Raw genomic sequence first — 143,530 nt, 5'->3', positions numbered from 1 at the left:
GAGTAAAGAGAGAGAGAGAATGAGGGTAAGAGTAAGAGAGAGAGAGAGAATGAGGGTAAGAGTAAAGAGAGCGAGAGAGAATGAGGGTAAGAGGAGAGAGAGAATGAGGGTAAGAGGAGAGAGAGAATGAGGGTAAGAGGAGAGAGAGAATGAGGGTAAGAGGAGAGAGAGAGAATGTGGGTAAGAGTAGAGAGAGAGATTGAATGAAAGTAAGAGTAGAGAGAGAGTGAGAGAAAGATGAGGGTAACAGTAAAGAGAGAGAGAGAGAATAAGGGTAAGAGTAAAGAGAGAGAGAGAGAGAATGAGGGTAAGAGTAAAGAGAGAGAGAGAGAGAGAATGAGGGCAAGAGTAGAGAGAGAGAGAATGAGGGTAAGAGTAGAGAGAGAGAGAGAATGAGGGTAAGAGTAAAGAGAGAGAGAGAGAATGAGGGTAAGAGTAAAGAGAGAGAGAGAGAATGAGGGTAAGAGTAGAGAGAGAGAGAGATGAGGGTAAGAGTAAAGAGGGAGAGAGAGATGAGGGTAAGAGTAAAGAGAGAGAGAGAGAATGAGGGTAAGAGTAAGAGATGAGGGTAAGAGAAGAGGGAGAGAGAGAGAAAATAATACTGAATTATAGAAGAGAACTGGGATCTCTTAACACACACACAGAGACCTTGAGACTTACTCACGTGACATGAGTTATGTGTGCTCTCCGCCCACTGCCATGTGTGCTGTCTATTAGAGCTGTCTGGTGTGGGCCAGCCTGTTTAATATATCTCCTCAAAGACCTTTACACACATCACACATAATGCATGCCCACATTGACATTTACATGAATCACATTCATCACACTCAAACATTCCACATTTACGCGGTGAAAACCAACCCCAAATATTACACATACCAGTACGTGATATAAATTCTAGAAACATTACATAGATTACATTGCACCCAGACTCATACGATCATATTTCCATTAGCATGGCCAGGCAAAACAGACAGCTTATCAGACATAAACAGCCTCTTTCCCCAATAACACAACAACTTCCCCTCTTTCTCTCGCTGTCCTCCTTCCTCTCTCTCTCTCTCTCTCACCTTCCCCTCTGACCCTACTGCAAGTTCTCCTTCCCCTCCCATCTTCCTCTCTCCCTCCCAAGGGCTGTTTTCGTCCAAATGGTGATGTGAGGTTAAATCCAGAGGAGGCTGGTGGGAGGAGCTTTGGTGTGACGGGCTCATTGTAATGGCTGTAATGGAATCGATGGAACGGTATCAAACACATCAAACATATGGACTCGGTTCCACTTATTCCTTTCCAGCCATTACAACGAGCCCGTCCTCCTATAGCTCCCCCACCAGCCTCCTCTGGATACATAAGAGCCTAACGACAAACCTCCCTCCTCCCACCACCAGCACCACATGTGACACACACTCACTCACTGTGTCCTCAGGACACATACAGTAAGCGAGAACAGGGAGATAAGATGGAGAGAGAGACTAAAGGATGGTGATAGAGAGAAGGAGAGAGAGTAAGGGATAGTGATAGAGAGAAGGAGAGAGAGTAAGTGATAGTGATAGAGAGAAGAAGAGAGAGTAAGGGATAGTGATAGAGAGGAGAGAGAGTAAGGGATAGTGATAGAGAGAAGGAGAGAGAGTAAGGGATAGTGATAGAGAGAAGGAGAGAGAGTAAGGAATAGTGATAGAGAGAAGGAGAGAGAGTAAGGGATAGTGATAGAGAGAAGGAGAGAGAGTAAGGAATAGTGATGGAGAGAAAGAGAGAGAGTAAGGGATAGTGATGGAGAGAAAGAGAGAGAGTAAGGGATAGTGATGGAGAGAAAGAGAGAGAGTAAGGGATAGTGATAGAGAGAAGGAGAGAGAGTAAGGAATAGTGATGGAGAGAAAGAGAGAGAGTAAGGGATAGTGATGGAGAGAAGGAGAGAGAGTAAGGAATAGTGATGGAGAGAAAGAGAGAGTAAGGAATAGTGATAGAGAGAGGAGAGAGAGTAAGGGATAGTGATAGAGAGAAGGAGAGAGAGTAAGGGATAGTGATGGAGAGAAAGTGAAGTTAGAAAGAGTGAAACAGAGAGGGAGATAATTTACTATGCAGTCAGAAGATGATGGAGAGAAAGTGAAGTTAGAAAGAGTGAAACAGAGAGGGAGATAATTTACTATGCAGTCAGAAGATGATGGAGAGAAAGTGAAGTTAGAAAGAGTGAAACAGAGAGGGAGATAATTTACTATGCAGTCAGAAGATGATGGAGAGAAAGTGAAGTTAGAAAGAGTGAAACAGAGAGGGAGATAATTTACTATGCAGTCAGAAGATGATGGAGAGAAAGTGAAGTTAGAAAGAGTGAAACAGAGAGGGAGATAATTTACTATGCAGTCAGAAGATGATGGAGAGAAAGTGAAGTTAGAAAGAGTGAAACAGAGAGGGAGATAATTTACTATGCAGTCAGAAGATGATGGAGAGAAAGTGAAGTTAGAAAGAGTGAAACAGAGAGGGAGATAATTTACTATGCAGTCAGAAGATGATGGAGAGAAAGTGAAGTTAGAAAGAGTGAAACAGAGAGGGAGATAATTTACTATGCAGTCAGAAGATGATGGAGAGAAAGTGAAGTTAGAAAGAGTGAAACAGAGAGGGAGATAATTTACTATGCAGTCAGAAGATGATGGAGAGAAAGTGAAGTTAGAAAGAGTGAAACAGAGAGGGAGATAATTTACTATGCAGTCAGAAGATGATGGAGAGAAAGTGAAGTTAGAAAGAGTGAAACAGAGAGGGAGATAATTTACTATGCAGTCAGAAGATGATGGAGAGAAAGTGAAGTTAGAAAGAGTGAAACAGAGAGGGAGATAATTTACTATGCAGTCAGAAGATGATGGAGAGAAAATGAAGTTAGAAAGAGTGAAACAGAGAGGGAGATAATTTACTATGCAGTCAGAAGATGATGGAGAGAAAGTGAAGTTAGAAAGAGTGAAACAGAGAGGGAGATAATTTACTATGCAGTCAGAAGATGATGGAGAGAAAGTGAAGTTAGAAAGAGTGAAACAGAGAGGGAGATAATTTACTATGCAGTCAGAAGATGATGGAGAGAAAGTGAAGTAAGAAAGAGTGAAACAGAGAGGGAGATAATTTACTATGCAGTCAGAAGATGATGGAGAGAAAGTGAAGTTAGAAAGAGTGAAACAGAGAGGGAGATAATTTACTATGCAGTCAGAAGACAAGTCATTTTGAAGCCTTGTGTTCCCATTGTACTGTTAATCTTTGATTTCAACAAGTCATATCTAAAATGAATGAACACATTGTCTTAAAACATGAAAGCAGTCAAGAACATCCCCTTCCATCAGTTGATGGAGAGAGACAGCGAGATACGTGAGTGGTTTGGATGAAAGAAATATGCAGCACTCAAATGCAATCCATTATCATTCAACATCAGCAACATCACAAACAGCACATATAACAGTCAGATTGACAGGAACATGACAGTCAGATTAACAGGAACATGACAGTCAGATTAACAGTAACATGACAGTCAGATTGACAGGAACATGACAGTCAGATTAACAGGAACATGACAGTCAGATTGACAGGAACATGACAGTCAGATTAACAGGAACATGACAGTCAGATTGACAGGAACATGACAGTCAGATTGACAGGAACATGACAGTCAGATTGACAGGAACATGACAGTCAGATTAACAGGAACATGACAGTCAGATTGACAGGAACATGACAGTCAGATTGACAGGAACATGACAGTCAGATTGACAGGAACATGACAGTCAGATTGACAGGAACATGACAGTCAGATTGACAGGAACATGACAGTCAGATTGACAGGAACATGACAGTCAGATTGACAGGAACATGACAGTCAGATTGACAGGAACATGACAGTCAGATTGACAGGAACATGACAGTCAGATTGACAGGAGCATGACAGTCAGATTGACAGGAACATGACAGTCAATGATTAGAAGCATGTTGCACGCTGCTCTAAACAGGAATCACGCTGAAAGACTGTTACAACTGTCGCTCCACACAGGCTCAATAAGACTGACAGGTATGTGGAAGTCATCTGTGTTGGATGTTGCAGAGGCAGTTGCAATGCCACTCAGTGTGTTTTAACCTTCGCTGTGTTAACCATGCAGGTGGAATATCTCATCCCTCTGTGTGTGTGTGTGTGTGTGTGTGTGTGTGTGTGTGTGTGTGTGTGTGTGTGTGTGTGTGTGTGTGTGTGTGTGTGTGTGTGTGTGTGATGGCCATTTTTGCGTGGGCAAATGCATCACAGGTGAGATTAGTGTCAAGTCTTTGTTCCCTCTGTGGCTGCCCTTGCCTCACGAGACAGCAGCCATGTCGTACTGTAGATCACAGCACTGCAACAGCAACGTTTGGGTGCGTGTTCCGCCACCTGCAGGGTTAAACACATGATATATCCTACATTGAGAGAGAGTGAGAGAACAAGATGGAGGTATAAAGGAAAAGAGTCACACGCACTTATCGACAAAGAGACTGATGACTGATGGAGAGATAACGGGAGATTAAGAGAGGAGAAAGAGAGGATGAAGGTCTCAGAGGTGTGCCCTGGAGGGAAAAGTAAAGAGACTGACAGTGAGGAAGAGTCAGAAACACTATCTTACAAACAAAGAGAGACAGAGTGATGGACAGACAGAGAGAGAGAGACAAACACTATGGTGAAACACTAAAACAATCAAGATATACACTAAGGAAAAGAAGGAACAGCAGTTCAGAAAACAGCTCATTGAAAAATCCATGGAATCAAATCACACACTAAACAAACAACAACACGAAGAGCTATCTATCAAAAATGGAGATGTATGGATAAACCACTTCTCCAACCTTTTCAGTCATTTAAAACTTCTTTGCGCTAGGGGGCAGTATTTTGAGGTTTGGATGACAAACGTGTCCAAAGTAAACTACCTGTTACTCAGGCCCAGAAGCTAGGATATGCATATAATTGGTAGATTTGGATAGAAAACACTCGGAAGTTTCTAAAACTGTTAAAATAATGTCTGTTAGTATAACAGAGCTGATATGGCAGGTGAAAACCCGAGGAAAATCCATCCAGGAAATGGGATTGTTTTGAGTGGTTTTGAGTGGTTTTATATTGAAAGCCTATTGACTATGTAAGTGATTAGGGCCCAGATTGCAGTTCCTATGGCTTCCACTAGATGTCAACAGTCTTTAGACATGGTTTCAGGGTTGTTTTCTGAAAAATTAAGAAAAATTAGACCTTTTGGTCAGGGGGCTATGGAATCATGCAGTACTGGTTTACAAGCGTGACTGTGTGTGCACTCTTCATTGTTTTTCCTTTCTATTGAATACGCTATTGTCCGGTTGAAATATTATGGATTATTTAGATAATTGACAACCTGAGGATTAATTATAAACATTGTTTGACATGTTTCGACGAACTTTACCGGTACTATTAGGACGTATTCGTCTGCATGTTTTGACCTTCTTTGAGCCAGTGGATTACTGAACAAAATGCACCAACAAAACTGAGTTTTTGGGATATGAAGAGGGACGTTATCGGACAAAACAACCATTTATTGTGTAGCTGGGACCCTTGTGATTGCAGCCAGATGAAAATCTTCAAAGGTAAGTGATTTATTTTATTGCTATTTCTGACTTTCGTGACTCCTCTACTTGGTTAGAAAATGTTTGTATGCTTTTGTAAGCGGGGCGCTGTCCTCAGATAATCGCATGGTATGCTTTCTCTGTAAAGCCTTTTTGAAATCTGACAAATCGGTTGGATTAACAAGAAGTTAATCTTTTTTTATTTATTTTTTTACCCCCTTTTTCGTGGTATCCAATTGTTAGTAGCTACTATCTTGTCTCATCGCTACAACTCCCATACAGACACGAAGGTCGAAAGTCATGCATCCTCCAATACACAACCCAACCAAGCCGCACTGCTTCTTAACACAGCGCGCATCCAACCCAGAAGCCAGCCGCACCAATGTGTTGGAGGAAACACTGTGCACTTGGCAACCTTGGTTAGCGTGCACTGCGCCTTGCACGCCACAGGAGTCGCTGGTGCGCGATGAGACAAGGATATCCCTACCGGCCAAACCCTCCCTAACCCGGAAGACGCTAGGCCAATTGTGCATCGCCCCACGGACCTGCCGGTCGAGGCCGGTTGCGACTGAGCCTGGGCACGAACCCAGAGTCTCTGGTGGCACAGCTGGCGCTGCAGTGCAGCACCCTTAACCACTGGAGGCCCAAGAAGTTAATATTTTAACCGATGTATAACACTTGTATTTTCATGAATGTTTAGTATTACTATTTCTGTCATTTGAATTTGGCGCTCTGCACTTTCACCGGATGTTGTCAAGGTGGGTCGCCTCCTTGGCCAAAGAGGATAACAAAATGAGGTGGAAACTGAGTTACACTTCCTAACCTCCTGCCAACTGCATGACCACATTAAAGACACGTATTTCCCACAGATCAAACAGACCCGTAAAGAATTTGAAAACAAATCAAACATGAATAAACTCCCATATGTTAGGCTAAATTCCACAGTGCGCAATCACAGCAGCAAGATTTGTGGCCCGTTGCCATAAGAAAAGGGCAACCAGAGGAGCACAAACACCTTTGTAAATACAACCTATATTTATCTATTTATTTGTTTTCCCTTTCATACTTCAACTACTTGCACATTGTAACAACACTGTACTTAGCCAATATTATAACATTTTAAATGTGTAATGTTTACTGTTATTTTTTTTATTGTTTACTTCACATTTGTTTATTATCTATTTCACTTGCTTTGGCAATGTAAGCATATGTTTCCCATGCCAATAAAGCCCTGTACAAAACATTAGACAATGTCTTTCCATGACATGAACTGACCAGGTGAATCTTCCATATTTAACTATGATCCCTTACTGATGTCATCTGTTAAATCCACTTCAGTCAGTGTAGATGAAGGGGCGAAGACGGGATAAAGAAGGGTTTTTAAGACTTGAAACAATAAAGACATTGTGCCATTCAGGATTGTGTAGTGTGCCATTCAGAGGGTGAATGACAAGACAAAATATTTAAGTGTCTTTCAATGGGTATGGTAGTAGGTGTCAGGCGGACTGGTTTGAGTTTGTCAAGAACAGCAATGCTAGTGGGTTTATCACAGTCAACAGTTTCCTGTATGTATCAAGAATGGTCCACCACCCAAAGGACGTCCAACCAACTTGACACAACTGTGGGAAACATTGGAGTCAACATGGGCCAGCATGTCCCGACGAATTGAGCCTGTTCTGAGGGCAAAAGTGGGTGTAACTCAATATTAGGAAGGTGTTCCTAATGTTTTGTACACTCAGTGTATATGCACACACACACACACACACAAACGAACTGAGAGGGGGAGCCAATGGTCTATATATAGCAACAATACCAGGATTGGACAGAGTATAACTGAACTGAAATGTCTGGCCAGTTATTGTATACAGATTTAACTATCTCTCTCCCCTCCTCTAAATCTCTCCCTTCCCCCTTCCAATTCCCCGTCCTCTCTTCCTCCATCTCTCTTTCTCTCTCCTTCCCTCCCTCTCTCCTTCCCTCTCTCCTTCCCTCCCTCTTTCCTTCCCTCTCTCCTTCTCTCCCTCTCTCCTCCCTCTCTCTCTCCCTCCCGCCCTCTTTCCTTCCCTCTCTCCTCCTTCCCTCTCTCCTTCACTCCCTCTTAACCTTCCCTCTCTCCTTCCCTCCCTCTTTCCTTCCCTCTCTCCCTCCCTCCCTCTCTCCTTCCCTCTCTCTCCCTCCCTCCGTCTTTCCTTCCCTCTCTCCTTCCCTCTCTCCCTCCATCCCTCTCTCCGTCCCTCCTGGAATACTAATTTGAGTGTCTCGTCTTCACCTCTGCTCAGCCTTCTATGACTCAAAGCATCCCCCGCTCTTTTTCACTACCTCCCCCCCATCTGCCTCCCTCATGCTCTCTGTCTCCATCTGTCCCTCCCCCTCTCTCTCCTCCCTCTGTCTGCCTTCCTCAGTGTGTGTGAACTCAAGGAAACATGATTGACCATGCCTGCTGCTTGTGCCAGCCCTGCGTCATTTGGCAGACAAACACTTCTAGAAACAGAAACAGCCCATCATAAATATATAGTCCCTCTAGAGAGGGACAGGAGGTTAGCCTGGGTAGATAGAAATAAAGAGAGAGAGATGAAGGGATGGAGAGAGAGGGAGGGACGGAGAGATGGAGAGAGAGGGAGGGATGGAGAGAGGGAAGGAGAAGGAGAGGTGGAGGGTAGGAGAGAGAAGTGGTGAGAGGGAGAGAGAGAGATGGAAAGGGAGGGAGAGGTGGAGGGTGGGAGAGAGAAGGTACACCTATAGCTCATCTCTTGTCAGTAGTACTGTAGACTACTTTATTACTGACCTCAACCCAGAGTCTCTCAGAGCGTTCACAGTCAGTCTACTGACACCCCTATCAGATCACAGCAAAATCACAGTCTATTTGAACAGAGCAATACTCAAGCATGAGGCATCAAAGCCAAATGAACTGAATACTATTAAGAAATGCTAGAGATGGAAGGAATGTAGTGTGGAAATATACCAAAAAACAATTAGGCAATAACAAATTAAATTCCTTTCAGACAATTTCCTGGACAAAGCGTTCCACTGTAATAGTGAAGGTGTAAACTTGGCAGTAGAAAATCTCAACAGTATATTTGACCTCTCAGTTTCCCTATCACATCTAAAAATGTCAAACATAAAACCAGAAGAAAATTAACAACAATGACAAATGGTTTGATGAAGAATGCAAAAACCTAAGAAAGAAATTGAGAAACCTATCAACCAAAAACATAGAGACCCAGAAAACCTGAGTCTACACCTTGACTATGGTGAATCACTAAAACAGTTTATTTTTTTATTTAACCAGGTAGGCTAGTTGAGAACCAGTTCTCATTTACAACTGCAACCTGGCCAAGATAAAGAAAAGCAGTGCGACACAAACAACAACACAGAGTTACACATGGAATAAACAAACATACAGTCAATAATACAGTAGAAAAAAGTCTATATACAATGTGTGTAAATTAGGTAAGATAAGGAAGGTAAGGCAATAAATAGGCCATAGTGGTATAGTGGTAATTACAATACAGCAATTAAACACTGGAGTGATAGATGTGCAGAAGATGAATGTGCAAGTAGAGATACTGGGGTGCAAAAGAGCAACAAACAAAAAAAATAACAGTGTGGGGATGAGGTAGTTGGATGGGCTATTTACAGATGGGCTATTTACAGATGGGCTATGTACAGGTGCAGTGATCTGTGAGCTGCTCTGACAGCTGGTGCTTAAAGTTAGTGAGGGAGGTATGAGTCTCCACCTTCAGTGATTTTTGCAATTCATTCCAGTCATTGGCAGCAGAGAACTGGAAGGAAAGGCGTCCAAAGTAGGAATTGGCTTTGGGGGTGACCAGTGAAATATACCTGCTGGAGCGCGTGCTACGGGTGGGTGCTGCTATGGTGACCAGTGAGATATACCTGCTGGAGCGCGTGCTACGGGTGGGTGCTGCTATGGTGACCAGTGAAATATACCTGCTGGAGCGCGTGCTACGGGTGGATGCTGCTATGGTGACCAGGGAAATATACCTGCTGGAGCGCGTGCTACGGGTGGGTGCTGCTATGGTGACCAGTGAAATATACCTGCTGGAGCGCGTGCTACGGGTGGATGCTGCTATGGTGACCAGTGAAATATACCTGCTGGAGCGCGTGCTACGGGTGGATGCTGCTATGGTGACCAGGGAAATATACCTGCTGGAGCGCGTGCTACGGGTGGGTGCTGCTATGGTGACCAGTGAAATATACCTGCTGGAGCGCGTGCTACGGGTGGGTGCTGCTATGGTGACCAGTGAAATATACCTGCTGGAGCGCGTGCTACGGGTGGATGCTGCTATGGTGACCAGTGAAATATACCTGCTGGAGCGCGTGCTACGGGTGGGTGCTGCTATGGTGACCAGTGAAATATACCTGCTGGAGCGCGTGCTACGGGTGGGTGCTGCTATGGTGACCAGTGAAATATACCTGCTGGAGCGCGTGCTACGGGTGGATGCTGCTATGGTGACCAGTGAAATATACCTGCTGGAGCGCGTGCTACGGGTGGATGCTGCTATGGTGACCAGGGAAATATACCTGCTGGAGCGCGTGCTACGGGTGGGTGCTGCTATGGTGACCAGTGAAATATACCTGCTGGAGCGCGTGCTACGGGTGGATGCTGCTATGGTGACCAGTGAAATATACCTGCTGGAGCGCGTGCTACGGGTGGATGCTGCTATGGTGACCAGTGAAATATACCTGCTGGAGCGCGTGCTACGGGTGGGTGCTGCTATGGTGACCAGTGAAATATACCTGCTGGAGCGCGTGCTACGGGTGGGTGCTGCTATGGTGACCAGTGAAATATACCTGCTGGAGCGCGTGCTACGGGTGGGTGCTGCTATGGTGACCAGTGAAATATACCTGCTGGAGCGCGTGCTACGGGTGGATGCTGCTATGGTGACCAGTGAAATATACCTGCTGGAGCGCGTGCTACGGGTGGGTGCTGCTATGGTGACCAGTGAAATATACCTGCTGGAGCGCGTGCTACGGGTGGATGCTGCTATGGTGACCAGGGAAATATACCTGCTGGAGCGCGTGCTACGGGTGGATGCTGCTATGGTGACCAGTGAAATATACCTGCTGGAGCGCGTGCTACGGGTGGGTGTTGTTATGATCACCAGTGAAATATACCTGCTGGAGCGCGTGCTACGGGTGGGTGCTGCTATGGTGACCAGTGAAATATACCTGCTGGAGCGCGTGCTACGGGTGGGTGCTGCTATGGTGACCAGTGAAATATACCTGCTGGAGCGCGTGCTACGGGTGGGTGCTGCTATGGTGACCAGGGAAATATACCTGCTGGAGCGCGTGCTACGGGTGGGTGCTGCTATGGTGACCAGGGAAATATACCTGCTGGAGCGCGTGGGTGGGTGCTGCTATGGTGACCAGTGAGCTGAGATAAGGCGGGGCTCAATACAGAAATACACCATGGAAAAGAAGGAACATCACGTCAGAAATTAGCTCAATGTAATTGAAGAATCCAGTGACAATTGGAACACACTAAACAATCAACAACACAAAGAGTTATCTATCTAAAACGGAGATGTATGGATAAACCACTTCTCCAATCTTTTTGGCCCTATAACAAAGAATAAACAGCAAAACATATACATGATCGAATACAAGTCTTAGACTCAACTATTAAAAACTACCAGAACCCACTGGATTCTCCAATAACATTGAATGTACAACAGGACAAAATACAAACCCTCCAACCCAAAAAGGCCTGTGGTGTTGATGGTATCCTCAACGAAATAATAACATATTCAGACAACAAATTGGCTATACTTAAACTATCTATACTTTAACATCATCCTTAGCTCTGACATCTTTACCAATATTTGGAACCAAGGCCTGATCACCCCAATCCACAAAAGTGAAGACAAATTTGACCCCAATAACTGCCATGGGATATGCGTCAACAGCAACCTTGGGAAAATCCTCTGCATTATCATTAACACCAGACTCGTACATTTCCTCAGTGAAAACAATGTACTGAGCAAGTGTCAAATTGGCTTTTTACCAAATTCCCGTATGACAGACCACGTATTCACCCTGCACACCCTAATTGACAAACAAACAAACAGAGTGGCGCAGCGGTCTAAGGCACTGCATCTCAGTGCAAGAGGCGACACTACAGTCCCTGGTTTGAATCCAGGCTGAATCACATGGTTGGGAGTCCCATAGGGCGGCGCAAAATTGGCCCAGCGTCGTCCGGGTTTGGCCGGGGTAGGCCGTCATTGTAAATAAGAATTTGTTCTTAACTGACTTGCCTAGTTAAATAAAGGTTAAATAAATTTAAAAAACAAAGGCAAAGTCTTCTCATGCTTGGTTGATTTCAAAAAAGCCCTTGACTTACTTTGGCATGAAGGTCTGCTTTACAAATTGATGGAAAATGGTGTTGATGGAAAAACATACAACTTTATCAAATCCATGTACACAAACAACAAGTGTTCAGTTAAAATGAGCAAAAAAACACACATTTCTTGCCACAGGGCTGTGGGGTGAGACAGGGATGCAGCTTAAGCCCCACCCTTTTTAACATATATATCAACAAATTGGCAGGGCACTCGAACAGTCTGCAGCACCTGGCCTCGCCCTACTAGAATCTGAAGTCAAATGTCTACTGTTTGCTGATGATCTGGTGCTTCGGTCACCAACCAAGGAGGGCCTACAGCAGCACCTAGATCTTCTGCACAGATTCTGTCAGACCTAGGCCCCGACAGTATTTTATTTTATTTAACTAGGCGAGTCAGTTAAGAACAAATTCTTATTTACAATGACGGCCTACCCCGGCCAAACCCTAACCTGGTCGACCCTGGGCCAATTGTGTGCGGGCCCTACTGCCAATCACAGCCGGTTGTGATACAGCCTGGAATTGAACCAGGTCTGTAGTGATGCCTCTAGCACTGAGATGCAGTGCCTCCATGTTTCTAGCCGTTTGTTCCTGTTGTGCCTGGTTTCCCTTGCCTGACACTGTTTTCTGCTCCGCTACAGTTCTGCCCGTCCTGACTCTGGTCCCTGTCTCCAGTCCGACTTCTCATCAGTCCTGCTACTCTGTCCTGGATTCCCCACTCTACGCTCCCTTGGATTCCCCTCCGGACCTGCTTACCCTGTCCCCACACCTCTCGCTCCAGCCTCAGCCTCCGCATCTGGTTTCCAGCAACCCGAACGAGCTTCCCTTGGCCTGCACTCAATCTTCCCCCCGTGTTTCAATAAATAACTTGGTTACCTCATCCCAGTCTCCTCGTCTGAGTCTGCTCTTGGGTTCACCTGTTCCGCTCCGCATGACACAAACACAAACACGCCCCACAGAGCCCCAGGACAGCAACACAATTAGACCTAACCAAATCATGAGAAAACAAAAATATAATTACTTGACACAATGGAAAGAATTAACAAAACAGAGCGAACTAGAATGCTATTTGGCCCTAAGCAGAATACCTGACCACTGTGACTGACCCAAACTTAAGGAAGACTTTGACTATGTATAGACTCAGTGAGCATAGCCTTGCTATTGAGAAAGGCCACCGTAGGCAGATCTGCTTCTCAAGAGAAGACGGGCTATGTGCACACTGACCACAAAATGAGGTGGAAACTGAACTGCACTTCCTAACCTCCTGCCAAATGTCTGACCATACTAGAGACACGTATTTCCCTCAGATTGCACAGATCCACAAAGAACTAGAAAACAAACCCAATTTTAATAAACTCCCATATCTACTGGGTGAAATACCACAGTGTGCCATCACAGCAGCAAGATTTGTGACCTGTTGCCACAAGAAAAGGGCAACCAGTGAAGAACAAACACCATTGTAAATACAACCCATATTTATGTTTATTTATTTTCTCTTCTGTACAATAACTATTCACACATCGTTACAACACTGTATGTAGACATATGACATTCTTTTGGAACTTCTGTGAGTTACTGTTACTGTTCATTTGTATTGTTTATTTCACTTTAGTTTATTATCTACTTCACTTGCTTTGGCAATGTTAACATACAGTTGAAGTCAGAAGTTTACATACAACTTAGCCAAATACATTTAAACTCAGCTTTTCACAATTCCTGACATTTAATCCTAGTAAAAATTCCCTGTTTTAGGTCAGTTAGGATCACCACTTTATTTTGAGAATGTGAAATGTCAGAATAATACCGATTTATTTCAGCTTGTATTTTTTTTATCACATTCCCAGTGGTTCAGAAGTTTACATACACTCAATTAGTATTTGGTAGCATTGCCTTTAAATTGTTGAACTTGGGTCAAACATTTTGGGTAGCCTTCCACAAGCTTCCCACAATAAGTTGGGTGAATTTTGGCCCATTCCTTATGACAGAGCTGGTGTAACTGAGTCAGGTTTGTAGGCCTCCTTGCATGCACACGCTTTTTCAGTTCTGCCCACAAATTGTCTATAAGATTGAGGTCAGGGCTTTGTGATGGCCACTCGAATACCTTGGCTTTGTTGTCCTTAAGCCATTTTGCCACAACTTTGGAAGTATGCTTGGGGTCATTGTCCATTTGGAAGATCCATTTGCCACCAAGCTTTAACTTCCTGACTGATGTCTTGAGATGTTGCTTCAATATATCCACATCAGTTTCCATCCTCATGATGCCATCTATTTTGTGAAGTGCACCAGTCCCTCCTGCAGCAAAGCCCCCCCCCCCCACAACATGATGCTGCCACCCCCGTGCTTCACGGTTGGGATGGAGTTCTTTGGCTTGCAAGCGTCCCCCTTTTCCCTCCAAACATAACGATGGTCATTATGGCCAAACAGTTCTATTTTTGTTTCATTAGACCAGAGGACATTTCTCCAAAAAGTATGATCTTTGTCCCCATGTAGAGTTGCAAACCGTAATCTGTTTTTTTTATGACAGTTTTGGAGCAGTGGCTTCTTCCTTGCTGAGCGGACTTTCAGGTTATGTCGATATAGGTCTTGTTTTACTGTAGATATTGATACTTTTGTACCTGTTTCCTTCAGCAACTTCACAAGGTTCCTTTACTGTTGTTCTGGGTTTGATTTGCACTTATCGCACCAAAGTACATTCATCTCTAGGAGACAGAAGGCGTCTCCTTCCTGAGTATGATGGCTGCGTGGTCCCATGGTGTTTATACTTGCGTACTATTGTTTGTACAGATGAATGTGGTAACTTCAGGCATTTATTAATTTTCTGGAATTTCCAAGCTTAAAGGCACAGCCAACTTAGTGTATGTAAACTTCTGACCCACTGAAATTGTGATACAGTGAAATAATCTGTCTGTAAAAAATTGTTGGAAAAATGACTTGTGTCATGCAGAAAGTAGATGTCCTAACCGACTTGCCAAAACTATAGTTTGTTAACAAGAAATTTGTGGAGTAGTTGAAAAACGAGTTTTATTGACTCCAACATAAGTGTATGTTTCCCATGCCAATAAAGCCCTAAAATTGAAATTGAATTGATAGGGGAATTAGATTTGGTGGGAGGTGTATGCAGGTCAGATGAGAGAGATAGATGGGTGCAGATAATGAGGCCACTCCTCTCATTGTTTTTGTAACCAGGAAAGAGGGGGAGGGAGAGAGGGGGATGGTACGAGGAGGAGAGGGAGGGAAAACAGGGGGAGAGAGAATAAATGGAGAGAGAGAAGGAGGAAGCTGAGAGAGAGCGATGACAGAGAGTAGGATCGATGGAGAGGGGGATGACACAGAGCAAAGGCTTTGGAGAGCTTTGATGCTTAAGGAATACCCTGTGTGTGTGTGTGTGTGTGTGTGTGTGTGTGTGTGTGTGTGTGATTTGAGAGCGTGAGTGTGACAGAGAGCGGTGGAGAGAAGGATGGGTAGAGGGGCTGGGAAACCGCTGCAGTGCATTGTTAGGCAGCTCGTGCACAGGAGAGGGAGACAGAGAGAGAACCCCGTTTTAGAGCTCCAATATTTCAGCAGTGCAGTTATATCCACAACAATGACAACAATGACAAAGCCCACCACTCAGTCCCCTGCTATTGCACCTCTAATGGTATGGCTACAAGCCACAGCATTCAACACACTGCCCTTCACAGGCTAATGGACAAGAATACTGCCTGTCAATATGATGCTTCCCTTTCCTATTAGCCTGATTTCCCAATCACCATATCTCTAGGATTTCACTACAGATATAATACAGATATAATACGTTTATGGTAATAATAAGGTTCACAATGTCAACACATGTTGATGATAATAATAGTAATAATACAAGTTATAGTTATAGCAATAATAATAATATCACTCTTCCATATTTAACTAAAAGCTGTCTCCCTCAGTCATACTAACTTACTAACGGGATCGTATAAGACTCTCACTGCACTGGTAAAGAGAGAGGGAGAGAGACTGAGCGAGCAAGCGCAGAAGAGAGAGAGAGCCAGAGAGGGAGGGAGAGACAGTGTGCAAGAGAGCGAGTGAGAGCGAAGCGAGCAAGAGAGAGAAGCGTGAGATAGAGAGAGAGAATGTATGGTGTCAGGGTAACGCTTCCTTGCTTGTATCCAGGGCCTTTGTGAATACACCATGGGATGCATCGGCTCACGGAGACTCAGTAAGACCTGCTATTCTTCCCTTATGGCTGGGGGCTGTGGTTGGGGCTGGGGGCTGCGGCTTGGGTGGGAGAACAGGGGTCCTGCTTGCTGCTGTTCCGTACGGTGTGTGTGTGTGTGTGTGTGTGTGTGTGTGTGTGTGTGTGTGTGTGTGTGTGTGTGAATAGGCTGTGAGGACCGGGGGATGAAGAAGGGGGTGAATGGTAACCACATCACCGTTTAGATGGGGCTTGACAATTCACGTTTGGCCAAGATGTCAGCGACAATATGTGTTAAAATGTGCTGCTGTGTGTGTACGTTCCCCCTCCTTCCCTCCCTCTTCTCCTGCCTTGATTTAGGATGATGCCTGGCAGAGTGTATGTGTGTGTGGGAGGGAAAGTGAGAGAAGGATGGAGAGGAAGAGACGGGGGAGGCAGATTGAAAATGCTATGATAGTTGTTGTTCACAGAGAGGGAGAGATAGATAAAGGAAGAGAAGGAGAGGGAGAAAAGAGGGGAATATTATATTGTGTAGTATAGTATTACGTGTATAAATAGAGAGAGAGAGAGAGAGAGAGAAAGAAAGATGAGGTGGGCTGGAAGGAGAGAGGCAGGCAGAAAGAGAGAAAGAGAGGAGGTGGGCTGGAGGGAGAGAGGCAGGCAGCGAGAGAGAAAGAGAGATGAGGTGGGATGGAGGGAGAGAGGCAGGCAGGCAGAGAGGGAGAGAAAGAGAGATTAGGTGGGCTGGAGGGAGAGAGGCAGGCAGAGAGAGGGAAGACATGCTGAATTGTATTGCAGGCAAAGAGGAGGGAAGATGGAGGGAGGGGTTGAGATGGAGAGGGAGGGGTATATGTGAGGGAAAAAGTGTATGGGATTGCATGGAGGGCTATTCAGGTTGGGATTGTCCTGGACAATACCCATCTGAGACACTTTAGGTAAATCAACGTCAGGACTGCTGAGCAGTCAGGGTGGGGTGGGGGGGCGGGCGAGGTAGTAAACAATAATGCATACGATTAAAGGTAAACACACCTCAGAAATCATATAATGTATGTACAGAATAAGCATATGTAATTATTAATATGTACAGTAGAGTCTTCAATAGGAAACATCAACAACAAGTGGATTGTGATATGCTACAGAAAAACAGGAGGAAAGTACCTACGTAAAGTGCATTGTGAAATATTTGTCATCCACTTTGTACATTTGCATAATAACGTTCAATACATAATGATTCATGAACACTCAGTACAGCATGATGATGTGGCCGGGGACACGTTGCTTCTTGAATGTCCAATCGCTTGAAAACTCGGACTGTATCAACAGTGGACTACTGAAAAGAACACCAAAATGTTGTTTTTGAGTGATTTTCCCTTTTAAGCAAAAACCTCTAGACACAGTGGAGGCTACTTGCTTGAAGATATATTAGTACTGTAGTAGTCTTTCTCAGCACTGAGGTACAGTACCTAGTAGTTTTAAATGGCTGAAGGACACAGGTAGGTTAGAGGTGAACAAGGATGGGATCAATTCCATTTCATTTCAGCATGACATTACTTGAAATCCAGTGAACAAATTTAAAGCTGCCCATTTTATTATCATTATTTCAACTGCCTGAACTGAAATGGAATTGACCCCAGCTGTGGTATTGAGGTCAGCAATGTGGCATGGTGGTGAGTGAGTGAGGTGCCCCCCCCCCCCCCCCCCTTTAGAAATAACTGCGAACTAGAGATAACAACACATGAAGTATCCAAAGGATGAAAGACATTGTAGAATGAGTTGATGTCCAGGATGTAAACCAGCTGGCAGCAGGTGTGAGGTGAATAGTGAAGCCATGATAACTGTGTTAAACTAGCGCTATACACATAGAATTAGGAGTTAGAATACTAACTAGTAATTGAATAGGATCTCCATGGATATACAGGCCAGGGCACTTGTTTAGACACGAGTCACACACTGACAGTGAACGAATGGATGGTATTATTACTTATTATTGTGAAATGTCATGCAGACACGGGACAAAGAGTGAATTTGGCATGGTGGTGAATATTGATAAGTTCCACAGCATAGCCTGCAGAGCATTTTAATTGAAGTGAAGATTAAAAGGTTAGAAATACATACTGGAGTGGTACACTTTCTGTGAGTAGTCAGTCCCTAGTGGTTTGATTCTTAAAACATAATTATTCTTAAAAGTCAAGCATGTTGTAACCATGGCAATGTTTCTGTCCTATGATTTTGACCACCACGGTGACTGAATTTAGGCTAGGGTTCTTCTAAGCTGTTGTTTAACACTTGATTTAGTGAAGAAGTGAGTGTGTGCTGCTGATACTGCAGTGTAAAGAGCTGGAGAGAGCAGCGTGGTGTGTAGGTCCGCCTGCCTGGGTGTGGCAACAGTGTTTGTCCTGGGTGAGAAGGGGTTTAGTGTCCAGTATTGATCGGCCTCCTCAGCTGCAGTCCTCCCTGCCAACCACAGATCAACAGGAGGAGGCAGAGGAATACAATATCTACACACTGGAGTAAGGCAGAGTATCTACATACTGGAGTAAGGCAGAGTATCTACATACTGGAGTAAGGCTAGAGCATCTACATACTGGAGTAAGACAGAGTATCTACATACTGGAGTAAGGCAGAGTATCTACATACTGGAGTAAGACAGAGTATCTACATACTGGAGTAAGACAGAGTATCTACACACTGGAGTAAGACAGAGTATCTACATACTGGAGTAAGGCAGAGTATCTACATACTGGAGTAAGGCAGAGTATCTACATACTGGAGTAAGGCAGAGTATCTACATACTGGAGTAAGACTAGAGCATCTACACCCTGGAGTAAGACTAGAGTATCTACACACTGGAGTAAGACAGAGTATCTACATACTGGAGTAAGACAGAGTATCTACACACTGGAGTAAGACTATAGTATCTACACACTGGAGTAAGACAGAGTATCTACATACTGGAGTAAGGCAGAGTATCTACATACTGGAGTAAGGCAGAGTATCTACATACTGGAGTAAGACTAGAGTATCTACATACTGGAGTAAGGCAGAGTATCTACATACTGGAGTAAGGCAGAGTATCTACATACTGGAGTAAGGCAGAGTATCTACATACTGGAGTAAGACTAGAGTATCTACATACTGGAGTAAGACAGAGTATCTACACACTGGAGTAAGACAGAGTATCTACACCCTGGAGTAAGACTAGAGCATCTACACCCTGGAGTAAGACTAGAGTATCTACACCCTGGAGTAAGACTAGAGCATCTACACCCTGGAGTAAGACTAGAGTATCTACACCCTGGAGTAAGACTAGAGTATCTACACCCTGGCCTGGAGTAAGACAGAGTATCTACACACTGGAGTAAGACTAGAGTATCTACACCCTGGAGTAAGACAGAGTATCTACACACTGGACTAAGACTAGAGCATCGACAGATTGGACTAAGACTAGAGTATCTACACCCTGGAGTAAGACTATAGTATCTACACCCTGGAGTAAGACAGAGTATCTACACCCTGGAGTAAGACTAGAGTATCTACACCCTGGAGTAAGACTATAGTATCTACACCCTGGAGTAAGACTAGAGTATCTACACCCTGGAGTAAGACTAGAGTATCTACACCCTGGACTAAGACCAGAGTATCTACACAATGGACTAAGACTAGAGTATCTACACCCTGGACTAAGACTAGAGTATCTACACCCTGGAGTAAGACTAGAGTATCTACATACTGGAGTAAGACTAGAGTATCTACACACTGGAGTAAGGCAGAGTATCTACATACTGGAGTAAGGCAGAGTATCTACATACTGGAGTAAGACAGAGTATCTACACACTGGAGTAAGACTATAGTATCTACACACTGGAGTAAGACAGAGTATCTACATACTGGAGTAAGACAGAGTATCTACATACTGGAGTAAGACAGAGTATCTACACACTGGAGTAAGACTATAGTATCTACACACTGGAGTAAGACAGAGTATCTACATACTGGAGTAAGACAGAGTATCTACATACTGGAGTAAGACTAGAGTATCTACATACTGGAGTAAGGCAGAGTATCTACATACTGGAGTAAGGCAGAGTATCTACATACTGGAGTAAGGCAGAGTATCTACATACTGGAGTAAGACTAGAGTATCTACATACTGGAGTAAGACAGAGTATCTACACACTGGAGTAAGACAGAGTATCTACACCCTGGAGTAAGACTAGAGCATCTACACCCTGGAGTAAGACTAGAGTATCTACACTCTGGAGTAAGACTAGAGCATCTACACCCTGGAGTAAGACTAGAGCATCTACACCCTGGAGTAAGACTATAGTATCTACACCCTGGAGTAAGACTAGAGTATCTACACCCTGGACTAAGACCAGAGTATCTACACACTGGACTAAGACTAGAGTATCTACACACTGGACTAAGACTAGAGCATCGACAGATTGGACTAAGACTAGAGTATCTACACCCTGGAGTAAGACTATAGTATCTACACCCTGGAGTAAGACTATAGTATCTACACCCTGGAGTAAGACAGAGTATCTACACCCTGGAGTAAGACTAGAGTATCTACACCCTGGAGTAAGACTATAGTATCTACACCCTGGACTAAGACCAGAGTATCTACACACTGGACTAAGACTAGAGTATCTACACCCTGGAGTAAGACAGAGTATCTACATACTGGAGTAAGACTATAGTATCTACACCCTGGAGTAAGGCAGAGTATCTACAAACTGGACTAAGACTAGAGTATCTACACCCTGGAGTAAGACTAGAGTATCTACACACTGGACTAAGACCAGAGTATCTACACCCTGGAGTAAGACTAGAGTTTCTACATACTGGAGTAAGACCAGAGTATCTACACCCTGGAGTAAGACCAGAGTATCTACACACTGGACTAAGACCAGAGTATCTACACCCTGGAGTAAGACCAGAGTATCTACACACTGGACTAAGACCAGAGTATCTACACCCTGGAGTAAGACCAGAGTATCTACACCCTGGACTAAGACCAGAGTATCTACACACTGGACTAAGACCAGTGTATCTACACCCTGGAGTAAGATCAGAGTATCTAAACACTGGACTAAGACTCATGCAGGTCTGTATGCAATGTCAGTTCTTTAGTAAGCACCTGATAAATAGAAATGCTTCACTATTCTGCACCACCTGTGGTGTTGATAACTACAGTTTACCACATCCCTATACTATACCAAAAGTGGTGTTGATACCTGCAATATACTACATCACTATTCTCTACCACCAGTGGTGTTAATCCAATAGCACATAACTATACCGTACTACCAGTGGTATTGATACCTATATCACATTAACCACAAGTGGTGTTGATTCCTATACTATACTGTACTGCAAGTGGTGTTGATGCCTACAGTATACATCATCACTATTCTGTACCAACAGTGGTGTTGATAACTATACCACATCACTATTATGTACCACCAGTGGTGTTGATACCTATATCACATCACTATTATGTACCACCAGGGGTGTTGATACCTATACCACATCACTATTATGTACCACCAGGGGTGTTGAATCCTATACCACATCACTATTATGTACCACCAGTGTTATTGATTCCTACAGTATACCACATCACCAATATGTACTACCAGTGGTGTTGAATCCTATACCACATCACTATTATGTACCACCAGTGGTGTTGATACCTATACCACGTCACTAACCTGTACCACCAGTGGTGTTGATACCTATACCACGTCACTATTATGTACCACCAGTGGTGTTGATACCTATACCACATCACTATTATGTACCACCAGTGGTGTTGATTCCTATACCACATCACTAAACTGTACTACAAGTGGTGTTGATACCTATATCACATCACTATTATGTACCACCAGTGGTGTTGATTCCTATATCACATCACTATTATGTACCACCAGTGGTGTTGATACCTATACCATGTCACTAAACTGTACTACAAGTGGTGTTGATACCTACACCATATCACTATAATGTACCACCAGGGGTGTTGATACCTACAGTATACCACATCACTATTATGTACCACCAGGGGTGTTGATACCTACAGTATACCACATCACCAATATGTACTACCAGTGGTTTTGATATCTATACCACCTCACTATTATGTACCACCAGTGGTGTTGATACCTATACCACATCACTATTATGTACCAGCAGTGGTGTTGATGCCTATACCACCTCACTATTATGGAACACCAGTGGTGTTGCTACCTATACCACATCACTATACTGTACCACCAGTGGTGTTGATACCTATACCACATCACTATAATGTACCACCAGTTGTGTTGATACCTATATTACATCACTATAATGTACCACCAGGGGTGTTGATACCTATACCACATCACTATTATGTACCACCAGGGGTGTTGAATCCTATACCACATCACTATTATGTACCACCAGTGTTGTTGATTCCTACAGTATACCACATCACCAATATGTACTACCAGTGGTGTTGATTCCTATACCACATCACTATTATGTACCACCAGTGGTGTTGATTCCGAAACCAAATCAAAATTCTGTACCACCAGTGGTGTTGATACCTATACCACGTCACTAAACTGTACCACCAGTGGTGTTGATACCTATATTACATCACTAAACTGTACCACCAGTGGTGTTGATACCTATACCACATCACTAAACTGTACCACCAGTGGTGTTGATACCTATACCACGTCACTATTATGTACCACCAGTGGTGTTGATACCTATACCACATCACTATTATGTACCACCAGTGGTGTTGATTCCTATACCACATCACTAAACTGTACTACAAGTGGTGTTGATACCTATATCACATCACTATTATGTACCACCAGTGGTGTTGATTCCTATATCACATCACTATGATGTACCACCAGTGGTGTTGATACCTATACCATGTCACTAAACTGTACTACAAGTGGTGTTGATACCTACACCATATCACTATAATGTACCACCAGGGGTGTTGATACCTACAGTATACCACATCACTATTATGTAACACCAGTGGTGTTGCTACCTATACCACATCACTATACTGTACCACCAGTGGTGTTGATACCTATACCACATCACTATAATGTACCACCAGTTGTGTTGATACCTATATTACATCACTATAATGTACCACCAGGGGTGTTGATACCTATACCACATCACTATTATGTACCACCAGGGGTGTTGAATCCTATACCACATCACTATTATGTACCACCAGTGTTGTTGATTCCTACAGTATACCACATCACCAATATGTACTACCAGTGGTGTTGATTCCTATACCACATCACTATTATGTACCACCAGTGGTGTTGATTCCGAAACCAAATCAAAATTCTGTACCACCAGTGGTGTTGATACCTATACCACGTCACTAAACTGTACCACCAGTGGTGTTGATACCTATATTACATCACTAAACTGTACCACCAGTGGTGTTGATACCTATATTACATCACTAAACTGTACCACCAGTGGTGTTGATACCTATATTACATCACTATTATGTACCACCAGTGGTGTTGATACCTATACCATGTCACTAAACTGTACTACAAGTGGTGTTGATACCTACACCACATCACTATAATGTACCACCAGTGGTGTTGATTCCTATATCACATCACTATTATGTACCACCAGTGGTGTTGATACCTATACCATGTCACTAAACTGTACTACAAGTGGTGTTGATACCTACACCATATCACTATAATGTACCACCAGGGGTGTTGATACCTACAGTATACCACATCACTATTATGTACCACCAGGGGTGTTGATACCTACAGTATACCACATCACCAATATGTACTATAAGTGGTTTTGATACCTATACCACCTCACTATTATGTACCACCATTGGTGTTGATACCTATACCACATCACTATTATGTACCAGCAGTGGTGTTGATGCCTATACCACCTCACTATTATGTAACACCAGTGGTGTTGCTACCTATACCACATCACTATACTGTACCACCAGTGGTGTTGATACCTATATTACATCACTATAATGTACCACCAGTTGTGTTGATACTTATATCACATCACTATAATGTACCACCAGGGGTGTTGATACCTATACCACATCACTATTATGTACCACCAGGGGTGTTGAATCCTATACCACATCACTATTATGTACCACCAGTGTTGTTGATTCCTACAGTATACCACATCACCAATATGTACTACCAGTGGTGTTGATTCCTATACCACGTCACTATTATGTACCACCAGTGGTGTTGATTCCGAAACCAAATCAAAATTCTGTACCACCAGTGGTGTTGATACCTATACCACATCACTATACTGTACCACCAGTGGTGTTGATACCTATATCACATCACTAAACTGTACCACCAGTGGTGTTGATACCTATATTACATCACTATACTGTACCACCAGTGGTGTTGATACCTATATTACATCACTATACTGTACCACCAGTGGTGTTGATACCTATATTACATCACTAAACTGTACCACCAGTGGTGTTGATACCTATACCACGTCACTATTATGTACCACCAGTGGTGTTGATACCTATACCACATCACTATACTGTACCACCAGTGGTGTTGATACCTATATCACATCACTATAATGTACCACCAGTGGTGTTGATACCTATATCACATCACTAAACTGTACCACCAGTGGTGTTGATACCTATATCACATCACTAAACTGTACCACCAGTGGTGTTGATACCTATACCACGTCACTAAACTGTACCACCAGTGGTGTTGATACCTATATTACATCACTATACTGTACCACCAGTGGTGTTGATACCTATATTACATCACTATACTGTACCACCAGTGGTGTTGATACCTATATTACATCACTATACTGTACCACCAGTGGTGTTGATACCTATACCACGTCACTAAACTGTACCACCAGTGGTGTTGATACCTATATTACATCACTATACTGTACCACCAGTGGTGTTGATACCTATATCACATCACTATTATGTACCACCATGGGTGTTGATACCTATACCACATCACTATTATGTACCACCAGGGGTGTTGAATCCTATACCACATCACTATTATGTACCACCAGTGTTGTTGATTCCTACAGTATACCACATCACCAATATGTACTACCAGTGGTGTTGAATCCTATACCACATCACTATTATGTACCACCAGGGGTGTTGATACCTACAGTATACCACATCACTATTATGTACCACCAGGGGTGTTGATACCTACAGTATACCACATCACTATTATGTACCACCAGGGGTGTTGATACCTACAGTATACCACATCACCAATATGTACTACCAGTGGTTTTGATACCTATACCACCTCACTATTCTGTACCAACAGTGGTGTTGAATCCTATACCACATCACTATAATGTACCACCAGTTGTGTTGATACCTATATCACATCACTATATAGTACCACCAGGGGTGTTGATACCTATACCACATCACTATTATGTACCACCAGGGGTGTTGATACCTACAGTATACCACATCACTATTATGTACCACCAGTGGTGTTGATACCTATATCACATCACTATAATGTACCACCATTGGTGTTGATACCTATATCACATCACTATAATGTACCACCATTGGTGTTGATACCTATACCAGGCCGCAAAACCTGAACGTATAGGGGGGAGGTCTGGGTGGGCATTTACCGTGGTGGCGGCTCTGGAGCGGGACGTGGACCCCACTCCACCATAGTCTCGGCCCACTTATGTGGCACCTTAGGAGTGGCGACCCTCGCCATCGACCCCGGATTGGGGACCCTAGCAACGGGTTCCGAATGGAGGGGAGATTCCGGCAGCGCCGGAGTGACGTGCGGCTCTGGACAGACGGGAGACTCTGGCAGCTCAGGACAGACGGGAGACTCTGGCAGCTCAGGACAGACGGGAGACCCTGGCAGCTCATATTCCCCAGCCTGTGCCCAGGGTCTCTTGCCGTCCAGAATCTCCTCCCATGTGCATGAGTCCCGAGATTTCTGCTGCTGCCCGTTACCACGCTGCTTGGTCCTTGAGTGGTGGGTGGTTCTGTAATGGAATTCCTCTTCTTCAGAGGAGGAGTAGCAAGGATCAGACCAATGTGCAGAGTGGTAAGTGTCCATAATGATATATTTAATAAATCAACTGAACAAAAGTACAAACAAACAACCCGAAACAGTCCTGTATGGTGAAAACACTAACACAGGATACAACCACCCACAAAACACAATAGAAAACAGGCTACCTAAATATGGCTCCCAATCAGAGACAACGACTGATACCTGCCTCTGATTGAGAACCATACTAGGCCAAACACATAGAAATATAACAACAGAACAAAACATAGAAAAACAACATAGAATGCCCACCCCAACTCACACCCAGACCAACTAAAATAAAGACATTAAAAAGGAACTAAGGTCAGAACGTGACAGTATTTGTATATATGTGCCCTTCGCTCACCATGGTGGTGTCGATTTACATTTTACAATGTCCATTGGTGCGTGTGAGTTTTGTGCTGTGTGTTTTGGGCTTTCATGACCATGTGGATTCCGCAGATGATTACGGGTCTCGCCCCGTGTGATAATCATTGTGCGCTTATGTTATTTATTCGAGGTACTCCTTGCTCTTTTGCTGGGGTTTCAACCCTGTGTTTTGTTTACGTGTTTGTTTGGTCTTTGTCCCTGTCCCTTTACACGGCATGCCATAAATTGGGATGAATAAAACCCCTATTACACATTCCTGCGCCTGTCTCCCGACTCATTCATGCCAACGTGGCAGAATAATCGACCATTAAGGGAGACAGTGGGAACGACCCGTCCGACGACGCTGCGACTGGTCCGTCTGGCGTAAATAATAAACAAAGATGTAACAAAAGGTCTTATTGTAATAATTACATTTTAAATATGTATATTGTCAGTGTTATGTTTAACTCAGGTCTTTTCATCAGGGGAGAAGTGTAAAAGATTTGTTTATAACTTCTTTGGACTGTTGCTGTAATGAGAATTTTGGTGTTGATCGTTGTGGAAATTGTGGTAAAATACATCATACCTAATAGAAAAAACATAGATAAGTACAGATCCTAATCTCAGCGATTCAAGAAAATGACAAGAAAAATTACACTTGAGAATTTTTGCGTCAAATGTCAGTTCCGTGAGAATGACCTGTGTGTGTGTGTGAGCATACTCACTCCTCTTTTTTGGAGTGTGTGCTGTAGTGTGTGTGAGCATACTCTCTCCTCTTTTTGAGGTGTGTGTTGTAGTGTGTGTGTTGTATGTGTACGTATACAGTGTGTATTTATAAAGTGTGTGTGTGTGTGTGTGCGTGTGCGTGTGCGTGTGCGGCCAGCTTTCCATTACACTGCTTTGTTTACGATATTTTGTTACTGAAAGGGATTCCCTGATATTGAGTTGATTAAAAGTGCTAACAGACAGACAGACAGATACGATTCACTCTACACTCTTAGAAGAAAAGGTGCTATCTAGAACTTTAACGGGTTCTTCGACTGTTCCCATAGAAGAACCCTTTGAAGAACCCTTTTTGGTTTCAGGTAGAACCCCTTTGGTTCTAGTTAGAACCCTTTTGGTTCCTTGTAGAACTCTTTCCACAGAGGGTTCTACATGGAACACAAAATAATTCTATTTGGAACCAAAAAGGATTCTATCCAGAACCATAAAGTGTTATCCTATGGGGACAGCTGAAGAACCCTTTTGGAACCCTTTTTTCACAAGCACAGTGATTGGAGCATTGATTGGCTGAGGACTGAATCGACTGACACATAAACACAGTCAAGGTGAACAACTCAGTGAAGAACTACTTAATTGAAAGGTGTGTGTGTGTGTGTGTGTGTGTGTGTGTGTGTGTGTGTGTGTGTGTGTGTGTGTGTGTGTGTGTGTGTGTGTGTCATCTGGCCTTGCCAGTGTGTCATCATTCTGTTGCTCAATTATTTGAGTGTCTCGGTGACAGTGTAGGGTGACAACCCTTGATCAGTGTGTTTGGGAGAAATAGACAGTGATTACGAGAGTGCCTGCGTGTGTGTGTGTGCATGTGTATGAGAGTGCCCATACGCACTTGTGTGTGTGTGACTGTGTGTTTATTAGAGTGGCCGTGTGTGGGCGCAGTGTGACAGTCCTTGCTGGTGAACACAGTGACTCACAGTGAGTCTGAGAGTGAGTTATGAAACTGACACGCCATCTTGCCTTTAATGCTGACAGATTGTGTGTGTGTGTGTGTGTGTTGGTATGTGCACAACACTGCTATTGTCTATATCATTACCACTAACAACAGATAGAAGAAATAAAGCATGGTGAACTATTACAGAGCACCGTGTTTCACACCTTTCCCCACTTATCCCCCGATCGTACAGGCCTTTATTCGTTGAATCAGATGAATCAGGTTAGTGTAGGGCTGGAGAAAAATGTTGGTGATCACTACTTAGTTCTTAGCCCAGGCTGTCAGTCATGGTAACCCATGCAGGGTCCTACAGGTGGTGGGGTTAATGACTAAGCTGGAGTAATGAGGCATGGCCTACCCGCTCATGACAGGTGCCTGTACCATTGGAGGGTGGAGCAGAGGGAAGACATTTTTTCAGGAACAGGCCATCCACCCATATCTTTATCTGACAGGCTGGCTTTTACTCTTTTAGCCTTTCACCCTTTCACCCCCAGCCTCCCCATACGCTCTCTCTGTACCATCTGGAGCTCTGATGCTCAGCTGTTTCCCAGCCTCCCCATACGCTCTCTCTGTACCATCTGGAGCTCTGGTGCTCAGCTGTTTCCCAGCCTCTCCATACGCTCTCTCTGTACCATCTGGAGCTCTGTACCATCTGGAGCTCTGGTGCTCAGCTGTTTCCCAGCCTCCCCATACGCTCTCTCTGTACCATCTGGAGCTCTGATGCTCAGCTGTTTCCCAGCCTCTCCATACGCTCTCTCTGTACCATCTGGAGCTCTGGTGCTCAGCTGTTTCCCAGCCTCTCCATACGCTCTCTCTGTACCATCTGGAGCTCTGATGCTCAGCTGTTTCCCAGCCTCTCCATACGCTCTCTCTGTACCATCTGGAGCTCTGATGCTCAGCTGTTTCCCAGCCTCCCCATACGCTCTCTCTGTACCATCTGGAGCTCTGTACCATCTGGAGCTCTGGTGCTCAGCTGTTTCCCAGCCTCTCCATACGCTCTCTCTGTACCATCTGGAGCTCTGGTGCTCAGCTGTTTCCCAGCCTCTCCATACGCTCTCTCTGTACCATCTGGAGCTCTGATGCTCAGCTGTTTCCCAGCCTCTCCATACGCTCTCTCTGTACCATCTGGAGCTCTGATGCTCAGCTGTTTCCCAGCCTCCCCATACGCTCTCTCTGTACCATCTGGAGCTCTGGTGCTCAGCTGTTTCCCGGCCCAACTCTCTCACACACCAGCCCTCTACAAGTTCAGCCTGCCTCCCACCGTGTCAACTAGCCTCACCACAGCTGTCACCACCAGCACCAGCCAACCAGAACAGAGACCCCCTGTTCATATCCAGCTCTGCATCGCTCGTTTGCAGCAGGGCTTCTGAAATAAAAAGACAGATGATGCTCAAGCGCTTCTTTCCATGTCAGTGGGAGTTGTCAGGTCGCCGCCGGAGTCTTAGCTGACAGGACAGCCGCTGCAGATCTATGGTTGTTAGTTTGGCACGGCCGCCATGCTCTGTCACCCCTCCTCTCTTTCTTCTCTCTTGCTCCTCTCTTTCTCCTCTCTTCTTCATCTCTTCCTACTCTCTTCCACATCCCCTTCACTGCCTCTCCCTCTCTCGCTCCAGAGTGGCTGGGTCTCAATTGGACCCGGGATATCTATCTAAAAAGAGAGCTGGACTGGGGATGGGGGAGAGAGCTGTGCTGGGGATGGGGGAGAGGGCTGGGCTGGGGATGGGGGAGAGAGCTGGGCTGGGTATAAGGGAGAGAGCTGGACTGGGTATAAGGGAGAGAGCTGGACTGGGGATGGGGGAGAGAGCTGGACTGGGGATGGGGGAGAGAGCTGGGCTGGGTATAAGGGAGAGAGCTGGACTGGGTATAAGGGAGAGAGCTGGACTGGGGATGGGGGAGAGAGCTGGACTGGGGATGGGGGAGAAAGCTGGGCGGGGGATGGGGGAGAGAGCTGGGCGGGGGATGGGGGAGAGAGCTGGGCGGGGGATGGGGGAGAGAGCTGGACTGGGGATGGGGGAGAGAGCTGGACTGGGTATAAGGGAGAGAGCTGGACTGGGGATGGGGGAGAGGGCTGGGCTGGGGATGGGGGAGAGAGCTGGGCTGGGTATAAGGGAGAGAGCTGGACTGGGTATAAGGGAGAGAGCTGGACTGGGGATGGGGGAGAGAGCTGGACTGGGGATGGGGGAGAGAGCTGGGCTGGGTATAAGGGAGAGAGCTGGACTGGGTATAAGGGAGAGAGCTGGACTGGGGATGGGGGAGAGAGCTGGACTGGGGATGGGGGAGAGAGCTGGGCTGGGTATAAGGGAGAGAGCTGGACTGGGTATAAGGGAGAGAGCTGGACTGGGGATGGGGGAGAGAGCTGGACTGGGGATGGGGGAGAAAGCTGGGCGGGGGATGGGGGAGAGAGCTGGGCGGGGGATGGGGGAGAGAGCTGGACTGGGGATGGGGGAGAGAGCTGGACTGGGTATAAGGGAGAGAGCTGGACTGGGGATGGGGGAGAGGGCTGGGCTGGGGATGGGGGAGAGAGCTGGGCTGGGTATAAGGGAGAGAGCTGGACTGGGTATAAGGGAGAGAGCTGGACTGGGGATGGGGGAGAGAGCTGGACTGGGGATGGGGGAGAGAGCTGGGCTGGGTATAAGGGAGAAAGCTGGACTGGGTATAAGGGAGAGAGCTGGACTGGGGATGGGGGAGAGAGCTGGACTGGGGATGGGGGAGAGAGCTGGGCGGGGGATGGGGGAGAGAGCTGGACTGGGGATGGGGGAGAGAGCTGGACTGGGTATAAGGGAGAGAGCTGGACTGGGGATGGGGGAGAGGGCTGGGCTGGGGATGGGGGAGAGAGCTGGGCTGGGTATAAGGGAGAGAGCTGGACTGGGGATGGGGGAGAGAACTGGACTGGGGATGGGGGAGAGAGCTGGACTGGGGATGGGGGAGAGAGCTGGGCTGGGTATAGGGGAGAGAGCTGGGTATGGGGAGAGAGCTGGGCTGGGGATGGGGGAGAGGGCTGGGCTGGGGATGGGGGAGAGAGCTGGACTGGGTATAAGGGAGAGAGCTGGAATGGGTATAGGGGAGAGAGCTGGGCTGGGTATAAGTGAGAGAGCTGGGCTGGGTATAGAGGAGAGAGCTGGGCTGGGTATGGGGGAGAGAGCTGGGCTGGGGATAGGGGAGAGAGCTGGACTGGGGATGGGGGAGAGAGCTGGGCTGGGTATAAGGGAGAGAGCTGGACTGGGTATAAGGGAGAGAGCTGGGCTGGGTATAGGGGAGAGAGCTGGGCTGGGTATGGGGGAGAGAGCTGGGCTGGGGATGGGGGAGAGAGCTGGACTGGGTATAAGGGAGAGAGCTGGACTGGGTATAAGGGAGAGAGCTGGGCTGGGGATGGGGGAGAGAGCTGGACTGGGTATAAGGGAGAGAGCTGGACTGAGTATAAGGGAGAGAGCTGGGCTGGGGATGGGGGAGAGAGCTGGACTGGGTATAAGGGAGAGAGCTGGGCTGGGGATGGGGGAGAGAGCTGGGCTGGGGATGGGGGAGAGAGCTGGGCTGGGGATGGGGGAGAGAGCTGGACTGGGTATAAGGGAGAGAGCTGGACTGGGTATAGGGGAGAGAGCTGGGTATGGGGGAGAGAGCTGGGCTGGGTATAGGGGAGAGAGCTGGGTATGGGGGAGAGAGCTGGGCTGGGGATGGGGGAGAGAGCTGGGCTGGGGATGGGGGAGAGAGCTGGGCTGGGGATGGGGGAGAAAGCTGGGCTGGGTATAGGGGAGAGAGCTGGGTATGGGGGAGAGAGCTGGGCTGGGTATAGGGGAGAGAGCTGGGCTGGGTATAGGGGAGAGAGCTGGGCTGGGTATAGGGGAGAGAGCTGGGCTGGGTATAGGGGAGAGAGCTGGGTATGGGGGAGAGAGCTGGGCTGGGGATGGGTTGAGAGAGTTAGCTCATCGTTCTGGTCTGGTCATGTGCTCTCTTGTTATTGCTGTTGAGGCTCCTATAGCTGCAGCAGTTACTCTTTATCAGAAAATATTATGTATGTCGAGTAGCTGGTGTTGGTTTGCTTTCCTTGCATCTTGTTGCTGACTAAAAATAGCTTTCAAAGCCAGTTGTTCAAGGAATATTGCGCTGATTTGAAATATATGACCTCAGAATAAGACCCTTAGCTGATCTGATGTTTGTGTGTGTATGTGTGATGCCGTATTCATATGAGGTGTGTGTTTATGTGTGTGTGTATTAGTGCATGTTTATGTGTGTTTGTGTTTTTTAGCCACACAGAGGAAACCTGGGACACTTTGTGCCCCCTAGAGAGAAAGAGACGGAGAGATCCAGTCTGGCAGGCTGACTAACTGTGTGTCTCACCTCAGCTGTGTCAGCCCCACAAGGTCAGCCTGGAAGACACTCAGACTGGCTGGAGGCCAGGGGATTAAAGTTCACACTACAGGAAACACTAACAGGGTCATTATGGGGTCAGACAGACCTGACTTCATCTGTCAGTTTTAATCTCTGAAACTCTTTATTTATCCAGATGGAATAGGTGTAAATGGTGTGGCGGCAATCAGGTGGAAGCAGGTGCTAACAGCTACTCAGTCAGCTGAGAGCCATGTAGAGAAGTCAGGCAGGGCAGACAGACAGGAGGAGGCAGCGTGTTGGAATGTCCTCTGTAAAGCTAACACTACTCTACTGGTGGGTCACCGGACATCAAGTAGCTCAGTGTATTAGCGCCTCAGTGCGACATATAACTGACTGGTTTAATTCAATACTTCTACAGTCTACAGATGTAGCATTACACACACACACACTGTACACACACACTCAGTGTACACACACAGATAAGCAAACCCCCCAGAGAGAGAAAGGGGGGAGACAAGGCCACAGACTCTGATAAAGAGAGCGAGCGCCCAGAGACGGCTGCTGTATTTAAACTCCATTACCACCAATGTCTCACTAATTAAACCTGTGTTTTAATTAGGATTTGGACAGCCAGGAAAAGAGGAGGGATAATACAATGCATTAATCCAACACAATGTTGGGAATGTACTTCAGGTTCCCTTTGTCCCTTTGTCACCCCCAGGAAGGATTCACAGTGTGTGTGTGTGTGTGTGTGTGTGTGTGTGTGTGTGTGTGTGTGTGTGTGTGTGTGTGTGTGTGTGTGTGTGTGTGTGTGTGTGTGTGTGTGTGTGTGTGTGTGTGTGTGCATGTGTGTGTGTGTGTGTGTGTGTGTGTGTGTGTGTTGAAGTCAGAAGTTTACATGGTTTTAGCAAATACATTTAAACTCAGTTTTTCACAATTCCTGACATTTAATCCTAGTAAAAATTCCCTGTTTTAGGTCAGTTAGGATCACCACTTTATTTTAAGAATGTGAAATGTCAGAATAATAGTAGAGAGAATGATTTATTTCATCTTTAATTTCTTTCATCACATTCCCAGTGGGTCAGAAGTTTACATACACTCAATTAGTATTTGGTAGCATTGCCTTTAAATTGTTAACTTGGGTTAAACGTCTCAGGTAGCCTTCCACAAGCTTCCCACAATAAGTTGGGTGAATTTTAGCCCATTCCTCCTGACAGAGCTGGTGTAACTGAGTCAGGTTTGTAGACCTCCTTGCTCACACGCTTTGTCAGTTTTGCCCACAAATTGTCTGTAGGATTGAGGTCAGGGCTTTGCGATGGCCACTCCAATACCTTGACTTTGTTGTCCTTATGCCACTTTGCCACAACTTTGGAAGTATGCTTGGGGTCATTGTCCATTTGGAAGACCCAATTGTGACCAAGCTTTAACTTCCTGACTGATGTCTTGAGATGTTGCTTCAATATATTCACATAATTTCCCTCCCTCATGATGCCATCTAGTTTGTGAAGTGCACCAGTCCCCTCTACAGCAAAGAACCCCCACAACATGATGCTGCCACCCCCGTGCTTCACGGTTGGGATGTGGTTCTTCGGCTTGCAAGCCTCCCCCTTTTTCCTCCAAACATAACGATGGTCATTAGGGCCAAACAGTTCTATTTTTGTTTCATCAGACCAGAGGACATTTCTCCAAGTACAATCTTTTCCCCCATGTGCAGTTGCAAACCGTAGTCTGGATTTTTTATGGCGGTTTTGGAGCAGTGGCTTCTTCCTTGCTGAGCGGCCTTTAAATTTTGGACTCATTTTACTGTGGATATAGATACTTTTGTACCTGTTTCCTCCTGCACTTATCGCACCAAAGTACGTTCATCTCTAGGAGACAGAAGACGTCTCCTTCCTGAGCGGTATGACGGCTGCATGGTCCTATTATTTGTACAGATGAACGTGGCACCTTCAGGTGTATGGAAATTGCTCCCAAGGATGAACCTGTCACGACTTCGGCCGAAGTTGGTTCCCCTGCCTGTTCGGGCGGTTCTCGGCGGTCGTCGTCATCGTCCTACTAGCCGCTACCGATCCCTTTTTCGTTTGTCTGTTGGTTTTGTCTTATTAGTTTCACCTGTGTTTATTTTGGTTTAATTAGCTTCCCTATATGTAGTAGTTTGACCGGCCCTTGTTTTGTGCGGGATTGTCTTTACGTTACGTGTGTGCATGTTAGGTAGTGGTGGATTGTCTTTATGTTGCGTGTGTGCATGTTAGGTAGTGGTGGATTGTCTTTACGTTACGTGTGTGCATGTTAGGTAGTGGTGGATTGTCTTTACGTTACGTGTGTGCATGTTAGGTAGTGGTGGATTGTCTTTACGTTACGTGTGTGCATGTTAGGTAGTGGTGGATTGTCTTTATGTTGCGTGTGTGCATGTTAGGTAGTGGTGGATTGTCTTAATGTTACGTGTGTGCATGTTAGGTAGTGGTGGATTGTCTTAATGTTACGTGTGTGCATGTTAGGTAGTGGTGGATTGTCTTTACGTTACGTGTGTGCATGTTAGGTTGTGGTGGATTGTCTTAATGTTACGTGTGTGCATGTTAGGTAGTGGTGGATTGTCTTAATGTTACGTGTGTGCATGTTAGGTAGTGGTGGATTGTCTTACTGTTACGTGTGTGCATGTTAGGTAGTGGTGGATTGTCTTTATGTTGCGTGTGTGCATGTTAGGTAGTGGTGGATTGTCTTTACGTTACGTGTGTGCATGTTAGGTTGTGGTGGATTGTCTTAATGTTACGTGTGTGCATGTTAGGTTGTGGTGGATTGTCTTAATGTTACGTGTGTGCATGTTAGGTAGTGGTGGATTGTCTTAATGTTACGTGTGTGCATGTTAGGTAGTGGTGGATTGTCTTAATGTTACGTGTGTGCATGTTAGGTAGTGGTGGATTGTCTTTATGTTGCGTGTGTGCATGTTAGGTAGTGGTGGATTGTCTTAATGTTACGTGTGTGCATGTTAGGTAGTGGTGGATTGTCTTTATGTTGAGTGTGTGCATGTTAGGTAGTGGTGGATTGTCTTTACGTTACGTGTGTGCATGTTAGGTTGTGGTGGATTGTCTTAATGTTACGTGTGTGCATGTTAGGTAGTGGTGGATTGTCTTAATGTTACGTGTGTGCATGTTAGGTAGTGGTGGATTGTCTTAATGTTACGTGTGTGCATGTTAGGTAGTGGTGGATTGTCTTACTGTTACGTGTGTGCATGTTAGGTAGTGGTGGATTGTCTTACTGTTACGTGTGTGCATGTTAGGTAGTGGTGGATTGTCTTAATGTTACGTGTGTGCATGTTAGGTAGTGGTGGATTGTCTTTACGTTACGTGTGTGCATGTTAGGTTGTGGTGGATTGTCTTACTGTTACGTGTGTGCATGTTAGGTAGTGGTGGATTGTCTTAATGTTACGTGTGTGCATGTTAGGTAGTGGTGGATTGTCTTAATGTTACGTGTGTGCATGTTAGGTAGTGGTGGATTGTCTTAATGTTACGTGTGTGCATGTTAGGTAGTGGTGTATTGTCTCTATGTTATGTGTGTGCATGTTAGGTAGTGGTGGATTGTCTTAATGTTACGTGTGTGCATGTTAGGTAGTGGTGGATTGTCTTAATGTTACGTGTGTGCATGTTAGGTCGTGGTGGATTGTCTTACTGTTACGTGTGTGCATGTTAGGTAGTGGTGTATTGTCTCTATGTTATGTGTGTGCATGTTAGGTAGTGGTGTATTGTCTCTATGTTATGTGTGTGCATGTTAGGTAGTGGTGGATTGTCTTAATGTTACGTGTGTGCATGTTAGGTAGTGGTGGATTGTCTTAATGTTACGTGTGTGCATGTTAGGTAGTGGTGGATTGTCTTAATGTTACGTGTGTGCATGTTAGGTAGTGGTGGATTGTCTTAATGTTACGTGTGTGCATGTTAGGTAGTGGTGGATTGTCTTAATGTTACGTGTGTGCATGTTAGGTAGTGGTAGATTGTCTTAATGTTATGTGTGTGCATGTTAGGTAGTGGTGGATTGTCTTAATGTTACGTGTGTGCATGTTAGGTAGTGGTGGATTTTATTTTCTTTACTTGACACCCTATGGTTTTGGGGTTGTCTTGTATAGTGTCCTGCGCCCTGTATTGTGTTGGGCTTATTATTTTGGTGTGCAAGAGTAAAGCACTTCAACTCAGTTACTCTCTGCGTCTGATTCCTGCACCCACCTAGTCCCACGTGACAGAACCAGACTTGTGGAGGTCTACAATTATTTTTCTTGGCTAATTTCCCATGATGTCAAGCAAAGAGGCACTGAGTTTGAAGGTATGCCTTGAAATACATCCACAGGTACACCTCCAATTGACTCAAATGATGTCAATTAGCCTATCCGAAGCTTCTAATGCCATGACATCATTTCCTGGAATTTCCCAAGCTGTTTAAAGGCACAGTCAACTTAGTGTATGTAAACTTCGGACCCACTGGAATTTTGATACAGTGAATTATAAGTGAAATAATCTGTCTGTAAACAATTGTTGGAAAATTGACTTGTGTCATGCACAAAGTAGATGTCCTGACCAACTTGCCAAAACTATAGTTTGTTAACAAGAAATATGTGGAGTGGTTGAAAAACAAGTTTTAATGACTCCAACCTAAGTGTATGTAAACTTATGTGTGATTCTATTTGCGGGTGTATGTTGAGTAGCAGTGTCTTGTGGTCAGTCAGTGAAGTGATGCTCTTCTCTCTAACACAGTTAGACAGTAATGATTAGCCTACTGTTTTATGACTGTTTAGTGTTACAGCCAAAGTCACACCTTATCCCCCTGACCATGCTTCTCCCTCTCTCTCTATTGGCAGTGTGATGGAACTTGTATTTACATTGCCAAATCAAATTCAAACGACGTATCTCTCTTCTCTTCTTGTTCTTCTTGTTCTTCTTCTCGCTCTCCTCATTTATTCTTCTCTTTCTCTCTCTTTCTCTCTCTCTCTGTCTCTCTCTCTCTCTCTCTCTGTGTGTGTGTGTGTGTTTTAGCGGCAGATGGAGTGCCAGTAAAGGATGGGGAACAGGTAAGCCTGACATTCAGGACTTTAACTATCACTCTTAATTCACACAGCTCAGCCACCCTGTTACACCCAATGGCTCCAGCAGTGGGGTGCTCACTATTCCACGAATGGGGATCTTGATCCAAGATGGTGACCAACATCAACTTTAGCTCTCTACTACTGAAGCCATGAGTGCTACTGCATCTGCTTGTAGAGTAGCTAGCTAGCGCACATGTTGCTGTTGGTTTGCTAACTTCCTCTACACTCAAAATGGCGGCTGTAGCTGGAAGGAGAACCAACCTCTGTGGTTGGCTCGTTGCTGTTGCTATGACGTCTGCTGCTTCTCTGTCACGCCTCAGTGCTGGCTCACTGTAGAACAGTAGGGGCATCACCCACCTCTCCTCCTCTCACTACATCCCTCACTACTCTCCTCAGATCCTTTCCACTCCACTTCTCCTTTCAAGTCCTCTCTCCTCTCCTTCCTTTTGAGATACTGTTACTAAAATGATCTTCAGCACTTCTTGGATGATTTTGTGGCAGGAGAAAGAGGACCATTTAAATTGAAACTGAATGTACTGTACTGTGGATCGATCATGTGTTTCTCTTGACAAACTTGCCCTTCAAAAATGTAATAAAAAAAGAGAGCGAGAGAGAGGAGAGAAAGAGACACAGACAGACAGAGAGTGTAACAATAAGAGAGAGAACATGAGAGCTAGGTTTTCTGGAGACTGAACACATCTGTAAGGGGACATGGCACCATGCCGTCCTGCTGGTTCTAAGGCCCCGGCTCTGGTATTGTCAGGAACAATTCAGCTGATACAGGACTCAAGAGGTGGTGTGACAGACGCTGGTGCTTATCTAGACTGTCACATCCCCCTTCTGTTAGCCTGCTCCTCAGCCACCTGTCTGTGTGTCTGTCTGTGTGTGTCTCTCTCTCTGCAGACACAGATCTCACCAGAGAGGACACTGACACCTCTACCATCAGCCAGCTTACATCAGTTATAACACAAGCACGCACACACACACACGCCCCCACACACACATAGATTGCACACACACACGCGCACACATAAACACATGTGCACGCATTCACACGCACATTCACACACACGCACATTCACACACACGCACATTCACACACACGCCTACACGCTTGCACACAGACACTTCTGTATCAGCCCCCCCACTGGCTTGGATGTGTGTTTGGCTCAGTGCTTGGTGTGGCAGACGTAACCAGAGGAGGAAATGAGAGGAGAGAGAGAATCATTCAGTCAAAACATATTCACTCTGCTGTACTATGGAACTGATCAGCCTTTCAACCCCTCCCTTCTCTCTGTCGCTCTGGACCTTGAATCTACTCCTCCTCCATCTTTCTGGTCTTTGACTCTTCTCCTCCTCTGTCTTTCTGATCTTTGTCTCTCCTCCTCTATCTTTCTGGTCTTTGTCTCCTCTCCTCCTCTCTCTTTCTGGTAATTGACTCTCCTCCTCCTCTATCTTTCTGGTCTTTGTCTCATCTCCTGTGTCTTTCTGGTCTTTGTCTCTCCTCCTCTGTCTTTCTGGTCTTTGTCTCCTCTCCTCTATCCTTCTGGTCTTTGTCGCTCATCCTCTCTCTTTCTGGTAATTGACTCTCCTCCTCCTCTATCTTTCTGGTCTTTGTCTCCTCTCCTCTGTCTTTCTGGTCTTTGTCTCTCCTCTGTCTTTCTGGTCTTTGTCTCCTCTCCTCTATCCTTCTGGTCTTTGTCGCTCATCCTCTATCTTTCTGGTCTTTGTCTCCTCTCCTCTATCTTTCTGGTCTTTGTCTCCTCTCCTCTGTCTTTCTGGTCGTTGTCTCTCCTCCTCTGTCTTTCTGGTCTTTGACCCTTCTCCTCCTCTCTCTTTCTGGTAATTGACTCTCCTCCTCCTCTATCTTTCTGGTCTTTGTCTCTCCTCCTCTGTCTTTCTGGTCTTTGTCTCTCCTCCTCTGTCTTTCTGGTCTTTGTCTCTCCTCCTCTGTCTTTCTGGTCTTTGTCTCTCCTCCTCTGTCGTTCTGGTCTTTGTCTCTCCTCCTCTGTCTTTCTGGTCTTTGTCTCCTCTCCTCTGTCTTTCTGGTCTTTGTCTCCTCTCCTCTATCCTTCTGGTCTTTGTCGCTCATCCTCTGTCTTTTTGGTCTTTGTCTCCTTTCCTCTATCTTTCTGGTCTTTGTCTCCTCTCCTTTGTCTTTCTGGTCTTTGTCTCCTCTCCTCTATCTTTCTGGTCTTTGTCTCCTCTCCTCTGTCTTTCTGGTCTTTGTCTCCTCTCCTCCTCTGTCTTTCTGGCCTTTGTCTCCTCCCCTCCTCTGTCTTTCTGGCCTTTGTCTCCTCTCCTCCTCTGTCTTACTGGTCTTTGTCTCCTCTCCTCCTCTGTCTTTCTGGTCTTTGTCTCCTCTCCTCCTCTGTCTTTCTGGTCTTTGTCTCCTCTCCTCCTCTGTCTTTCTGGTCTTTGTCTACTCTCCTCCTCTGTCTTTCTGGTCTTTGTCTCCTCTCTTCCTCTGTCTTTCTGGTCTTTGACTCTTCTCATCCTCTGTCTTTCTGGTCTTTGACTCCTCTGTCTTTCTGGTCTTTGACCCTTCTCCACCTCTTTCTTTCTGGTCTTTGACTCTTCTCCACCTCTGTTTTTCTGGTCTTTGACTCTTCTCCACCTCTGTCTTTCTGGTCTTTGTCTCCTCTCCTCCTCTGTCTTTCTGGTCTTTGTCTCCTCTCCTCCTCTGTCTTTCTGGTCTTTGTCTCCTCTCCTCCTCTGTCTTTCTGGTCTTTGACTCTTCTCATCCTCTGTCTTTCTGGTCTTTGACTCCTCTGTCTTTCTGGTCTTTGACCCTTCTCCACCTCTTTCTTTCTGGTCTTTGACTCTTCTCCACCTCTGTCTTTCTGGTCTTTGACTCTTCTCCACCTCTGTCTTTCTGGTCTTTGACTCCTCTCCTCTAAAACCCTATATTTGCCTCTCGGCGTTCTTCTCCCTCTTTCCCTCTCCTATCCTTCTTTCTATTTCTGCATGTTGGTTTTACTACTCTACCCCTGTCAATATCACTACTCTCGTCCTCCTCCTTGTCTCCTCCCATTTCTTCCATGCATGTGTACGTCTTTCTCTCCTTCTCTCTTGTTCCTACTCTCTTCCTCTCTCCTGCTCCTTCTTTCCCCATCCCTCTCTCCTCCTATTTTTCTCCTTCAGCATGGATGTTCAGACTTTTCATGGGAAGGAATCAATGTAAGTGTTGTGACATCATTCCTTCATCTACCTTTATTTCTCTATCTTATCTTTCTCTATTTGTTTTGATTTACTTGATTTAACTCACCTTAGGTAACCTACTACTTTGTCCCCTCACTCCCCCTCCCATCTAACTCTCTCTATACCGTATCGTTAACTCTCGCAACACTTCCCATAATGCACTTCAGCACTGTCAAGCAGGAAGTTGTTCGAACAACGACCTTGGGAAATTAAGATTTTTTTTGTCAAATGATGACATTGTTTCTTTTTGACGCTGTATTAACCCAATATCGACCTAACTTCTCCTCTCACCTACCCTCTGAACTCTGTGTGCTTCTGTGGCACACATCTCTTCCTCCATCTCTCTGTCATCCTCTTCCCTCGCTCCTCTAGCTGTCTATGGAAGACACCACGTCCATCCTGCCTCGTCTGAAGAGGAACAACTCCAATAACTACGGGATCGGTGCTCTGGCTAAGTCCTCACTGACAGGTGTGTCAGGTGTGTGTCTGTCCTGTAACTGGTAAACTGACCCCATGTCAGCTCCCGCCTGGACAGGCGCTGGAGCCAACATGGCCCCAGAGTGGGTTCCCCTGATTCACTTCCTTTCTTCATAATGATAATACTCATCAATGGCTGACCCCCCAGTCATTGGTGGAATAGCACTTAAACCTAACGATAACCCTATAAAAAAATACACTACCCACAGTACATTGTTATGTGGCTTGTTGAGTTAACAAGAGGTGAGTGGGAGGTGTAGTTGTTTGTCTGTTAAGTGGTTGTGAAGCCGCGTTGAACTACTCTAGTGTCTGTGTGATGTGTCTACTGTCTCTGAGTGTAGTCTGAGTTTGTGTCTGTGTGTTACAGTGTGTATAACTGTGTAATGTGCATTGTGCACTGCGCAGTGTGGTGCAGTTGAAATGTGCAGTGAAGTGTATTGGAATGTAGTGAACTGCTAACTCATCATATATTGACTTGGACACATTAATTACTGAGCAAAGCCATAATGTAACCAGCAGACAGAATACAGACCGTCATGGCGGAACATGATTTCTAAAGTAGAGTGTCTTCCGCAGTGCACTGTATGCATCAGCTGAGGATGTCTTAACAGACACTGCAGGGGGAGTTGGGTTTCTGCTTAGCCAGCGCAGGCAGCTTAGCAGAGGTGTGAAAGCTATCATGTCAACAAGCCAACCTCTCATTACTGACACGCCTCTGGCCATCTCACCCCAATTAACCTCCTCTGTCCCATGATGCACCTCTCCCAGAGTAGACGTATCCATTTGCTCCTCCCTGTGCCCCATCATCCTCCTCGGTTCCACGCGTCATCTCATCTACATTATAAGCATCTCCTCCCTATTCATTTAGCCATGAATCTAAAGCATGTTCATTAAGCCGCTCATTTAACCACTCATCCAGAGGCCCTTATCAGCACCAGCTAAATACTGACAGTATCAGACAGACCTAAATGTGGAATAATAACATATCTCATCTGTTTCCTTCCCCCTCTCTCTCCAACCTGATGCCTGTCTCCTAACTCCCCCAAACTCCACATTCACCCCTTCTCTAAACCCCTTAATATCCCTCCAACCCTCCCTTAATCCACTGTCACCCTTCTAACCCTCCCCAATACCCGCATCAATCCCTACATCCCTCTTCACTTCTCCCCCCTCCCCAGGTGTGAATCGCTCCATGAAGGACAAGGTGACCAAGCCTACATCCATGGCCCAAGGCCGGATGGCACACATGATCGAGTGGCAGAACTGGGACATGTCTGTGGTGGGCCCGGGGGGTGTCTCCGTCCCACGCAAGTCCACGGCAGAGCAGGAGATGGAGAGACGGTTGGAGAGCGACGCCTACAGCGACCTCAGCGACGGGGAGAAAGAGGCTCGCTTCGCCGCAGGTCAGAGGGGGAGGGGAATTTGTCACTGTGAGAGAAGACAGAAGCAATAGGAGTGGTTGATGCTGATTTATACCCCCAGGGTGGTGTTCAGAGGAAACCCTCACAAAATGAAGCCTTTAGGAAAAAGGGTTCTCATGTGTTGAACCCCACATCATAACCAGACTGGTTATAGGTCAACTAATCAGCATGGCATAACACCAGCCAAATATATCAATATTGGCCTAGGCAAAGCATAACCATAGATATTAGACTACATATTAAATCTTTATTTAAATTAGCCATAGATATTAAATCATTAAGGCGCTGAGGGAAGGCAGCAGCCAACTGAGCCGTTACAATGACCCTGACTTACCCTCTGCACTCCAGGTATCCTGCAGCAGTTTGCCATCTCCCAGGCAACGCTCATGGCCTGGACCTCCATGGATGGAGAGAGCATGAGGTCAGGGTCTAACCAGGGCAGTGTGGCCCACCTCAGCGAGGTTAACCAGGAGAGCATCACCAGCCGAGGTAAGGGACTACAAATATGGCCTCTAAACCAGCATGTATCAGCCGAGATAAGGGATTACAAATATGACCTCTAAACAATCATATGTGGTTGAGGTAAAGGACTATAAATATGGCCTCTAAACCAGCATGTCAGTCGAGGTAAGGGACTACAAATATGCTTGACAAACTTCAGTAGCACCAATCAACTAGGGCAACCAAGTTTAAGGGATAGTTTAAGGAGCTAAATAGGATCCTGCACTGCGGAACCTTGTCTAAAATGTGCAGACAAACACATTTATGCATAGGCTTGAGATCAGGCAAAGCTGGAGTGTAGTGTGTGGGCTACATTATGCGTCATTTTGCTCAGTAACAAAGGCATCTTATTCCGTCTCAGCCTGGAGGGTTAACTCTGTGCTAATTTCAGATTCGCAAACAGCCTGGGGGAATGCAAGACCAGGGATTTCCACTGTATAAATAGTCCACTTGGTCATTATTATTCCACATCGCTGTGCTGTCCGTTACGGTGCTCCTGTATTTCTCCTTCTCATGCAAAGAGGCGTTCAGACATGGAGACATGTTGAAATCATAATGTTTTTTTCTCCCTGTGGTTTGTTATTGAGAGATAACAAATGGCCTTGAGGCTGTGTGATGATCATTGGTTGAATCACAGCTTCAGGCCAGTTATTTCATGTAATTATATTACCTGAAGTCAAATAACCGTAGAATGTTCTTATTAAAAGGCTGTCTCTGGATGTATTTTGACAGTTTTGAGTCATCATTAAAGTGATATCATGTGAGGTTGCCGGCATGATGCTTGCTAACTCTTAGCACTGCCATATCAACTCAGCACACCATGAGGCTCTTTTGTCAGATTATGTAAACTCAGCAAAAAAAGAAACGTCCTCTCACTGTCAACTGCGTTTATTTTCAGCAAACTTAACGTGTATATTTGTATGAACAAATTCAACAACCGAAACATAAACTGAACAAGTTTCACAGGCATGTGACTAACAGAAATTGAATAATGTGTCCCTGAACAAAGGGGGGTTAAAATCAAAAGTAACAGTGAGTATCTGGGGTGGCCACCAGCTGCATTAAGTATTGCAGTGCATCTCCTCCTCATGGACTGCATCAGATTTGTCAATTCTTGTTGTGAGATGTTACCCCACTCTTCCACCAAGGCACCTGCAAGTTCCCAGACATTTCTGGGGGGGAATGGCCCTAGCCCTCACCCTCCAATCCAACAGGTCCCAGGCGTGCTCAATGGGATTGAGATCAATCAAATCAAATCAAATGTATTTATATAGCCCTTCGTACATCAGCTGATATCTCAAAGTGCTGTACAGAAACCCAGCCTAAAACCTCAAACAGCAAGCAATGGAGATTGAGTGGAGATTATAACAGAACATGGCCAAGATGTTCAAATGTTCATAAATGACCAGCATGGTCAAAATAATAGGTCTGGGACAGGTAGCACGTCCGGTGAACAGGTCAGGATTCCATAGCCGCAGGCAGAACAGTTGAAACTGGAGCAGCAGCACGGCCAGGTGGACTGGGGACAGCAAGGAGTCATCATGCCAGGTAGTTCTGAGGCATGGTCCTAGGGCTCAGGTCCTCCGAGAGAGAGAAAGAATGAGAATTAGAGAGAGCATACTTAAAGCCCCTGTAATAGGGTTAGAGGCAGAGAATCCCAGTGGAAAGAGGGGAACCGGTCAGGCAGAGACAGCAAGGGCTGTTCGTTGCTCCAGAGCCTTTCCATTCACCTTCCCACTCCTGGGCCAGACTACACTCAATCATATGACCCACTGAAGAGATGAGTCTTCAGTAAAGACTTAAAGGTTGAGACCGAGTTTGCGTCTCTCACATGGGTAGGCATAAAAATGGAGCTCTATACGAGAAAGCCCTGTCTCCAGCTGTTTGCTTAGAAATTCTAGGGACAATTAGGAGGCCTGCGTCTTGTGACCGTAGCGTACGTGTAGGTATGTACGACAGGACCAAATCAGAGAGATGGGTAGGAGCAAGCCCATGTAATGCTTTGTAGGTTAGCAGTAAAACCTTAATCAGCCCTTGCCTTAACAGGAAGCCAGTGTAGGGAGGCTAGCACTGGAGTAATATGATAAAAAAAATGTGGTTCTAGTCAGGATTCTAGCAGCCGTATTTAGCACTAACTGAAGTTTATTTAGTGCTTTATCCAGGTAGCCGGAAAGTAGAGCATTGCAGTAGTCTAACGTAGAAGTAAAAAAAGCATGGATTAATTTTTCTGCATAATTTTTGGACAGAAAGTTTCTGATTTTTGCAATGTTACGTAGATGGAAAAAAGCTGTGCTTGAAACAGTCTCAATATGTTCGTCAAAAGAGAGATCAGGGTCCAGAGTAACGCAGAGGTCCTTCAGTTTTATTTGAGACGACTGTACAACCATTAAGAATAATTGTCAGATTCAACAGAAGATCTCTTTGTTTCTTGGGACCTAGAACAAGCATCTCTGTTTTGTCCAAGTTTAAAAGTAGAAAGTTTGCAGCCATCCACTTCCTTATGTCTGAAACACAGGCTTCTAGCAAGGGCAATTTTGGGGCTTCACTATGTTTCATTGAAATGTACAGCTGTGTGTCATTCGCATAGCAGTGAAAGTTAACATTATGTTTTCGAAGGACATCCCCAAGAGGTAAAATATATAGTGAAAACAAAAGTGGTCCTAAAACGGAACCTTGAGGAACACCGAAATTTACAGTTGATTTGTCAGAGGACAAACCATTCACAGAGACAAACTGATATCTTTCTGACAGATAAGATCTAAACCAGGCCAGATCCGGGCTCTTCGCTGGCCATGGCAGAACACTGACATTCTTGTCTTGCAGGAAATCACTCACAGAACGAGCAGTATGGCTGGTGGCATTGTCATGCTGGAGGGTCATGTCAGGATGAGCCTGCAGGAAGGGTACCACATGAGGGAGGAGGATGTCTGTAATGCACAGTGTTTAGATTGCCTGCAATGACAACAAGCTCAGTCTGATGATGCTGTGACACATCGCCCCAGACCATGACGGACCCACCACCTCCAAATCGGTCCCGCTCCAGAGTACAGGCCTCGGTGTAATGCTCATTCCTTCAACAATAAGCGTGAATCCGACATCACCCCTGGTGAGACAAAAACTTGACTCGTCAGTGAAGAGCACTTTTTGTCTGGTCCAGCGACGGTGGGTTTGACCCATAGGCGAGGTTGTTGCCAGTGATGCCTACAAACCCTCAGTCCAGACTCTCTCAGCCTATTGCAGACAGTCTGAGCACTGATGGAGGGATTGTGCGTTCCTGTTGTAACTCTGGCAGTTGTTGTTTCCATCCTGTAACTGTCTCTCAGGTGTGATGTTTGGATGTACCGATCCTGTCCAGGTGTTGTTACACGTGGTCTGCCACTGCGAGGATGATTAGCTGTCCATCCTGTCTCCCTGTAGTGCTGTCTTAAGCATCTCAGAGTACGGACATTGCAATTTATTTCCCTGGCCACATCTGCAGTCCTTATGCCTCTTTGCAGCATGTCTAAGGCACGTTCACGCAGATGAGCAGGGACCCTGGGCATCTTTCTTTTGGTGTTTTTCAGAGTCCGTAGAAAGGCCTCTTTAGTGTCCTAAGTTGGTCATTAACTGTGACGATAACTGTGACCCTGCATACCGTCTGTAAGCTGTTCCACAGGTGCATGTTCATTAATTGTTCATGGTTCATTGAACAAGCATGGGAAACAGTGTTTAAACCCTTTACAATGAAGATCTGTGAAGTTATTTGGATTTTTACTAATTATCTTTGAAAGACAGGGTCCTGAAAAATGGATGTTTCTTTTTTTGCTGAGTTTATATACACCATTCCTCTATCAGAAACTTGTTTGGCCAATGTCCCAAAGACATTTCTGTGAATAAGTGTGATTTACCTCATCCTTTTGTGTTTGACAGCCTTTTTGTACATAACAGCATTGGCAACACATAAACTGATATATTCTTCCATTTCTTTTCCTCCTTCGCACAAAATGTCTACCATACTTCAAAAGTTTTAATGTTGTTATCAGTCAGTGGGGGATATTAGTTGCCTTGTTCATCCGTAACAAAACCAGATTGGAATATGAGATGGCAAAAACTACCATGACTTTCCCTTATTCATATCAGCCTGAATTATATGTAATTTTAATGCAGCGCAGACAGACTCCCCAATGGCTATACAGAGTCATAATGCTGATGTATTGGACTACTCGGTGTAGCTACACTTGGTGTCTGTCTGGGGATTGTTCAAGTAAAGTCATTTTCTCAATTATATATTTGGGTGTGAGAGGGTTGGGGTGTCCCCCAGGGATATCACATGATTCCTCTTCAGGTTTCCTATTCCTCTGATGTCAGCATTGTAGATTTATTTGCAGTTTGATGTCCATGAGGTCCAATGTAGTGCATCCGTCAAGGACAACCAACCGTTTATCCCGCCTCTTCACTCTTCTATTTTCTCGTTCTTTTCATCCTCTCAGACCAGATATTGCACCACTCCTCTGCGGACATGTGGCCCAACACCTATGTCGCCCAGGGCCTCTACTGCCTCTCCTCCTCTGACGCCTGGGAGCCAATCAGCAACGAGCCCTCCGGAGTGGCCTCTCCCGCTGCTGGCTCCTACGTGATGCAGCAGGGCGGGACTTCCTGTGATGGGTATGATGGGAACACGTTGCTGCAGCAGCAGCAGCAGCAGCAGTTCAACCTACAGCAGCAGAGTCAGCTCCAGCAGCTGCAGCAGCTACAACAGATACAGCACTACCAGCAACAGCAGCTCCTGTATCAGCAACAACAGGTGAGGGAAAATCAACAGTCTAATATGAGAGGGAAGTAATAACAATCTATTTCCATGGATAGACAATATTCATTCATGGCGTAGTCGGGCAGCTGACGTGGGTTTTTCTCTTTTTTCTCTGGGGTATTTTGAACGAGACAAGAATACTGATCAATACATTATTGTATCTCCCTTCTTAGACAACAAAATTACCCTGTCCCTTTCAATCCAACATTACGCTTAAAGGAAGAAACATCCCTTATCCACAGATTTAGGATCATATTTACAGATTCTTTACCATTAGGGGGATAAACAAATATCTGATCCTGTATCAGTGGTGAAGGGGAACCTCTACCTACCTAAGTCTCCTCATTGTCTCGTCCTTCTCTTAACAGTCTCTGGAGCAAAGGCTGCACAGCGCCAACCACTCGTTGCAAGCCACGCCCAACAGCACCATCCACAGCCTGGCCCCTGCTACCCACGCCCCATTGGTGGACCTGTGGGGGGCGGGTCAGACAGAGTCCTATCAAGCGGATATTGGAGGGTACAACATAGGCGTGGCAGTGGTGGTGGAGGCGGCTTTGAATGTTCCGTCTGGGGATGAGGGGGCGGGGAAAGACCATTCCCATCTGCTGGAGCAGCAGGAGGAGGAAGATGAACTGAAGGTGAGGTCATATCAGATCACAGGGTCATCATGGCCCAGTTTTTCAAAAGTTATCTGGATTTCGTCTATCGGATAGGATTAAATGCATAGAAATAAAATGAATAGAACGGGAGTCCTCATTCAAGACAATGATTGATACATTCATTCTATTCATTATATTTCTATGCATTTAATCCAGAGAGATTTTTTTTTTTTTAAACTGGGCGCTGAGGTCATATCAGTGCAGATAGGTACATCCTTAATGCTTTATAAAAAAAAAAAACTATTTTCTACATTGTAGAATAATAGTGAGAGCATCACAATTATGAAATAACACATATGGAATCATGTAGTTACCAAAAAGTGTTGAACAAATCAAAATATATTTTATATTTCAGATTCTTCAATGTAGCCACCCTTTGCCTTGATGACAGCTTTGCACACTCTTGTCATTTTCTCAATCAGCTTCATGAGGAAGTCACCTGGAATGCATTTCAATTAACAGGTGTGCCTTGTTGAAAGTTAATTTGTGGGAATTCTTTCCTTCTTAATGCGTTTGAGCCAATCAGTTGTGATAAGGTAGGGTGGGTATACAGAAGATAGCCCTATTTGGTAAATGACCAAGTCCTGCCGAGGTGGCAGGGTAGCCTAGTGGTTAAAGCGTTGGACTAGTAACTGGAAGGTTGCAAGTTCAAACCCCTGAGCTGACAAGGTACAAATCTGTCGTTCTGCCCCTGAACAGGCAGTTAACCCATTGTTCATAGGCCGTCATTGAAAATAAGAATTTGTTCTTAACTGACTTGCCTAGTTAAATAAAGATAAAAAAATATTATGGCAAGAACAGCTCAAATAAGCAAAAAGAAACAACCGTCCATCTTTCCCTTAAGATATGAAGGTCAGTCAATCCGTAAAATTTCAAGATCTTTGAAAGTTTCTTCAATTGCAGTCGCAAAAACCAACAAGTGCTATGATGAAACTGGCTCTCATGAGGACCGCCACAGGAAAGGAAGACCCAGAGTTACCTTTGCTGCAGAGGATGAATTCATTAGAGTTAACTGCACCTCAGATTGCAGCCCAAATAAATGCTTCACAGAGTTCAAGTAGACACAGACACATCTCAACATCAACTATTCAGAGTAGACTGCGTAAATCAGGCCTTCAGTAGAAACACTAGTAAAGGACAGCAATAAGAAGAAGAGACTTACTTGGGCCAAGAAACATGAGCAATGGACATTAGACTGGTGGAAATCTGTCCTTTGGTCTGATGAGTCCAAATTTGAGATATTTGGTTCCAACCGCTGTGTCTTTGAGACGCAGAGTAGTTGAACGGATGATCTCTGTATGTGTGGTTCCCACCATGAAGCATGGAGGAGGAGGAGGAGGTGTGATGGTGTGCTTTGCTGGTGACACTGTCAGTGATTTACTTGTAATTCAAGGCACACTTAACCAGCATGGCTACCACAGCATTCTGCAGCGATACACCACCCCATCTGGTTTGCGTTTAGTGGGATTATCATTTGTTTTTCAACAGGACAATGACCCAACACACCTACAGGCTGTGTAAATGCTATTTAACCAAGGAGAGTGATGGAGTACTTCATCAGATGACCTGACCTCCACAATCACCAGACCTCAACCCAGTTGAGATGGTTTGGGATGAGTTGGACAGCAGAGTGAAGGAAAAGCAACCAACAAGTACTCAGCATACGTGGCGGCTCCTTCAAGTCAGTTCGAAAAGCATTCCAGGTGAAGCTGGTTGAGAGAATGCCAAGAGTGTGCAAAGCTGTCATACTACATGATTCCATATGTTATTTCATAGTTTTAATGTCTTCACTATTATTCTACAATGTAGAAAATAGTGAAAATTAATGTAACGGTTTTCTTGGTGAGAAGGAGAGTCGGACCAAAATGCAGCGTGTAGATTGCGATCCATGTTTATTCAATAAACGAAACACGAATCTAAATACAAACACTACAAAACAATAAACATAACGAAAACCGAAACAGCCTATACTAGTGTAAACTAACACAGAATAAGGACATCAAGACACTAAGGACAATCACCCACGACAAACTCAAAGAATATGGCTGCCTAAATATGGTTCCCAATCAGAGACAACGATAAACACCTGCCTCTGATTGAGAACCACTACAGACAGCCATAGACTTTGCTAGATAACCCCACTAGCTACAATCCCAATACATACACACCAAAACCCCAGGACAAAACACACCACAATACAAAAAACCCGATGCCACACCCTGGCCTGACCCAATACATGAAGAAAAACACAAAATACCTCGACCAGGGCGTGACAGAACCCCCCCCTAAGGTGCGGACTCCCGAACGCACCTCAAAACAATAGGGAGGGTCCGGGTGGGCGTCTGTCCATGGTGGCGGCTCCGGCGCGGGACGTGGAACCCACTCAGTCAATGTCTTAGTCCCCTCTCCTCGCGTCCCTGGATAGTCCACCCTCGCCGCCGACCATGGCCTAGTAGTCCTCACCCAGAAACCCACTGGACTGAGGAGCAGATCGGGACTGAAGGACAGCTCGGGACTGAGGCAGCTCGGGAGTGAGAAAAAGCTCGGGAGTGAGAGAAAGCTCGGGAGTGAGAGAAAGCTCAGGCAGGTAGGTAGATCTACCAGATCCTGGCTAGCTGGTGGTTTTAGCAGATCCTGGCTGACTGGCAGATCCTGGCTGACTGGCGGATCTGGCGGATCCTGGCCGACTGGCGGATCCTGGCCGACTGGCAGATCCTGGCCGACTGGCAGATCCTGGCAGATCCCGGCCGACTGGCGGATCCGGAAAAGTCTGGTTGACTGGCAGATCCGGAAGAGCCTGGTTGACTGGCAGATCCGGAAGAGCCTGGTTGACTGGCAGATCCGGAAGAGCCTGGTTGACTGGCAGATCCGGAAGAGCCTGGTTGACTGGCAGATCCGGAAGAGCCTGGTTGACTGGCAGATCCGGAAGAGCCTGGTTGACTGGCAGATCCGGAAGAGCCTGGTTGACTGGCAGATCCGGAAGAGCCTGGTTGACTGGCAGATCCGGAAGAGCCTGGTTGACTGGCAGATCCGGAAGAGTCTGGTTGACTGGCAGATCCGGAAGAGACTGGCTGACTGGCAGATCCGGAAGAGTCTGGCTGACTGGCAGATCCGGAAGAGTCTGGCTGACTGGCAGATCCGGAAGAGTCTGGCTGACTGGCGGATCCGGAAGAGCCTGGTTGACTGGCGGATCCGGAAGAGTCTGGTTGACTGGCGGATCCGGAAGAGTCTGGCTGACTGGCGGATCCGGAAGAGTCTGGCTGACTGGCGGATCCGGAAGAGTCTGGCTGACTGGCGGATCTGGAAGAGTCTGGCTGACTGGCGGATCTGGAAGAGTCTGGCTGACTGGCGGATCTGGAAGAGTCTGGCTGACTGGCGGATCTGGAAGAGTCTGGCTGACTGGCGGATCTGGAAGAGTCTGGCTGACTGGCGGATCTGGAAGAGTCTGGCTGACTGGCGGATCTGGAAGAGTCTGGCTGACTGGCGGATCCTGGCAGACTAAAAGATCTGGCTGCTCCATACTGTCTGGCGGCTCTGGCTGCTCCATGCTGACTGGCGGCTCTGGCTGCTCCATGTAGGCTGACAGCTCTGGCGGCTTCTTACAGACTGGCAGCTCTGGCGGCTCCGTGCAGAATGGCAGCTCCTTGCAGACTGGCAGCTCCTTACAGACTGACAGCTCCTTACAGACTGACAGCTCCGTGCAGACTGGCAGCTCCTTGCAGACTGGCAGCTCCTTGCAGACTGGCAGCTCCTTGCAGACTGGCAGCTCCTTGCAGACTGGCAGCTCTGTGCAGACTGGCAGCTCATTGCAGACTGACATCTCAGGCTGCTTCATGCAGACTGACAGCTCAGGCTGCTCCATGCAGACTGACAGCTCTGGCTGCTCCATGCAGACTGACAGCTCTGGCTGCTCCATGCAGACTGACAGCTCTGGCTGCTCCATGCAGACTGACAGCTCTGGCTGCTCCATGCAGACTGACAGCTCTGGCTGCCCCATGCAGACTGACAGCTCTGGCTGCTCCATGCAGACTGACAGCTCTGGCTGCTCCATGCAGGCTGGCAGCTCTGGCTGCTCCATGCAGGCTGGCAGCTCTGGCTTCTCCATGCAGGCTGGCAGCTCTGGCTTCTCCATGCAGGCTGGCAGCTCTGGCTTCTCCATGCAGGCTGGCAGCTCTGGCTGCGCTGAACAGGCGGGAGACTCCGGCAGCGCAGGAGAGGAGAAAGGCTCTGGCTGCGCTAAACAAGCGGGAGACTCCGGCAGCGCAGGAGACGAGAAAGGCTCTGGCTGCGCTAAACAAGCGGGAGACTCCGGCAGCGCAGGAGACGAGAAAGGCTCTGGCTGCGCTAAACAAGCGGGAGACTCCGGCAGCGCTGTAGAGGAGAAAGGCTCTGGCTGCGCTAAACAAGCGGGAGACTCCGGCAGCGCTGTAGAGGAGAAAGGCTCTGGCTGCGCTAAACAGGCGAGGCGCACTGAAGGCCTGGTGCGTGGTGCTGGAACTGGTGGTACTGGATCGAGGACACGCACAGGAAGCCTGGTGCGGGGAGCTGCTTCCGGAGGACTGGAGTGTGGAGGTGGCACAGGATGGGCTAGACCGTGAAGGCGTACTGGAGATCTTGAGAGCAGTGTTGGCACAGGACATGCAAGGCTAGGGATGTGCACAGGAGGCCTGGTGCGTGAGGCTGGCACCGACTTCACCAGCCGACTAACACGCACCTCAGGACGAGTATGGAGCGCTAACCCAGGTGCCATCAAATCCCCAACACGTTCCGTCGGGCGAATTCCATGCAAAAAGCACCAACACAGCAACTCCCTCATTTCTCTCTCCTCCAATTTCCCCATTAACTCCTTCACAGTCTCTGTTTCGCTCACCTCCAACACCGGCTCTGGTTCTGGTCTCCTCCTTGGCTCCTCACGATAAACAGGGAGAGTTGGCTCAGGTCTGACTCCTGACTCTGCCACACTCTCCCTGAGCCCCCCCCCAATACATTTTTGGGGCTGATTCTCAGGCTTCCATCCGCTACGCCGTGCTGCCTCCTCATATCTGCGCCTCTCAGCTTTCGCCGCCTCCAGTTCTTCCTTGGGGCGGCGATATTCTCCAGGCTGAGCCCAGGGTCCTTTACCGTCCAGTTCTTCCTCCCATGTCCATTTCTCCAGGGGGTGCAGCCTCTCCCACTGCAGCTGCTGCTGCTCCTGCTGCTGCTGCCTCTGTTGCCTCTCCTGTGGCTCCTGCCTGTTAACACGCTGCTTGGTCCGTTGGTGGTGGGTGATTCTGTAACGGTTTTCTTGGTGAGAAGGAGAGTCGGACCAAAATGCAGCGTGTAGATTGCGATCCATGTTTATTCAATAAACGAAACACGAATCTAAATACAAACACTACAAAACAATAAACGTAACGAAAACCGAAACAGCCTATACTAGTGTAAACTAACACAGAATAAGGACATCAAGACACTAAGGACAATCACCCACGACAAACTCAAAGAATATGGCTGCCTAAATATGGTTCCCAATCAGAGACAACGATAAACACCTGCCTCTGATTGAGAACCACTCCAGACAGCCATAGACTTTGCTAGATAACCCCACTAGCTACAATCCCAATACATACACACCAAAACCCCAGGACAAAACACACCACAATACAAAAAACCCGATGCCACACCCTGGCCTGACCCAATACATGAAGAAAAACACAAAATACCTCGACCAGGGCGTGACAATTAAGAAAAACCCTTGAATGAGTAGGTGTGTCAACTTTTGACTGGTACTGTATGACAGGGAGACATTTCCATCTGAACTCATGAATAAACCCTTGCTTTCTCCTCTCCGTGGTCAGAGAATCATGTGGTATCTGTTATATTCTAAACATTTATATCTGACCAAGCCCCTGCTCTGTCCCCTGAACAGGACGAGGAGGTGACACTCTGCATGGAGCCGGAGTCTGCCACTCTAACACAGAGAGATGAAGCCATCACCTCCGGGGGCAGTAGTCCTGGGCAACCTAGTCCGGGGCGCAGTAGTCCGGGGCAACCACCAGCACAGCAAATCACAGAGCGGAAGGCCTCTGATGTCAGCTGTGGAGCCATCCAGATGCTGGAGGAGAAGGAAGAGAAGCAGGGGTCCACTGTTGCTGCCATGGCAACCAACTGATTGACAGATTGTCCTGCGAAACGTGACAGACTGACCCTCGGCGTCAGGAATGACTGAGCCTTATAATTAAATATTTATCAATAAATATGTTCCTTTTTCAGGTATCAAACACATTTTTGATGGGATATAAACTCTTGTGACCACTGAAGAGCAGAGGAGGAAGATTGGAAACGGACTCACAGAGCGACAACAGCTGGTCCAACGGACAACTTTTTTTTGGAAGCCTTACATTCCCAGAGAGAAGGAGGAGGGAGGGATGAATAGAGGGAGGGAAAAAAGACTGAGCGAGAAAAAGGAGGTATGAGGGGATGATAAAAAGAAGAGGAGCAGCTGAGATTGAGACATTTGTATCAGGAAGAGGAAACGGAGGAGGAGGGAATTGAAACATGCATGCTTTTTAAACAAACAACTTTATCCAGTCCAGCGTCAAATATGATAATGATCATTACATCTATAGTAATAAAACATTATCATGGCAACAATGATTTTCTAACAAAGAAAACAATCATGACAACACAAAAATCTATGTATAAGTGTATGATAAAAGAATATATATCAAAATCACTGTTTTTACAACACTATCTCTCCATTGGAGAACTACTCTGTTTACAGCTTACACTCAACACATCAAATGGAATAATGTCAACCCCATAACTTGAAGAACAGAAACACTCACATGTTATACCCTCTCCTCTTATGTCATTCACATCTAGCATCCACAGCACTTATAGAACTAACTGCACGAATACAGAGCAACTTTAGTAGGTTGAGTTCATCATAACCCCCTAAAAATTACACATATTCAATTATCCCCAAAAATGATTTAAATCCAAATTGGCTCTCTGCAACATAACCACTGCAGTGAAATCTACTTGAACCCTCCTAACACAGTTAGAAAGACAACAACGTTACTATGTTGCTGTGTTCTCCAGATGTCCAAGGCACATAAAGGCTGCAGGCCTGTCGGCCACACACACAGCACTGCACAGTTAAAGGAATGTACTGTACAGTAAGATAGTGTGCTTCCTACTCTGTCTTTCCGTATGTTTCTTCAGAATACTATGGAGTACCTGTCCCATATTGAACTGTATAGACTTTGCACTGAACCAGAGAAGACTCAGGGCATGGAGCTCCTTGTAGTCTGCTTGACTGTGCATCATGACTGACAGGTCCGTGTCATGGAGTGAATGGTGAAGAAACAGAGCTGTAGTAGTGAATCCCTTTGTACTGATGCCATCCAACAGATCAGAGGCAGCCTTTGGACTCTGTCACACGTCAATGTCCTTGATTACTGTTCAGAAAGAGCCCTTAGCATCACCAAGAACCAAAACAGAACCACTAGACAAGATGGATTCTGAGCTGTTGTTCCAGGTTCCAAACTAGAGATGGATGGAGGAAGAGGGAGTGCTCTGGAATGTTTTGGTACCAACAGAAAGAGGATTTAGATTGAGATGTGCTTCTGTTTTACCCCAGATTGTTGTTTTGATGTCAGCTCTTGGGGACAATACCAAGCTTTTCTTTGTGGAGAAAAGATGAGGAGAAAATGTTTCTCTGAAAGGTGTAGGTTAGAGCTGTTTTAATTGGGTGCTGATTCTTAGAAGGGAAAAAACACGTCTTCAAAATTGTAACTAATTAATGAGGAGCCAAACACAGGTCTTCTAAACGGCTTGTGGCCACTACTGTCATATAGATGTAAATACTAATGAGAGAGGATATAAACCATCTCTCACAGTCCCCACTGCAACAGTTTCTTTATTTTCTACACGTCTCAGTCCCAGCTCTTTCCTTTGGGAATCTTCCTGAGCTCCCAAATGAAGCGTATTGCGTTTAGATTTGTTTCTATCACCACACAAGTAAAAGGAAAAGGATAGTGGAATGTCAACATTGTAAATACTGTGATCATTCAAATATGGGATATCGGAATACTGTTATAAAATAATGCAAAGGACCTAATTTGACTGGGTTTAAGGAGAACATTGAAGTCAATCAGGGAATAGAACTGAATAGTAGAACCAAACACTAGAACCGAACAGAACCGGTATCTTCCTGTTCATGGTGACTACAGCGATGGAGCAGAACTCTGCCTGAGTCGAGTGTGACGTTTGAGTTAGCGTGTGTATTTCCTGAAGAGGAAAGTGTGTATCCCAACGGAGGAATGGTAGTGAAGTTCAGAGACATGATAGAATAGTGGAATTTTGGAGATACTGGTCTGGAATATCTGTGCACGTGTCACTAATAAAAACAACAACAATAGCAGTTATTATTATTATTAGTATTCTTATTCATATCATTATGATTATTATTATTATTATTAATATTATTATTATGTGACGGAGAACAACCTTCTCCTTTCACTCTGATGATTGTGTGAAAAAAACTTTTAACATAGAAAAAAGGTTTATTGACTTGAATTCATGAACTTATTGATTGATTATTTATGCAATGTTGGGACAATGTTTATTTTTCTACTGAATGATTGACACCCCCTCCAGTATAAGACAGAATATGTGTGGTTGATGTAGAGCAGTTTCCTGTTGGTTGGGGCTCTCTCTGATCGGACAAACAGACAGTGATTATAATACCCTAGGCCAGTGGTGGAAACTTCTGGAGGGCTTCATTGTGGCCACAATTCATTGTAATCAGTTGTGTTAAAGCTGGGCCGGAACAAAACCCTGCACACACTGACTGCATCCCTCCAGGACAAGGGTTAAGGTTATGGTTATCCACCTCTTCCCTGGAGATGTCCATCATGAAACACACAATGATGTCATTTATATAGTCATAACCAGTCATGAAGATTCATGTCACAGCTGCCATGATCACCCAGGCAATGACAACGCAACCTCAACCACACAACTTCCTTTAGGCTACTAGTCATAAGTGTCCATCAGCTGTCATGACACGTATGACGTGTCTGCAAGACAGGATGCATATTGGTATTAGAACTAACCAAGGCTAGGAGTCTATCCTGACCACGTCACCTGACCAGGATAGACTCAGCGCCCCTACTTCTAACAGATGGTTCTGGTGAGCTGCAACCTTGTGGTGTTATTCAGTTTGTGTTATGCATTAGTCTTCACCTGTCTGTCTCAGACTGGCTCTGAGAGCTACAACCTACAGGATGTCTTTACCCAACCACTCTTATTCATTTATTTATTTCATGATTATTTGGGGGGAGGAATAACATGACAGCCTGTACATAGTTTATTATTTATTGTAGGAAAGTCTTTTTGAAGCAGTATTGTTCTGTGTGTTGTCCTTGGGACTTTCTGTAGTGATAGACCTTTGACCCCAGAGAGATTGTTCTGCTTCATTGAAAGCACAAACATGGACCCAGAGAATGATACTACTTCAACGAATATATTTTATTGATTTTTGGATAATTAAGAACTTAATAATTGAATAAACTAATAACAAGAAGCCAAATGTATTTCCTTGATGTTCCTGTTTATTGATTGTCTTTGTTGATTGATTGACTGATTGATTTCCAGTTGATTTCTTATTATGTATGATTCTACTGCCATCTTTCAATACGTAACTTGTCTGCAGGCAGTCTTCTTGCCTTTCTACCCCTTGCTTTCTCTCTTTGTACCTGTTCTGTATATTTGTGTCTCTGTCTGTCCGAGTCTGTCTGTCCATGTAGTTGTCTGTTTTATAGTTGGAAGAATCACTGCCAGAAAACATTGCTTAAAAAAATCTGACAGACTGACCAAAGGTGGATTTGAGGCAAACAGACATTTTTAAAAAATGATGTAGTCAGTTGGAACTGTGTGGCACAGAACCCTGAGGTAAATACACTTGTATACAATTGGGTTGATTGAATGTTTTAATTTGAGATGATCAATGTAAACTGGCAAGACCAGTATATTAAAGCCCATACCTATGCATGTTTATCGGAAGGTTGTGACGGGATGGTTCTTCCACGTGGTCTCCCCTCCCTTCCTCCTCGGCCGTAAACCTATATATTTCTCTCTTCCTCCCCCTCTCTCTTTCCCCTGCACGAGCGAACACCCTCTTCCATCCCTTTCTCCTCTACTCCATTCTCTTTCTTCTCCCCTCCGCCCCAAATAAAATAAAAACAGCGGAGAAAGAGCAAATAAACTCAAAGAGAATCCTGATGTGTATGTGTGTGGACGTCTTTGAACAGTGAGAAGGGACATTGTTTTTTATATTGTGAGGATGAGGAATGTCACCGAAAGCGTGCTTTTCTTTATGGTCAGTGAACACGGAGATGCAAAGCCTGCTGGGGCTTTGTGACACAATTCTTCTATCATGTTTCCATTCCCTCCCTGTCAACCCCAAACACACATTCTAGGTGTATTTCATCCTGAATACATGACATTGCATCCATCCTTCCTGCCTTCCTTCCTTCATGTATGGTAGTGTATAAAACTTGCTGGTAGACATCAGGGATTACTTAAAGGATGGATAGATTTTTTAAGTACTCATATTGGGCCCCAGCCTGGTAGCCAGATCTGTTTCTTGTTCAGCCAACTTCTTTGTCAAAGCCATGCCAAAGATGACAATCACAGAAACAGCCCTGCTGGGGACCGGCAACTATGGTTGAAGCCTACAGTTAAACCTCCCTGTCTGCCATTATGATGTCAGGAGAATGTTAATGTCAAACAAATTCCCAGAGACTTGTTTCTCCTGGCTCGTGTGTGTGTGTGTGTGTGTGTGTGTGTGTGTGTGTGTGTGTGTGTGTGTGTGTGTGTGTGTGTGTGTGTGTGTGTGTGTGTGTGTGTGTGTGTGTGTGTGTGTGTGTGTGTGTGTGTGTGTGTGTGTGAGTGTGAGTGAGAGAGAGAGACTAAAATACACTGTTGACCTTCTCAGCTGGAAGTGTTTATTCGTCCACAGCCTTTCTATAGACACACTTTTAAGAGACTGGAGTGAACAGTGCATCTCTGGTATTATGCTGGAGCTGATTATTGCCCTGCTCCATTGCTGCTTATTTTAGTCCAATGAAATGTTACTGAAAACAATATTTATTGTTTTCCATAAGAATAGTAGATAGGCAACGGTATGAACAATTTCAATATTTACTTTACAGTGGTTACAGTAATCATTTAAAGCCTGCATATTCATTAATCAGTAAACGTTCAATCGATTTGATCAAATATAAATCAGTCCATTGACAGACATGGAGTCATGATTAATGATGTGATTTCATTATCAAACATTTCGTTGCTGTCATATACAGTGTCATAAAGATACATGAAATTCAGTGATACAGACATACACTACCATGTAGCTACAAACACATTCATACATTCAACAATACCGGGACAAGGAGACAAACCATGATATGCACAGATGAAGAACATCTGTCAATTTTTGTATTTCGAAAGACACGGAGAAACTGAAATAGTGAAAAGGAATAGGCTGTCTGTCTTGAGTAGAAAAAAATCATTAAAGATGATTGAGATCCACAGAAAAATAAGGAAAGAGGCTACCATGGTACAAAAAGTATTATTAGCTACTAGAAATTCCAAAACTACAAGTCCCAGAAGCACTGTGTACACCTGTTCTTCCTGCTCCCTGAAAGCTGAACATCTGCAGAGCCTTGAATGAGCCTGCACAGAACTCTATTACCCAGGATGCACCTTGACACCCTCTCACTGAATGAGGCCAGAGAGGTCTTCATTTAAGAAACAGAATCCACAGAATTCCCTCAGTCGCCATCTAAATCGGCTCTTCAGAATCTTTGTTCTCCCTATCTCCATCCGTATCCGGCACGGTAGGAAGGGATGACACAATGAGTGGAGGAGGAGGGTGTTGAGGTGGGTGGTGAGGTGGGGGAGACGGGGGAGGAAGGCTCCTGAGGGAGACAGTCTGTCCCTTCGCTGTTGGGGGTGGAGGTATCACACCCTGCACCTGCACTGGAGCCACCTGCTCCTCCTGTGTTCCCCCTGGGTTCCTCCTGAGCCTCATCCATGTCACCCTTTCCCTCTGTCCTAACCACCTCATCCTTCCACCTTTCCATCTCTTCCTCCCTCTTTTCTCCATCTCTACCCTTTTCTTCCTTAACCTCCCACCTAAACCCCTCGCCCCCTTCCTTCCTCTTCCCCCCCTCACCCCACAGCTCCCTCTCCCTGGTGGGGGAGGAGGGGGTGGTGGGAGGAGCCTCGTGCTTCTTGGCTTTACGGTTGGCATCTCTGAAACTGGCCAGAGGGGGGCGCAATCTCACCCCAATAAGGGTGGAGCCCTCGATGGCCTTCTGCAACTGTGAGAGGTAAGAGAGAGGGAGAGATAGAGAAGGAGAGATTAAAGGGGAGAGATAAATATAGAGGGGGAGAAGAGAAAAGGGATGGCGAAGAGAAAAGGGGAGAGCGAGATAAAGAAAGAGGGGAGGGAAATAGAGATAGAGATGGAGGGTGAGAGAGGAAGGGAAAGAGAGTGAATAGAAGTGGTTAACATAGCATGTCATAACACAAGCAAAGCATGTTAATACAGGTTTTACTGTGACGTTGTGATAAGTCAGAGACGAACACAGTTGATGGTGTAATAGTGTGACTCACTATTCGAGTACAACAGAACAGCAAAGCAACAGCCAACTGAACAGGCTCCATGTATTTTTATGTGTATTTATTATGGATTCTCATTTGTTCCTGCCAAGGCAGCAGCTACTCTTCTTGAGGTCCAAACAAGATTAAGGCGATTACATCACCTAAAAATGTAACAGTACATCATACAACACATTACTAGACCACTACTCTACCACTACATATCTACAATACAAAATGTATAATTTTACAATGTACATGTGTGTAAACTGTGTGTGTCAGCGTGTGTGTGTGTGCGTATGTGTCTCTTCACAGTCCACGTTGTTCCTTATGTAGTATTGCACACGTCTGTTCTGGACTTGGGGACTGTGAAGAGACCCCTGGTGGACAGGCGTGTGGGGTATGAATGAGTGAGCTGTGTGCTAATTGTTTTAACAGACAGCTCAGTGATTTCAACACGTCAATACCTCTCACTAAGACATGTAGAGATGCAGTCAATCTCTCCTCTACTTTGAGCCAGTAGAGATTGACATGCATGTTAATGATGTTAGCTCTCCATATGTTCTTCTATGTGGCACTTGACCATATGACTGGGCAGTAGTCCAGGTGTGACACAGCTAGGGCCTGTAGGACTTGTTTTGTTGATAGAGATGTCAAGAAAGCAGATCTTAGCTACCGTTGCATCAATATGTCTTGACCATGACAGGGTTACTACAAGCAGTTTAGTCAAGCCCACTACTTTTGTGTCGTCTGCAAACTTTATGATTGAGTTGGAGGCGTGCATGGCCACGCAGTCATGGGTGAACAGGGAGTACAGGAGAGGGCTGAGCACACACCCTTGTGGGGCCCCAGTGTTAAGGGTCAGTGAAGTGGAGATGTTGTTTCATACCTTCACTACCTGGGGGGCGGCCCGTCAGAATGTCCAGGACCCAGTTGCACAGGGCAGGGTTGAGACCCAGGGCCTCCAGCTTGATGATGAGCATGGAGGTTACTATGGTGTTGAATGCTGAGCTGTAGTCAATAAACAGCATTCTTACATAGGTATTATTTTTGTCCAGATGGGATAGGGCAGTGTGCAGTGCGATGGCGATTGCATGTGTGGACCTGTTGGGGTGGTATGCAAACTGAAGTGGGTCTAGGGTGGCCGGTAAGGTAGCGGTGATATGATCCTTGACTTGCCTCTCAAAGCACTTAATGATGACAGAAGTGAGTGCTACGGGGCAGGAGTCATTTAGTTCAGTTATCTTTGCCTTCTTGGATACAGGAACGATATTAGCCATCTTTAAGCATATGGGAACCTCAGACCGGGATAGGGAGAGATTGAAAATGTTCGTAAACACACCAGCCAGCTGGTCCGTGCATGCTCTGCTGTTGCGACTAGGGATGCCATCTGGGCCTGCTGCCTTGAGAGGGTTAACACGTTTAAATGTTTTACTCACATCTGCCACTGAGAAGGAATGGGGGGGGGGGGGGGGGGTCTTTGTTAGCGAGTCGCGACGGTTTCACTGTATTATCCTCAAAGCTGGCAAAGAAGGTGTTTTGTTTGTCTGGAAGCGTGACATCAGTATCCATGACGTTGCTGTTTTTGTTTTGTAGTCCGTGATTTTCTGTAGACCCTGACACATATGTCTCGTGTCTGAGCCGTTTAATTGCGACTCCACCTTGTCCCTGTACCTGCATTTCGCTTGTTTGATTGCCCTGTGGAGTGAATAACTACACTTTTTATATTCAGCCATATCACCAGACCTCTTTCCATGGTTAAATGCGGTGGTTCGCTCTTTCAGTTTTGTGCAAATGCCGCCATCCGTCCACGGTTTCTGGTTAGGGTAGGTTTTAATAGTCACCGTGGGTACGACATCTCCAATGCACTTATTTATACACGCACTCACCCAGTCAGCGCCAATGTCATTCTCTGAGGTTGACTGGAACATATTCCAGTCCGCATGATAAAAACAATCTTGGAGCGTTGCTTCTGATTGGTCAGACCAGCATTGAATGGTTCTCGTCATTGGTATATCCTGTTTGAGTTTCTGTCTATAAGCCGGGACGAGCAAGATGGCGTCGTGGTCGGATTTGGAGGGCGGGGGAGGGCTTTGTTTGCATCGCGGAGGTTAGAGGAGCAGTGGTCGAGAGTATTACTACATGTTGTGCAATCAATATGCTGATAAGATTTAGGTAACATTGATCTCAAATTTGCTGTGTTAAAATCTCCAGCTACAATAAACGCAGCCTTCGGGTATATAGTTTCCAGTATACATAGAGTACAGTGAAGTTCCTTGTGTGCCGTCTTGGTGTTCTTAGTATCAATTTCTCTCAGCCAATCATCAGTAATTTGTGTAAGTGCTGTACATGCTGAGTGCCCTTCTCTATAAGCATGCTGAAAGTAATTTGTTTACTGTGATATAGCATTGTCTCTGGTCAAAAATGTTTTTCAAACGTCTACTAAGGGTTGGTAGCAGGCTGATTGGTTGGCTCTTTGAACCAGTAAAGGGTGCTTTGCTATTCTTGGGTACCGGAATGACTTTTGCTTCTCTCCAGGCCTGATGGCGCATGCTTTCCTGTAGGATTAGTTTAAAGAGATGGCAAATAGGAGTGGCAATATAGTCCGCCATCATCCTCAGTCATTTTCCATCCAAGTTGTCATTCCCAGGTGGTTTGTCATTGTTGATAGACAACAATAATGTTTTTACCTCATCCACACTCACTTTACGGAATTAAAAAGGACAACGCTTGTCTTTCATAATTTGGTCAGTTATGCATGGATGTGTAGGTTCAGAGTTTGCTGTTGGCATGGCATTCCTCAGTTTGCTAATCTTGGCAATGTAATTACTGTGACACTGTGAGATCATCATCAGAGAACGATGACAGAGGCAGAACGAATGGACAAGCTGTGTGAGAGAGACAGAGAGAAAGAGAGATAGAGATAGAGAGAAAGAGAGAGCTTGTGTGATCTCACCTACGACTCCCACCAGTTTCCCAATGCTGGTAACCTAGGCATGACTGAGACCCAGCAAGGATAACAAAGTGTGGGTCTGTCAGAGAGAGAGGGAGGCATATTTGTCAATATCCTACAGCATGTAGTGTTTATAATGTCTTAAAGTGGCTACATAAGAGCACAAGGTGCTAGCTACAGTTGATACCTTGTGAAGGGGGTTCTCTCCACCAGTTGAAAGGTGGAAGGATCAATCCACATCTCCTCCATACTGATTGGCTTATCCAACTCTTCTTCTTCCCAGGTTTTGATCTGCATTAGCCAATCAGAGAGCAGAGAGGGTGATTGACAATATAAAGAGGGAGTAATAATTTATGATATTTGATTCTACTCGTGGAATCCTTTTAGTGCTAGATGAAGTGCCCAGGTCAGGGTGTAGAGGTCAGGGATCAGGGGTTAGGTGTTAAAGGTTGATCAGGGTGAGTGAGACACATTACCTCCTCTGAGGACATGGTGTCAGTGAGTGGAGGTGGGGTGGATTCCTGGAGAGAGGAAAAGAGAGAGAGGAAGAGATAGAGAGGAAGAGAGAGGGAGAGAGAAAGAGAGAGAGAGAAAGAAAAGAAGGAGATTTTAGTTATTTTCTCCCTCCAGGTTTATAAAGTGTCAGATCAGATGCCCCCTTGTGGTGCTATTTCTCCATCACACAGAATGACAAACCTGCTCATTACATATCATATCATACATTATAGCAAGGTCATGCCATTGACGTGAGCGTGTGTCCCCTACTGGACAGAATGTGATATTGCTCTTCTTTGAGCTACCAGAGGAACGCTTGAGGTTGATGTTGGCCTTAACCACAGATCCAGGATCAGGTTGCCCTAAACACCAATCCAAACCTCAACCATTATGGGAATGAAAAACCTCTTCTAATATATCTGACCTTGTATCAGTGGTTACAGCCAACCTCTATCTTGATATGGAATGATACCTGAGCTTCAGCCTGGCTGGTTGAGGAAGAGGAGAAGAGGCGCTGAAATATTCCCCTCACAGACTGGAGGGAACGCTTCTCTGAAAGACAGGACAGACATTTAGAAGTGAGTACATTGGGTAAACATTCTCACTCTAACACAATACTTATTTTCCACCATAATTTGCAAATAAATTCATTAAAAATCCTACAATGTGATTTTCTGGATTTTTTTTCTCATTTTGTCTGTCATAGTTGAAGTGTACCTATGATGAAAATTACAGGCCTCTCTCATCTTTTTAAGTGGGAGAACTTGCACAATTGGTGGCTGACTAAATACTTTTTTGCCCCACTGTATATCTCACTGGTCACCCCCAAAGCCAATTCCTCCTTTGGTCGTCTTTCCTCCCAGTTCTCTGCTGCCAATGACAGGAATGAACTGCAAAAATCTCTGAAGCTGGAGACTCACATCTCCCTCACTAACTTTAAGCACCAGCTGTAAGAGCAGCTCACAGATCACTGCACCTGTACATATCCTATCTGTAAACAGCCCATATATCTACCTACCTCATCCCCATACTGTATTTATTTGCACCCCAGTATCATCTACTGCACATCTACAGCACCATTCCGGTGTTTAATTGCTATATTGTAATTACGTCGCCACCATGGCCTATTTATTGCCTTAACTTACCTCATTTGCACTCACTGTATATAGACTTTTTGTTTTCTTTTGTTCTACTGTATTATTGACTGTATGTTTTGTTTATTCCATGTGTAACTCTGTGTTGTTGTATGTGTCGAATTGCTATGCTTTATCTTGGCCAGGTCGCAGTTGTAAATGAGAACTTGTTCTCAACTGGCCTACCTGGTTAAATAAAGGTGTTCTCAACTAGCCTCCCTGGTTAAATAAAGGTGTTCTCAACTGGCCTCCCTGGTTAAATAAAGGTGTTCTCAACTAGCCTCCCTGGTTAAATAAAGGTGTTCTCAACTGGCCTCCCTGGTTAAATAAAGGTGTTCTCAACTAGCCTCCCTGGTTAAATAAAGGTGAAATAAAATGTAAAAATAGCCTTTTAAAATTATAAACTTGGATTAGCTAACACAACGTACCATTGGGGTGGCAGGGAAGCCTAGTGGTTAGAGCGTTGGACTAGTAACTGGAAGGTTGCAAGTTCAAACCCCCGAGCTGACAAGGTACAAATCTGTCGTTCTGCCCCTGAACAGGCAGTTAACCCACTGTTCCTAGGCCGTCATTGAAAATAAGAATTTGTTCTTAACTGACTTGCCTAGTTAAATAAAGGTAAAAAAAAAAAAAAAAATAAATAAAAAAAATTAGAACACAGGAGTGATGGTTGCTGATAATGGGCCTCTGTACGCCTATGTAGATATTCCATAAAACAATCTGCCGTTTCCAGCTACAATAGTCATTTACAATGTCTACACTGTATTTCTGATCAATTTGATGTGATTTTAATGGACAAAAAATGTGCATTTCTTTAAAAAACAAGGACAGTTCTAAGTGATCCCAAACTTTTGAACGGTAGTGTGTATACTCGTAATAAGACTAAGCAATTGGCCTATTAAAATGTTTATCTGTCTCCATAAAGATAATTAGCAATATGCAAGAGACTATGGTTGAGTTACACTAATAGACAATGAATAATAAACATCTGAGTTGTTTGGACTCAAAACCTGAGTTATTGACCAATAGTATTACTGTAAAGTTAACCTCCAATCAGATGTCAGACCTACATGATGTAACCTCTCAGAGGTGTGACAATGGGGGTTGGCAAGACCAACACAGAGAATGCTGAATTCCGAAGATAACACATAGCAAATTATTGCATACAGCTGATAAGAAGAGCCACTTCTGGGGCTTCCCTGCAACAGCAGCAAGGCAAGATGAGACTTCAGAGGAGACTCACCAATGACAGCATAGCCCCCGGGGAGGATGCGATAAACTATCCCATCAAACAGGATACCGTTTGGGAAGAGAGTGGCCATGATCTCCCTACCAGACGCCCAAATGCTGCCCCTGGGGGAGAGGGATTTATAGGCAATACATGGATTTATAAAAGGTTATTCTATAAGTCATGAACATAAACTCTAATAAGCTCAATAATGCTCTCTGACCTCTCCAGCCATGAACTGGCCGAATCCAGGAGGAAAGGTCAGGGTGGCGATGACAAACGTCACTGCACCTGAGTAGATCAACCGACTGAACACACACAATCGCACAAACACACACGCATGCGCACAAATACAAAATACAAAGACGGACACACACACACACACACACACACACACACACACACACACACACACACACACACACACACACACACACACACACACACACACACACACACACACACACACACACACACACACACAATATTATTAAACAACTGGGATACTCAGCCGTTATAACAAACCACAATGCCATTACTTAAATGTGAAGCATTTTAGGGTAATGACATAAATTGTCAGGAATCTCATCCCAGTTCATTGTCTGGCTGTCAGGCTGTTGAGTTCATGGCAGGACACCTCTACTGCTCTGCCCCTCCTAATGTGTGAGCTCAATGTACCTTGACTGGTGAGTCAATGGCTAAGTGAATGTGTCTAACTGGGTGAATGGCTGGCTGTTAAGCCCTGCTTGTCTGGGTCAATGTCGTGTAACAGATTACTTTGGAAGAAGAGGCTACCCAAATGAAACTCATCTGGAATGGAATGTGGAAAGTGTCAGGGATCTGGGTAATAGTGTCTGCTAAGCATTACAATTGTGAAGACATTTGAGTGAGTGTAACAGTGTGTGTGTACTGTGTGTATGTACTGTGTGTACGTATTGTGTGTATGTACTGTGTGTGTACTGTGTGTATGTACTGTGTGTGTACTGTGTGTGTGTGTACTGTGTGTGTGTACTGTGTGTATGTATTGTGTGTATGTACTGTTTGTGTGTACTGTGTGTATGTACTGTGTGTGTGTACTGTGTGTGTGAACTGTGTGTGTGAACTGTGTGTGTGAACTGTGTGTATGTACTGTGTGTATGTACTGTGTGTGTGTACTATGTGTATGTATGCGAGTGCGTACGTGCGTGATGTCTCATTGCTTGGTCAGAAAGCGCGTGAGAGACGTCTGTCTCCTCATCACTAGAACCACCTGTCTGTTCAGGTAGACAAAGAAGGCCCCCAGGAACCCACGGGAGATTCTACAACAGACGGACAGGGGACAGAGAGTCAGGAACCTACAGGAGATTCTACAACAGACAGACAGGGGACAGAGAGTCAGGAACACACAGGAGATTCTACAACAGACAGACAGGGGACAGAGAGTCAGGAACACACAGGAGATTCTACAACAGACAGACAGGGGACAGAGAGTCAGGAACACACAGGAGATTCTACAACAGACAGACAGGGGACAGAGAGTCAGGAACACACAGGAGATTCTACAACAGACAGACAGGGGACAGAGAGTCAGGAACACACAGGAGATTCTACAACAGACAGACAGGGGACAGAGAGTCAGGAACACACAGGAGATTCTACAACAGGGAGTCAGGAAGACACACACAATCCCATTGATCCCCACACCATCACAAAGTGGGTGAAGTTCAGTTGAAGACTGTAGGGTCTAAAAGGGGTGTGTAGAATGTTTACTAAGCGCTCTCACCCAATGATAGCGAAGGCTGGGAGCTCCTGCAGGTCAAAGGGAAAATCCATCCGGAAGTTGGTCCGGAAAAGAGCTGTAATGGTGACTGTGACAGGGACAGCGAGAGAGTGAAACTGATCCTATTCTAAAACACCTGGCATGAATAAACATATGACATCATCATGAGAGAAAAGGTGTACAGTGGGATTCAGTTGTTTTGCTTACCAGCAAAATAAACATCAGAGTGAATCAGAGACATGACTGTCGGCAAGATGAATGGAGAATATAAATATAATATTTGAAAAGTAGAGAAATTATTTTAGCTGAGTGTTTCCATGCTATGCTGAGGCTATCAAAGCACTGTAGATTACTGTTACAGGAAGGGGAGAGGGGGGGTTAGAGGGACAGAGAGGGATATAGAGAGAGATAGAGGGGGTTAGAGGGAGAGAGAGGGATGTAGAGAGATATAGGGGGTTAGAGGGAGAGAAAGGGATGTAGAGAGAGATATAGGGGGCTAGAGGGAGAGAAAGGGATGTAGAGAGAGATATAGGGGGTTAGAGGGAGAGAAAGGGATGTAGAGAGAGATAGAATGGGTTAGAGGGAGAGAGAGATGTAGAGAGAGATATAGGGGGTTAGAGGGAGAGAGAGAGAGATATAGGAGGTTAGAGGCATAGAGAGAGAAAGAGGGGGATGTAGAGAGAGATATGGGGGGTTAGAGGGAGAGAGAGAGGGGGGGGTGTAGAGAGAGATAGAGGGAGTTAGAGGGAGAGAAAGGGATGTAGAGAGAGATAGAATGGGTTAGAGGGAGAGAGAGATGTAGAGAGAGATATAGGAGGTTATAGGCAGAGAGAGAGAAAGAGGGGGATGTAGAGAGAGATATGGGGGGTTAGAGGGAGAGAGAGGGATGTAGAGAGAGAGGGGGTTAGAGGGAGAGAGAGGGATGTAGAGAGAGATATAGGGGTCAGAGGGAGAGAGAGAGGGGGATGTATATATAGGGGGTTAGAGGGAGAGAGAGGAATGTATGTAGAGAGAGAGGGAGTTAGAGGGAGAGAGAGGGATGTAGAGAGGGATATAGGGGATTAGAGGGAGATATAGGGGTTAGAGGGAGAGAGAGGGATGTAGAGAGAGAGAGGGGGTTAGAGGGAGAGAGAGAGGGGGATGTAGAGAAAGATATAGGGGGTTAGAGGGAGAGAGAGGGATGTAGAGAGAGATATAGGGGGTTAGAGGGAGAGAGAGAGGGGGATGTAGAGAAAGATATAGGGGGTTAGAGGGAGAGAGAGGGATGCAGAGAGAGATATAGGGGGTTAGAGGGAGAGAGAGGAATGTATGTAGAGAGAGAGGGAGTTAGAGGGAGAGAGAGGGATGTAGAGAGAGATATAGGGGGTTAGAGGGAGAGAGAGAGGGGGATGTAGAGAAAGATATAGGGGGTTAGAGGGAGAGAGAGGGATGCAGAGAGAGATATAGGGGGTTAGAGGGAGAGAGAGAGGGGGATGTAGAGAGAGATATAGGGGGTTAGAGGGAGAGAGAGAGGGGGATGTAGAGAGAGATATAGGGGGTTAGAGGGAGATAGAGAGGGGGATGTAGAGAGAGATATAGGGGGTTAGAGGGAGAGAGAGGGATGTAGAGAGAGATATAGGGGGTTAGAGGGATGTAGAGAGGGATATAGGGGATTAGAGGGAGATATAGGGGTTAGAGGGAGAGAGAGGGATGTAGAGAGAGAGAGGGGGTTAGAGGGAGAGAGAGAGGGGGATGTAGAGAAAGATATAGGGGGTTAGAGGGAGAGAGAGGGATGTAGAGAGAGATATAGGGGGTTAGAGGGAGAGAGAGAGGGGGATGTAGAGAAAGATATAGGGGGTTAGAGGGAGAGAGAGGGATGCAGAGAGAGATATAGGGGGTTAGAGGGAGAGAGAGGAATGTATGTAGAGAGAGAGGGAGTTAGAGGGAGAGAGAGGGATGTAGAGAGAGATATAGGGGGTTAGAGGGAGAGAGAGAGGGGGATGTAGAGAAAGATATAGGGGGTTAGAGGGAGAGAGAGGGATGCAGAGAGAGATATAGGGGGTTAGAGGGAGAGAGAGAGGGGGATGTAGAGAGAGATATAGGGGGTTAGAGGGAGAGAGAGAGGGGGATGTAGAGAGAGATATAGGGGGTTAGAGGGAGATAGAGAGGGGGATGTAGAGAGAGATATAGGGGGTTAGAGGGAGAGAGAGGGATGTAGAGAGAGATATAGGGGGTTAGAGGGAGAGAGAGAGGGGGATGTAGAGAGAGATATAGGGGGTTAGAGGGAGAGAGTCAGCTGGTTGAGTGCGGTCTTAGAGCCAGCAACGATTTGTGGTGGTAAATAGACGGCTACAAAAAAAACAGATGAGAACTCTCTTGGTAGATAGTCTGGTCTACAGCTTATCATGATGAATTCTACCTCAGGCAAGAAATACCTTGACATTTCTTTAATATTAGACATCGCGCACCAGCAGTTATTGACAAATAGACACACACCCCTCCTCTTATCTCTCTCTAAGATCTGTGTAACAACCTAATTAGACCATTTGGTACAGATAGTAATATAGTATTTAACAAGATATTACATGGTGAAAAAGACAAATCAGGTGACCAAAACATTCCAAACGTCGGATGGATTGTCTCTCCCATGATGTGATGTTCTCAAACTATAGCAAACTGACTGACTATAGCTTACTGACTTACAATAGCCTACTGACTGACTATAGCCTACCGACTGATCATAGTCTACTGACCCAGACAATAGGCTACCGACTGAATATAGCCCACTGACTCACTTAACTGTAGCCTACTGACACAGACTATAGCCAACTGACTGACTATAGCCTACTGACTGACTACAGCCTACCTTCCCAGACTACAGCCCACTGACCCAGACTACAGCCTACTGACTGACTATAGCCTACTGACCCAGACTATAACCCAATGACAGCCTACTGACTCAGGCTATAGCATATTGACTGACTATAGTCTACTGACCAAGACCTTATCCTACTGACCGAGACTATAGCCTACTGACTGACTACAGCCTACCTTCCCAGACTACAGCCCACTGACCCAGACTATAGCATATTGACTGACTATAGTCTACTGACCAAGACCTTAGCCTACTGACCGAGACTATAGCCTACTGACTGGCAATAGCCTACTGACTGACTACAGCCTACTGACTGACTACAGCCTACTGACTGACTATAGGCTACTGACCCAGAGTATAGGCTACTGAATGACTATAGTCTACTGACTGACTATAGCCTACATACCCATACTATAGTCTACTGACCCAGAGTACATCCTACTGACTGACTACAGCCTAATGACCTAGACTACAGTCTACTGACTGACTATAGCCTACTGACCCAGACCAAAACCTACTGACTCAGATGACAGCCTACTGACCCAGCCTACAGAATATTATAGTCTACTGATTGTCTATAGCCTACTGACTGACTACAGCCTACCTACCCAGACTACAGTCTACTGACCCAGACTACAGCCTACTGACTGACAATAGCCTACTGACCGACTATAGCCTACCGACTGACCAAAGCCTACTGACTGACTATAGCCTACTGACTGATCACAGTCTACTGACCAAGACAATAGGCTACCGATTGAATATAGCCTACTGACTCACTTGAATGTAGCCTACTGACCCAGACAATAGCCTACTGACTCAGACTATATCCTACTGACCCAGACTATAGTATACAGACTGACTATAGTCTACTGACCCAGACTACAACCTACTGACTGGACTGACTATAGCCTACTGACTGAGTACAGCCTACTGACCAAGAATATAGCCCACAGACCAAGACCATAGTCTACTGACTGACTATAGCCTACTGACCCAGACTATAACCTAATGACCCAGATGACAGCCTACTGACTCAGACTATAGCATATTGACTGACTATAGTCTACTGACCAAGACCTTAGCCTACTGACCGAGACTATAGCCCACTGACTGGCAATAGTCTACTGACTGACTATAGGCTACTGACCCAGAGTATAGGCTACTGAATGACTATAGTCTACTGACCAAGACCATAGCCTACTGACTGAGACTAGAGCCTACTGACTGACTACAGCCTAAGGACCCAGACTATAGCCTACTGACTAACTATAGTCTTTTGACCCAGAATACACCCTACTGACAGACTATGGCCTACTTGCTGACTATAGCCAACTGAATGTCTATAGTCTACTGACTGACTATAGCCTACATACCCAGACTATAGTCTACCGACCCAGACTATAATAGCCTACTGACCCAGACTACAATCTACTGACTATAGTCTACTGACCCAGACTATAGCCTACTGACCCAGACTACAGCCTAGGGACCCAGACAAAAGCCTACTGACTGACTACAGTTTACTGAGCCAGACTATAGCCCAAAGACCCAGACTATAGTATACAGACTGGCCCACTGACCAAGACCATAGTCTACTGACTGACAATAGCCTACTGACTGACTATAGACTACTGACCCAGAACAAAACCTACTGACCAAAACCATAGCCCACTGACCGAGACTATAGCCTACTGACTGACTATAGCCCACTGACCCAGACTACAGCCTACTGACTATAGCATACTGACCCAGACCATAGCCTATCGACCCAGATGACAGCATACTGACCCAGACTATAGCCAACTGACTGACTATAGCCTACTGACTGACTACAGCGTACCTACCCAGACTACAGTCTACTGACCCAGACTACAGCCTACTGACTGACTATAGCCTACTTACCCATACTATAGTCTACTGACCCAGACTACTGCCTACTGACCCAAACTACATCCTACTGACTGACTACAGCCTACTGACCTAGACTACAGTCTACTTACTGACTATAGTCTACTGACTGACTACAGCCCACTGACCCAGACTACAGCCTACTGACTGACTATGGCCTAAGGACCCAGACTATAGCCCACTGACTGACAATAGCTTACTGACCCATACTACAGCCTAAGAACCCAGACAATAGCCTACTGACTGACAATAGTCTACTGACCCAGACTACAGCCTACTGAATGTCTATAGTCTACTGACTGACCACTGCCTACCTACCCAGATAATAGCCTACTGACCCATACTACATCATAAGAACCCAGACTATAATATACTGATCAAGACTACAGCATACTGACCCAGACTATAGCCCACTGACCCAGACTATAGCCTACTGACCCAGACTATAGCCTACTGACCCAGACTATAGCCTACTGACTAAGACAACAGCTACTGACTGACTATGGCCTACTGACTGACAATAGGTTACGGACCCAGACTATAGGTTACGAACCCAGACTATAGGTTACTGACCCAGCATATAGCCAACTGACTGAATATAGGCTACTGACCCAGACTACAGCCTACTGACTGACAATAGCCTACTGACTGAATATAGCCTACTGACTGACTATCGCCTACCTTCCCAGACTACAGCCTACTTTCCCAGACAATAGTCTACTTACCCAGACTATAGCCAACTGGCTGATTATAGCCTACTAACCCAGAATATAGCTTACTGACTGACTGTAGCAAATTGAACCAGAATATAGCCTACTGACTGACAATAGCCTACTGACTGACTATAGACTACTGACCCAGACTAAAGCCTGCTGACCCATACTATAGCCTACTGAATGACGATAGCCTCAAGACCCAGACTATAGCCTAAGGACCCATACTATAGACCACTGAATGACAATAGGCTACTGACCCAGACTATAGCATACTGACCCAGTCTATAGGATATTGACTGACTATAGTCTACTGCCCCAGACCACAGCCTGCTGACTGACTTTAGCCTACGGACCCAGACTATAGCCAAATGACCCAGACTATAGCCCACTGACCCAAACTATCGTCTACTTACTGACGATAGGTTACTGTCACACACTATAGCCTACTAACTGACTGTAGCCTACTGACCCAGAATATAGTCTACTGACTGACTATAGCCTACTGACTGACTATAGACTACTGACTGACTATAGACTACAGACCCAGACTACAGCCAATCGACCCAGACTATAGCCTAATTACTGACTATAGCCTACTGACCGAGACTATAGCCTACTGACTGACTATAGCCTCAGGATCCAGACTACAGCCTACTGACTGACTATAGGCTACTGACACAGACTATAGCCTACTGACCCAGACTTTAGCCAATTGACTGACTATAGATTACTGACCCAGACTATAGTCTTCTGACCCAAACTATAGCCTACTGACTGACTATTGCCTACTGGCCCAGACTATAGCCTTTTGACTGACTATAGCATAAGGACCCAGACTATAGTCTACTGACTGACTATATTCTACTGCATGACTATATTCTACTGCATGACTATAGCCTACTGACCCAGATTATAGTCTACTGACTGACTATAACCTAAGGACCCAGAATATAGTCTACTGACTGACTATAGACTACTGACAGACCATAGCCTACTGACTGACTAACGTCTACTGACTGACTAAAGGCCTACTGACTGAGAATATAGAATACTGACCCAGACTACAGCCTACTGACCCAGACTTTAGCAAATTGACTGACTATAGCCTACTGACCCAGACTATAGCTTACTGACTGACTATAGCATACTGACTGACTGTGGCCTACTGACCCAGAATATAGCCTTCTGACTGACTATAACCTACTGACTGACAATAGCCTACTGACCCAGACTATAGCCTACTGAATGACTATAGCCTACTGACCCAGACCACTGACCAGGACCATAGCCTACTGACCCAGACTATAGCCTACTGACTGACTGTAGCCTCAGGATCCAGACTACAGCCTACTGACTACTATAGACTGACTACGTCCGTCCGTCCGTCCTACTGACCAGGACCATAGCCTACTGACTGACTGTAGCCTCAGGATCCAGACTACTGACAACTATAGACAGACTTTAGCCTATAGTCAGTCAGTAGGCTATGGTCCTGGTCAGTAGGACCAGTAGGCTATGGTCCTGGTCGGTCGGTCCGTCGGTCCGTCAGTCCGTCAGTCCGTGGTGCGCTCAGTCCAGTACATCACTGTGGCCGAGCTCCCTGCCATCCAGGACCTCTATATCAGGCGGTGTCAGAGGAAGAACTGAAACAATTCCATAGACTGTTCACTCTGCTACCTTCCGGCAAATGGTACTGGAGCATTGGCTCTTGGACCAATAGGCTTTGAGACAGCTTCTACCCGTGAGCCATAAGACTGCTAAATAGCCAGACTACTAAATAGTCAGTGAATAGTACCCAAACTATCTGCAATGACTATCTTGCACTGACCCTATGCACACTCACCAGGTGATATACTGTATACAAAACATATGCACACATTACATTGACAATCCCACACATACGCAGACCAACTCAACACAAAAACACATACATACACATTACACACACCGTTACACGGCATTTGCTGCTACTACTCTTCTTTATTTTACACTTATCTATTCTGATGCATTCACTTTACCCCGCCTTCATGTACATACAGTTGGACGTTTACATACACTGAGGTTGGAGTCATTAAAACTCGTTTGTCAACCACTCCACAAATCTCGTTAACAAACTATAGTTTTGGCAATCTACTTTGTGCATGACACAAGTAATTTTCCCAACAATTGTTTACAGATTATTTCACTTATAATTCACTGTATCACAATTCCAGTGGGTCAGAAGTTTACATACACTAAGTTGACTGACTTTAAACAGCTTGGAAAATTCCAGAAAATGATGTCATGGTTTTAGAAGCTTCTGATAGGCTAATTGACATAATTTGAGTCAATTGGAGGTATATCTGTAGATGTATTTCAAGGCATACCTTCAAACTCAGTGCCTCTTTGTTTGACATCATGGAAAAATTAAAAGAAATCCTTCTCTCTACTGTTATTCTGACATTTCACATTCTTGAAACAGTGGTGATCCTAACTGACCTAAGACAGGGCATTTTTACAAGGATTAAATGTCAGGAATTGTGTAAACTGAGTTTAAATGTATTTGGCTAAGGTGTATGTAAACTTCTGACTTCAACTGTATCTACCTCAAATACCTCGTTCCTCTGCACATTGATCTGGTACTGGTACTCCCTGGATATAGATCCATTCTTGCATTTTATTTGATTCTTTGTGTTACTATTATTCAGTTTTTTTACTCTGCATCGTTGGGAAGGGCTCATAAGCAAACATTTCATGGTAAAGTCTACACCAGTTGTATTCAGCGCATGTAACAAATAACATCTGATTTGAAAATGATAGAAGTGGACGGATGGACAGACGGGTAGAGAGTGACGGATGGACAGACGGGTAGAGAGTGAGAGATGGACAGACGGGTAGAGAGTGAGAGATGGACAGACGGGTAGAGAGTGAGAGCTGGACAGACGGGTAGAGAGTGAGAGATGGACAGACGGGTAGAGAGTGAGAGGTGTACAGACGGGTAGAGAGTGAGAGATGGACAGACGGGCAGAGAGTGAGAGATGGACAGACGGGCAGAGAGTGAGAGATGGACAGACGGGCAGAGAGTGAGAGGTGTACAGACGGGCAGAGAGTGAGAGGTGGACAGACGGGTAGACAGTGAGAGATGGACAGACGGGTAGAGAATGAGAGGTGGACAGACGGGCAGAGAGTGAGAGGTGGACAGACGGGCAGAGAGTGAGAGGTGGACAGACGGGCAGAGAGTGAGAGATGGACAGACGGGCAGAGAGTGAGAGATGGGCAGACGGGCAGAGAGTGAGAGGTGGACAGACGGGCAGAGAGTGAGGTGGGCAGAGAGTGAGAGGTGGACAGACGGGCAGAGAGTGAGAGGTGGACAGACGGGTAGAGAGTGAGAGGTGGACAGACGGGTAGAGAGTGAGAGATGGACAGACGGGCAGAGAGTGAGAGGTGTACAGACATGCAGAGAGTGAGAGGTGGACAGACGGGTAGAGAGTGAGAGGTGGACAGACGGCAGAGTGAGAGATGTACAGACGGGCAGAGACAGAGATGGACTGCGATGGACGGACACTCGGACAGGTAGAGAGTGAGAAGTGGACAGACGGGTAGAGTGAGAGGTGGACAGACGGGTAGAGAGTGAGAGATGAACAGACGGGCAGAGAGTGAGAGGTGGACAGACAGGCAGAGAGTGAGAGGTGGACAGACAGGCAGAGTGTGAGGTGTACAGACAGGCAGAGTGAGAGGTGGACAGACGGGTAGAGACAGAGATGGATTGCGACGGACAGGGTAGAGTGAGAGATGGACAGACTGATGGACAGACAGACAGAGACTTACCAGGGTCTGTTGGTATCTCAGAGCCTTCCTTTGCGACACATCTGCAGCCATTGACACGCTGTCACTGACCCAAAAATAGCCCTGATGGTGGCTTCAGCATTTCCACCCGCACACTCTCAGCTAAACACACACGTCAAGAGTGTACACACTTTCTTACATATGCATTCTAACACACACAGCATTTCAGTGCGCACACACACATTTGAGATTGATACTTGTTCAGATCCTATCTCGTCTGGTTGATCCAGAGGCGGTGTTCCCTCCACCTGTCCTGTAAGACAGTCAACAGAAAGACGTCTGTACAGAGACTCCTGGTAGTGATATGAGGCAGAGACAGACGCAGCGCTTTCCTTTATTAGAACAGCAGACACCTAATCACACACACAGCAGGGCTCACGTGACACCGATGCTGGCATACACACCTCTTGTCCCTGTGAACACACCTCTTGTCCCTGTGAGCAGGCCAGCCAGACCCGTGGGCCATTATATTTGTTTTTGGATGGAGTGTTCTTGTTTGGACAGTCAGGGGTGAGTGTGATGCCACCCCCCACGGGGCTGCCCCTGCAACGTGAGGGTGGGTGCACATAACACCCCCGTGACAGGTATCAACTCATCAGCCAATGATGCAAGGCTATCCCTTCGAACCCCTCACATGCTCCAAGCCCTCATTCCCCCCTGCTGTATCAACATACTTCTTCCCTAGGCCAGATGTAACAGTCACCATAACGCACATTGCCATCTATCCCATCTGATATAATGGTTTTCAGTCTGGGTTGTAGGCGTGCATCTCAAAAGTCTGAAGTGGTTCTCACTCAATCATGTTTACTGCTCTGAAATCACCTGTTTCCATTTCAGCAGGATGACACAGCATGGCACATGGCCCACCTAAAGAGAGGGAGAGAGAGAATGGCCCGGCCCCACCAATCCCTTAACCCTTCTCTGCTTTGGAGACCACACGCCACCACATTACAACCTAATCTCACTGCATGGTGGTGGCCAGAGAGAAATGTGTCACTCCGACCGCGGGCGAGTGTGTGATGTGTGTCAGGGAGAATGATTATGGACAGCTGGCTGAGGCACTACCTGATACACAGAGAACATTATCACAGTGGTGGTGGTCAGTGTGTGATGTGTGTCAGGGAGAATGATTATGGACAGCTGGCTGAGGCACTACCTGATACACAGAGAACATTATCACAGTGGTGGTGGTCAGTGTGTGATGTGTGTCAGGGAGAATGATTATGGACAGCTGGCTGAGGCACTACCTGATACACAGAGAACATTATCACAGTGGTGGTGGTCAGTGTGTGATGTGTGTCAGGGAGAATGATTATGGACAGCTGGCTGAGGCACTACCTGATACACAGAGAACACTATCACAGTGGTGGTGGTCAGTGTGTGACTCATGACGCATATCATACAGTCATCATACAGTCCTTACTACAGGGTTATGCGAGTTATACCATACCAGTACAGTGAGGGGGACTGGATGTACACTGCAATATAAACAAACAGTAACAAGGAGAGATCAAAATATAATATCATGCATAGTGTACATATGTACAGTGCTCTCACACACACACACAGCGCACGTCAACACAACTCATAGAAAAACCAAAAGGTTGTTTATTTTCCTGAACATTTGGCAGTCTTTGTTTTAGACATAAATACAGTCATCTTCTCCCCCCATCCCCAGCAGCTCCTTAGCTTATGGCAGTGAACCCCAGCCCTCAGTACTTCACTTTCAAGGGATAACCTACTTCACCACAAAATCCACCTTTGGAACATTTACAATTACAAAAAAATATGACTTTCCACCACACCAGTTGTGTAGATGCTATATTGTACACAATAAGTTAGTTCAAACCGAACTAGAGGCTTCAAACCGAATGGAAAACGTCTAACATCTGGCACTTTGATTTTGGGGTGAATTGTCCATAGAATTAGAATACTAATTTAACAGGATCTCTATAGAACTATCCCTTATAAAGATGATCACTACGCATTGTCTCTGTGATTGGTTGGTCAACAGCTCAATTCATACTGTTCCTGTCATATCACTCCTCCCTACAACACTTGTTAAAACCAAACACATTGCTGCTCATTCTGAGAAACATCAATATTGCTGCTCATACAGTTGAATGTGATGCATGGTCCTATGTAAATGATTAACTAAGTATTTTAAAGACAATACTTAACACATATTTCACATGGCACACATTGCTATGGAATATTTCATATCAAATTTAAAAGGAAAATACTGTAGCTGCTTTAAAACCAATCCATACATCTTTAAAACATCCATGTACATCCATCTTGTGAACTGAAATCTTAATGGTCAAGGAAACATTGACAGTGGATAACTTAGGTCTCAAGTTGACCAGAGATAACAAGCAGTTACATAGAATTCTAATATAATTCCTTGGTGTAACATATAAATGTAATTCATTTAAATAAAATGTTGACGTCTTTCAACACATCTAAGTAATAACAGTCTGGTTACCAGTGTAGTTACAACATTAATTAACCTAAATGTTTTATTTAACTAGGCAAGTCAGTTAAGAACAAATTCTTATTTACAATGACGGCCTGACCTGGCCAAACCTGTATGACGCGACGCTGGGCCAATTGTGTGCCGCCCTATGGGACTCCCAATCACAACCAGATGTGACACAGCCTGGATTCGAAACAGGGACTGTAGTGATGCCTCTTGCACTGAGATGCAGTGCCTTAGACCGTAACGCCCCCATGGAGGTAGAGAGATGGGAGGGGGAGGAGGACAGTTGTTTGTGAGAGAAATGGTCATGACTCCATTCTATTCAAATGGAATGCAGTACACTTGTTGCCTCAATAACACATCAAATCATTGCTAACAAACATGAAACTCCCAATATCACATCTACTTGTCCCAGTATCCTTCAGTGGAAGACTCAGATTACTAGGAGGGTATTGAAATGCAGCTCCCTCCATGCTGCATCCTCAGCCAATACCTCTACACCACCACCTGTCTGCCCATCAGATGGACACAGATACATACCTTCATTTGGTCAAGGGGGATTTCCTATTCTAATGCATATAATGTTATGCATTTTATAATAAACATTTTTGAATACAAAAAGGAGACGAGGGCTTTAAAAATCTTACAAAAAAACAGCTTAAAAATGATTTGATACAAAATAAATTGATAAAAATAGATCTGCATACAAAATACATGTTTAAAAAAAGAATAATCTTCAAACACAAAAGTTGCTGTTTAGTAAGAAATTAAAAGCGATACATTTAAATATATTCTGGTGTGTTAACGAGCTAAAAATGTTTCCTAGAACATTTCAATCCCATTTCTAACTGGCACAGATACACATATAGCAAGCCTAGCTGATAGGTAGGTACACACATCAGCTGCATACCAGTCATGTATACTTCATGCCCATTACCAAGCACATAGATTTACAACAACTCGGTCCTTTTTTCTTTCCAAGAGTTTGTCTGTGAGAGAATTTGCACAGCAAATGTGAATTCATTAATCCTCTGTGAGTGTGTGTAACAGCATGTGTGCGTGTCAGTACTGAGGGTGGTACTTGGGGAACAGGTAGAGGTCTTTGCAGAGGGAGCTGGTGAATTCAGACATCTCCTTACAGCGATGGTGGGGGGTTCCAGGAGCATAGCCTTCTCTGTCTTTAATACGACCATTCACCTGAGGACAGAGGTTACAAAAGGTTACTAGCACTGAACTTGCTGATAACTACTTTATTGAGGGAAAATGTACTTACTATGACTGTGATATGTGGTGTGTGTTTGTGTTTACCTGCACCAGTATGTCTGATAGGTGTGTGTCTCTGGCTCTGAAGCGGAGTGCTGAGTTGACCTCTTGGATGAACCAGGATCCTCTCTTGGTGTTCCTCATGGCTGCAGTGCCTAGTAGGGCCCAACAGACACTACATTACCTAGCAGGGCCCGACAGACACTACATTACCTAGCAGGGCACGACAGACACTACATTACCTAGCAGGGCCCGACAGACACTACATTACCTAGCAGGGCCCAACAGACACTACATTACCTAGCAGGGCCCGACAGACACTACATTACCTAGCAGGGCCCGACAGACACTACATTACCTAGCAGGGCCCGACAGACACTACATTACCTAGCAGGGCCCGACAGACACTACATTACCTAGCAGGGCCCGACAGACACTACATTACCTAGCAGGGCCCGACAGACACTACATTACCTAGCAGGGCCCAACACACACAAAGAAATACCACCAAATACTCCAACATTCACATCATAAACCGACTCAGACAACACACATAAGCACACACACCTTTGAGGGAGGCGAAGCCGCAGATCATGTCAGAGCGCTGGGGCAGTTTGACTCTGAGCCTGCCTCTCTCCTCTGTCTGCCTGGTGTCTCCATCTCCCTCTCCCTCCCTCCCTGCATCCCTCTGTTCACAGCCAGGAGACTGGGTCCTCTCTGGCCCGTCTGACTGCTCCACCCCACAGTCCATCTCCTCTGGAGAGAGACAGAGAGAAGACGGGTTAGAAGAAGAGAACAGGGGAGGGAGTGTTGGGGAAAGGGAAGGAGGGAGAGTGAGGGCAGAGAGATTGTGTGAGCTCACCTCCTCTGCAGGCCTGGATGAAGAACATCTTGGGTTTATTCTGCAGTAGAGGACAGTGGGCATTGTCAAATGCCTCAAACACCCAGTCCAACTGAGAGAGAGAGACAGAGATTCAATTAATTATCATCAGAAAGGGTTTCACTCTCAACTGAATGAGGTCACACACACCTCCAGTAGCTGTCCGTCTGTGCCGTAGATAGCCCCCTCTACTCCATGGGACAGCAGACACACCACACAGCTGGATACGGTCTGGTGCTGCTGCCGTCTGCCAAACTGCTCAATGCACTCCCGCATGCCCTGTCATAGAGAGAGATCAATCAAGTATTAAACTATATTCTAATTACATAGAACTTTTAGAATTATTTTGGTACATTTTGTCACAAAGTGCAAGCGCCACTAGTTATACAGAGAGGAAGTATAGAGCTGTAAATTCACCCTTTGTTCTTTGCATTAAACATGGTCATGGAAAGACCAACGCTACAGCAGCTGTCTCCACTAGCTAACAACATGACTCTAATAGCAACAGGTCTATGTGAAGATCAAGGCAAACAAATGCCTGAGTGCCACTGATTGAAGCCAGTGGGGGATCCACCGATACAGTCCATGTTGTTGAAGCACTGCTGTACCTTTGGCACCACTGTCTTACTCTCTGTGTGTGTGTGTACAGTTGAAGTCGGAAATTTACACACACTTAGGTTGGAGTCATTAAAACTTGTTTTTCAACCACTCCACAAATTTCTTGTTAACAAACTATAGTTTTGGCAAGTCGGTTAGGACATCTACATCTACTAGGACATCTACATTTTCCAACAACTGTTTACAGACAGATTATTTCACTGCAACACAATTCCAGTGGGTCAGAAGTTTACATACACTAAGTTGACTGTGCCTTTAAACAGCTTGGAAAATCCAAGAAAGTATGTCACGCGAAGCACGGGGGTGGCAGCATCATGTTGTGGGGGTGCTTTGCTGCAGGGGGGACTGGTGCACTTCACAAAATAGATGGCATCATGAGGATGGAAAATTATGTGGATATATTGAAGCAACATCTCCAGACATCAGTCAGGAAGTTAAAGCTTGGTCACAATTGGGTCTTCCAAATGGACAATGACCCCAAGCACACTTCCAAAGTTGTGGCAAAGTGGCATAAGGACAACAAAGTCAAGGCATTGGAGTGGCCATCACAAAGCCCTGACCTCAATCCTACAGAAAATGTGTGGGCAGAACTGAAAAAGTGTGTGCGAGCAAGGAGGCCTACAAACCTGACTCAGTTACACCAGCTTTGTCAGGAGGAATGTGGCAAAATTCACCCAACTTATTGTGGGAAGCTTGTGGAAGGCTACCTGAGACGTTTGACCCAAGTTAAACACTTTAAAGGCAATGCTACCAAATACTAATTGAGTGTATGTAAACTTCTGATCCACTGGAAATGTGATGAAAGAAATAAAAGCTGAAATAAATCACTCTACTATTATTCTGACATTTCACATTCTTAAAATAAAGTGGTGATCCTAACTGACCTAAGACAGGGATTTTTTACTAGATTAAATGTCAGGAATTATGAAAAACTGAGTGTAAATGTATTTGGCTAAGGTGTATGTTAACTTCCGACTTCAACTGTATGTCTCTGTTACCGGAGCTGTGAGGTCTCTCCGGACGGTGACTATGTAGTCCAGCTCAGTGAACACCTTCCTGAGGACCTCCTCGTCCACCTCCCCTCCCTTTCTGGAGTCCAGGTCAGGAGCAGCACAGGGGTCAAAGGAGACGTTACTGATCACCAAGGCCAGGCCACGAGGACTGGACACCATACTATAGGACTGAAGGGGAGAGAAAGGAAGAAAGAGAGGAGAGGGGGAAGAGAGAGAAAGTGTGAGGGGAGGAGAGAGAGATGCAAAGGGAGGAAAGAAAGCGAGAAGAAAGGGAAAGGAGGAGAAAAGAGAGAGAAGGACGAGACAAAAAAGCAGCGTGAGAAAATGACATGGTTTACCAGAAGGAAAATAATGTGCTTATGTTGCTGCTGTTCTCAGTAGTGTTTGTTGTGGTTTCTGTCCCTGTACTTCAATGACAGTTTTACAACCCAGTGGAGCTCAGTGATGAATCATCCTCAACCTGAGCAGGTTTACAGAGACTTCAACACATGGGCTGAGGGAATTCTCCCCGTGTCTCTTTACTGTCAAACTGACTGTGGTCTAGACAAACACTGTCTTCTACGGACCAGTGGGACTTGGTCCTGGTACGGTCTAAACTCTGTCTATACCGCAGAAGTCTAATAGCTGTCTGTTTAGAGCGGAGACACTTCAACAGCTGTTACAGGTTGAGGTGGTTGAATAGGAAGATCTACTCTCCTGCTCCCTAGAAATACCTTGGGGAACAATGCAGGTAAACAGCATCTGGAAACACATTCTGGACACAGGAAGTGCATGCATGTGTTCGTTGCAAAGGTGCACGTTGCAGTGGCTGCTGCCTTGAAACTAACTTCCCTATTGTATTATAACAGTTGTATTTGCAGTGACAAATATGAGAACCAAAAATACACATCAGTTAACAACGTTAATTGTCTCAGGTAAGAGATACCAGACAGAGACTGTGTTGTACCTGTTGGCAGTGACATGGTACAGACAGTGATTTACTGGTTTGTATTAACAGTGAGCGTTGTACCTGTTGGCAGTGACATGGTACAGACAGTGATTTACTGGTTTGTATTGACAGTGAGCATTGTACCTGTTGGCAGTGACATGGTACAGACAGTGATTTACTGGTTTGTATTAACAGTGAGCGTTGTACCTGTTGGCACTGACATGGTACAGACAGGTGATTTACTGGTTTGTATTAACAGTGAGCATTGTACCTGTTGGCAGTGACATGGTACAGACAGTGATTTACTGGTTTGTATTAACAGTGAGCATTGTACCTGTTGGCAGTGACATGGTACAGACAGTGATTTACTGGTTTGTATTAACAGTGAGCATTGTACCTGTTGGCAGTGTTTTAAGTAGAAGTCTGGTGTACAGGGAAGAACAGAGCTGGTGATGGGACTGTCTGCATCCAGACACATCTCCATTGACTCTGAAACACATATTAGCATGACATTACACCCTGAATGTATTTCATTCCAGAAATTACACCAGTGGAGACAAACAATTACAATAATGTCCATCAGAGCAGGGTTCCAGTCAAGGTCACGTTTCTGCCTTGAAAGGGAAGCTGTTAGCAACATATAATGGTGTTGTAACAACCTTTGTACTACAGCTATGTGAGCAAGTCACACGGGCGTGGTGCCTGCAGGTGGCGAGACTGGCTGGGCAGTGACACTCCATACCAAGGCTACAGCACACTGCTTCCACACTGATCAAATTATACAACTGGACTCAATTGGGACATTTTCATTTACAGTTTAATTGGGTTTATTAAAAATAAGCTTTTTACCGAGTTGCAAGCCAACAAACAGAATGATTACATTTTAGTTTTTTTTTCTCTCCAAACAACCACACAAACGACCCCTCCCACGATCTCCTAGGAAACGTGCAAATATTGTGAATGAAACAGTTGTAAAACTGTGATCTTGAATGCACCCACCTCAGATGACTGCTCTACTCACCTTGTGTTCTGGCTCTCTTGGCTGGAACAATCCCCTCCTGGGTGGGAAGTGGGAGGGGAGAGTCCACATATCTCTGAAGGACAAAGGAAATCGATAATTTAACCATCTTTTAACTTACCTTCGACGTCAATACAATCAAAACATTTATAGGTGAAACCAGTTCATTCCTGATTTTTTCTCTCTCGCCTGCAGTGTGAATACCAAAACATCCAGAGGAGGCTTGGGTTGGGAGTGATGGCTGACTCTCACCTCTCTCCCAATCTACAGCTCTCCTCCTCTTTTCTTATTCCCCTCTTTCTCCCCGTTACAGCAGTCTGTAGCTTGGGTTGGGAGTGTTGTGGTCACTTCTTTCTCTAGTGACTATCTGGGGACTCTGGGGGGGACAGTCTGTAGTCGAGTTGAATGGCAGGAACCCAGTTTCCGAGATTTACCGCCCAAAACCACTCCCCTGTGCTCCGCTGGCCTCTCTAAAAAAACGCTCCTTAGCGCTGAATCCCATGCAGGAAAAGCTAGACAATCTGTTTTGCATTTCTTACACCAATAGACTATTCGAAGAGGGATGCAATTTTTTGTTGTTGTTGCTGAATGTTAAATACAGCAGCCAACAGAACTCACAGGTAGTTTGAAAGAACAGTGAATGCGTGCCAAGGCAGCAGGCTAATGCAGTTATTTATTCAGACCCATAACCACTCTTCTGCTTTATCATGGTTTGAACGATTCCAGTTCATATAATACAGTATAATACAATACAGTAATACAGTTCACACTCAAAAAGATTAGTCTACTGGAGCTTGTTTCATTTATTTACCCAAGAGCATATAGCTAGCTACATCTATGGGTTGTAATGCTTCCCTGTCGTGTCGTGTAGTAGCCTATATCCTATAGATAATGGAACAATTATTTGGGCTTTGGGCTCATTAAATGTCTTTAATGTAGGCCTCGTAAAATGTATCAGACTCAGGTAGCATTAGGTTTGAATGTTTTTCATTACATATGCTTTATAATGTTTTTGAATGACACTTCCAGTTTTGGAGGGAAATACAGGGTTACTCGGGAGAGAAGTTGTTTTATTCTTGGGATGGAACATTTGTAAAATGCCAGGAAAATATTCCAACTTAGTCTGTAGCTTGGGTTAGGTGTTGGGTAGAGCTCACCTCTTTCTCTTCATCCCCCTCTTCCTCACTGTCTTTGACTGGGGTCTTTGTGAATGGGGCTTTGTCTGAAGCTTGGATTGGGTATGCTGTGGATATCACCTCCTCAGCCCTGTCTTTCGCCTTAGCTGTCTGGGGACACTGTGTAAGGGGCACAGTTTGAGGCTTAGGTTGGTTGTGGCGCTCACCCCTCTCCCTTTCTATCTTTGTCCTTCTGCTCATCTGTCTGGATCAACATCTTGTGTGGCACCCAGCGCCCACTCACCTGTCTCTCTCCATCCCTCTCTGGTGACTCTGTGAGCAGGGCACATAGGTGCTGCTGCTCTGTGTCTCTCAGTGCTGAGCAGAAGCTGCTGAAGGCTCTGGGACCACGCTTGGGGAGCAGGGACAGCAGACGCCAGCTCCGCTTGTGGGAGGTCGGCTCCACCTGGGGAACAACGGATATCAACACAGATTACAAAAAATAGAACGTGAAAGACATGGTAATCTACACCATGGTTTCTGAAACCGGGTGCATATTTTGGTTTTTGCCCTTGCACTACACATGATTCAAATGATCAACTCATCATCAAGTTTTGATTATTTCAATCAGCTGTGTAGTGCTATGGAAAAACATTTTTAAACATGCACACAAGGGGCAAGGACAAGTTTCAAGGACCGAGTTTGGGAAACCCTGATCTACACTAACATTCATATTTGATTACATGATTGAAGTTAATGACATACATCAACAATAAGACATTTGGGCCATGAATGCATGCATATTTTGGACGATGATAGTGTCATAAGTCACCTGACCTGGTAATAGTATCGAACTACACAATTTAACATGGTGAACACAACATACCAGGATGCTTTCTGCCATGCTGTCGGTGAGAATGTCGTCTGTCTGCAGGGACTGAATGAACAGCTCGTCCACCACCATCTCTTTGCAGAGAGTCACAGAGCATTTCCGAAGCCCCCTTCTGTCTCGTTCCAGCATACCGCATTCCCCCAACATTCTGCTACGAGACAAGACACAGGAAAACGCTTAATTTACTGTCAACTTACATTCTTGCAAAACCGTGGCGCGGTATATAGGCCTAGCTTCTCAACAACAACGTATTAACGTTACTCATTGCCATTGTATCGAGCTATTATAATAGCTCAACATACCTTGTTTTCTAAATCGGAGTGGTAAGGATGCTGAATGTGTCTTTCTGTAAGACAACTAACATTATACTAGCTAGCTATAGTAGCTGTCTGGATGAATTCGAGAAAGTAATTGGTAGTTATATCTCCTATTCTTTCCAAAGTCTGGTAACACTCAGCAGCAGATACTTACAAAGGCTGTCAGGTAACGTTAGCCAACTGTCTCCAGCTAACGCGTTAGCTAGCTAATAATGAATGTGTCAAGGAAAAGTTGACATCACTTTGACGTCCGAACAATACTAAATTGTAAACAAATGTCAGTCAGTATCGTTGCATTTCAGAAAACAATGTACACTGAACTTTAGATATGCAAATAACTAACGTTAGCCAGTCAGGTTCGCTTAACACATTGTTACATCGGCATGCTAACGTTGGGATGTTATTTTTTTCGAGAATTTCAAACATTCAGAACACTTTCAATGCGTTCATCTGCTCCCAAACCACATGTCCTTAAAAACAGATTTAACTAACTGTATTTGAAGTTATTTCGCACAATATAACAACATAACGTACCCTACGAAACCAACTTCCGCGCCTCTGCAATGTGTGGAAATGGTAGTGGTCTAAATTCATTGTGTTGAATTACAGCCAATGCAGTTCGAAGAATTTGGATTGACGTTTTCCTGGGCGAATACAAGTCAGCTTTCCCATGAGGAGGGCGTGGTTGGAAACATATTAATCAAATGAATTTAGAATTTGTATCTGTTGTTACAGTAAATAATCAACAAATTGATAAGAAGATCATGGAAGACTAACATAAACTGCTATCTAATATTTAGACGAGGTAGAGGATGGCATGTCATTTGTAGGAAATAAGAGAGTGAGAGATTCAGAGATTCAGGAATGAACTGGAAACAGCTCACATCTGTCCACAAGGAATTTTTGATTGTGAAAAATCCATGTTTTCCCAAATAATGTTGATTGATGTGAGAAATGATACTTAAAATGGTACTACATAATTGACCTTATTGTGCAAATGGAGCCAAATATGTTGTATTTATGCACAGTATGTTCATAGTGTATTCGGAAAGTATTCAGACCCCTTGATTTTTTCCATATTTTGTTACATTACAGCCTTATTCTAAAATGGATTAAATATATTTTTTCCTTGTCGATCTACACACAATACCTCACAATGACAAAGCGGTAACAGGTTTTTCAAAATGTTTGCACATTTTATTTACATAAGTATTCAGACCCTTTGCTATGAGACTCGAAATTGAGCTCAGGAGTTTTGACAATTTGATTGGAGTCCACCTGTGGTAAATTCAATTGATTGGACATGATTTGGAAAGGCACACACCTGTCTATATAAAGTCCCACAGTTGACAGTGCATGTCAGAGCAAAAACCAAGCCATGAGGTCGAAAGATTTGTCCGTAGAGCTACGAGACAGGATTGTCGAGGCACAGATATGGGGAAGGGTACAAAAAAAATTCTGCAGCATTGAAGGTCCCTGTAACGATGTACGCTGAGAGTCGGGAAGCAAGTTCAGGGAGTGAATACATTTAATTAATAAATGAACAAAACAGAAACACAAACAGCGCACCGACATGAAACAGCAGCAATGACGACTGGGGAAGAAACCAAAGGGAGTGACATATAAAGGGCAGGTAATCAAAGAGGTGATGGAGTCCAGGTGAGTGTCATTATGCGTGTAACGCTGGTGAGAGGTGTGCACCCTAACGAGCAGCCTGGTGACCTAGAGGTCGGAGGAAGCGGGGGATTACACGTGACAGTGACAGTACCCCCTCCCCGACGCGTGGCTCCATCTACAGGACGCTGACCAAGATGACGATCCCGGGGATCAGGAGGGGACCGGTCACCTCTGCTAAGGTGCGGGAACCTGTAGATCCATAGAATAACGCCTCACCCTCTCCGGCCTCTAGGTCACCAGGCTGCTCATTATGGCACACACCTGTCGCCATCGTTATGCGCTCCTGCGCGTCATCAGACTCACCTGGACTCCATCACTTCCCTGATTACCTTCCCTAAATATGTCACTCTCTTTGGTTCCTTCCCCAGGCGTTATTGTTTCTGTGTCATGTCTGTGCGTTGTTCATGTTTCTTATTTTGTATTATGTTGTGTTTATTTATTAAAACACTCACTCCCTGAACTTGCTTCCCAACTCTCAGCACACATCGTTACAGTCCCAACAAACACAATGGCCTCCATCATTCTTAAATGGAAGAAGTTTGGAACCACCAAGACTCTTCCTAGAGCTGGCTGCCCGGATCAAACTGAGCAATCGTGAGAGAAGGGCCTTGGTCAGGGAGGTGACCAAGAACCCAAGGGTCACTCTGACAGAGCTCAGAGATCCTCTTTGGAGGTGGAAGAACCTTCCAGAAGGACAACCATTTCTGCAGAACTCCACCAATTAGGCATTTATGGTAGAGTGGCCAGATGAAAGCCCCTCCTCAGTAAGGCACATGACAGCCAACTTGGAGTTTGCCAATAGGCACCTAAAGGACTCTGACCATGAGAAACAAGGTTCTCTGGTCTGATGAAACCAAGACTGAACTCTTTGGCCTGAATGCCAAGCGTCACATCTGGAGGAAACCTGGCACCATCCCTACTATGAAGCACAGTGGTGGCAGCATCATGCTGTGGGGATGTTTTTCAATGACAGGGACTGGAAGACTAGTCAGGATCGAGGGAAAGATGAACAGAACAAAGAACAGAGCCCGGACTGTACTTCCAACAGGACAACGACCCTAAGCACACAGCCAGGAGTGGCTTCGGGACAGGTTTCTGACCGAACTTGAGTGCCATAAAAATGTCAGACTATGGTTTGCAACTGCACATGGGGACAAAGATAGTACTTTTTGGAGAAATGTCCTCTGGTCTAATGAAACAAAAATAGTAAAAATAGGGTTAAATGTCAGGAATTGCGAAAAACTGAGTTTAAATGTATTTGGCTAAGGTGTATGTAAACTTCAGACTTCAACTGTATATGGATCTGTGCCATTTACTTTGAACTGGACTGTGTTGATAGTGTCACGGCCATTAAAAGAAGAGGATCAAGGTGCAGCGTGGTGAGCGTACATTCTCTCTATTTGGAAAAAAAGACACCGAACAAAACAAACACTACAAAAACAAACCATGAAGCAAACAGCTATGTACCCTAAACAAAAGTCAACTTCCCACAAACACAGGTGCGAAAAAGGGCAACCTAAGTATGGTTCTCAATCAGAGACAACGATAGACAGCTGTCCCTGATTGAGAACCCTACCCAGCCAAAACATAGAACTACACAACATAGAACATAGAATACCCACCCCAACTCACACCCTGACCAAACCAAAATAGAGACATAAAAAGGATCTCTAAGGTCAGGGTGTGACAGATAGCATGAGTGGTCATGAGCAGTGATGGTCAATTTCTTCAACAAATGATCAGGTCTATAAAATTATCAAACATACATTAGTAACGGAAAGGAAACACAGACTCTTTAAGTTTTAAAATTCTCCTGTAGTAATACAATTTTAGGCAGAAGTTGGTACAGAGTACAATATAACAGTATATGACAGTTCTCCCCAAGTTCTGCAAAATGTCTAAGACTCATATAGCCTCTCCCAGTCCTCCTTGCGTGAGTTCCCCTGGCAACAACATTTTAATAAATCTAACATCCTCCTGTCAGCAGAAACCATCTTATCAGCAATTAAAAGCTCAGAAGTGGGTTTGACCAAAACTTGACCTTTCATCACAAGTATAGAGTCATAACAATGTGAACAAGTGTAAGCATCTTCTGACAGGTGGCTGGTTTCATCAGGTCTGTGGTAACCTTGTGTTCTCAGAAAACCAGAACCACAGTGGGATCCAGACAGGAGGAGTCTGGATCCTTCTGATAGTGTCTGAAGGTCACAACACGCAAAACAGGTTTTAACACACACACAGAGGTCTCCTGAAGAGGAAACCTTACAGTTTATCATAACATCATTTAGTAACCCTTTAAAAGGTATAAGGCCTTGGTTTAACCCTCTTCAGTAGATGTCCTTGTTTTGAGATCAAAACAAGAGCTACATGTAGCCACGTGTGCACATTTAGTTCATATCCTTCTCTAGTTAGTGGGTTTTTATCCCTGTTAGATCATTTGTAGTCAGCAATAGGGGAGTGATTGCTTCTACAAGAGGACAAACGTGCACATTCCTAGGCATATTTGCAAAGTGAGTCAGGTAAAGAGCTTTTTTTTTGTCTTAAAGGGCCAGTGTTGTGTTTTGAGACAGAGTTGAATAAGCTAAGTAGTCAGTAAGGCAGAGGGTAGCATAATTTGTCTGATTCTCTGTAATAATGGTATGGGAATAATAATGCATTTTATTTTGTAAAGTGCTTTCTTGCATCAAACAACACAACAACATAAGTCTCAAGGAATGTAGGCCTACATTGAACACCACTCATTGGCTGCTGCTGTAGGCTTAATGACAGAATAGCTATTTCTATGTAACAATGTTATGGGTTGCATTTTCTCCATTGTTTTTGATGGTAGCCCACTCTAGTAGGTCTACAAATAGCCACAGAAGCCTACTTGGCCACTGTCAAAACTGTAACTTAAAGTGTGTACAGCCTCTGTGTTCACAGAAAACGTGTGCTGGAAGTTGCACTAACCTTTCACTGACTTTTCAAGTTTGCGCACTGCAGACCTGAAATTTGCTGTGCCCCAAAAAATGTGAGTGAACATTGCACATGGCTTGTATTGGATTTGCGCCACAAATGCTAACGTTTTCATGTGCAAACTGCTAGGAAAACTAAACCAAATCATGGATTGCTTTCATACCTTTCCCATAGACTGCTTACAGGATAAGTAAATCAATGTCATTTTTTTATTAGGGTGAACTTTCCCTTTAACAACACGTGATGATCAATCCTGGTTCCAAAGGATAACCTACCCAGTGCAAGGTTTAGTCCCGGTGTACTGTACATTAGATAACCTTGGTAATATACTGCTAAAACAGTGACGTAACTTTTAGGAAATCATAGAAGCAACTGGTATTGCCTATTTCTTAATAAACAGCTGCAGAAGTCGGGCTGGCACAATAAACATATAGCTGGCCGTGTAACCGACAATTATAGACAAAAAATTATAGCATTTTGGCTAATCATGAACTACAAACAATAATAGTTCTAATCTTTTTTGCTAATACATTTTGAACATAGTAGATATATTTTCAGGTATAGACGTATAGTTTACCCAACAGCAGTTTTTCATTTTTACATGAAGAGGATAAAGTTGGTATTCATTTTAGGAGAAGAATGCACTTAGCTTATAAATGAACTAGAGACAACATCCAAGATGGATGCCCGTTGTTTTCAAAATAAACTACTCACTTTCGCATGGTCGTTACTAGATGGGATACAGTTTATCAAATTGATGTCAAAAGTTGAGAAATTTTTCATTTTAGCTATCCCTAACCTTTTTCCCAAATCTAACCTAATTCTTCAAACATGCTACGTTTATTATCCGAGCCTGCAGTGTAAGTTCTCCTAACCTGCTACGAAACGTCATTTCTGACAAACTAACCATCTAGGCAAAACCTGTTTGCAAAACCTGTGTTTATTGCCCTCTTTTTAGATTTGGTTTAACAGAGCAGATAACACCTGCACACTAGCACAGCTCAATGTGCACTTGGATCTGTGCTATCCAAAATCCTTGGGACGTCCCTACCCCATTGAAGTTGACATTTCTGAAATTTAACATGGTTAATTAACAATTAACAGCCAAAGCATGGCTTCCACTGTCTTGATGGCCTTCCTCCCTGTGGTGCCTAGTAGTCACAATGCCCTGTAGAAGAATTGCAGAATTGAACCTTCTGCATCCCACTTCGACAGACTCAGACCTTGCTCTTCAGTACTGCTCCACCAGGTCCTCGTACTTTGGCCTATTTTCTTTCATTCTCCTCCTCAATGCGGTCCTCCCAAGGGATAGTGAGCTCCGTTAAGATGACCTGCTTGGAGGTTTTGGAAAACAGCACAATGTCTGGCCTCAGTGTTGTCGCTGTGATGCTGTCTGGGAACTTGAACTGCTTTAGTAGGTCAACTTTCAGCCCCCAGTCTTGAGCTGTTGCGAAAAGACCTGTGGAGGTTCTGGTAGCTGGTGTTGGCTTTTCCCCGGCTCTGAGGATTGTCCGAGGCGCTTGCAGTGGCTGATCCCACTGAAGATGTGTTTTTGTCTTAAACCATAATACCTGCATTCTGACAGATGGTTTCCACAATGGCTTTAGGCACCAGGTTGTGGCACCAGCGGTAGTGACCCTCGCCTAGGGCTTTTGAGCAGCAGTTGAGAATGGATGTACGTACTCCTCTCTTTAGGCAGAGAGCATGATTGTGAATCGACCCTGCCACAGCAGAACAGGTTAGATGAGCTTGGTAAGACGTTGTAGACTATACCCTGATGAAGACAGCTTGGCTGTTTATTGAATTATTGCATCTGAGCTCCTAGAGTGTGTGGCTCTCCTTTTCTTTTTCAGGACATCGTAGACTGCCTGGATCAAGAACTTGATGCGATGGTGCTCGGCCTTCCGCAGCTCGGAAAAGGGCTGGGTGATATGACGATATATATCGTGTGACGATAGAAAAACATCTATCGTTTCATATTATGCTCTCATTTATTTTGTTATGTCGCAAATCACACTCTTTACGCCAATATTTTTTGTTAATTGGACGTCGCTTTGAGTTGTGTGGAAGAAAATTTGCAACACAAACAAACATGGAGGAGAGTGAACGTGACACAGAGCACGTACCTAAAAGAGGGGCTACTTCAGTCGCATGGATGTGGTTTGGGTATGAAAAGTCTGACATGGACCAGAAAACCGTCCTCTGCAAAATATGCCGCAGTCCGGTCCTGACAACAGGCTTAAACACCACTAACCCCTTTTACCACCTACGCAAGAATCATGTGAAACAGTACGAAGAGAGTCTACGGATGACACCCAAAAAAGTATAGTTGAGTGCTCAAAACAAACCCCCGACTCAGGCGTTGCAAGAGGCTGTTGCCCGCGGCACACCATATAACAAAAATCATGAAGATGGAAGGAGATAACAGTTGCCATTACAACTTACATCTGCAAAGACAAGGCCCCAATTTGCACGGTCGAGAAACGGGGGTTTCGTGAGTTGGCGCTAACACTCGACCCAAGGTATCAAATGCAAATTGGTACGTGACACAATAACAAAATAACATACAAACAGGCAAGCCCCCCCCCCCCCCCAAAAAAAATAAATATATTAGGCCTATATTTATTTTGTTTGCAACTATAGTTGAAGTGTTTTCTATTTACCTTTTTAGATTTTATGCATTAATATTTTACATTTTGTTAAACGCTTAATTGAAAATTTGCGCAAAGGTTCTAAATAAAATGAGAAATAATCAAACATGAGTAAGTACCTTTTATTTGTTGAGTATAATTCAAAATGTAATAAGAAATAGGCCTTTACATATGGTAATTTTATATAAACTATTTATTCAGTGAATTTACAGAAAATGTGCTATATGCTATATGTATCGTTATATGAAATGACCTTTATTGGGATATGAAATTTTGGCCATATCGCCCAGGCCTAGCTCGGACCATGTACTTTCCACCATTTTCTCCCATCTTGTTGCTGCATTCCTACCATCCTGCTGGCTCCCTTCTCCTCAACTGTTGCTCACACTTCCTCCTGCACCACCAGTAATGCTACCAAGGTCAGCTCTTCCCGGAGTCACATTACCCACCAGCACACTGTGCCGTAGCCGTGACTCAGCCTGCTCTACTGCATCCTGAGCCCTCCACTTCCTTCCTGTCCTCACCTCTATACCTGTCTAGGATACTTTCGGGTTGCTTGACTCCCTGTATTGCAGCACCTCCTTTGTACGAGTCACCATTAATTCCTCATTCATGCTGATGGGTAGCTTCAGTTGGTTCTTCTGACTGTACAGGGCAGTGCTGCTCAGGCTTCGTGGTAATCCCATCCATTAGCTCGACTATAGAAATTGGGACCTTGTAAACCAGGAGGGGTCAGAGGTTCCGTGGGTGGACACCATGTTGGTATATCCAGGCCTTGAACTTGCCGAGTAAACCTGACTTGGCCACTGCAGCCAACCACACTCCCAGCTCCTGGTTGGATGTTTTGATGGATGCTGGATTCCTTTAGGCTGCTGTCAAACATCTTGCCCAGACTCTTTACCGGTTTGAATGGTGAAGCGGAACTTGTCCACCGTCTTCCTCCTTTTCAGCACCAGGTATCTAGACTTTGCTGGCTTGAAGTTCAAGTGGAAAACTTCCCCAACCCCTTCAGAATCTATCTGTTACATGTGATTTTAAAATGTCACTTTTTTTGTAAGGTCGATTCTTAGAAGGAGCTTCACAACAGCTCACTGATACGGATGATTCTGCAATGTTACCATGAGTTGTGTTTGATCTCTAGGAAGGAGCTGCTTGAAATCAATAAGAATGTTGCCACTATGGAACCAGTTGTGAACTTTGGTCTCCATCAAAATCAATATTTGTGGTGGATTAACAGAACAAGATTGAGCAAATTCAGACTTCTTCCCTTCAATGTTCATGAATACAATTACATGTATAATATGTTCCTGATATATTTTATTTATCAGTCAAACTGGGGGAATTGTCAGAGTATGCGCTACTGGTGTTGAAGTCAGGTGCAGGAGAGCAGAGAGTTGTGATCTACTGGTGTTGAAGTCAGGTGCAGGAGAGCAGAGAGTTGTGCGCTACTGGTGTTGAAGTCAGGTGCAGGAGAGCAGAGAGTTGTGATCTACTGGTGTTGAAGTCAGGTTCAGGAGAGCAGAGAGTTGTGATCTACTGGTGTTGAAGTCAGGTTCAGGAGAGCAGAGAGTTGTGATCTACTGGTGTTGAAGTCAGGTGCAGGAGAGCAGAGAGTTGTGCTCTACTGGTGTTGAAGTCAGGTGCAGGAGAGCAGAGAGTTGTGATCTACTGGTGTAGAAGTCAGGTGCAGGAGAGCAGAGAGTTGTGATCAGGCGCACACTTTATTCGGCAGAAGCAACAACACACGGATGCCTGTGATTATTATTATTTGACCATGCTGGTCATTTATGAACATTTGAACATCTTGGCCATGTTCTGTTATAATCTCCACCCGCCACCCCACATAGCCTGGTTCCTCTCTAGGTTTCTTCCTAGGATTTGGCCTTTCTAGGGAGTTTTTCCTATCCACCGTGCTTCTACACCTGCATTGCTTGCTGTTTGGGGTTTTAGGCTGGGTTTCTGTACAGCACTTTGAGATATCAGCTGATGTACGAAGGGCTTTATAAATACATTTGATTTGATTTGATGTAAACCAGGTGTGCGGGGAACAAGACAAAACAAACGGAACAATGAAAAATGGAGCGGAGATGGCTAGAAGGCCGGTGACGTCGAACGCCGCCCGAACAAGGAGGGGAGCCGACTTCGGCGGAAGTCGTGACAAAAATATCATGTTTATTGACTGCCATTCAGCATGCCAACTGAAGGGTTTTCATATAGAAGTATAGCAATCTGTTCATCCAACATAGCTAAAACTAAATACCGCGAACGTTATCTCCATTTGAGAATCTTGAGTTTCATTGAGTTTCAGCCCGGCTCTATAGCCCGGCTCAAAAGCAAGTGGGGCTCCTATGCTCACAGCCAGAGGAATAGATCCTTTGTCTGGATAGGACAAAAAAATTGACAAGTCACTCGTATGCAAATGAGGTGCAAGATTACAAAGCCTACATCTCAGCTCTTTGTGAACGGTGCCATCTGAATGTGGAGAGCTGTTTTGCTGAATTTAAAGCAATTGACGTTGCACTGTTCATAGACGTTCTGTACACAAACATTTTGGTCACTCTGAACCAGTCCAGAACCGCTTCTAGTCCCCTAGATAAGGGACTTTACATCAGAGGTTTACAAGGTACCCTACTAACAAACAACTTCCGCACCTCTGCAGAATAAATTTAGGATTATAGCCAATGACAGTTCAGGGAATTTTGATTGACGTTTTGCTGGGCGAACACTTTTTTGGTTTCTCATACACTTAAAATGTTTTGATTATTGCTTGAATAGTCGCAAAGATTATATTTGTTTGTGATCTTTAAAAAACATATTCTGGATGTAGCAGTTGTTAGCTAGAATGCGAAAATCCAATTATAATCCCTAAGTAATGTGAAATTAGGAGGCAGGTTGTTGAACGGTTAAGAGCACTGGGCCAGTAACCGAACAAATGTACAATTCACAAATGTGTATAACACACACTTGTACATGTGTGAAATAGGACAAATGTAAGCACCCACCTAATTATTATTATTATTATTATAATAAATCTACTCATAAGCAACATGTAAATGGAGGCTTTCTTAGCTGGCCGTCTATGAGAACTTCCAATATGGCGCGCATCACCCCCCTGCAGAAATGTTTGCAAACACAGAAATGGGTCTTTTGATTGATATGAAAAATCTTCCTTGATAACAAAGATTTGTTTAAATACTACCAATGCCACAACATAATTGACCTTATTGCACAAATGAAGCCTAATGTTGTGTTCATAGATAGAGTATTTCTAACCTCCCTTCCTCTTTTGTATTCTCCCTTTAGCAGTGTGCCTCAACACCCCTCCCCCTCCACTACCACCCCTCCCCATTCCCCTCCTCTCTCCTCTCCTCTCCCGCTGCCTTGCACCTCTCTCAGTATGTGCTGTCAATAATTGATGGTTCTACAGACTCAAAGGGTAACAGGTCTAAAGAGGCAATCGCTCATGCGTTTATTTATTTATTTACCATTCCTATCTTTACACACACCAAGTCAGTAAGACCACTATCTCTGTGTCTTAGAGCACGGTGATCGATACCCAGCGACCCCTCTGTCTCTGTGTCCATACATGTACTGTATGTCAGGGCAGGGTCATGGGGGTTTGTTATCCATCAGTGCGTGTCCCTGCGGCCAAGATGGGGTTAATATTGCTCGTCTGGCTGACAGCAGGATATAGGGAAGGAAGTATAGAGATTAAATGAGTGAGAGGCAGGGGGCAGAGAGGAGAGAAAAGAGAGAGAGAGAGAGAGAGAGAGGGAGGGGAGTGATTTAATTCATCCCTAGGCAGTACTGATTGACTATAGCTAGCACACTGGCACTCACAAGCACTAACACCCACACAGAACGATGGAGAGAGACAGCAGAAATGAGAAGTTCTTCTCCAGAAAGAGAAGTTTCACTTTTGGGGCATATGGAGGGTGAGTATCAGTCACAGTATTGAGAACAAATTAAAATGCTTTGGATCTAGTGTCAGAATCTGAATAAAATCTTCAAATAGTTGATAATAGAAGTAGTTCTTAATGTCATGCGGCACATTGTCTAAGGAGTTACCACTTTCCCTATTCACAGTGTGGACAAGTTCATATGTGAAAATGAGACTAGGTGAGAAACTTAAAAATACCTTTATTTACCTTTATCCACATTAGATGTAGTTTATTTCTCACTGGTCATTTACACTGGATTTAAAGCTTGATACACTTGCAGTTGATGAATAGGAAAAGTGATGGGTTGCTTTGCTCTGTCATTCCACCTGTTGCAGCAGACCAGAACCTTTAGAACACAGCATTCTGGATATTTTGGACTCCCCTACCAGCGAGACCAAACCGTTCCTTTCTGCTGGCAGCAACCAGAAGGTAAAAGGACTTAATTGTGATAATGTGTCTTTCATCATTTCCTTTTTGCATTTGTTGATCACAGCGTCACTAATTTAGTCTCCCTGCATTTCCCTGCATCTGTGTTTGTCTAACGTTGTTTCTCTTTCTCTTCCTGTTTCTCCCTCAACCTCCCATGTGTCTGTCTGTCTGTCTGTCTGTCTGTCTGTCTGTCTGTCTGTCTGTCTGTCTGTCTGTCTGTCTGTCTGTCTGTCTGACTGACTGACTGACTGACTGACTGACTGACTCTGTATGTTGGTCTGTCTGTCTGACTCTGTATGTTGGTCTGTCTGTCTGACTCTGTATGTTGGTCTGTCTGTCTGACTCTGTATGTTGGTCTGTCTGTCTGACTCTGTATGTTGGTCTGTCTGTCTGACTGTATGTTGGTCTGTCTGTCTGACTCTGTATGTTGGTCTGTCTGTCTGACTGTATGTTGGTCTGTCTGTCTGACTCTGTATGTTGGTCTGTCTGTCTGACTCTGTATGTTGGTCTGTCTGTCTGACTGTCTGTGTTTTCCATGTAAGGTGACAGAGCTGTTTGAGATCATTGAGAAGTTGCAGGTGAGTGTACAGCATAATTCCCTCTCTGTTTTGTGTAGTCTCTGTGTGTACAACAGTTCTCTCCCCAGTTAGTCAATCAGTCAGTCACTGTTACCTTCACTCTCCTTCATCAGAGCAGCAGGCTAGATGAACAGCGCTGTGAATTCCCTCTGCCTTTGAGGGTGAGTCTTTCTCCTAAAATATAATGTCAAGATTTGTGTGCACACGTGTGTGTGTGTTGACATTGACCTTTCAATATTCTCAACGATACAGACATTTTTGTTCCCTAAAACACCAACATCACAATAGTTATAACACTCATACCAGCATTCATAAAACTCATTATTAGGTTTACTGATGCAACCATGAGCATGTCAGTTCAAACATCATCCTACGGATACTGCTAGATCTACATTTAATTGGATACACCAGACGTTTAATTATCATCTCACCCTTTTGAAAGTCTCAGCTTTTGAAGATAGGTCGTGACCTTCCTCTGATCCTGCCTCCAAAGCTGGGTGGTTATTGGATAGACCCCCCGCTACAGAAGTTTGCTGAGACCAGTCCGACATCCTCTCATTATGGACTAGACCCAGAGACCTATGACATCATGGAGAGAGACAGCGAGGCCACATACTACCAGGAGTTCTTCCGCTCACGAGTTAGTAGAGTACCGCCCATAGGACTACTCTTATTCTGTTCCATTTGATGGTAGAGATGGACTATGATCCAAGATGATGAAATACATACATAGTAGCTGTGTAACTTTCTCTCCTACGTCAGTATCATCACTCGTTCACAGCAGTGGACCCCTCCCTGGGACCCCTCCTTCTCTCTGTCTGTTTGGAGGAAGAAGAGAAGAGGCTGAGAGTAATCCTGAGGTTATATCTGAAAGAATATAATTTATTCAATTAATGAAATGAAACACCCTGGTGAATTCCATGAGCAACAGTATTTACGTCTGTCTTTCCTTTCCAGGATGAGGGAATGCTCTATGCATGGGGTTTTCTCTGTGTCTCTGTTCCCAAACATCCCGTCTGCTGTGGAGCTGGCCAAGGTACCATTACTAGTCTCTCCAACAGACGTGTGTATTTTAGATGAACCTTTACTGTGCTTTTACTGAAAACATTTACCATCATTGAAAAAACCCAAACTGACCATGTCCTTTTCAGATGCTATGCGACAGTGTGACTGTGTCCAGATTTGATGTGGTCAGTTACCTCAAGGTACTTCTTTTTCACTGTACACATTCCCAAATGCTTTAGGCCTTCATGTTACACAGAATGTACTCTTCAAATGACCTCTAAACCCTGAGACCATTTTGACAAAAAAATGTGTGCTCTCTCCTTCCCCTTTATCTCTCTACCTCTCTCTCCCTCTCTTTGCTTCTTTCTTTCTCTCTTCCCCTCTCTGTCTTTCAGGCACCAGATCTCATAACAGCATTTGATGAACACAGAGTGTCTCCGAATTTCAAGTTTGGTGTCTTGTATCAGAGAGAGGGACAGGTAAATAACTGGAATGCAGGCAGAAGCTTGGAAGCATTAAATAGTAGCACTTGTCTACAGTACATTACCTCTCATATTTTCTCTCTATCTTTTACAGTTGACAGAGGAGGACATACTCTGTAACAATGAGGAAAGTGAAGAGTTTCAAGAATTCCTCTCTATTTTGGGAGCTACAGTCGCACTTCAAGGGTTCACTGGGTAATGTACAGTAACCTACATGGTGACATGGCCTTATGGAGAAATGACAGAAATATGACATTGTAACAGGAAGAGATGAATAAGAAGATACCAGCAGCTTACTGTCACTCCCTCTCCCCGACTGCCTCTTCCCTCTTTCTCTCCCTCCCTCTCTTCCAGGTTCCGAGGAGGTTTGGACGTGTATCACGGCCAGACAGGAAATGATGCGGTCTTCACTTCCTTCCACGGCAGAGAGATCATGTTCCATGTGTCCACCAAATTGCCCTTCACAGAGGGCGATACACAACAGGTTAGCCTGAATAACGACACCAAATCATCCTCACCCACAGTCAATCACTTCAACCCAGCTCAAGTGGCTCCCGCTTACCCTCTGCTCATTACTCCTTACAGCTACAGAGGAAGAGACACATTGGCAACGACATCGTTGCTGTTGTTTACCAGGAGGGCCACACCCCTTTTCTGTCTGATGTCATCGGCTCACACTTCCTGCACTGTTTTCTAGTGGTCAGGAGGGTGAGGAAGAGAGTGGGGGACGAGGGGGAGGGGGAGGAAGCAGGAGGAGGAGGGGTGTTCCAGGTAAGAAGATAAAACAAAATGAGAGACACATTGATCTTTTATCACTGAATGGAAAGCCTTTTTCAAACCTGGAAGTGGTCTGTTTGCAGGTGTCAGTCACAGCCAGAGAGGATGTACCTCCCTTTGGTCCCTCCCTCCCTGATCCTCCCATATTCACAGAGGTGAGCAGAATTCACATCTGAACTTGGTGACATGGTAAAGGCGATGATGCATTCTCAGTGTGTCTCTATTGGCCTATCTTCCAGAGCTCCCTGTTGAGAGAGTTCCTTCTGACCAAGCTTATCAATGCAGAGATCTCCTGTTATAAGGCTGAGAGGTTCAGTAGACTGGAGGTAACCACAGAAGAACAACACTAACACCATTATAAATGTATACAGTAATGCTTGAGGCATTACATTCACACAGGCAAAGACTTTCTAGATGCAAATCTGGTATCTTTTTAAGTGGAACAGAAATCTAAGAAACAAGTATTTCCTCTTCTCTAATTCCTCTCTTCTGCTCCCCATTTCTTACTTAACTCCTCTATGCTGCCTCCTTCTCTCCTCCATCTCTGCCTCCCTCCCTCTCTCCTCTCATCCTATCTTTTCAAGCTGCGCACTCGTTCGTCCCTCCTGGAGGGTCTGCAGGCGGAACTGTCCACCCGCTCCCAGTGCATGATGGGAGATTCGCCTGTGTCCACCCTCTCGACTTCTGAGGGGATGAGGGGTGTAACTGAGGGGAGTGGAGGGTTCATCGAAAACTTTAAGGTGAGGTCAGAAATCCTTGGCTTTTCACTACAGTGTGGGGAAAGGGTGGGTTTTCGACTTGGCATCCATATTTCCTGTCTTTGTTGCAGAGAGCCATTAGGGTACGCAGTAATTCTTTTGACACTCTTGGGGGGCCTAGAAAGATGGGCGGGGTGCCACTCCCACAGAAGCCCAAGGTAACCCATACTGAAGATGGAAGCACTTTCTCTTTTATAAGTGAATATCTAATTGATATGTTTTGGGGAAATACTGACCACCCCTGTTGTTTTTTTGTCTCCCTCTCCAGGCTGCTACAGAGAGAGATGGAGAGAGGTAAGACACTACAGAGAACGGACAAATCAGACAGATGGATGGACAGACAGACAGACAGATGTTTGTTTTTTCTTTCAGTGAGTTGGCCTACAAGCCCCCTGAACCCAGCTTTCCGCCCACAGACAACATGGGCTCCACAGAGGTCAAAGACTACTCCAGTCCCCAGGAGAATACGTAGGCAGACAGAATTATGTGTATATTTGAGTAATAACCGAGTGGATACTTTGTATGTACAGTGCATTCAGAAAGTATTCAGACCCCTTGACTTTTTCCACGTTTTGTTACGTTACAGCCTTATTCTAAAATGTATTATTCTAAAATGGATGAAATAGTTTTTCCCCCTCATCAATCTCCACACAGTACCCCATAATGACAAAGTAAAAACAGGTTTTTAGATATTTTTGCAAATTCAGTACTTTGTTGAAGCACCTTTGACAGCCATTACAGCTGTTATTTTCAGGTCTCTGCAGAGATGTTCGATCGGGTTCAAGTCCGGGCTCTGGCTGGGCAACTCAAGGACATTCAGAGACTTGTCCTGAAGCCACTCCTGCTTTGTCTTGGCTGTGTGCTAAGGGTCATTGTCCTGTTAGAAGGTGAACCTTCACCCCAGTCTGAGGTCCTGAGCACTCTGGAGCAGGTTTTCATCAAGGATCTCTCTGTACTTTACTCTGTTCATCTTTCCCTCGATCCTGACTAGTCTCCCAGTCCCTGTCGCTGAAAAACATCCCCACAGCATGATGCTGGCACCACCATGCTTCACCGTAGGGAGGGTGCCAGGTTTCCTCCAGGTGTTACGCTTGGCATTCAGGCCAAATAGTTCAATCTTGGTTTCAGCAGACCAGAGAACCTTGTTTTTTCATAGTCTAAGAGTCCTTTAGGTGCCTTTTGGCAAACTCCAAGCGGGCTGTCATGTGCTTATTACTGAGGAGTTGCTTCTGTTTGGCCACTCTACCACAAAGGCCTTCTAGGTGGAGTATTGCAGAGACAGTTGTCCTTCTGGAAGGTTCTCCCATCTCCACAGAGGAACTCTGGAGCTCTGTCACAGAGGGAAAACCGGGTTGAGGGTCACCTCCATGACCAAGGCCCTTCTCCCCTGATTGCTCAGTTTGGCCAGGCAGCCAGCTCTTGGAAGAGTCTTATTGGTTCCAAACTTCTTCCATTTGAGAAAGATGGAGATCACCGTGTTCTTGGGGGACCTTCAATGCTGCAGAAATGTTTTGGTACCCTTCCCCAGATCTGTCCCTCGACACAATCCTGTCTCGGAACTCTACGGACAATCCCTTTGACCTCATGGCTTGGTTTTTGCTCTGACATGCACTGTCAACTGTGGGACCTTATATAGACAGACAGGTGTCTTTCCAAATCATGTCCAATCAATTGAATTTACCACAGTTGGACTCCAATCAAGTTGTAAAAAACATCTTAAAGATGATCAAAGGAAACAGGATGCACTTGAGCTCAATTTCGCGTCTCATAGCAAAGGGTCTGAATACAAATATAAATAAGGTATTTCTAAAAACCTGTTTTCACTTTATCATCATGGGATATTGTGCTTAGATTGATGAGGAAAACAAATATTTAATCCATTTTAGAATAAGGCTGTAACATAACAAAATGTGGAAAAAGTAAAGGGGTCTGAATACTTTCCAAATGCACTGTACAAGCTGTAAAATGTTGAAATCGATGCTTTCATAGCAAGTAATACAGATATATTATTTTAGAATATTTTCAATGTTAATATGTGTACATCATTGTAGTAAATGTATGATAACGAAGTCATGCAATATTTATTACTATTTTACTATTTTAGAGCATTGTAAACAATTCAGGGCTGCCACATTTGAAGAAAGTTTGGAGTGAGATTTGCTATGTGAATGTCATTGCCCCCTGGCCAATCCATAGACGAGGGACTGGGGGTTTGCTGTTTTAAAGTGAATATCCTGAAATTCTAGGTATTTTGACATGGCTTAGGCCTATTACCAGGGTGGAAAATTAGGTTTATTCAGGATGCTTTGAACATTAAATGAACACTCCAAATTTGACTACGTTGTTACTTTTTGGGGGTAGGTAATGTGAAGAATGCTAACATGTTTACTTTACACATTTTTAGGTAGTTTGACACTTTGACACAGTAATTAAATGAGGTAGAGAGACAGGCAAATGCTAAAAACAGTGGGACGGTTGGAAGCTGGGATTGATCCATGTTATCAGGTGGAAAGTTGTATGAGACACATGGAGAGGAGTGTTAACACTACATCAAGGCTCTGCACAGGAAATGTTACTATTAATGGTTGATGGTAGTGGGTAACCAAATCATAGATTGGAATCTGCTTGTCCATAGACTGCTTTGAAGGTAAGGAGACAAACTTTTAATATTTTGTCATTTGGGATCAATCTCTTTAAAATAGGGATGGAAAGAAAATCCTGCTTTCTCTCCAGGAGATTTGGCCAAACAGATCTGTGCTGGATGGTTGAAAATGTTCTTGATATAAAAATACATTTTTAAAGATGACACAACCTTCAAGAAAAAACAAATGAAGATCAATTTTAAGGTGGTTTATGACAACTAGTTGAAGATCAGTATTCAGGTGGTTTATGACAACTAGTTGAAGATCAATATTTAGGTGGTTTATGACAACTAGTTGAAGATCAATATTCAGGTGGTTTATGACTACTAGTTGAAGATCAATATTCAGGTGGTTTATGACAACTAGTTGAAGATCAATATTTAGGTGATTTATGACAACTAGTTGAAGATCAATATTCAGGTGATTTATGACTACTAGTTGAAGATCAATATTCAGGTGGTTTATGACAACTAGTTGAAGATCAATATTTAGGTGATTTATGACAACTAGTTGAAGATCAATATTTAGGTGATTTATGACTACTAGTTGAAGATCAATATTCAGGTGGTTTATGACAACTAGTTGAAGATCAATATTTAGGTGGTTTATGACAACTAGTTGAAGATCAATATTCAGGTGGTTTATGACTACTAGTTGAAGATCAATATTCAGGTGGTTTATGACAACTAGTTGAAGATCAATATTCAGGTGGTTTATGACTAGTAGTTGAACATCAATATTCAGGTGGTTTATGACTAGTAGTTGAACATCAATATTCAGGTGGTTTATGACTAGTAGTTGAACATCAATATTTAGGTGGTTTATGACAACTAGTTGAAGATCAATATTCAGGTGGTTTATGACAACTAGTTGAAGATCAATATTTAGGTGGTTTATGACAACTAGTTGAAGATCAATATTCAGGTGGTTTATGACTACTAGTTGAAGATCAATATTCAGGTGGTTTATGACTACTAGTTGAAGATCAATATTCAGGTGGTTTATGACAACTAGTTGAAGATCAATATTTAGGTGGTTTATGACAACTAGTTGAAGATCAATATTCAGGTGGTTTATGACTAGTAGTTGAACATCAATATTCAGGTGATTTATGACTAATAGTTGAAGATCAATATGTTGGAGTAAACACCGTACTCCTGGCGACCGTGTCAGCGTTCGTGCATACGCCCGTCAGCGTGCAAACCCTCGACGCTTGTCCAATTATGCGCCTCCCCATAGTCTCCCAATAGCGACTGTCTGCGAAAGAGACTGGAATCGAACCAGGATCTCTAGTAGCACAGCTAGCAACTGCGATAAGTGAATTGATTATCTTGACAAAGGATAAAATACTCACTAACACAGCTCATGAAACATGGGACCAGAACTTAACATGCCGCGTTTATATTTTTTCGTGGATGGCGGCAAACTATTATTAGGTCAGTGTTTTTTAATCAAAACAAGCAGAGCGGTAGAAGAATGTCTTGTGGTATAGGTACGGTGTCGTGACTAGCCTCACACTCCATCCAATACAGTAGGTGGCGTTGTATGCACCTATCATTCAAGATTTAAGAAGAAGAATATAGAAAGTAAACCTACACGATTTTGACTAGATATAAAACAGTTTATGTCACAATTGACTAGAATTTACTTTTCGTAGCAGGGAAGGAGATCTTACGCAACAGGTTGGGAGAATTAGGTTAAAGTTAGGAAAAGGATTAAGATTAGCTATGGAAAAAACTACTTTAGATGTAATTTAACACAATGTATCCCTTTCTGGCCATGACCCAGAAGCACTGGGCCCTAGACTGCAAGTTATTATATCCGGGTTATTTAAAGCAGCTCCAGTTGAGTGTCTTTATCGTTAGGTTACATGTACCCTTGAAATAATAAACGAAAGAACAAAGATAACAACTGGTTTGACTTTTGCACGGGTAATTTCAATTGACTCTTGGTGCATATGTGCACATTTCTAAACTTGAAAACAATCCGAGTGTAAAGTGCATTTGATTGTTTTCAATGGTTGAACTTTGACACAGTTTTTTCTTCAACAGACAGACAGACAGCTAGCTGGTGGTCAAAGGTAACGTGCAAATAATTAATTTACTCTTCAAAATAACGTTATAACTAAGTATTTGTGGCTACAGGAACGTTTTTACTTGCAATGCAATGACAATGTTACAGGTATGTTACAACTAGCTAACTGTATCCACACATTAATGATGCCTGTTGCCTGGTGTTCTATTATAAAAAATAGAAAATCATTGTGTTCACAGGAATGTCCCCGTATTGATGTGTAATATTTCAATAATAAATAATTATAATAATAATATTTAAGTAATAACGAAATAAAATCCTTCAGATGGCAAGTTCCAGGAAAGTGATTGAACTGTTTTATGACGTGGTCTCTCCCTACTCATGGCTTGGCTTTGAGGTTAGTGTCTTTAGATTGTACATTTTTTTATTTCAGAGGTAGAGTTATATGCATTGATTAATCATTGTGCATGCATGTATCCGATCTTGAGGTCATGTGCCGTTACAGAAATGTGTGGAACATTGACCTTAAACTACGTCCTGCGTTCTTGGGTGGCATCATGCAAGGATCAGGTAAGTAGCTAAGATCAACATCACACAAACCAGGCTTCACAATAGGCTATGGATGGATTGTTATGTTTACATTGCACATGTTGTCAGTCAGCCATTAAGTCATTATGATGAGGCATCTGCATTGTGACGTAAAGTCTGTACTTTTATCCTGTATTCCAGGTAATAAGCCCCCAGGTCTGGTCCCAAACAAGTTCCTGTATATGACCACAGACCTGCACCGTCTAGCCCAGTACTTCCAGGTCCCCATCAGTCTCCCTGCTGACCCCTTTGAGGCCATGTTCGAAAAAGGTGCACCCCCCCTGCATCTTCTTTATGTAAATATGCCAGTAGCCTATTTTGCCAAGCTTATAACAGCGCTATTGGATATATGTTCACATAGGGTGGGAACAGCACTAATATGCCAGTACTGTTTCTTATATAGAATGTATCTTAACATATCTTAAAGATCAATGAAGGTTTCCTAATGTAGATCAAACAGCATCTTTAACAGGTCTTGGCCTCAGTGTAGTAGAGCAAGATTTGGTAGCTCAACATTCCATTGAGTACTGCTGTCTGTTGGGGACACTCAAGGAGAAAAACATCTGTGCTTTCAACATGTCTGTTCTATATTATCAATGAGCTTTATCCCTATGAACCTAATACACTGCTCTGTATGGTCTCAAGCAAAATAAACTCCTTGCTGGCCTCACGGTCACCACATTATTCTCTTGCAACCATGTATTTGTCTGTCCCAGGCTCGCTGTCTGCCATGCGCTTTGTGGCGGCGGTACAGGAGAGGGAGGTGGGAGGAGATAAGCAGGTAGAGCAGGTGTCACGGGAGCTGTGGATGAGGATCTGGAGCCAAGACAAAGACATTACCCAGCCTGCATCACTCTCTGAGGTACCAGGATGTACTCAAGTCACTGTAGCTTGAATTCGAGGCTTCTCTCCATTCATCATCTGTCTCGTGTTTTTCCCATGTGCCTTTCACATAATATCTGAAAAATGTGCATTTTACTAAAGTGTTAAACATGTGTTATCTTCCAACACTAATGCCATTGCTCTCAAGATCACAATCCCTGAGTGCTGGAGGGCATAATCCTCCGAGAGCATTTTGAGATTGGGTCTGGTTAGATAGTGGCGTCGTGGATTTGAACATTGCAGGTTGTTTGTTTTTAATGTGATTCGTGTTTTTTCCAGGCAGCCATGAAGGCAGGGCTCTCAGCCTGTGAGGTGGAAGAGCTGCTGAAACTGTCCACCTCTAAGGAAATCAAAGACAAGCTGAAGAGATCCACCCAGGAAGCACTGGACCATAGGGTCAGTGTCTCCCTGTTCCCTCCCAACCAACCCCACCCCATACATGTAGATAGTTTAGATGGCTGTTAATGACAATAGCAGCCATCAGTGTGGGAGTGGACATCAGTATCAGTACATTCACTTCTTTCGCTATCTCACCTTGTCTCTGTACTCTCTACCTCAGGCCTTTGGTTTTCCTCTGGCTGTGTGTCATGTGAATGGAAAGGCGGAGGTGTTCTTTGGCTCTGACCGGTTTGAGCTTATTGCCGACTGCATAGGTGAGCCCTCACTTTCTCTGGCATCATAAGGTGTCATGTTCCTGCATAAACTCCCACTTTGGATGCATCAGAATATTCACAAATAGCATATTATAGAATTTACTTTAACCAATATGACTTATCAATCCACCATCATACCAGGGGATGTAATGCTTAAAAACAAATTGGATGAATACAATATTTAGCTACAGAAGTGCCATTTTTTACCGATCTCTATAGCTTCTGTCCAAAAATGAATCCTGTGATATTACGTCAACACATACTGGAGGAGTTACTGGCTAGCTACAGTGGCTAGCTTAGGTAACGAACTAGCCAAGTTGGTCGCGGGGCGCGCATGACCAGAATGACACATCGGCGAACCACCAAAGTCACACCCCAAATTGAGAAAGGGGCGGAGTTTGACCGTTTTGTGTCCAAAGTCAACCTTTAAGATGATAACAATTACCGTAGGCTATATACTTACAGCAATTTGGCATTTTACATCATTTAGCAGACGCTCTTATCCAGAGTGACTTACAGTAGTGAGTGCACACATTTTAATACTTTTTTTGTGCTGGTCTCCTTGGGAATCGAACCCACAGTCCTGGCACCATTTTCTACCAACTGATCTACACAGGACTGCAATCAATACTGTACATCTTATTGTAATACGTCACATGTCATTGTACACGTTTTATGTCATGCACCTCACAACCTTTTGATAGATTTATCTAGGTATGTCTGCACCTCAGTGCAGACCTTATCCAATCATATCCTTGTGTCTTCTAGGAGAGAAGTGGATGGGACCCCAGCCTGCTGCTGCCAAACTGTGACTTGAAACATGAAACTGGGACGTGAAACCTGTCACATATGGAATTCATTAAGATGAATAAATATAATCGATATGATTTGAAGTTGTCTATTTTCTAAATCGGACTGAAAAAAGATTATTTGAAATAGATAGATGACTGTCTTTTCACTAATAATTTTTACTGCCACAGAAAGAAACCTGACATTCATATTTAAGGACAAGCAAGGCTTTAGGAACATTAGTTGCCAGCTAGGGTGAGAGAAAATGCCAGATATGCGAAACAAAAGGAAGAGGACAGAAAATAGACTGGAAAGAAGTGGAAGAACCTGTTTCCCCAGGTCAAAAGAGAGATGGCGAAGGGTTAGCAAACACAACAAGAGTTTGACAGGTCAAGACAGAATGAGGGAAATAACTTATACAGAGGGAGAGAAATACATCCACTAAACTGGTGTAACAACATTACGATAGACTCCCTGGATGAGGAAAAGGGGGAGAGGGGGAGGAAATGGAGTGAGAAACGATGGGAGAGAAAGATGGATGTAGTGCAGGTGAAGAGGGCGGAGTTGAGACAACACTGAATGTGTGACTTAGACAAACACAGAGCTACACAACGCAGTTATCCCTGGAGCCTCACAATCCCCCTGAGAGGAGAGAGAATGGGAGAGAAACCACGACACTAACCCTGGACTACACACACTGACACACAACAGTAATCCCTGGAGCCTGACAAACCCCCTGAGAGGAGAGAGAATGGGAGAGAAACCACAACACTAACCCTGGACTACACACACTGACACAACAGGGAAAATGTATGAAATGTGTTGGTTTCTGTGACGGAAAGGGCCAAGGATTATATCACTGGATTGTTAAGGTTTATTTCTTAAGGTCTGAGGCACACAGAGGGAGAGAGGTAAGATGACTACACTGTGTGTTTACTTTGTCTATGTGATTGTTTTATATTGATTTCTCTGAACTAGATATTGGTTCCATTACTGTATACTGTATATACGAGATAGAGATTGTTTGTGTTCCTCTGCTGAGTGTGTTTTACCGGTTTGTCTATGGGTGTGTGTCATTGTGCTTTACCTGGTTGAAAAAAATGCAGCTGGACAAGTTAAATAATCACTGCACTGACACAAACATGTGATTAAGGAGATTTATTTTCCTTGTTCGTTTGTCTTTTGGAGGAGGTGTTGGGATAAAACAGAAGTCCAATTTCAGTCTTAATTCACATCACAGGATCTGATCTAGTTAGTCCACTATAAACAGAGGATCTGAAACTCACTGTTACTGGCCATCATGTGAGGATGATGTTGTTCATCATTCATGTGATTCATCCGTTCTTGTGTTTTAATGTTTAAGCAGGTTATGTGTGTAAGTGTGACCTTTCATCATGGGAAAAAAATAAACAGAGGATGTGTTACGTGAATATTCCTCTCCCAGGCACTGAGCCGCCTGCCATTGAAACCTTGTTTTAAACCTGATTGAACCAGTGATTCGTACAGGATTTCAGAAGCAACATGACTCGGTTGAAATGTGAAAGTTCAAGACAAAGTAAATGTGGGAAATCTCAGCAGAGTTCCCCTGGGAAGGTCTAAAAAAAGGACTCAATGTCAACCATTTCATCAATTACATTGGTTATGCACTGTGATCAAGAAATGTAATGTCACCTCTTGACATACGGTACCAGTTTGGACACACCTACTCATTCAAGGGGTTTTCTTTATTTTACTATTTTCTACATTGTAAAATAATAGTGAAGACAAAAAAAGGTTGAAATCACACATGGAATCATGTAGTAACCAAAAAACAAATCAAAATACATTTTATGTTTGATTCTTCAAAGTTGTCTCCCTTTGCCTTGATGACAGCTTTGCACACTCTTGGCATTCTCTCAACCAACTTCATGAGGAATGCTTTTCCAACAGTCTTGAAGGAGTTCCCACATGCTGAGCACTTGTTGGCTGCTTTTTCTTCACTCTGCGGTCCAACTCATTCCAAACCATCTCAATTGGGTTGTGGTTGGGTGATTGTGGAGGACAGGTTTTCGGATTTAGCACTCCATCACTCTCTTTCTTGGTCAAATAGCCCTTACACAGCCTGGTGGTGTGTTTTGGGTCATTGTCCTGTTCAAAAACAAATTATAGTCCCACTAAGCGCAAACCAGATGCAATGGTGTATCGCTGCAGAATGCTGTGGTACACATACTGGTTAAGTGTGCCTTGAATTCTAAATAAATCACTGACAGTGTCACCAGCAAAGCACTATCACACCTCCTCCTCGATGCTTCATGGTGGGAACCACACATGCGGAGATCATCCGTTCACCTACTCTGCATCTCACAAAGATATGGCGGTTAGAACCAAAAATCTCAAATTTGGACTCATCAGACCAAAGGACAGATTTCCACCAGTCTAATGTCCATTGCTCGTGTTTCTTGGCACAAGCAAGTCTCTTCTTCTTATTGGTGTCCTTTAGTAGTGGTTTCTTTTCAGCAATTTGACCATGAAAGCCTGATTCACGCTGTCTCCTCTGAATAGTTGATGTTGAGATGTGTCTGTTACTTAAACTCTGTGAAGCATTTACTTGGGCTGCAATTTCTGAAATCTAATGAACTTATCCTCTGCAGCAGAGGTAACTCTGGGTCTTCCTTTCCTGCGGTGGTCCTCATGAGAGCCAGTTTCATCATAGCGCTAGATGGTTTTTGCAACTGCACTTGAAGAAACTTTCAATTTTCAGGATTGACTGACCTTCATGTCTTAAAGTAATGATGGACTGTTGTTCTTGAAGCTGGTTGAAAGAATGCCAAGGGTGTGCAAAGCTGTCCCCAAGGCAAAGGGTGGCTACTTTGAAGAATCTCAAATTTAAAATATATTTTGATTTGTTTAACATTTTTTTGGTTACTACATGATTCCATATGTTATTTCATAGTTTGGAAGTCTTCGATTATTCTACAATGTAGAACATAGTCAAATAAAGGAAACCCCTTGAATGAGGAGGTGTCCAAACTGTTGACTGGTACTGTACAATGTTGTAACCTACAAGGCTTCATGTTTTACCCACTTTGCCTTGCTTTGTTGTTAGAATGTCTTCAATGTCAGAAGCAGACTCCCGCTGTCAACCAGGAGACACCATCTGTAGTAAGTGTTACACACGCCACGCCACGCACGCACGCACACACACACACACACACACACACACACACACACACACACACACACACACACACACACACACACACACACACACACACACACACACACACACACACACACCACACACACCACACACACTACACACACACTACACACACACACACAGTTATCTTTCGTTGTCTTAATGCTCGCGTCTGTTCCTCAGATATCCGTGTGTACGAGCAAGAAGTGATCATCGTGCCCATCCTCCTATTGGCTAGCTTCCTGGTCGTGCTGGTCTTCATCATCCTGCTACGGTACTGTCCTGAGAAGGTGGACCGCATCCGACCACAGAACACTGTGGCCACGTCCAGATCACAGCGCTCCAGAAGACAACTGCACGGCATTGATGGTGAGTGTGTGTGTATGTGTGTATATTTGTGCTCAAGGATGTGACTTTGAAAGACTGTTTTCATAGGGAAATACTGTAGGTCATTTGAGGTAATGCGTGTGTATGTTTCTGTCTAAGTCAACAACAAGGCTCTTATTCTATTTGCACAGGCTAGTAATGAACAGAATCAAACCTGTTATTATACTGTAGCTATCTACTTCTAAACTTCAGGCAATAACCTCTTCCTCTCTCTTCCCTCTCTGTCCTCTCCCCCTCCTCTCTCTATTCATCCTCCCCTCCCGCTCCGCAGCTCCCCTGGGTATCAACCCGCTGGAACATGAGACTATTGCTCTCGATACCCCATCCTACTCTACCTTCTCATCAACTCACTCCCACCCCTCCTCCAACCGTCTCTCCTTCTCCATGAGGACTCCCTCTCTCCCCCCTATCCCCCCACCCAAGACCTTCATCCCATCCTCCCTGTCCAGCCCCCTGCCCCAGGTGTTGACACCTTCCTTCACCCCTATGGTCCAGCCCAGGGAGCTGCCTCGCCAGAGGCTGCCAGAGTCCTTCAACCTAGTGGCCTCGCTGCCCACAGCCTTCTCCCTGCGCTCTGACAAGGCTGTCTCTCTCTACAGGGCCCGCATGGACAACAGGAACGCTGTGCTCCGAGTGCTCAACGGTGAGAGGATGAAAAGCAGCTACTACTCAAACAAGCTATTTAATAATGGCTTATAAGCAGTGTATTAGCATACCAAAGTGATGATATAGTCAGAACTACTTAGGGTTAGGGAAAGGGTTAAAGTTAGGGTTGACATTAGTGTAAAGTAGAATTTGTGGTCAAAGCATGGTACTTCAATCTTTCCAGCATGGTCAAAAAGTGAGTAAACAGCCACTGTAAAGAGCCATTGAATGGGGCTAGCGTCATTAGGCAGTTTCTTCCCTAGTTTCAATAGGTGTGGCTGGTGCTTGTGGATTGTTAGACAATCACCACCATAATTACAGCAACTGTTTACTTTGTAAAACTGGTCTCTCTACAACCTGTTTCTCTGACCTCCCTTTCAGAAATGTAATTACCAACTGGTACAGCAAGTCTGCTTCAAGGCTTTGAGATACAGACAATATATATTCAGCCATAGCAGTTGTTTATCAAAGGCTTGGGAAGGCCATTTTCGCACAGCATGTTGCAGGCAATTTCATCTTCCTCTCCTCCTCCTATCCCTCAGACTCTGCGAGCGCCACAGAGAGGCACAACTTCCTGGGCTTTGCTTCCTTCTTGTCTCAGTTGGGGCCACACCCCTTCCTACCGGAGCTTCTGGGCGTGGTCTCTCTGCGTGTGCCCCTAGTTACCGTTGTTGAGGAGCTAGAGAACAGAGATCTGCTCAGCTTCCTGTGGCGGTGCAGACAGGTAGGAACCACATTACCCATGAGGCATTGTCTCTACAAGCCCATTATTTATACTAAAATTAGGAGCTGTTTGTGATTTTGCGTATAAATTGATTCTCTTTGTGTGTTATGTCAGGATGGTGTAGGCGGGGACCCTCCATGTGAGATCACAGAGAGACGTATATTTACCATGGCCAAACAAGTAGCCTCTGCTCTGGTGAGTAAACTATGGTAATATGTTGGCTTAATGTGTTTCTGCCACAGAAATCAACATGTTTAAACCATGATAATGCCCCATGTTCAAACCATCAAACCATGAACCTGCCCCATGTTCAAACCATCAAAACATGAACCTGCCCCATGTTCAAACCATCAAACCATGAACATGCCCCATGGTCAAACCATCAAACCATGAACCTGCCCCATGGTCAAACCATCAAACCATGAACCTGCCCCATGTTCAAACCATCAAAACATGAACCTGCCACGTGTTCAAACCATCAAACCATGAACCTGCCCCATGGTCAAACCATCAAAACATGAACCGGCCCCATGGTCAAACCATCAAACCATGAACATGCCCCATCCTGACATCCTCATTGTCTACTACTAACATTATCTCTTTACCTTGTTTGCTTTTCCATAATTAGGATCTGAAAGGATCTTGAAAGATGTTTGTGCTGTGTCTAAAAAGTCCACAGTGGCTTCCTGTGCTTATGTATTTTCCACAGTGGCTTCCTGTGTTTATGTATTTTCCACAGTGGCTTCCTGTGCTTATGTATTTTCCACAGTGGCTCCCTGTGCTTATGTATTTTCCACAGTGGCTTCCTGTGTTTATGTATTTTCCACAGTGGCTTGCTGTGTTTATGTATTTTCCACAGTGGCTTCCTGTGCTTATGTATTTTCCACAGTGGCTTCCTGTGTTTATGTATTCTCCACAGTAGCTTCCTGTGCTTATCTATTTTCCACAGTGGCTTCCTGTGTTTATGTATTTTCCACAGTGGCTTCCTGTGTTTATGTATTTTCCACAGTGGCTTCCTGTGCTTATGTATTTTCCACAGTGGCTTCCTGTGTTTATGTATTTTCCACAGTGGCTTCCTGTGTTTATGTATTTTCCACAGTGGCTTCCTGTGCTTATGTATTTTCCTTCTCTGCATTGATTTGGTCAGCTGAATTCCATGGTAGGTTTCCTGTATGTCAGTGTACTGCAGTGTACTGTCCTGTGTATTCTGTACAGAAGAGGGAAAGGAAACAAGAGGACGAAGTCACTGTGGACTTTAGAGACTAATTGAATGAAAGGGAATAATTTACGAATGTTGAGATATGACACTGTCTCACAGCTTTAACCTCTGACCTTTGACCTCACGTTATCCCCTGTCATCCAATCAGGAGTTCCTCCACAGCCGAGACCTTCTTCATGGCAACGTCTGTGCTCACAGTGTATTGGTCAGCCGGGAGCTGACGGCCAAGCTGTGGGGACTGGGCGGGGTCTACACCAGGAATACCCAGGGAGCTACTAAGACTGAAGTTCCCAGCTTGAAGAAATGGCAGGCCCCTGAGCTATTGGCTAGGAGGCCTGCCAATCACAGCAGTGACGTGTGAGTTACCCTACTTAGTCTATGCTGACATTTCAATCAATTCTCAAGGTATGCAAAATACACTGATACATGTTTGTCTTTCTTTCACTAGCTGGTCGTTTGGCATCTTGTTGTTTGAAATGGCAACCTTGGGTGAGTTACATTAAATCTATTCTTCTGACTTTGAGTGCCCCTTTTGGCCAATGATACACATAACAACCACTCTCATTTATTCTGATATAATCACTTTCTCTTAGCTACAATCTCTAATTTGTGTCATTAACCTTTCCTTCTCTCCCCTCTTTCTCTCTTTCTCCCTCTCTCAGGTGATGCTCCGTTTTCAGATATCTCCGTCAACGAGCTTCTACAGTTTCACCAGAGAGGGAAAACACTGAGAAAGCCAGCCAACTGCTCCAACTCACTGTAACTATCCATTATACTGCACTATTATTATTGTGTTATTGCCAGGAGAAGGAGCTTCTTTAGACCGAGATCAAAGAGATAGATAGAGGAATCTAGTGCCTAAAAGCCTGTTTTAGTATGGGCAGCACCATTGAGGAATTTCATCATTTTGTAGTAGTCAAATGGATGGGACTTCCTATGGGTTAAGGAAGGGTCACATAATTCCATCCAGGTCTTCAGGAGAGATCGGCAAATGAAATATACCTGTGAGCAGGAGTGAAAGTAAGGCGGTACAGCGTCCCGGCAAAATAAATAGTTGAGGTACACCATACCGGCAAAACACGAATGAGCCTATAGCAATAATTCAAGCAAAATGACAAAACTGTAGGCTATTCCACCACTTTATATCATTACCGAAAGTCAGAGGCATGAAAAATGAGTGAACTGACTTGAAAACGGGTGTTATAGCCTACGCTCCAAAATTCAATGTTGTTTGACGAGAACACTGAAATTTGGCAAGGCAGCAGTGGACGCATAATTTATTGCCTAATGTCATTACACTTAGTGAGGTTTGGTGTAACAGATTCACGTGCCTGGATGAACATGTAAAGGAGCCCTTTGAAGTGATTGTTTGACAATCAGATGAAAACATCATGACAGGTTGTGTTCATGCTACAGTAGAAGGTAATACATTGTAAAAGTTAAATAACACATCTTTAGTACGAGGCCCACAGAGATCCTAATGAATGAATAGGGGATTCTATATGTAATGAATGATTAAGCCCATACATACAATTATTTATGCACATGCTTATAGGAGGTCCTGTACCAGGAAGAAATTAATTATACTTTCACCCGTGCTTGTGAGCAAACATTCCATAACTGCAGGTGGCAGTAAATCACAAACCTTGGCTTTATACCTGTTCAAACAACACGCTCTAGGTGGCAGTATGCAGCCTTTCAGTTTGTTTACCAACTCATAGAAGTAGTAGAAGAAGAAAATTGACTAGTTCAAAATGGAGATGGCCTCAATGACGCTGCCCATGCTCTCACAGATGCCATAATGGGACAGACAGATACACTGTTCTCTGTCCTCTGTCTTTATGATGGAGATATGCCTCTATTCCCCCGTAACCACGCCCACCCTTGTCACAGGTACTCCATCATCAAGGCCTGCTGCCAATGGAAGGAGCAGGATCGCGCCACGTTGGCCGAGGTCGACCGCAAGCTCCAATCAGGAGAGAAGAGTGCCAACGACAAAGTCTTTAAGGTGCCTGAGCCAATCAACATCGAGCAGTACCTGCAAGAGGCTGGATATGGGGAGTCCAACAGCTACACTGTTTTCTGAGTGGCGGCTGTGCCGTCCAACGAAATGTACTATGCCGAGGGACGACGGTGGATGTTTATATATGTATGCCTCCATTCATTACAGAAAGATATTCACTTCCTTTTGCTCTTTTTCAGTCCCCTTCATGGAGGACAGAATTTTTTTGTACCATAGACTTATGATAGGTATACTTGAACAGATACAATCGTTGAGTCAACTTCAGTTTGTAGATGATTGTGTATATCAGTGGAGGCTGCTGAGGGGAGGACGGCTCATAATAATGGCCAGAATGGAGTGAATGGAATGGTATCAATTTCATGTGTTTGATACCATTCCATTCACTCAATTCCAGCTGTTCCACTCCATTCCAGTCATTATTATGAGACGTCCTCCCCTCAGCAGCCTCCACTGATGTACACTACCGTTCAAAAGTTTGGGGTCACTTAAACATTTCCTTGTCTTCCATGAAAACATACATGAGATGAGTTGCAAAATGAATAGGAAATATAGTCAAGACGTTGACATGGTTATAAATAATGATTTTTCATTGAAATAATAATTGTGTCCTTCAAACTTTGCTTTCGTCAAAGAATCCTCCATTTGCAGCAATTACAGCCTTGCAGACCTTTGGCATTCTAGTTGTCAATTTGTTGAGGTAATCTGAAGAGATTTCACCCCATGCTTTCTGAAGCACCTCCCACAAGTTGGTTTGATGGGCACCTCTTACGGTTATACGGTTAAGCTGCTCCCACAACAGCTCAATAGGGTTGAGATCCGGTGACTATGCTGGCCACTCCATTATAGACAGAATACCAGATGACCGCTTCTTCCCTAAATAGTTATTGCATAGTTTGGAGCTGAGCTTTGGGTCATTGTCCTGTTGTAGGTGGAAATTGGCTCCATTTTTAAGAGCCATCCACAGGGTATGTGTAACGGGTGTCGTCATCGGATGAGGAATAATCGGACCAAAGCTCAGCGTGGCAAGTGTTCATGTTTTTTATTTAAACTGAACACTATAACAAAATAACAAAGAGAATAAACGAAACCGAAACAGTCCTGTCAGGTGCAGAAAACACTAAACAGAAAATAACTACCCACAAAACATAGGTGGGAAAAAGCTACCTAAGTATGGTTCCCAATCAGAGACAACGATAGTCAACTGTCCCTGATGGAGAACCATACCCGGCCAAAATAAAGAAATACAAAACATAGAAAAAGGAACATAGAATGCCCACCCAAATCACACCCTGACCAAACCAAAATAGAGACACAAAAAGCTCTAAGGTCAGGGCGTGACAGTATGGCATGGCATTGCAAAATGGACTTATAGCTTTCCTTCTTCAAGATCCCTTTTACCCTGTACACATCTCCCACTTTACCACCACCAAAGCACCCCCAGACCATCACATTGCCTCCACCATGCTTGACAGATGGCGTCAAGCACTCCTCCAGCATATTTACATTTTTTCTGCGTCTCACGAATGTTCTTCTTTGTGATCCAAACACCTCAAACTTAGATTCGTCTGTCACTTATTCCAATCTTCCTCTGTCCTGTATTCTTTTGCCCATCTTAATCTTTTATTTGTATTGGCCAGTCTGAGATATGGCTTTTTCTTTGCAACTCTGCCTAGAAGGTCAGCATCCCGGAGTCGCCTCTTCACTGTTGATGTTGAGACTGGTGTTTTGCAGGTACTATTTAATGAAGCTGCCAGTTGAGGACTAGACACTAATGTACTAGACACTAATGTACTTGTCCCCTTGCTCAGTTGTGCAACGGGGCCTCCCACTCCTTTTTCTATTCTGGTTTGCGCCGAGTTTGCGCTGTTCTGTGAAGGGAGTAGTATACAGTGTTGTACGAGATCTTCAGTTTCTTGCCAATTTCTCACATGGAATAGCCTTAATTTCTCAGAACAAGAATAGAATGATGAGTTTCAGAAGAAAGTTATTTGTTTCTGGCCATTTTGAGCCTGTAATCGAACCAACAAATGCTAATGCTCCAGATACCCAACTAGTCTAAAGAAGGCCAGTTTTATTGCTTCTTAAATAAGTACAACAGTTTTCTGCTGTGCTAACATAATTGCAAAAGAGTTTTCTAATAATCAATTAGCCTTTTAAAATGATAAACTTGGATTAGCTAACACAACGTGCCATTGGAACGCAGGAGTGATGGTTGCTGACATGACTTCTGGCGCCGACAGAGATGGCCGCCTCGCTTCGCGTTCCTAGGAAACTATGCAGGTTTTTGTTTTTTTACGTGTTATTTACATTAGTACCCCAGGTCATCTTAGGTTTCATTACATACAGTCGAGAAGAACTACTGAATATAAGATCAGCGTCAACTCACCATCAGTACGACCAAGAATATGTTTTTCGCGACGCGGATCCTGTGTTCTGCCTTACAAACAGGACAACGGAGTGGATCCTATGCAGCGACCCAAAAAAACGACTCCGAAAGAGAGGGAAACGAGGCGGTCTTCTGGTCAGACTCCGGAGACGGGCACACCGTACACCACTCCCTAGCATTCTTCTTGCCAATGTCCAGTCTCTTGACAACAAGGTTGATGAAATCCGAGCAAGGGTAGCATTCCAGAGGGACATCAGAGACTGTAACGTCCTTTGCTTCACTGAAACATGGCTCACTGGAGAGACTCTATCCGAAGCGGTGCAGCCAACGGGTTTCTCCACGCATCGCGCTGACAGAAACAAACATCTTTCTGGTAAGAAGAGGGGCGGGGGCGTATGCCTCATGGCCAACGTGACATGGTGTGATGAAAGAAACATACAGGAACTCAAATCCTTCTGTTCACCTGATTTAGAATTCCTTACAATCAAATGTAGACCGCATTATCTACCAAGAGAATTCTCTTCGATTATAATCACAGCCGTATATATCCCCCCCCAAGCAGACACATCGATGGCTCTGAACAAACTTTATTTAACTCTCTGCAAACTGGAAACGATTTATCCGGAGGCTGCATTCATTGTAGCTGGGGATTTTAACAAGGCTAATCTGAAAACAAGACTCCCTAAATTTTATCAGCATATCGATTGCGCAACCAGGGGTGGAAAGACCTTGGATCATTGTTACTCTAACTTCCGCGACGCATATAAGGCCCTGCCCCGCCCCCCTTTCGGAAAAGCTGACCACGACTCCATTTTGTTGATCCCTGCCTACAGACAGAAACTAAAACAAGAGGCTCCCACGCTGAGGTCTGTCCAACGCTGGTCCGACCAAGCTGACTCCACACTCCAAGACTGCTTCCATCACGTGGACTGGGAGATGTTTCGTATTGCGTCAGATAACAACATTGACGAATACGCTGATTCGGTGTGCGAGTTCATTAGAACGTGCGTTGAGGATGTCGTTCCCATAGCAACGATTAAAACATTCCCTAACCAGAAACCGTGGATTGATGGCAGCATTCGTGTGAAACTGAAAGCGCGAACCACTGCTTTTAATCAGGGCAAGGTGTCTGGTAACATGACCGAATACAAACAGTGCAGCTATTCCCTCCGCAAGGCTATCAAACAAGCTAAGCGCCAGTACAGAGACAAAGTAGAATCTCAATTCAACGGCTCAGACACAAGAGGCATGTGGCAGGGTCTTCAGTCAATCACGGACTACAGGAAGAAATCCAGCCCAGTCACGGACCAGGATGTCTTGCTCCCAGGCAGACTAAATAACTTTTTTGCCCGCTTTGAGGACAATACAGTGCCACTGACACGGCCTGCAACGAAAACATGCGGTCTCTCCTTCACTGCAGCCGAGGTGAGTAAGACATTTAAACGTGTTAACCCTCGCAAGGCTGCAGGCCCAGACGGCATCCCCAGCCGCGCCCTCAGAGCATGCGCAGACCAGCTGGCCGGTGTGTTTACGGACATATTCAATCAATCCCTATACCAGTCTGCTGTTCCCACATGCTTCAAGAGGGCCACCATTGTTCCTGTTCCCAAAAAAGCTAAGGTAACTGAGCTAAACGACTACCGCCACTACCGTAGCACTCACATCCGTCATCATGAAGTGCTTTGAGAGACTAGTCAAGGACCATATCACCTCCACCTTACCTGACACCCTAGACCCACTCCAATTTGCTTACCGCCCAAATAGGTCCACAGACGATGCAATCTCAACCACACTGCACACTGCCCTAACCCATCTGGACAAGAGGAATACCTATGTGAGAATGCTGTTCATCGACTACAGCTCGGCATTCAACACCATAGTACCCTCCAAGCTCGTCATCAAGCTCGAGACCCTGGGTCTCTACCCCGCCCTGTGCAACTGGGTACTGGACTTCCTGACGGGCCGCCCCCAGGTGGTGAGGGTAGGCAACAACATCTCCTCCCCGCTGATCCTCAACACTGGGGCCCCACAAGGGTGCGTTCTGAGCCCTCTCCTGTACTCCCTGTTCACCCACGACTGCGTGGCCACGCACGCCTCCAACTCAATCATCAAGTTTGCGGACGACACAACAGTGGTAGGCTTGATTACCAACAACGACGAGACGGCCTACAGGGAGGAGGTGAGGGCCCTCGGAGTGTGGTGTCAGGAAAATAACCTCACACTCAACGTCAACAAAACTAAGGAGATGATTGTGGACTTCAGGAAACAGCAGAGGGAACACCCCCCTATCCACATCGATGGAACAGTAGTGGAGAGGGTAGCAAGTTTTAAGTTCCTCGGCATACACATCACAGACAAACTGAATTGGTCCACTCACACAGACAGCATCGTGAAGAAGGTGCAGCAGCGCCTCTTCAACCTCAGGAGGCTGAAGAAATTTGGCTTGTCACCAAAAGCACTCACAAACTTCTACAGATGCACAATCGAGAGCATCCTGGCGGGCTGTATCACCGCCTGGTATGGCAACTGCACCGCCCTCAACCGTAAGGCTCTCCAGAGGGTAGTGAGGTCTGCACAACGCATCACCGGTGGCAAACTACCTGCCCTCCAGGACACCTACACCACCCGATGTCACAGGAAGGCCATAAAGATCATCAAGGACATCAACCACCCGAGCCACTGCCTGTTCACCCCGCTATCATCCAGAAGGCGAGGTCAGTACAGGTGCATCAAAGCTGGGACCGAGAGACTGAAAAACAGCTTCTATCTCAAGGCCATCAGACTGTTAAACAGCCACCACTAACACTGAGTGGCTGCTGCCAACACACTGACACTGACTCAACTCCAGCCACCTTAATAATGGGAATTGATGGGAAATGATGTAAATATATCACTAGCCACTTTAAACAATGCTACCTTATATAATGTTACTTACCCTACATTATTCATCTCATATGCATACGTATATACATACTGTACTCTATATCATCGACTGTATCCTTATGTAATACATGCATCACTAGCCACTTTAAACTATGCCACTTTGTTTACATACTCATCTCATTTGTACATACTGTACTCGATACCATCTACTGTATCTTGCCTATGCTGCTCTGTACCATCACTCATTCATATATCCTTATGTACATATTCTTTATCCCCTTACACTGTGTACAAGACAGTAGTTTTGGAATTGTTAGTTAGATTACTTGTTGGTTATTACTGCATTGTCGGAACTAGAAGCACAAGCATTTCGCTACACTCGCATTAACATCTGCTAACCATGTGTATGTGACAAATAAAATTTGATTTGATTTGCTGATAATAGGCCTCTGTACGCCTATGTAGATATTCCATTAAAAATCTGTTGTTTCCAGCTACAATAGTAATTTACAACATTAACAATGTCTAAACTGTATTTATGATCAATTTGATGTTATTTTAATGGACAAAAAACAAGGACATTTCTAAGTGACCCCAAACTTTTGAACGGTAGTGTATATATTGTATATCAGGGATGGGCAACTCCAGTCCTCAGGGGCTTGATTGGTGCCACACTTGTGTCCTAGCCCCAGCTAACGTACCTGACTCCAATAATCAACTAATCATGATTTTCAGTTTAGAATACATTTAGTTTAATCACCTGCGTTTGCTAGGGATGGAGAAAAGTGACACCACTCCGGCTCCCAAGGACTTGAGTTGCCCATCACTGCTGTTTATGAAGGTTCACAAATCTTGTCTTCAAAACGATTGTGTAATAGGAGTAATAATATATGACTAGAAATCATTATTTTTGTTGTGATTTGAGGGACTGAAAGAACACATGGGTGGAGACACCAGGCTTCATAAGAGGTTTATAAGGTGTTTATAAGTTGTTTTGTGACACTTCATTTATCATTTTAAGTCCAAAAATGTATGTAGCAACTAATGATTCTAGCTTTAAATACGTCTGTCTCATAAGTAGGGCCAGAGTTTAATTATCCTGCGGAAAAACTCAGGACCCTGGTTGCGCCTCAAGTGCGTTCTGGTCAGGTCATGTGATCATGAAACCTCCCGGAAGAGGAAGCGAAATCTGTCACTCCTTTTTTCTGGTTCATAAACAGTTAATGAAATTAAGCAGACCAGGCCCAACTGCTAAATCCATGGAGACCGGAACTGTGGCAATTTTTGTTTTATGGTAAATTACCTAAGTGGGATATTTGGTACAAGCTATATGGAAGGTCAGATTTCAGTGGTTGATGTTCTACTGTAAATGAGTACAAACTGAACTGACATTATTTGCACACTCTCCACAATGTGAATCAATGTAGAAGTTTACCAATGTCAATTAAAACCATTCACACTGATGCTTTTTCTCATCTGAATTGGTCAGCAGTACTCTGTGCCAGTGGCTCCCAAACCTTTTTGTCTTTTGAATTCTTTACTCATTTTTTTCTACTTCTACTTAATGCTTTTCTACAAGCCAGGTGTTATAGGAGTTTGGCCTTGAATGATTGTAACATTGCGCAGAGAACCCTACAAGTCATTGAAGTGCCACTATAGAGTCAGGGCTAATTATACTGAACAAAAACAGTTCATATGAGGAAATCAGTCAATTTAAATAAATTCATTAGGCCCTAATTTATGGAATTCAATTGAGGGGGAATACAGATATGGATTTATTGGTTATAGATACATTAAAAACAATGGGCATCAGGATCTCATCGCTGTATTTTTGTGCATTCAAATTGCCAATCGATAAAATGCAATTGTTTGTGTTGACCATAGTTTATGCCTGCTCATACCATAACCCCACCGCCACAATGTTGACATTAGCAAACCGCTCGCCCACACAATACCATACACATGGTCCGCGGTTGTGAGGCCGGATGGACGTACTGCCAAATTCTCTAAAACGACATTGGAGGCTGTTTATGGTATAGAAATTAACATAACATTATTTGCTAACAGCTCTGGTGGACATTCCTGCAGTCAGCATGCCAATTGCACGCTCCTCAAAACATGAGACGTCTGTAGCATTGTGTTGTGTTACAAAACTGCACATTTTAGAGTGGCTTTTTATTGTCCCCAGCACAAGGCAAACTTGTGTAACGATCATGCTCTTTAATTAGCTTCTTGATATGCCACACCTGTCAGGTGGATGGATTATCTTGGCAAAGGAGAAATGCTCACTAACAGGGAAATAAACAAATTTGTCCACAAAATTTGAGAGAAATAAGCTTTTTGTGCCTACGGAACATTTCTGGGATCTTTTATTTCAGCTCATGAAACATGGGACCAACACTTTACATGTTGTGTTTATATTTTCGATCAGTGTAATTCTGGTCCCGGAGGGCTGAAACATTTCTAGTTTTCATCTTCTCCTAATAAGGGACTGGTTCAGACCTGGGACAACAGGTGAGTGCAATTAACTACCAAGTAGAAACAAAAAACAGAAGTGTTTCCACCCTCCAGGACCGGCATTGAATAGCCCTGAATCTGTAGCAGCCATATACAAACAACACTCAGAGCTAAAGAGCATAGTTCCAGTAACAGGAACTATATTATTGGTAGTACTGCATACACAGAGTATCTCCCCTCTCAGGACAAATACCCATATTCAGGTAGTTCAGTCAGTTACTAATACTCACTACATCCCCCTCCATGAAAAACTTCCACACCAAAATAATAACTTTGATTGTAGTACAAAAGATCAAAGCTTTAAAACAGGGTTGTATCTGGTAGAAAAAAAAGTGAATTAAAGCTCTTTAATGTCCTTTCATACACTTGATTAGAGCCTGGTATCTACATTAACATTACAAATCCACTTTGTAAAAAGAAAAGTGTAATGGACCATTTTCAATAACAACACTATGGTTATAGCACCGTTGAAATGTAGAAAAAGGCAACTTGAACTGTCCTAGCTAGCTAGCCACGGTTACTGTAGGTGACCACGTTTGCAGTGTCAAATGAGTATATGTTTCTCCTGACAGACACACACACACGAACTCACCCATACTTTGTCAGTTTACCTCACAAACATGAACTCTAAAGACAGACTATCAGATTTTTTTGCACATTCCATGTCCAGTAAAGTCTAAGCACATTCTAATTATTTCCCCTCTTACCTATATTCAACCCCCTTCTCTTCATCTAGTCTCTAAAATGATTGATGTTTATGATAAAAATCAACCCCCATTTCCCCCTCCCTTTCAGTCTTGGTCTCAGGCTTGAACGTCACTAATACAAGTCTTTAGTGTGGGTCCCAGTTTCAAGTTCATTGGAACCCCTCTTCCTCATCCCTCCCTCCTTCCCTCGTCAGTCTCGTAGGCTGTTGATGAAGGCACAGATCTTGAGGGCGGGTCCTAGTTTGATGTTCATGGTGGAGATGAGGTGTTCTTCTCTGAGTAGCAGCAGGGCCTGTCCGTCAATCTCCTGGGACAGGAACTGGGCTGCCAGCTCCTCGCAACCTGGGAGGAGAGTGAATACGCTATGAAAAGGGACTGCTCACTAGCAATGAACATACACCTAAAATACACATTGGCGTGGGTTATGGACAAACCAGAACTGTTGGGTTTCTTTGATCTATTTCAGGGTTACCCAAACTGGGTCCTTGGGGCCCCCCCTGGGTGCACATTTTGGTTTTTGCCCTAGTACTACAAAGCTGATTCAAATAAGCAACTCATCATCTCAGGCTTGAACATTTGAATCAGCTGTGTAGTGCTAGGGGGAAACCCAAAACGTGCCCCCAGGACCCAGTTTGGGAAACCCTGATCTAATTGACCAGTTGGCCATGGGTTCCATTTTTACAGATTCCCCTACTATGAAGACTCTTAATTCATTTTTTACTTCATTGACTGTTAATGAATGAGTACTGACCTTGCAGTGAAGAGATGAACCTGCAGACCTCCTCCACACCCCAATGGGCGGGGCTCCCAGACAGGAAGTTGGCCTCATCCAATGGGAGGCTGCCTTGAGCTGAGTCGTCCAAATGGGGATCGCAGTGGGCGGGCCTAGGGCAGGAGAGGGAGGAGCTAGGGGAGAGTGATGGGGAATCTTCTTCCTCCTCCTCATCACAACTGGACACATCCTCTGAGCGACTGGACTCAGAACGACACTACAGCCAATCATAGAGAGAAGAGCGTCATACATGTAGGCCTGCAGTTTAAATATGGTACTGGAACTGACCCTGTATGTATGTATGTATGTATGTATGTATGTATGTATGTATGTAGTATACATAATCACTGAAGAAAACTATAAACACATCATGCAACAATTTCATTGATTTTACTGAGTTACAGTTCATATGAGGAAATCAGTCAACTGAAATAACTTCAAAAAAAGGGTCTTTATCTCTTCACTGTATTTTTGTGAATTAAAATTGCCATCGTTAAATTGCAATTGTGTTTATTGTCCGTAGCTTATACCTTCCCATACCATAACCCCACCGCCACCATGGGGCACTCTGTTCACAACGTGACATCAGCTAACCGCTCGCCCACTTGACACCATATGGACTGCAGTTATGAGGCCGGTTGGACGTACTGCCAAATTCTCTAAAACAACGTTGTAGGCCATTTATGGTAGAAAAATGAATATTAAATTCTCTGGCAACAGTTCTGGTGGACATTTCTGCAATCAGCATGCCAATTGCACGCTCCCTCAAAACATGTGACATCTATTGTGTTGTGTGACAAAACTGCACATTTAGATTGGCTTTTTATTGTCCCAAGCACAAGGTGCACCTGTGGTATGATCATATTAGCTTCTTGATATGCCACACCTGTCAGATGGATGGATTATCTTAGCAAAGGAGAAATGCTCACTAACAGGAATATAAACAAATATGTGGACAAAATTTGAGAGAAATAAGCTTTTTGAGGGTATGGAAATTATCTGGGATCTTTTTTTTTCAGCTCATGAAACATGGGACCAACACTTTACTTGTTGGGTTTATATTTTTGTTCAGTATAGTATGCTTACTTACTTTATCATGTTCTTCTATCTGGTGTGTTTCAGTTCTACCTTGTTATTTTTAGTATTACATTGTTATTGATTACTGTAGTGTTGGGGTTAGAGATGGTAAGATACTCATTTTACTGTACTTGTGTATGTGACATTCAAACTTGAAACAGGAGGAGAGTAAACAACAACATTTCTATTTCATGGATCAGAAACATCCACTTTACCTCCTTGACAGGCAAATGTCTGCCGGCTATTTTAGCGCAGGCGATCTCCGAGCTACTCCTGCGAGGACCCCTGCGTCTGACGATGTTGTCTGGGGGAACGGGAGGACCGGGCGGCCGTGCAGAAGCTCGCCCCCTGCTGACCTGGAAGTGATGACTGCAGCTCACATTGTATCTGGAGGAGAGTGGACAAAGCAGGTAATAACAAGGAGTCAATAGTGTATAGGCTGCACCCAGGACAAAAATGTGATGTCAACAGTGCTGACTTTAAAGTGTAGGCCTGTTCTGGTCAGAGAGGTGTGTGATATAGTGAGAAGACAGGTGAGGTGGCTAGGGTACCTCTTAGCGCAGGTCTTGGAGCAGAACCTCTTGGAGCCCCTGAACTGGCTGGCTGGAGCCAAGCTCTCACAGTACTCACACTTCAACACTGGTGAGGAGAGAGTCAGACTGTTAGTAGAGAGATGACTAAGGGTCAGAGGAGGCTGGTGGGAGGAGCTATACGAGGATGGGCTCATTGTAATGGCTGGAATGGAATAAATGGAACGTTGTCAAACACATTACAATGATTCCGTCCTCTTATAGCTCCTCCCACCAGCCTCCTATGCTAGGGATGACAACTACTGTACAGAATCAAGCTATAGTACTGCAACCTCTCCCAGGCAACTGGATCAGAGGCAGAATCAAGCTATAGTACTGCAACCTCTCCCAGGCAACTGGATCAGAGGCAGAATCAAGCTATAGTACTGCAACCTCTCACAGACAACTGGATCAGAGGCAGAATCAAGCTATAGTACTGCAACCTCTCACAGACAACTGGATCAGAGGCAGAATCAAGCTATAGTACTGCAACCTCTCACAGACAACTGGATCAGAGGCAGAATCAAGCTATAGTACTGCAACCTCTCACAGACAACTGGATCAGAGGCAGAATCAAGCTATAGTACTGCAACCTCTCCCAGACAACTGGATCAGAGGCAGAATCAAGCTATAGTACTGCAACCTCTCCCAGGCAACTGGATCAGAGGCAGAATCAAGCTATAGTACTGCAACCTCTCCCAGACAACTGGATCAGAGGCAGAATCAAGCTATAGTACTGCAACCTCTCCCAGACAACTGGATCAGAGGCAGAATCAAGCTATAGTACTGCAACCTCTCCCAGACAACTGGATCAGAGGCAGAATCAAGCTATAGTACTGCAACCTCTCCCAGACAACTGGATCAGAGGCAGAATCAAGCTATAGTACTGCAACCTCTCCCAGGCAACTGGATCAGAGGCAGAATCAAGCTATAGTACTGCAACCTCTCCCAGACAACTGGATCAGAGGCAGAATCAAGCTATAGTACTGCAACCTCTCACAGACAACTGGATCAGAGGCAGAATCAAGCTATAGTACTGCAACCTCTCACAGACAACTGGATCAGAGGCAGAATCAAGCTATAGTACTGCAACCTCTCACAGACAACTGGATCAGAGGCAGAATCAAGCTATAGTACTGCAACCTCTCCCAGACAACTGGATCAGAGGCAGAATCAAGCTATAGTACTGCAACCTCTCCCAGACAACTGGATCAGAGGCAGAATCAAGCTATAGTACTGCAACCTCTCCCAGACAACTGGATCAGAGGCAGAATCAAGCTATAGTACTGCAACCTCTCCCAGACAACTGGATCAGAGGCAGAATCAAGCTATAGTACTGCAACCTCTCACAGACAACTGGATCAGAGGCAGAATCAAGCTATAGTACTGCAACCTCTCCCAGACAACTGGATCAGAGGCAGAATCAAGCTATAGTACTGCAACCTCTCACAGACAACTGGATCAGAAAAAAAACAAATTAAAGGCTGGTGCATTAGTCAGCTGGTATGGAGTGTATTCTTTAAGGAAGGTAGAAAATATACCACCCACTAACCTGCAGGGCCTCCATTGTCAGCCTGTTGAACACCCATGGCTAGAGGCTCCTTCACTGGCCCAGTCACCTGTCAATCAATGTCAGGTTTGGGTGTTAGAGAAGGATATGTTCTGGCCCTAAAGCAAAGTTCTGTGCAAACAAAACCACATCTTCTCTCCTGATCCATGGTAAACAGGTAGCTAGGTGCTAGCCAGATATGTGAACTCACAGGGAAAGGCTCAGCTCCCTCCTGGATGACAAAACCCTCTATGAGGTGGGTGAGGACCTGAGGTTTGACCACCGCCTGGGGCAGAGGGGCTCTGTCTCCCTGACCCCCCACCCCCCAAGACAGGGGTAGAGACAGGGTGGGGGGAGAGGAGAAGGCTGGCACCACTTTAGGAGCTGGAGAAAGAGAGGAAGTGAGGGAACCAGGGTAGAAAAGAGTGTGGGTGAAATGTCAGAGTTTGGGAAATTACACTATTGATTCAAAAAACAAACATGAATTTACACTATTGATTAAAAAAACAAACATGAATTTACACTACTCATTCAAAAAAACATGACTTAACCAAATATGAATCATGCTGTGTTTTACAACTTAACCTTAAATCCTTGTATCAGGCGATCGCCAACCTTAGATAGGAATCAACTAAACAAGAACATACATTATGTCTTCAGACATCTTACCTGAGTCCATCGTGGGGGCGGGAGATAGAGGGGCAGAATCTCTCATTGGTGGACAGCAAAGTTGGGAAGGTTCGACTGCCATCTCATTAGTTGCATCAGTTTCCGACTTCCTCTTCAATGAGCCAATTGCAGGCTTTGCCTAATGCAACAGGAAGAGACTAGTTTTTATTCACACACACACACACACACACACACACACACACACACACCCCCCCCCCCCCCAACTCTTTCAGTTTCTAAGAGGATTACCGTGGTGTTCCCTCCAGTAGAGGCTATAGCGATGCCGTTGTCCTGGGGGCAGCAGCTTCGGGCCTGTGCCAAAGCCTGGGAGTTTCCTACTGAGCCCTGCCTAGCTCCCACCAGCTGGACTGGGACATGGGGCGGGTGGTGGCCCCCCGTGTTGGGCGGAGCCGGGAGGATAGGTGGAGGGTGGCGTGGGGAAAGCTGGACAGGTAAGCGGTGACCCAGTGAGGTTTTGGGCTGTATGTGCACAGGGCCAGAGCTGTGGCTCACCTTGTCCAAGTTAGTGTTGGACTGCTGCAGTGGCTGCACCACCAAGGTCTGGGTGTTGACGTTAGTTTTGGGGGCGACTGAACCTATGGGGTAGCCCTGAGAGGAGGTAGGAACGTTGGAGGTGGGGACTAGGATGTGCGTCACCGTGGCAGCAGGGGTAACTGTGGTTACCGCCCGGGCCTGACATAGGCCTGAGGGAGAGATGAGGAGCTGGGAGAGAGGGAGTGTGGGAGAGGGGGAGGAGGAGGCGGGAACTGAGGTGGCAGCGGTTGGGGCCATATTCAGCTGGTTTCCAGTCTTGACATTTATACTGGGGAGAGCAGTGGGATGAGTGTAGCTAGTCAGTTTGTTGGCCATTTGTTGCTGTTGCTGCTGGGTGTTCTGAGAGAACTGCTGCTGTTGCTGCTGAGGATGCTGTTGTTGTTGACTTAGAGAATAGTTGGCTGATAAAGGGAGAGAGTTTAATGCATGTTTAAAGTTGGAATGAGAGATGGTTCTTTGCATCTTAGTGGCACACAAATTGATATAGAATTGTGTATGCATATTGGAGGCAAAGATAAGTCCTTTCACCTGCGTCTCTCCTGTCTGGAAACTCCGTCTTCACTGCGGCCACTCTGGGAGTGGAGATACAGTGGAGAGCCAGGTTTTGCACCTGAGAGAGTAAGTAGAGGGAGAGAGAAAATAAGGCAAACAATTAGAAACAATATTATCTGTGCAAAATCTCAATTGCAGAGACAACTGTTGACTGAAAAAAAAAAATGCTTCTCACAACAGGAAGTGGTCACTACCTGGTCATTGTCGGATTGGGCATTGGAGGTGGGATGGACTTCCTGTTGCTGCTGTTGTTGCTGAGGCTGTTGCTGTGCAACTGTCGCTACAGCAGCCGTTGCTGTGCCACCAGGCATGAAGATGAGCTGGGAGGCTGCGAGGGGTGCCCTGAGGGAGCGGTTGACCTGTGGGCTCATAGGTCAGAGGTTATTGAATATAAAGAGGCTCCTTCTCAATTGACAAAAATATCAGTCTTCTCCTCATTCAACTCACTCTCAGGTACATCTGGCCCTGTCCGGCTGAGTTCCCACCCAGCAGCACTGATTGGCTGAGAGCTGATGATGTCACTGATGTGGCAGGGCCGAGGGGGCGGGGATTGGTCATGGTCCCTCCCCCAGAGGTGGTGCTCAGATTGACCTGTGACAAGAGGGAAAATGTTGACGCTGCCATATGTCAGGAATCTCAAAGAAAGAAGCTAAGAAACTGCAATTAAGGATAACAATGCTTGCCACGTTTTATTTGAATTATTGACTGTGAAACTTACAGTGGTGGTTGCTTGGGAGACACTGTGGTTGGGAGAGTTGGACTGGCGACTAGCAGCGAGGGTGGCCTGAGAGAGAAACACAAAATGAAAGAGGTCAAGAGAAAGTAAAAACTTTGAACGTTGTGGCAGTGCATTCCTCTGCTTAGTGTTATTATTACCTGTTATTGTGTTATTACCTGTTATGTAAGGGATAATTAACGAGGGGCTATGTGTTCTATGGAAAATAATGAATGGCGTGCAAAGTGTGTTCCACGACGCGCTAGCGAAGTGGAAGTGACGTTCCACGGGGTTGCATTATTTTCCAGAGAACGCAGTGCCGAGTTGATTATCCATTTTATAACATGGCTATAATTGAACACATTTGCCACTAGAAATGTGTTAATTTGCCGGTAGAAATGTGTTCAACATCCACTGAAGTGTCTAGCAAGTTTACTAGATAGCTACAGTTGTCTTAGTAAACAAACAGACTTGCTAGTTTAGCTAACCAAAACGTAATACCTAGCTTGCTGCTATGAACATCGAATTCAACAATACCAATGTTTTCAATTCAACTTTTTCTTTCAAAAGAAGCTCAAACAGAACATGCAAGAATGAACTATAGCCATTGAATTCTACCGTGTGTTATAGGGATATAATGCATGCTCTAGAATGCCATTCAAGCCAATCAGAAACAAGTATTCAACAATGCCATGGTATAATAGTGTTATTACTTGTTGTGTCACCTGCAATTGTGTTATTGCCTGCTATTATTGCGTTATTAGATGTTGCGTTACTCATTAGTGTAATTACCTGTTCTGTTACCTTTCATTGTGTTCATCAGCTGTTGTGCTACCCGTTATTATTGTGTTATTATTACCTGTTGCACGGCAGCCAGGTTGTGAAGCTGCTGGGCACTGTTGATTTGCTGCTGCAGCATGAGCTGCTGGAAGTACTGGGCTGCGTTCGGCTGTCTCTGCAGCGCCTGAAGGGCCTAGAGAGTACAAATCACCACCATCAACATCATATTCATTAAGATTAACATCACTTCATTGTTCAAATACACACAAGGTCTAAGCTAAATCTGACTTCCGCTTTTAACCCAACCACTACGAAAGACACACATACAGGTATTTTCTGGAGAGGGGCTGCGACACTGGGCGCCCGGGGAGCTGTTGTTGTGAGGGGGGGGGGGGGGGGGGGTTAAGTGCCTTGCTCCAGGGCACAACTGCAGGCAATGGCATCTAGGATTTGATACCAGCAACCCTCCATTATGCACATGCTCTTCTTGACTGGTCATTCCTAGGCAAGGCTAGTAGTTCAACATTCAGTGCAGACATTCGCCCTATTGTCAAAGATAATGATTCATGCAGCAGGCTTAAAAATAATAATAAAATAATCACCTGCACAGCTTGCCTCTCATACAGAGACATGTGGGCTATCTGGGGAGGGCGGGAGTTCCCAGCAGACGGCGCATTCCCATTGGTAGGACCCGTGTTCTGGTCATCACCTGCATCCATGCTCTCTGCACAAAACACAGATATCAATCAAATCATGGACTGTAATATCTTACAGTACTGTCAAATAATACTTTTTTTTATTTCTTATATGAAAATATATACCACAACAATTGCAAAGCAATTTTATTACCTAGAAATCTCTCTTCTCAGTAGCAGACATTTGACCTCAATAGACCCCTACCCAGTTATCACGTTCTAATCTAATCTATAAATTAACTGGCCATAACTGCTAAAGCTATATCTTGCTGTATGTTGTTGCAGTTCTTAGCTGTTCTTAGCTAGCGAATGCAATGGGTGAAATTGTCATTGGCGGTAGGAGGCCGGCTGGCTGTCAACAACATGATCGATGACCGAAAGGGAAGCAGCCAGGAGGGAACATGGACGGACAAGTGTGCTCTTCCAAACGTTTAAAACGTTCAATTAGACATTCAAAATTAAGGACAGACAATTGCGTTTGATATTAGATAGCTATATAATTTACTTTCAATGACTGGCAATGTTGAATTAGAACAAAACCTAGGCGAGATCATTGCAGCAATAGTGCATCTGGCTAACGTTAGCATAGCTAGCTAGCTATCAAGCTAGAGCTAGATCATAAGTTAATTGCAAGGCTTTGTGAAAATGTTCTCTTACCTCAATCTCCTGGAACTTTATTTTTTTTAACCTTTTAAATATAAAATCCAGCTTTTATCCGTAAACGTTTTACGCATTTGCTTTTGGAAGGAATCTTTGATGTTTTTCTGATTATTGTGTGAAGCAAACAACGGTGAGCCAGATGAGAGAAATCCCGCCCCCTCTCATTCTTTACCATTCCTTTTCCGGCGCCAAAAAAACGTCATTGAGATGCATCAGAGAGGGAACAGTAGCCCAATCTAAAATCGACCCCTAGACCCTACACCCCATGCACTTGTGGAGATTTAAGACGATTTGACAGGTGTTAGTAATATGGCAATAGCTCCACATTGCCCTCTGATAGTCGAGGTAGAGTTATTAATTCTCTCTTATACATTAATAAGGTGGATGCTACCAGGATAGTCTTGAATGAATCGTGAATAATGATGAGTAAGAAGTTACAGACGCACAAATAGCATACCCCCAAGACATGCTAACTTCTCACATCATGACAAAAAGGGGGAGGTTAGCATTTTTTTGGGGGGGGGGTATGATATTTGTGCGTCTGTAACTTTCTAAATCATCCTTATTCACGATTCATTCAGGACTATCCTTAATCAAGTTAGTATCCACATTAATGTAGAAGTGTTTAGAGACATATTATATAATTATTTACAATAAAAGTGACTCCAAAATGACACAATACATTATTTAGCATTCATTTCAATTGGGCACCACATTTTCAGAAACACAACCAAAACAAACAGCAAATGCATCCAACAAGTTTGAAGAGTCACAAACTTTATGTAATCATTGCATGCTAGGAATATGGGACCAAATACCCCCCCCCCCCCCCCAAAAAAAAATGTATCACTGTCCCAATACTTTTGAAACTCACTCTTTTTTTTATACTTGTGTGTCATTAAAGTTTGCTTTGCCTAACTATTTCAGGGATTTAGAAGAATGTCTACTATTTGTTTCCTATTTTATTTCCTATTGCTATTTTATACAAAATAGAAGGGAAAAATGTGTTATCTTCATAATTTAAAGAAACAGAGGGAGAGTAAGAGGACTCACATGCTATAAAGTTCATGCACACCTGAAGACAACTCCAAATACAAGGCTGACATGACAGAAAGAGAGAGAGAGAGAGAGAGTGTGACGTGCTCTCACACCAAACAGGACAATCCAGTTCAGGATGACACACAGCAGTGGAAACTAAGGTGGAGACTTAAGCAACAACAGTATCTGCCATTGACAAAGGCTAAATTGTACAGTACAACATATCACAACGACCTATCAACAGTAGTACATTTCAGAAAGGCTACTGTTCTCAGCAAGGGTCCAAATAAAAGGCCTGGAAGACTTGAATGAAGCCACTTGAAAACGACAGTAAGCCCATCTAATTATTTGTTGTAGAATAACAGATGCGTAATAAAGATTTTGTATAATTTCAGCCAGTAGTTTTGAAAGTAGAAAAATGGAAAGAAAGACCAGTTGGGTGGTTTGGTGCTTTGTTGAAGTGACTCACAATCAGACATGCCTCAAAGTAGAAAATACTGGGATCTGCCAGCCCACTATTTCACAATATCCTCTCTCATTCTTGTCAGTTTCTTTTCTCCATGATAGTGGTGTAATCATTGGCATAGGCCTAAAAGAGGCAACTGTTAAAGATATTGAAAAGGCCCCAAAGCAGTTACAAATTAGCAACATATTGTAGAAATTGGTATTTGTAACATTACACAAATTGCAGGAAAATATATTTTTGCAGGACGTAAAATATCATACGAAATGGATGAAGTTATACACAATTGTGCACAATTTTCGGGGACCTGTTTTGGAGCCAAAACCGAAAATTGTGCACAATTGAGTTGAAATGCTCAAGTTCTTTCATGAGCTGGGAGAGGGCGGGTCAGGTGGAACCAGGACAGCATCATACACCAAAGGCAACAAGGTGGAGTATGGATTCCTCAGCGGAAGGTTGGACTTCCTGCCCCAAATCCAGATGGGCAATTCTCAAAAAAAACAGAAAGGCGGCTGAAAAGAAGAAACGTGAGCGGCTCGTGATCTAATGCCCTCTCACTGTCAACTGCATTTATTTTCAGCAAACTTAACATGTGTAAATATTTGTATGAACATACAATTCAACAACTGAGACATAAACTGAACAAGTTCCACAGACATGTGACGAACAGAAATTGAATAATGTGTCCCTGAACATAGTATAGTATAAAGTGGCTAGTGATACATGTATTACATAAGGGGGGGTACAGTATATACGTATGCGTATGAGATGAATAAAGGGTAATAACATTTATATAAGGTAAGTGGCTAAGTCAGTATCTGGTGTGGCCACCAGCAGCATTAACTACTGCAGTGCATCTCCTCCTCATTCTGGTTAGGGAATGTTTTAATCCTTGCTATGGGAACGACATCTTCAACGCACGTTCTAATGAACTCGCACACCGAATCAGCGTATTCGTCAATGTTGTTATCTGACGCAATACGAAACATCTCCCAGTCCACGTGATGGAAGCAGTCTTGGAGTGTGGAGTCAGCTTGGTCGGACCAGCGTTGGACAGACCTCAGCGTGGGAGCCTCTTGTTTTAGTTTCTGTCTGTAGGCAGGGATCAACAAAATGGAGTCGTGGTCAGCTTTTCCGAAAGGGGGGCGGGGCAGGGCCTTATATGCGTCGCGGAAGTTAGAGTAACAATGGTCCAAGGTCTTTCCTCCCCTGGTTGCGCAATCGATATGCTGATAAAATTTGGGGAGTCTTGTTTTCAGATTAGCCTTGTTAAAATCCCCAGCTACAATGAATGCAGCCTCCGGATAAATTGTTTCCAGTTTGCAGAGAGTTAAATAAAGTTCGTTCAGAGCCATCGATGTGTCTGCTTGGGGGGGGATATATACGGCTGTGATTATAATCGAAGAGAATTCTCTTGGTAGATAATGCGGTCTACATTTGATTGTGAGGAATTCTAAATCAGGTGAACAGAAGGATTTGAGTTCCTGTATGTTTCTTTCATCGCACCATGTCACGTTAGTCATAAGGCATACGCCCCCGCCCCTCTTTTTACCAGAAATATGTTTTTTCCTGTCTGCGCGATGCGTGGAGAAACCTGTTGGCTGCACCGCTTCGGATTGCGTCTCTCCAGTAAGCCACGTTTCCGTGAAGCAAAGAACGTTACAGTCTCTGATGTCCCTCTGGAATGCTACCCTTGCTCGGATTTCATCAACCTTGTTGTCAAGAGACTGGACATTGGCAAGAAGAATGCTAGGGAGTGGTGCGCGCTGTGCCCGTCTCCGGAGTCTGACCAGAAGACCGCGTCGTTTCCCTCTCTTTCGGAGTCGTTTTTTTGGGTCGCTGCATAGGATCCACTCCGTTGTCCTGTTGGACTGCACCAGCTTTGCTAGTTATTGCTGTGAGATGTTACCCCACTCTTCCACCAAGGCACCTGCAACTTCCCGGACATTTCTTGGGGGAATCTAGCCCTCACCCTCCGATCCAACAGGTCCCAGACGTGCTCAAAAGGGTTGAGATCCGGGCTCTTCACTGACATTCCTGTCAGCCACGGCTAAGGGCTGTATTCAGGCACTCCGCTTCACGCCATGCATCAGAACAGCCCATTAGAACAGCCCTTACCCGTTGTATATTGGTTAAATATGAATCATATTTTATCAGTACATACAGAGAGCAGTTGTTTTAAAAAATATATTTATTATGTTTTACATTGTGTTGCTTAGGGAGGTAATTGCCCCTGCTAACACGCCAGCACACTAAAACGTGTCATACATGACAGATTCAGAACTGTAATCAAACACTTTATTTATATTTAATTTTGATGCAAAAGCGCAAAACAAACTAAACAAATTCTCTTTTACTCTTCCCCTCATCTGCAAGTACAAATAGCATCACAAACTAAAGCCAAAGTCCGAACTAGCCAAATCCATTGAACCCAGACCTGGTTTGGTTCTGATCCATTTCGCCACATCTCATTGGGGCCTGTTGTCCTGGGCCGGGTCTAACGAATGCCATCTTTCAGGTCTTGATTGAACTAAGCGAGTGCCATGGGCCAAGTTTTTTTTGTTTTAAAAACACCACAAAGAAGCAAAAACAAAATTTAAAAACAACATTCACCCACATGTCACAGATAGTACATGTGTATTTTTCTTGATTATATAAACTACTTAAGTTCCTCCATTTTACTGTTGAACACAAAGTTCTTTCTGTTGCCTTATAAAGGACCTGTTCAATCACAGCATTATATTACAAAATCATCATCAATGTCCTCAGTATCATTAATGCTGCATTCATAACCAAGTGGGAAGGTGGTATTTACCACATACGACTGGGATTTATCCAGTTAGTGGGAAAATTGTCTATGATCCCTGTGCTCCGACTTCTCCCTCATGGTGACCTCTGACATCACCTATAAGAAAATTACCTCGATAACAGCATATTTTGGCTGTTAAATGCAACAAAACATAATTTATAAAAATCCATTAATATGTTTTTTTAACACTATAATTTGTTTACAAGTGTGAAAGCTGTACTTTTAATTTACAGTCGACGCTGCTTGTTGGCCATTAGCCAATCAGTGTTTCTCAACGATTTCAAAGAACGTAAAATGCATCCAACTGGTATTAACAACTTCACAACTGGTAATTACCACCTTCCCACTTGGTTATGAACACAGCATAACAGTAGGCTACTACTCAGTACCATGGTTTGGGTCAATGCATTTTCAATTTTGTCAACATAGGAAGTGAACTGATGGGAACAGAATTAAAATGGAATTGGTTCCAACCCTACTCTTCAAATAGCTAAGGAAAAGGTAGAACGGGTCAAAAGTACATTTTGGTCAAGGCCCAGTCAGCATCCTACTCTAAAACAGCAACACGGACTAAATGTGTGTCTAGCAGTGCATTGGATGGAATGGCTCTGTACTATATTGTGGTACAACTTCATTTGAAGGTCGTTATTACATATTTTTACCCAGTCGAAAACTTTAGGCTAAGAGTGTTTATTATTTCTTAACAATCGTAAATATATCTAACCATTTTAAATATATAAACCATTTAATTACAATGACCTGTAAGCATATAAATCATGAACAAAAGCCTGTGTATTCACTTACTGTAATATTACCATGTAAAAATTATTCTAAGCAGTGTATAAGCAGACCTTCAAATAAAGTGTGACCTACGAGTCAGTACACAGCCACCAGCTACTGAAACAAACTGGATGGGAGTCACATGTTAGGAACAGCTTCTATGGTTGCATTGTGTCAGCACTAACACGTCAGAAAGGCCTTACGGTTTCCACTAGATTAGACAGCCACAAAGTCTCTATCAAAGGCTCTATCATGAAAATTAATGAAATTTAATTTAAAAGTCAGGCTTAGGCATCAGGTTATCAGTGTGGTTAAGGTTAGTTAGGTTTAAAAATCAGATTTTAAATTGTAGAAATAGACGGGGTTCATGACTTTGTGGCAGTGTTAACTAGTAACGACACCTATTATGCCAGATGAACCAGATGTAACAGAGTCTGTCTGAGACGTCACTCTCCATCCAGAGGTGGCCACTCCAGTTCATGAAAGGAAAAAAAAAAAAGTGTATCCAGGTTTTTGTTGCCACCTCCAAATAATGACGCCTGGGCCATGCAAACCAGGGCAGGTGACTTACCATCTAATATAACAAACTAAGTGTTTAGGAGTAGATCCTAAACACTTAGATCCTCCAGCCTTCCATAAACTAGTGTGCCCACCTCTAAACTCATCCCTAAAACTGTCAAAATGAACTAGGATGAAGTTGCGCCTAGACACTGAACTGAGGTCAGTTTTATGTTTCTCCGGACTTGGAGAGAGTAAGTGATGATCCTAGATCTGTGCCTAAGGGCAATATCTATCCAAAGTGTCAAAAGCTTCACACGGGATAGATCCCTCCCACTACTGACATCAGATCACATGGGAAGCAAGTGGTCATCCCTCTCTTCTGGCTGCTCCTCTGGCTCTGTGGACACACCCCTGTATGTGGGAGGTTCCTCTTCGGGGCCCTGTGTCCTACACACAAAATTACATCCATCCTGAGGGTGAGGGAGAGAGAGTGAGAAGAGTTATGACTGACCAGCCAATCCCAGCCCTCAAAAGAACAGCGAAGTGCCCTCAAGTAATGCATAAATGGGGCCTTCAACATAGACACAATCCCAAATCAACCCATATACCCTCCAACATTTTATTTTGATGTAAAATGTATTTAACTAGGCAAGTCAGTTAAGAACTAATTCTTACTTACAATGACGGCCTAGGAACTGCCTTGTTCAGGAGCAGAACGACAGATTTTTTATTGTGTCAGCTTTCGGTTACTGGCCCAATGCTCTAACCACTAGGCTACCTGCCACCCCAAACATGGACACTAAAATACCAAATCAACCCATATACCCTCCAACAGACCCTGAATCCCAAATCAACCCATATAACCTCTTCCAACCTAAAACACTCGTAGGGGATAGGGTTTGGTTTGGGATTGTACCAGAGAGATATGTGACGTCCATAGTCTCCCGTTAGATAGTTCAGTGCAGATGGCCGTTGTGCTATCTGATAACTCGCAAACACTCATGGCATAGCTAGAAAGAAG

The 143,530-nt window shown here is 44.5% G+C and overlaps 7 protein-coding genes and 1 pseudogene across 18 annotated transcripts in view; 4 read left to right on the top strand and 4 right to left on the bottom strand.

The window, feature by feature from the left end:
- Positions 1-15,993: 15,993 nt before the first annotated feature.
- On the top strand, positions 15,994-56,768 carry LOC139405759 (uncharacterized). 4 transcript variants are annotated; one of them, XM_071148183.1, is made up of 9 exons: positions 15,994-16,124; positions 37,667-37,701; positions 40,861-40,896; positions 41,290-41,386; positions 42,573-42,797; positions 43,164-43,304; positions 47,786-48,099; positions 48,474-48,743; positions 54,673-55,188. In XM_071148183.1, the coding sequence occupies exons 1-9, from the start codon at positions 16,097-16,099 to the stop codon at positions 54,913-54,915; spliced, it is 1,389 nt and encodes a 462-aa protein (XP_071004284.1). In that variant the 5' UTR covers positions 15,994-16,096; the 3' UTR covers positions 54,916-55,188. The 4 variants fall into 4 exon arrangements, with proteins under 4 accessions (XP_071004284.1, XP_071004283.1, XP_071004285.1 ...); XM_071148182.1 differs by having other exon boundaries at positions 16,008-16,124; positions 41,290-41,395; positions 54,673-56,768; XM_071148184.1 differs by lacking the exon at positions 40,861-40,896 and having other exon boundaries at positions 16,034-16,124; positions 41,290-41,395; positions 54,673-55,041.
- Positions 56,769-60,597: 3,829 nt separating this feature from the next.
- Positions 60,598-69,227, bottom strand: LOC139384913 (uncharacterized; annotated as a pseudogene).
- Positions 69,228-79,877: 10,650 nt separating this feature from the next.
- LOC139389298 (caspase-2-like) lies at positions 79,878-95,946 on the bottom strand. 6 transcript variants are annotated; one of them, XM_071135923.1, is made up of 12 exons: positions 95,893-95,946; positions 88,493-88,649; positions 87,911-88,072; positions 87,649-87,786; positions 86,495-86,567; positions 85,871-85,962; positions 84,531-84,713; positions 83,065-83,193; positions 82,897-82,987; positions 82,602-82,790; positions 82,080-82,189; positions 79,878-81,968 (listed from the first exon to the last, which is right to left on the bottom strand). In XM_071135923.1, exons 2-12 carry the CDS (start codon positions 88,643-88,645, stop codon positions 81,834-81,836), a joined length of 1,455 nt encoding a protein of 484 aa, XP_070992024.1. In that variant the 5' UTR covers positions 88,646-88,649; positions 95,893-95,946; the 3' UTR covers positions 79,878-81,833. The 6 variants fall into 6 exon arrangements, with proteins under 6 accessions (XP_070992024.1, XP_070992005.1, XP_070992016.1 ...); XM_071135904.1 differs by lacking the exon at positions 95,893-95,946 and adding an exon at positions 89,350-89,395 and having other exon boundaries at positions 88,493-88,646; XM_071135915.1 differs by lacking the exon at positions 95,893-95,946 and adding an exon at positions 89,350-89,393.
- Positions 95,947-99,962: 4,016 nt separating this feature from the next.
- On the top strand, positions 99,963-104,626 carry LOC139405758 (rap1 GTPase-activating protein 2-like). The gene is made up of 19 exons (XM_071148180.1): positions 99,963-100,033; positions 100,185-100,217; positions 100,375-100,468; positions 101,011-101,046; positions 101,160-101,207; positions 101,489-101,686; positions 101,809-101,906; positions 102,004-102,082; positions 102,198-102,251; positions 102,447-102,530; positions 102,628-102,728; positions 102,888-103,017; positions 103,119-103,304; positions 103,394-103,465; positions 103,550-103,636; positions 103,895-104,050; positions 104,140-104,226; positions 104,337-104,362; positions 104,441-104,626. The coding sequence occupies exons 1-19, from the start codon at positions 99,963-99,965 to the stop codon at positions 104,538-104,540; spliced, it is 1,740 nt and encodes a 579-aa protein (XP_071004281.1). The 3' UTR covers positions 104,541-104,626.
- A 3,356-nt stretch (positions 104,627-107,982) lies between these two features.
- LOC139389279 (glutathione S-transferase kappa 1-like) lies at positions 107,983-111,754 on the top strand. Of its 4 annotated transcripts, none has more exons than XM_071135874.1 (9): positions 107,983-108,641; positions 108,766-108,790; positions 109,070-109,141; positions 109,233-109,314; positions 109,474-109,602; positions 110,049-110,194; positions 110,494-110,610; positions 110,774-110,867; positions 111,636-111,754. In XM_071135874.1, the coding sequence occupies exons 3-9, from the start codon at positions 109,070-109,072 to the stop codon at positions 111,677-111,679; spliced, it is 684 nt and encodes a 227-aa protein (XP_070991975.1). In that variant the 5' UTR covers positions 107,983-108,641; positions 108,766-108,790; the 3' UTR covers positions 111,680-111,754. The 4 variants fall into 4 exon arrangements, with proteins under 4 accessions (XP_070991975.1, XP_070991992.1, XP_070991967.1 ...); XM_071135891.1 differs by having other exon boundaries at positions 108,267-108,641; positions 109,250-109,314; XM_071135866.1 differs by having other exon boundaries at positions 108,573-108,790.
- A 495-nt stretch (positions 111,755-112,249) lies between these two features.
- LOC139405757 (tyrosine-protein kinase STYK1-like) lies at positions 112,250-120,562 on the top strand. Its single transcript, XM_071148179.1, has 10 exons — positions 112,250-112,567; positions 114,742-114,797; positions 115,018-115,203; positions 115,493-115,864; positions 116,409-116,590; positions 116,705-116,785; positions 117,958-118,166; positions 118,258-118,298; positions 118,472-118,568; positions 119,703-120,562. Exons 2-10 carry the CDS (start codon positions 114,743-114,745, stop codon positions 119,893-119,895), a joined length of 1,416 nt encoding a protein of 471 aa, XP_071004280.1. The 5' UTR covers positions 112,250-112,567; position 114,742; the 3' UTR covers positions 119,896-120,562.
- A 7,179-nt stretch (positions 120,563-127,741) lies between these two features.
- LOC139389408 (polyhomeotic-like protein 1) lies at positions 127,742-137,099 on the bottom strand. The gene is made up of 15 exons (XM_071136148.1): positions 136,916-137,099; positions 136,166-136,287; positions 135,643-135,756; positions 134,787-134,852; positions 134,516-134,659; positions 134,263-134,427; positions 134,045-134,126; positions 133,211-133,917; positions 132,962-133,100; positions 132,504-132,676; positions 132,296-132,362; positions 130,726-130,813; positions 130,390-130,561; positions 129,077-129,314; positions 127,742-128,667 (listed from the first exon to the last, which is right to left on the bottom strand). The coding sequence occupies exons 2-15, from the start codon at positions 136,280-136,282 to the stop codon at positions 128,516-128,518; spliced, it is 2,424 nt and encodes an 807-aa protein (XP_070992249.1). The 5' UTR covers positions 136,283-136,287; positions 136,916-137,099; the 3' UTR covers positions 127,742-128,515.
- Positions 137,100-140,592: 3,493 nt separating this feature from the next.
- Positions 140,593-143,530, bottom strand: part of LOC139389429 (cation-dependent mannose-6-phosphate receptor-like) — a 7,545-nt gene continuing 4,607 nt past the window's right edge. Inside the window, exon 7 of the mRNA XM_071136185.1 lies at positions 140,593-142,979. Within this exon, the coding sequence (XP_070992286.1) occupies positions 142,857-142,979 (123 nt within the window). The 3' untranslated portion in view covers positions 140,593-142,856. The remainder of the gene's footprint in view (positions 142,980-143,530) is intronic.

The sequence above is a fragment of the Oncorhynchus clarkii genome, chromosome 3 (genome assembly GCF_045791955.1).
Source record: "Oncorhynchus clarkii lewisi isolate Uvic-CL-2024 chromosome 3, UVic_Ocla_1.0, whole genome shotgun sequence".
Classification (NCBI taxonomy): Eukaryota; Metazoa; Chordata; class Actinopteri; order Salmoniformes; family Salmonidae; genus Oncorhynchus; species Oncorhynchus clarkii.
Note: the sequence above shows the minus strand (reverse complement) of the source record. Positions and strands in the feature narration are given on the sequence as shown.

What these genes read in the sequence shown, in the direction of transcription:
- LOC139405759 (XM_071148181.1), top strand. Translation starts at nt 40,684, where the DNA reads ATGTTGGTTTTACTACTCTACCCCTGTCAATATCACTACTCTCGTCCT. An exon ending in CTCACTGACAGGTGTGTCAG is followed by an intron (nt 41,396 to 42,572) that starts GTGTGTGTCTGT and finishes CCCCCTCCCCAG; the next exon opens with GTGTGAATCGCTCCATGAAG. An exon ending in GGAGAGCATCACCAGCCGAG is followed by an intron (nt 43,305 to 47,785) that starts GTAAGGGACTAC and finishes TCATCCTCTCAG; the next exon opens with ACCAGATATTGCACCACTCC.
- LOC139389298 (XM_071135923.1), bottom strand. Translation starts at nt 88,645, where the DNA reads ATGTTGGGGGAATGCGGTATGCTGGAACGAGACAGAAGGGGGCTTCGG. An exon ending in AGAGGGATGGAGAGAGACAG is followed by an intron (nt 87,787 to 87,910) that starts GTGAGTGGGCGC and finishes CCCCTTACACAG; the next exon opens with TGTCCCCAGACAGCTAAGGC. An exon ending in TATCAGACATACTGGTGCAG is followed by an intron (nt 81,969 to 82,079) that starts GTAAACACAAAC and finishes CTCTGTCCTCAG; the next exon opens with GTGAATGGTCGTATTAAAGA.
- LOC139405758 (XM_071148180.1), top strand. Translation starts at nt 99,963, where the DNA reads ATGGAGAGAGACAGCAGAAATGAGAAGTTCTTCTCCAGAAAGAGAAGT. An exon ending in ATCCTCCCATATTCACAGAG is followed by an intron (nt 103,466 to 103,549) that starts GTGAGCAGAATT and finishes CCTATCTTCCAG; the next exon opens with AGCTCCCTGTTGAGAGAGTT. An exon ending in ACAGAGAGAGATGGAGAGAG is followed by an intron (nt 104,363 to 104,440) that starts GTAAGACACTAC and finishes TTTTTCTTTCAG; the next exon opens with TGAGTTGGCCTACAAGCCCC.
- LOC139389279 (XM_071135874.1), top strand. Translation starts at nt 109,070, where the DNA reads ATGGCAAGTTCCAGGAAAGTGATTGAACTGTTTTATGACGTGGTCTCT. An exon ending in TGAGGCCATGTTCGAAAAAG is followed by an intron (nt 109,603 to 110,048) that starts GTGCACCCCCCC and finishes TGTCTGTCCCAG; the next exon opens with GCTCGCTGTCTGCCATGCGC. An exon ending in AGGAAGCACTGGACCATAGG is followed by an intron (nt 110,611 to 110,773) that starts GTCAGTGTCTCC and finishes TCTCTACCTCAG; the next exon opens with GCCTTTGGTTTTCCTCTGGC.
- LOC139405757 (XM_071148179.1), top strand. Translation starts at nt 114,743, where the DNA reads ATGTCTTCAATGTCAGAAGCAGACTCCCGCTGTCAACCAGGAGACACC. An exon ending in ACAACTGCACGGCATTGATG is followed by an intron (nt 115,204 to 115,492) that starts GTGAGTGTGTGT and finishes CCCGCTCCGCAG; the next exon opens with CTCCCCTGGGTATCAACCCG. An exon ending in AACAAGTAGCCTCTGCTCTG is followed by an intron (nt 116,786 to 117,957) that starts GTGAGTAAACTA and finishes TCATCCAATCAG; the next exon opens with GAGTTCCTCCACAGCCGAGA.
- LOC139389408 (XM_071136148.1), bottom strand. Translation starts at nt 136,282, where the DNA reads ATGGATGCAGGTGATGACCAGAACACGGGTCCTACCAATGGGAATGCG. An exon ending in ATGAGAGGCAAGCTGTGCAG is followed by an intron (nt 135,757 to 136,165) that starts GTGATTATTTTA and finishes TGTACTCTCTAG; the next exon opens with GCCCTTCAGGCGCTGCAGAG. An exon ending in CCCAATCCGACAATGACCAG is followed by an intron (nt 134,127 to 134,262) that starts GTAGTGACCACT and finishes TTACTCTCTCAG; the next exon opens with GTGCAAAACCTGGCTCTCCA.